The sequence below is a fragment of the Scleropages formosus genome, chromosome 12 (assembly GCF_900964775.1).
Source record: "Scleropages formosus chromosome 12, fSclFor1.1, whole genome shotgun sequence".
NCBI lineage: Eukaryota > Metazoa > Chordata > Actinopteri > Osteoglossiformes > Osteoglossidae > Scleropages > Scleropages formosus.
Genome location: NC_041817.1, coordinates 2,829,101 through 2,961,826, shown reverse-complemented (window position 1 = coordinate 2,961,826; position 132,726 = coordinate 2,829,101). Strand labels below are relative to the sequence as shown.

Sequence of the window (132,726 nt, the reverse complement as noted above, 5' to 3'; positions counted from 1 at the left end):
TAGGGTCAAGGCCGGAGCCTGGGCTATGGCTGTAGGTAGGGTTAAGGCCGGAGCTAGGGTTAGGGTTCGGGCTAGGGCAAATGCTGGAGCCCGCCTAAGGGTTTCAGCTTTCTGCGGGGCCGGCGTTGTGGCTTGCGCAGCAGCCAGAGTTCAGCTGGGAGCTACGGTTCGGGCTGGAGATAGGGTCAAGGCCCGAGCCTGGGCTATGGCTGGAGGTAGGGTTAAGGCTGGAGCTAGGGTTAGGGTTCGGTCTAGGGCAAGTGCTGGAGCCCGCCTAAGGGTTTCAGCTTTCTGCGGGGCCGGCGCTGTGGCTTGCGCAGCAGCCAGAGTTCAGCTGGGAGCTAGGGTTCGGGCTGGAGATAGGGTCAAGGCCGGAGCCTGGGCTATGGCTGGAGGTAGGGTTAAGGCTGGAGCTAGGGTTAGGGTTCGTGCTAGGGCAAGTGCTGGAGCCCGCCTAAGGGTTTCAGCTTTCTGCGGGGCCGGCGCTGTGGCGTGCGCAGCTGCCAGAGTTCAGCTGGGAGCTACGGTTCGGGCTGGAGATAGGGTCAAGGCCGGAGCCTGGGCTATGGCTGGAGGTAGGGTTAAGGCCGGAGCTAGGGTTAGGGTTCGGGCTAGGGCAAGTGCTGGAGCCCGCCTAAGGGTTTCAGCTTTCTGCGGGGCCGGCGCTGTGGCTTGCGCAGCAGCCAGAGTTCAGCTGGGACCCAGGGTTCGGGCTGGAGATAGGGTCAAGGCCGGAGCCTGGGCTATGGCTGGAGGTAGGGTTAAGGCTGGAGCTAGGGTTAGGGTTCGGTCTAGGGCAAGTGCTGGAGCCCGCCTAAGGGTTTCAGCTTTCTGCGGGGCCGGCGCTGTGGCTTGCGCAGCAGCCAGAGTTCAGCTGGGAGCTACGGTTCGGGCTGGAGATAGGGTCAAGGCCGGAGCCTGGGCTAATGGCTGGAGGTAGGGTTAAGGCTGGAGCTAGGGTTAGGGTTCGGTCTAGGGCAAGTGCTGGAGCCCGCCTAAGGATTTCAGCTTTCTGCGGGGCCGGCGCTGTGGCTTGCGCAGCAGCCAGAGTTCAGCTGGGAGCTACGGTTCGGGCTGGAGATAGGGTCAAGGCCCGAGCCTGGGCTATGGCTGGAGGTAGGGTTAAGGCTGGAGCTAGGGTTAGGGTTCGGGCTAGGGCAAGTGCTGGAGCCCGCCTAAGGGTTTCAGCTTTCTGCGGGGCCGGCGCTGTGGCTTGCGCAGCAGCCAGAGTTCAGCTGGGAGCTACGGTTCGGGCTGGAGATAGGGTCAAGGCCGGAGCCTGGGCTATGGCTGGAGGTAGGGTTAAGGCTGGAGCTAGGGTTAGGGTTCGGGCTAGGGCAAGTGCTGGAGCCCGCCTAAGGGTTTCAGCTTTCTGCGGGGCCGGCGCTGTGGCTTGCGCAGCAGCCAGAGTTCAGCTGGGAGCTACGGTTCGGGCTGGAGATAGGGTCAAGGCCGAGCCTGGGCTATGGCTGGAGGTAGGGTTAAGGCTGGAGCTAGGGTTAGGGTTCGGGCTAGGGCAAGTGCTGGAGCCCGCCTAAGGGTTTCAGCTTTCTGCGGGGCCGGCGCTGTGGCTTGCGCAGCAGCCAGAGTTCAGCTGGGAGCTACGGTTCGGGCTGGAGATAGGGTCAAGGCCGGAGCCTGGGCTATGGCTGGAGGTAGGGTTAAGGCTGGAGCTAGGGTTAGGGTTCGGTCTAGGGCAAGTGCTGGAGCCCGCCTAAGGGTTTCAGCTTTCTGCGGGGCCGGCGCTGTGGCTTGCGCAGCAGCCAGAGTTCAGCTGGGAGCTTGGCTTCGGGCTGGAGATAGGGTCAAGGCCGAGCCTGGGCTATGGCTGGAGGTAGGGTTAAGGCTGGAGCTAGGGTTAGGGTTCGGGCTAGGGCAAGTGCTGGAGCCCGCCTAAGGGTTTCAGCTTTCTGCGGGGCCGGCGCTGTGGCTTGCGCAGCAGCCAGAGTTCAGCTGGGAGCTAGGGTTCGGGCTGGAGATAGGGTCAAGGCCGAGCCTGGGCTATGGCTGGAGGTAGGGTTAAGGCTGGAGCTAGGGTTAGGGTTCGGGCTAGGGCAAGTGCTGGAGCCCGCCTAAGGGTTTCAGCTTTCTGCGGGGCCGGCGCTGTGGCTTGCGCAGCAGCCAGAGTTCAGCTGGGAGCTACGGTTCGGGCTGGAGATAGGGTCAAGGCCCGAGCCTGGGCTATGGCTGGAGGTAGGGTTAAGGCTGGAGCTAGGGTTAGGGTTCGGTCTAGGGCAAGTGCTGGAGCCCGCCTAAGGGTTTCAGCTTTCTGCGGGGCCGGCGCTGTGGCTTGCGCAGCAGCCAGAGTTCAGCTGGGAGCTACGGTTCGGGCTGGAGATAGGGTCAAGTGCTGAGCTTGTCCTATAGCTGGTGGTAGGGTTAAGGCTGGAGCTAGGGTTAGGGTTCGGGCTAGGGCAAGTGCTGGAGCCCGCCTAAGGGTTTCAGCTTTCTGCGGGGCCGGCGCTGTGGCTTGCGCAGCAGCCAGAGTTCAGCTGGGAGCTACGGTTCGGGCTGGAGATAGGGTCAAGGCCGAGCCTGGGCTATGGCTGGAGGTAGGGTTAAGGCTGGAGCTAGGGTTAGGGTTCGGTCTAGGGCAAGTGCTGGAGCCCGCCTAAGGGTTTCAGCTTTCTGCGGGGCCGGCGCTGTGGCTTGCGCAGCAGCCAGAGTTCAGCTGGGAGCTACGGTTCGGGCTGGAGATAGGGTCAAGGCCTGAGCCTGGCTATAGCTGGTAGGTAGGGTTAAGGCTGGAGCTAGGGTTAGGGTTCGGGCTAGGGCAAGTGCTGGAGCCCGCCTAAGGGTTTCAGCTTTCTGCGGGGCCGGCGCTGTGGCTTGCGCAGCAGCCAGAGTTCAGCTGGGAGCTACGGTTCGGGCTGGAGATAGGGTCAAGGCCCGAGCCTGGGCTATGGCTGGAGGTAGGGTTAAGGCTGGAGCTAGGGTTAGGGTTCGGTCTAGGGCAAGTGCTGGAGCCCGCCTAAGGGTTTCAGCTTTCTGCGGGGCCGGCGCTGTGGCTTGCGCAGCAGCCAGAGTTCAGCTGGGAGCTACGGTTCGGGCTGGAGATAGGGTCAAGGCCGAGAACCTGGGCTATGGCTGGAGGTAGGGTTAAGGCTGGAGCTAGGGTTAGGGTTCGGTCTAGGGCAAGTGCTGGAGCCCGCCTAAGGGTTTCAGCTTTCTGCGGGGCCGGCGCTGTGGCTTGCGCAGCAGCCAGAGTTCAGCTGGGAGCTACGGTTCGGGCTGGAGATAGGGTCAAGGCCGGAGCCTGGGCTATGGCTGGAGGTAGGGTTAAGGCTGGAGCTAGGGTTAGGGTTCGGGCTAGGGCAAGTGCTGGAGCCCGCCTAAGGGTTTCAGCTTTCTGCGGGGCCGGCGCTGTGGCTTGCGCAGCAGCCAGAGTTCAGCTGGGAGCTACGGTTCGGGCTGGAGATAGGGTCAAGGCCCGAGCCTGGGCTATGGCTGGAGGTAGGGTTAAGGCTGGAGCTAGGGTTAGGGTTCGGTCTAGGGCAAGTGCTGGAGCCCGCCTAAGGGTTTCAGCTTTCTGCGGGGCCGGCGCTGTGGCTTGCGCAGCAGCCAGAGTTCAGCTGGGAGCTACGGTTCGGGCTGGAGATAGGGTCAAGGCCGAGCCTGGGCCTATGGCTGGAGGTAGGGTTAAGGCTGGAGCTAGGGTTAGGGTTCGGGCTAGGGCAAGTGCTGGAGCCCGCCTAAGGGTTTCAGCTTTCTGCGGGGCCGGCGCTGTGGCTTGCGCAGCAGCCAGAGTTCAGCTGGGAGCTACGGTTTGGGCTGGAGATAGGGTCAAGGCCGGAGCCTGGGCTATGGCTGGAGGTAGGGTTAAGGCTGGAGCTAGGGTTAGGGTTCGGTCTAGGGCAAGTGCTGGAGCCCGCCTAAGGGTTTCAGCTTTCTGCGGGGCCGGCGCTGTGGCTTGCGCAGCAGCCAGAGTTCAGCTGGGAGCTACGGTTCGGGCTGGAGATAGGGTCAAGGCCGGAGCCTGGGCTATGGCTGGAGGTAGGGTTAAGGCCGGAGCTAGGGTTAGGGTTCGGTCTAGGGCAAGTGCTGGAGCCCGCCTAAGGGTTTCAGCTTTCTGCGGGGCCGGCGCTGTGGCTTGCGCAGCAGCCAGAGTTCAGCTGGGAGCTACGGTTCGGGCTGGAGATAGGGTCAAGGCCCGAGCCTGGGCTATGGCTGGAGGTAGGGTTAAGGCTGGAGCTAGGGTTAGGGTTCGGTCTAGGGCAAGTGCTGGAGCCCGCCTAAGGGTTTCAGCTTTCTGCGGGGCCGGCGCTGTGGCTTGCGCAGCAGCCAGAGTTCAGCTGGGAGCTACGGTTCGGGCTGGAGATAGGGTCAAGGCCGAGCCTGGGCTATGGCTGGAGGTAGGGTTAAGGCTGGAGCTAGGGTTAGGGTTCGGTCTAGGGCAAGTGCTGGAGCCCGCCTAAGGGTTTCAGCTTTCTGCGGGGCCGGCGCTGTGGCTTGCGCAGCAGCCAGAGTTCAGCTGGGAGCTACGGTTCGGGCTGGAGATAGGGTCAAGGCCGGAGCCTGGGCTATGGCTGGAGGTAGGGTTAAGGCTGGAGCTAGGGTTAGGGTTCGGTCTAGGGCAAGTGCTGGAGCCCGCCTAAGGGTTTCAGCTTTCTGCGGGGCCGGCGCTGTGGCTTGCGCAGCAGCCAGAGTTCAGCTGGGAGCTACGGTTCGGGCTGGAGATAGGGTCAAGGCCGGAGCCTGGGCTATGGCTGGAGGTAGGGTTAAGGCTGGAGCTAGGGTTAGGGTTCGGGCTAGGGCAAGTGCTGGAGCCCGCCTAAGGGTTTCAGCTTTCTGCGGGGCCGGCGCTGTGGCTTGCGCAGCAGCCAGAGTTCAGCTGGGAGCTACGGTTCGGGCTGGAGATAGGGTCAAGGCCGGAGCCTGGGCTATGGCTGGAGGTAGGGTTAAGGCTGGAGCTAGGGTTAGGGTTCGGGCTAGGGCAAGTGCTGGAGCCCGCCTAAGGGTTTCAGCTTTCTGCGGGGCCGGCGCTGTGGCTTGCGCAGCAGCCAGAGTTCAGCTGGGAGCTACGGTTCGGGCTGGAGATAGGGTCAAGGCCGGAGCCTGGGCTATGGCTGGAGGTAGGGTTAAGGCTGGAGCTAGGGTTAGGGTTCGGGCTAGGGCAAGTGCTGGAGCCCGCCTAAGGGTTTCAGCTTTCTGCGGGGCCGGCGCTGTGGCTTGCGCAGCAGCCAGAGTTCAGCTGGGAGCTACGGTTTGGGCTGGAGATAGGGTCAAGGCCGGAGCCTGGGCTATGGCTGGAGGTAGGGTTAAGGCTGGAGCTAGGGTTAGGGTTCGGGCTAGGGCAAGTGCTGGAGCCCGCCTAAGGGTTTCAGCTTTCTGCGGGGCCGGCGCTGTGGCTTGCGCAGCAGCCAGAGTTCAGCTGGGAGCTACGGTTCGGGCTGGAGATAGGGTCAAGGCCGGAGCCTGGGCTATGGCTGGAGGTAGGGTTAAGGCTGGAGCTAGGGTTAGGGTTCGGGCTAGGGCAAGTGCTGGAGCCCGCCTAAGGGTTTCAGCTTTCTGCGGGGCCGGCGCTGTGGCTTGCGCAGCAGCCAGAGTTCAGCTGGGAGCTACGGTTCGGGCTGGAGATAGGGTCAAGGCCGGAGCCTGGGCTATGGCTGGAGGTAGGGTTAAGGCTGGAGCTAGGGTTAGGGTTCGGGCTAGGGCAAGTGCTGGAGCCCGCCTAAGGGTTTCAGCTTTCTGCGGGGCCGGCGCTGTGGCTTGCGCAGCAGCCAGAGTTCAGCTGGGAGCTACGGTTCGGGCTGGAGATAGGGTCAAGGCCGGAGCCTGGGCTATGGCTGGAGGTAGGGTTAAGGCTGGAGCTAGGGTTAGGGTTCGGGCTAGGGCAAGTGCTGGAGCCCGCCTAAGGGTTTCAGCTTTCTGCGGGGCCGGCGCTGTGGCTTGCGCAGCAGCCAGAGTTCAGCTGGGAGCTACGGTTCGGGCTGGAGATAGGGTCAAGGCCGGAGCCTGGGCTATGGCTGGAGGTAGGGTTAAGGCTGGAGCTAGGGTTAGGGTTCGGTCTAGGGCAAGTGCTGGAGCCCGCCTAAGGGTTTCAGCTTTCTGCGGGGCCGGCGCTGTGGCTTGCGCAGCAGCCAGAGTTCAGCTGGGAGCTAGGGTTCGGGCTGGAGATAGGGTCAAGGCCGAGCCTGGGCTATGGCTGGAGGTAGGGTTAAGGCTGGAGCTAGGGTTAGGGTTCGGTCTAGGGCAAGTGCTGGAGCCCGCCTAAGGGTTTCAGCTTTCTGCGGGGCCGGCGCTGTGGCTTGCGCAGCAGCCAGAGTTCAGCTGGGAGCTACGGTTCGGGCTGGAGATAGGGTCAAGGCCGGAGCCTGGGCTATGGCTGGAGGTAGGGTTAAGGCTGGAGCTAGGGTTAGGGTTCGGGCTAGGGCAAGTGCTGGAGCCCGCCTAAGGGTTTCAGCTTTCTGCGGGGCCGGCGCTGTGGCTTGCGCAGCAGCCAGAGTTCAGCTGGGAGCTACGGTTCGGGCTGGAGATAGGGTCAAGGCCGGAGCCTGGGCTATGGCTGGAGGTAGGGTTAAGGCCTGGAGCTAGGGTTAGGGTTCGGCTAGGGCAAGTGCTGGAGCCCGCCTAAGGGTTTCAGCTTTCTGCGGGGCCGGCGCTGTGGCTTGCGCAGCAGCCAGAGTTCAGCTGGGAGCTACGGTTCGGGCTGGAGATAGGGTCAAGGCCGAGCCTGGTCTATGGCTGGAGGTAGGGTTAAGGCTGGAGCTAGGGTTAGGGTTCGGGCTAGGGCAAGTGCTGGAGCCCGCCTAAGGGTTTCAGCTTTCTGCGGGGCCGGCGCTGTGGCTTGCGCAGCAGCCAGAGTTCAGCTGGGAGCTACGGTTCGGGCTGGAGATAGGGTCAAGGCCGGAGCCTGGGCTATGGCTGGAGGTAGGGTTAAGGCTGGAGCTAGGGTTAGGGTTCGGTCTAGGGCAAGTGCTGGAGCCCGCCTAAGGGTTTCAGCTTTCTGCGGGGCCGGCGCTGTGGCTTGCGCAGCAGCCAGAGTTCAGCTGGGAGCTACGGTTCGGGCTGGAGATAGGGTCAAGGCCGGAGCCTGGGCTATGGCTGGAGGTAGGGTTAAGGCTGGAGCTAGGGTTAGGGTTCGGTTTAGGGCAAGTGCTGGAGCCCGCCTAAGGGTTTCAGCTTTCTGCGGGGCCGGCGCTGTGGCTTGCGCAGCAGCCAGAGTTCAGCTGGGAGCTACGGTTCGGGCTGGAGATAGGGTCAAGGCCGGAGCCTGGGCTATGGCTGGAGGTAGGGTTAAGGCTGGAGCTAGGGTTAGGGTTCGGGCTAGGGCAAGTGCTGGAGCCCGCCTAAGGGTTTCAGCTTTCTGCGGGGCCGGCGCTGTGGCTTGCGCAGCAGCCAGAGTTCAGCTGGGAGCTACGGTTCGGGCTGGAGATAGGGTCAAGGCCCGAGCCTGGGCTATGGCTGGAGGTAGGGTTAAGGCTGGAGCTAGGGTTAGGGTTCGGGCTAGGGCAAGTGCTGGAGCCCGCCTAAGGGTTTCAGCTTTCTGCGGGGCCGGCGCTGTGGCTTGCGCAGCAGCCAGAGTTCAGCTGGGAGCTACGGTTCGGGCTGGAGATAGGGTCAAGGCCGGAGCCTGGGCTATGGCTGGAGGTAGGGTTAAGGCTGGAGCTAGGGTTAGGGTTCGGGCTAGGGCAAGTGCTGGAGCCCGCCTAAGGGTTTCAGCTTTCTGCGGGGCCGGCGCTGTGGCTTGCGCAGCAGCCAGAGTTCAGCTGGGAGCTACGGTTCGGGCTGGAGATAGGGTCAAGGCCGGAGCCTGGGCTATGGCTGGAGGTAGGGTTAAGGCTGGAGCTAGGGTTAGGGTTCGGGCTAGGGCAAGTGCTGGAGCCCGCCTAAGGGTTTCAGCTTTCTGCGGGGCCGGCGCTGTGGCTTGCGCAGCAGCCAGAGTTCAGCTGGGAGCTACGGTTTCGGGCTGGAGATAGGGTCAAGGCCGGAGCCTGGGCTATGGCTGGAGGTAGGGTTAAGGCTGGAGCTAGGGTTAGGGTTCGGTCTAGGGCAAGTGCTGGAGCCCGCCTAAGGGTTTCAGCTTTCTGCGGGGCCGGCGCTGTGGCTTGCGCAGCAGCCAGAGTTCAGCTGGGAGCTACGGTTCGGGCTGGAGATAGGGTCAAGGCCTGAGCCTGTCCTATAGCTGGTGGTAGGGTTAAGGCTGGAGCTAGGGTTAGGGTTCGGTCTAGGGCAAGTGCTGGAGCCCGCCTAAGGGTTTCAGCTTTCTGCAGGGGCCGGCGCTGTGGCTTGCGCAGCAGCCAGAGTTCAGCTGGGAGCTACGGTTCGGGCTGGAGATAGGGTCAAGGCCCGAGCCTGGGCTATGGCTGGAGGTAGGGTTAAGGCTGGAGCTAGGGTTAGGGTTCGGTCTAGGGCAAGTGCTGGAGCCCGCCTAAGGGTTTCAGCTTTCTGCGGGGCCGGCGCTGTGGCTTGCGCAGCAGCCAGAGTTCAGCTGGGAGCTACGGTTCGGGCTGGAGATAGGGTCAAGGCCGAGCCTGGGCTATGGCTGGAGGTAGGGTTAAGGCTGGAGCTAGGGTTAGGGTTCGGTCTAGGGCAAGTGCTGGAGCCCGCCTAAGGGTTTCAGCTTTCTGCGGGGCCGGCGCTGTGGCTTGCGCAGCAGCCAGAGTTCAGCTGGGAGCTACGGTTCGGGCTGGAGATAGGGTCAAGGCCGGAGCCTGGGCTATGGCTGGAGGTAGGGTTAAGGCTGGAGCTAGGGTTAGGGTTCGGTCTAGGGCAAGTGCTGGAGCCCGCCTAAGGGTTTCAGCTTTCTGCGGGGCCGGCGCTGTGGTGTGCGCAGCAGCCAGAGTTCAGCTGGGAGCTACGGTTTGGGCTGGAGATAGGGTCAAGGCCGGAGCCTGGGCTATGGCTGGAGGTAGGGTTAAGGCTGGAGCTAGGGTTAGGGTTCGGTTTAGGGCAAGTGCTGGAGCCCGCCTAAGGGTTTCAGCTTTCTGCGGGGCCGGCGCTGTGGCTTGCGCAGCAGCCAGAGTTCAGCTGGGAGCTACGGTTCGGGCTGGAGATAGGGTCAAGGCCTGAGCCTGTCCTATAGCTGGTGGTAGGGTTAAGGCTGGAGCTAGGGTTAGGGTTCGGGCTAGGGCAACTGCTGGAGCCCGCCTAAGGGTTTCAGCTTTCTGCAGGGCCGGCGCTGTGGCTTGCGCAGCAGCCAGAGTTCAGCTGGGAGCTTGGCTTCGGGCTGGAGATAGGGTCAAGGCCCGAGCCTGGGCTATGGCTGGAGGTAGGGTTAAGGCTGGAGCTAGGGTTAGGGTTCGGTCTAGGGCAAGTGCTGGAGCCCGCCTAAGGGTTTCAGCTTTCTGCGGGGCCGGCGCTGTGGCTTGCGCAGCAGCCAGAGTTCAGCTGGGAGCTACGGTTCGGGCTGGAGATAGGGTCAAGGCCGGAGCCTGGGCTATGGCTGGAGGTAGGGTTAAGGCTGGAGCTAGGGTTAGGGTTCGGGCTAGGGCAAATGCTGGAGCCCGCCTAAGGATTTCAGCTTTCTGCGGGGCTGGCGCTGTGGCTTGCGCAGCAGCCAGAGTTCAGCTGGGAGCTAGGGTTCGGGCTGGAGATAGGGTCAAGGCCCGAGCCTGGGCTATGGCTGGAGGTAGGGTTAAGGCTGGAGCTAGGGTTAGGGTTCGGTCTAGGGCAAGTGCTGGAGCCCGCCTAAGGGTTTCAGCTTTCTGCGGGGCCGGCGCTGTGGCTTGCGCAGCAGCCAGAGTTCAGCTGGGAGCTAGGGTTCGGGCTGGAGATAGGGTCATGGCCGGAGCCTGGCCTATAGCTGGAGGTAGGGTTAAGGCCGGAGCTAGGGTTACTGTTCGGGCTAGGGCAAGTACTGGAGCCCGCCTAAGGGTTTCAGCTTTCTGCGGGGCCGGCGCTGTGGCTTGCGCAGCAGCCAGAGTTCAGCTGGGAGCTTGGCTTCGGGCTGGAGATAGGGTCAAGGCCCGAGCCTGGCCTGTAGCTGGAGGTCGGGTTAAGGCTGGAGGTAGGATTAGGGTTCGGGCTAGGGCAAGTGCTGGAGCCCGCCTTAGGGTTTCAGCTTTCTGCGGGGCCGGCGCTGTGGCTTGCGCAGCAGCCAGAGTTCAGCTGGGAGCTTGGCTTCAGGCTGGAGATAGGGTCAAGGCCCGAGGCTGGGCTATGGCTGGAAGTAGGGTTAAGGCTTCCGGCTAGGGCAAGTGCTCGAGCCTGCCTAAGGGTTTCAGCTTTCTGCGGGGCCGGCGCTGTGGCTTGCGCAGCAGCCAGAGTTCAGCTGGGAGCTTGGCTTCGGGCTGGAGATAGGGTCATGGCCGGTGCCTGGCCTATAGCTGGAAGTAGAGTTTAGGCCGGAGCTAGGGTTAGGCTTCGGGCTAGGGCAAGTGCAGGAGCCCGCCTAAGGGTTTCAGCTTTCTGTGGGGCCGGCGTTGTGGCTTGCGCAGCAGCCAGAGTTCAGCTGGGAGCTTGGGTTCGGGCTGGAGATAGGGTTAAGGCTCCAGATTGGCCTATGGCTGGAGACAGGGTTAAGGCTGGAGCTAGGGTTAGGGTTCGAGCCAGGGTAAGTGCTGTAAATATATTGCACAATATATTACACGATTAGCAGATTTAACATAAATTAAGGGAAATAACTTTATGATAGAGAGGAATTATTTTTATTTCACACACACACACACACACACACACACACACACACACATTTTGGGGAGCCGCTTGTCCCATACGGGGTCACGGGGAACCGGAGCCTACTCGGCAACACAGGGCGTAGGGCCAGGGGGGAGGGGACACATCCAAGACGGGACGCCAGTCCGTCGCAAGGCACCCCAAGCGGGACTCGAAACCCAGACCCACTGGAGAGCAGGACCCGGTCCAACCCACTGCGCCCCCCCCCCCCCCCCCCCCCCCCCCAATTATTTTTATTTTCTTTTCTAATTTCTTAGAGTTGACTGACTGAGTCAATCATCCAGTAGGCTGAGAGCACAACTGGAAGTCCCGCCTTCCCACGTGGCAGTTCTGTTAGGAGCGCCACTGATTCAGTCTTGTCACTGAGCGTTACTGAGAGGAGTGCCAACGGGAAACTTTTTTGACTGAGTGGGGTAAAATTTAAGAAATGCATAAAATCGCTCTAGTGCTGTTTCCGTTGCACCCTGATATTTGAAATTTTTTTTTCTTTTTTTTTGGAGCATCAACGAATTTCTACGCGAAGGCGTAGATGTCGAGCCACCCGCCTTGGATTCGGAAGACTGTGTGACTGGGACCTATGGCATGATTTCCAGAGTGTGGTAGGAATAGCTCTGGTATCTTCACCGCTGTAGGAAAAGGACTCGATTTCCAGTCTTCAAGTGAGGAGTTTGGCAAGTTTTGTGTTATAACGAACACTGTTGGTGCAGTCATCTCTGCGTTTGAGAAGTGGTAAATAGATTATACTTAACGGAGGTAACAAAGTACACGCTCACACCATCGGTTTGCTTAAACCGGAAGGGGAGAACATTTATTTACATACGTGCTTCATCAGAACACATCACGCACAACAAAGGTCATGTGATCGATACTTCACCAACATGAGAGCACACTGAATAGAATCTCCAACACCCCCATTTGCTCTCATTCTCTACAGGTCCATTTACAATACAGCACACAGTTACATCCCTGTATCAGCAACATTTATGCCCCAAACATAAAGCTTTCAAACTTTTCTTTCTTATACTTCGTCATTGGTTTAGTCATCACATCAGCAACCATTTCTGTTGTTGGACAGTACTCAATTGTTATTTTACCATCACTAATTGCTGATCGAATAAAGTGGTACCTAACGTCAACGTCTTTACATCTTTGTCGACAAACAGGGTTTTTGGAAAGAGCAATTGCACCTTGGTTATCCTCAAAGATTTTTACCGGTGCATACTGACATCCATTTTCCAGTCCATTCATCAATTGTACAAGGTACAGACTTTCTTGTGTGGTCGCAGCCAGTGCCATATATTCCGCTTCGCATGTTGACAAAGCAACTGTAGGCTGCTTCTTTGACTTCCAGGAAATGAGGGGACCATTTTTGGTTAGACTAAAACAGTATCCAGTCGTACTTCGTCTGTCATTTGGATCTGATGCCCAGTCAGCATCGCTGTATGCCGTAAGTTTCAGCTTCTCGTTACTCTTCTTGCACGTCAGTTCTTGGTTTACTGTACCTTTCAGATACCTCATCACATGCTTCACTGTACACCAGTGTTGCTCATTTGGTTTTGACATAGATTGAGACAATTTACTCACAGCCCAACTAAGATCTGGTCTAGTACATGTCATTAGATAGATCAAACTACCTACTGCTTCACGATACTTTGTGTGGTTTACAGAGTTTCCATCACCGCTATACTCTAGCTTTTGTTCACATGGGGTCGACCTGGACTTACTATTCGACATGTTGAACCTTTCCAGTATTTTTAAGATGTACCGCTTTTGATTCATTTTCACAACTCCATCCATTTGCTCAAAATCAATGCCTAGGAAATGTTTCAATTTACCAAGGTCTTTCATCTTGAATTTAGCTGTCAGCATCCTTTTCACATCATTTAGTAACTCGTTGGTACTAGAAGCAATAATCAGATCATCAACCCAGATTATTAGCATCACTCTCTCTTTTCCAGTTTGTCTGCTGTAGACACAAGAGTCTGCAGGATTTTGCATAAAGTCATTTTCACTCAGGTAATCATGCAGTACCTTATTCCAGTTTCTACCTGACTGTTTCAGACCATACAATGACTTGTTCAGTTTACAAACAAGTTTTTCACCAGTATCCGATTTTACCTCAAAACCTTCTGGCTGTTCCACATAGATCTCACAATCAATTGGAGCATGTAAGTAAGCCGTTTTCACATCCATCTGATGTAGAACAAGGTCATATTGTGCTGCCATTTGCATCAAGACACGAACTGATGTGATATTTGCTGTCGGAGAAAAGGTTTCCTTATAGTCTCTTCCCATTACTTGACTATAACCCTTAGCAACATATCTAGCCTTATACGTTTCATTGTTATCTGCATTGTTCTTGATTGCATAGACCCATCTACCCCCCCCACTGCATGTTTGCCTTCGGGTAGAGTCATCAATGTAAAAGTTCCATTTTCTTTTAGAGAATCCATCTTTTCTTCCATGGCTTTACTCCAGATCTGTGATTTGGTTGAACTCATGGCTTCCTTGAAGGTTTGTGGTACATTACACATTCTGTAACAGTATTCAATATTAGTAAGTATCTGATCATCATCTTCAATATCAGTTACGTAGTCGGCTAAGTATTGGGGAGCTTTCCTGTTCCTTTTGGGGTTGCATCTATTCTGAATATTTTCAGTCTGATCATCATTTTGAAGATCTGTTTTGTCTCCACTATCTTGAGACTTCCCTGAACTCTGTTCAGTGATGTTTGTTGTTACCTTAGATGGCAAACAACTTCCCCATAAACATCCTCATCTGGTATTTGTGGGTCAGTTTGAGTTTGCTGCTCGACAGCACATTTCTTGAAGAATTTGACAAGCCTGTGTTTAAGGACTCTTCCAGTGTCTGTGTAATACACTAGGTATGAAGGGCTATTCTTGTCATACCCAACAAATATTCCCTTCTCACAACGTGAATCTAGCTTCTTTCTGTCGTGTTTGTATGCATAGCACATGGATCCAAAAACTCTCATCTTTGAAAGATCCGGTTTTCTTCCTGTCAACATGTAGTATGGAGTCTGCTTTACTCTGTTATTAATGCATCTGTTGCGAATTACTGCAGCAGTCATCACAGCGTAAGTCCATAACTCTTTTGGTAATTTACTCTCAAGGAACATGCATCTGGCCATTTCAAACAATGTTCGCCAACTTCTTTCAGCAGTACCGTTTTGGTGGGGTGAATACGGTGCAGAGGTCTCATGTTTAATGCAATTTTTGCTTAGCAATGACCGAAAATTTGTTGCTGTGAATTCAGTGCCATTATCTGACCTAATGCACTTTACAGTACCATAAGGAGCAGTGTATGCTAGGAATTTTTCCGTAGCCTTTACAGTGTCACTTTTCGCTTTCAGGAAGTAAACAAATATTGTGCTTGAGAAATCATCAACAAATACAAGTGCATACCTGTGACCGTCTTTAGCCTCTGGTTGAATAGGACCAGCCAAGTCTGTGTGCACAAGTTCAAGTGGGACTTTGGCACGTGCATCGGGTTCTCTGTTCCTGCTTTGCGCAAATTTGCCTTGTGTGCAGACTTCACAGTGCAGTTTGGACTTGTCAATCTTTCCTTTGATTTCCATTCCTTTCACAATATCTGGCAACTTGGAAACATCATCATAGTTGCAGTGGCCGAGGATTTCGTGCCAAGTTTGAATGTCGTAACAGCCGTTACAATAATCTCCTCCCTTATCTATAGTGTTTAGATAGTACAGTCTATTATACTCTTTTATTTCAAATCTCGTGCCATCCTTGTGGATGAGCTCGTCATGTCCTTGTCGAAAACGAACAGAAGCCCCGTTGGCAGTCGCTGCTTTAACAGAGAATATGTCTTGTGGATATGAAGGAATGTACAATGCTTTCTTTAGCGTTGTGCTCACTTGCTTTCCTTCACTGTCAATCAAACATATCTCCGCGTCACCTCTCTTCAGCGCAACGCCACTCGCTCTTGTCCCGTCCGCAAGCTCAATGAAATGTTTGCCCGTTTGGAAAGTCTTGTCAAATTTCTTAAACTTTCCGATGTCGGTAATTATGTGTGATGTTGCTCCCGTGTCAACCATTAGTCCTTTATGTTTCAGCCCGTCTAGTTGATAATCACACGTTTTGAAGACAAATGCATGTTTATCTGCGTCCTCTTCATCATGCGTCGCTTGTTTTACGTCGTCTCTTCTTTTGCGTCTGCAAGATGCGTCTTTGTGTGTTGAGCTTTTGCAATAGCTACACCACTGTTTTTGACTTTTACGACGTTCATTTGGACATCTCCAGGCTTTATGTCCTTTTTGACCGCAATTATAACATGTAATATTATCAGGGTCTGCGTTTTTCTCTCTCCCTCCTCTTCTCACAGAAGCTGCACCACTTGCTTTCATAACGTTATCGTCATTTGACCTAGCATACGTTTCAGTGTTTTCAAAACTTCTGAGCTTTGTCTTAAATTCTGCAAAAGTCATAGTTTCATCACTCTGTGTTACATGAACTGCGAATGGTTTAAACGATTCTGGCAAACCTTTAAGAATCATTGCAATCAACAGTCCGTCAGTGAGCGTCTCCTCAGCATTCCTCAGAGCGGTAATGGCTGTTTCTGCCCGAATAATGTAATCCGTAACACTTTGCAGTTTTCTGAAGGGATGTTAATTCTGTGTACAGGTTAATAATTCGCGGCTTCCCTTTTCCTGCATAGTAGCCCCTCAGTATTTGCAGCGCCTTTCTTCCGTCATCTGCGGCTTCTCTCATATAAGGGAAAGACTTTTATCATCCAAAAACTGGATCAATTCCGTGTAAACTTCTTCATTTTTATCAGCGTCGTCAATCTCGTCTTCGTCCGCGCTGTCTCTATCGCTCCGTGTGGGGACTTTCAATATGGTCTCTTTCAGTCCTAGCAAACGCAGGTGCCCCAAAAACTTTGTCTCCCAAAGTTCGTAATTCTTTTCGTCTCCGTCGAAACACAGTCTACTCAGTCTATTACCTACTTCTCTCCTGGGCCCATAACCTGTTGGCGCAGTCATCGCTGCGTTTGAGAAGTGGTAAATAGATTATACTTAACGGAGGTAACAAAGTACACGCTCACACCATCGGTTTGCTTAAACCGGAAGGGGAGAACATTTATTTACATACGTGCTTCATCAGAACACATCACGCACAACAAAGGTCATGTGATCGATACTTCACCAACATGAGAGCACACTGAATAGAATCTCCAACAAACACTATCACTACTTGATGGACACGTTTCCCCTGGCCCCGGCTGGAACTAATTTAAACTTCGGTGATTGAACTGCCGTGTTGAAACTGGAAGCACTGTCTCTGAGAAATGAATGTTTGAACTGTAAATACTGATTTTCACGTGTGTTAAACTCCAGTTGTGAAACAAGTGTTAGCTTGGGTATGCCTGATAGTTATATATTGGGGTGCACCCTTGTCTAGCCGGCATTAGTTGCTAATTTGTATGTGTGTGTGTGTAAGCAAATTATTATTTTTTCTTGTTGCTTTAAGTTATCAGAGTTCAGCTTCATTTAAGGTAATGTTTTACCGAAAAAAATGTATATGAGAAAACAAGAGAAACACAGTTTTTGGTAAAGTTTAATAGTTCATTTTAATAATTGCCAAATCGAGTGGTCCTTTATTTACACCTCCACAGACAAACCTACTGGCCTTAGAACAAAAGCGTTTTGAAAACGTTACACGTGTGTTACACTAGCCTAGGGTAAGTGCTGGAGTGAGGCTAAGCCTTAGGGTTTCAGCTTTTTGTGGGGCCGGCGCTGTGGTTTGCCCAGCAGCTAGAGTTCAGCTGGCAGCGAGGGTTAGGGCTGGAGGTAGGGTTAAGGCTGGAGCTAGGGTTAGGGTTCGAGCTAGGGTAAGTGCTGTAAATATATTGCACAATATATTACACGATTAGCAGATTTAACATAAATTAAGGGAAATAACTTTATGATAGAGAGGAATTATTTTTATTTTCTTTTCTAATTTCTTAGAGTTGATTGACTGGGTCAATCATCCAGTAGGCTGAGAGCACAACTGGAAGTCCCGCCTTCCCAGGTTGGCAGTTCTGTGAGGAGCGCTACTGATTCAGTCTTGTGGGGCCGGCGCTGTGGTTTAGACATCCTTAGATCATGTATTCTGAAACATTTGCCATTAAAAAAAAAATGTGCTGTAGAAAATGACCACAAGATGGTGCCAATAAATTGTAAAAAATTCTTTCGTTCCTCAGAACACACACACACACACACACACACACACACACACACACACACACACAGAGACAATGGGCAATTTAGAATTTGCAGGTTATTTGAAATACATGCCTTTGGATGGTAGGAGGAACCTGGAACACCTAGATGAAAGCCACCCCAACATGGAGAGATGCAAGCATGCAAACTCCACATAGACTCGGCCATATTTGATTCAATTCACACACACACACACACATGTGTGCGTGCGCATTTTCTGAAACCACTTGTCCCAAGCAGGGTTGTGGTGAGCCGGAGCCTGGCAACACAGGGCATAAGGCTGGAGGAGGAGGGGACACAACCAGGATGAGATGCCAGTCTGTCATAAGGCACCCCAAGTGGGACTTCAACCCCAGACACACCAGACAGCAGGACCAGGCCAAACTTGTGCCACCGCGCCCCCCAAATTCAATTCAATTCAGTTTAATTCTATTCAATTCAATTTTACAGAGCGCTCCTCTCTCACAGTGACACAGAGCGCCGAACAAAGGCATAAGACAAATAAATAAAGCAGCTGACTATATACTAGAGTAATACATTATCCATGCAGTTATTAAGCTGTAAGTCAGTCTACTGGCCATGGAGAAAAGGAACAAAAAAGCTCCCAACTGAAACTCAGTGGAGATAAAAACCTCTGGGGATTCAAGTGCCAGTGGCTGCCCACCCCTCTTGGGCATTCTAGATTAAAAAAGACATTTAAGTCAATTTACAACTAAATCCACAGCCCAGGAGCTTTAGACCACTGTGCTGTCCCTATTCTGTATACATAAGTATTTTCCAGCTTTTTTTCTGCTTGCATTGATTTTTTTTTTGGTTCTAGAAGTGCATGAAGGCAGTAAAGTGGCACAGTGAGTAGTGCTGCTGTCTCACAGTACTTGGGTGGTGCGAGAGGATGTAAGTTTGATCCCCACTCAGTCTGTGGGGAGTTTGCATGTTCTCCCCATGTCTAAGTGGGTTTCTTCCCACAGTCCAAAGACATGCTGGTCAGGTTCCCTCATAGTGTGAGTGAGTGAGTGAGTGTGTGTGTGTGTGTGTGTGTGTGTGTGTGTGTGTGTGTGTGTGTGTGTGTGTGTGTTTTCCACTGATGTATGGATGAGTGACCCATTGTAAGTAGTGTATCTAGCAGTGTAAGTCACCTTGGTAAATAAGGTGTGTGGGCTCATAACACGACATAGAGTTCATTGGAAGTTGCTTTGGAGAAAAGCGTTTAAATAAATAAATGTAATGAAGGGAGTGTTCAGGAAAAGAAGTTCACATTAGCAGTTCCCTGTACCTGCAGAGTGAGAGCTGTGCAAAGAGAAGTGCTCTGCATGTCTAATTTGGAAAAGATGGTTGCCCCATTTACCTGTTCTAGCACTGCAGTGATGAAGGTACTTAACTGTGATCTAGTTTAAACCCAAAGTCAACATAAGGATGGAGGCCCCTGTCTTTCTTTTCTATAAAAAAAAGAATCCTGCTGATGTTGGTGAAGTGGATAACCGGATAATCCTTGACACTAAGGCCTCAGATATGTATGCTTCCATAGCCTTTTGTTCAGGCAATGACAGCATATCATCAAGACCTAAACCTAGGGGGTGTTGTTCCTGGCAGTAGCTCTGTAGCACAATCCCATTCGTGATGTGGAGGTAAAGTGGCAGCGTGGGCCTTACTAAACACCTTGGCTAGGTGTTGATGATCAAGTGGAATACGAAGGGCCTGTTCATCTTTGGAGCTTTCTATAGAGGTGGCACAACATGGGAGGGCTAAACAATTCCACACTGTGGTCCCCAGGACATCAGTTCCCTGGTGCTCCGTGACAAGACTGGATCATGTTTCACTAGACAGGTATATTCTAATATGATGGGGTTGTCTGGGAATTTGATTAAATAGAATGAAAGTGATTCTGTATAGCACAGACCTACTTGTTCCCGGAATGGTTCCGTCATAGATTCTACTACCCCGACCCCTAGTGGTTATCCATCAAGGGCACTGACGTGAAGCGCCAAGTCACATACCTTTACCAGGATGCTATGAGAAGCAGCAAATGACGTCCATGAAGCTGCTAGCAGCTCCAGAGTCCACAAATGCCTGTGTGTGAAACCTCTGACACCCCTATGCAAGTTTCACCGAAAACTGGAGTTGGGAAGCTGGCTTAAGAGGGTCACTCACCTGACCAACCTGTATGAGTCTGCCTGGTGTGGGGCATGCTGGGCAGGATGCACGAAAGTGATCTTTGCTCCCGCAGTACAGATGCAGGCCTTCCCGAAATCTGCGCCGTCTTTTGGTTGTCTTGATCTATGGGGCAAATCTGAAATCCAGGTCAAGGAGAGGAGCGAAGGTTGAAGCCTAGAACGTTATTTGATAGGTGAATCCAAAAATCCAGGTTGAGGGTCCGAGCACAGGTGAAAACTAGCTGAAGCAGGAGCTGCCATGATTTCAGGGTAAGCAGTTGTTTCAATGAGACTCCGAGGTGCCGCAATGTGTTCTGGGGTATGGCGGTCCCGCGTTACTGTGTTTTAGCGGGAAATGGGTTTGTTGTGACTGATTGGCGTTTGGTGACATGTGGGGAATATAAGGGGGTGATTGTGTCTGCCAAGGAGAGAAAGAGAAGAGAGCCTGGGGAAGCTAAGCAGGCTGGGAAGGCTGGCGAGACGCGCAGGTCCTGGAGGAAACGGGGTCCTCGGACCGAGAGCATTATTTCCATGTGCCGGTGTTCTAATAAAACGTTCGAAATGAATGCTGCCTCTGCGCCTGTCTTCGCCCCATCCAAACCCATGGTGTTGTGCGCCACAGTAAATAATTTGAGGGATATCTGTATTATTAAACTCTATTCTTGGTCTCATCAGACAATAGAATCTTCAGCATCTTTGTGATAGTCTCTCCCATGTGCCTTCTGACAAACTCTAGGTGAGTTCATGTGACATGTCTCTAAGAGTGATTTTATTATTACTATGCTCCAATGAAGCTCACACACACACACACACACACACACACATTTTCAGAGCCACTCGTCCCATACGGGGTCACCGGAGCCTACCCGGCAACACAGGGCGTAAGGCCGGAGGGGACACACCCAGGACAGGACGCCAGTCCGTCGCAAGGCACCCCAAGCGGGACTCGAACCCCAGACCCACCGGACAGCAGGACTGTGGTCCAACCCACTGCGCCACCGCACCCCCTCCAATGAAGCTCACATTTTTTAAAAAATTGCCTGGTCATTGATAGGCTATGGATAGTTCCATCTCTGCCCAACTGATATCCTTCTTCCACAGATTCTCCGTTTTGAAAAACTAGCTTTCAGACTAATTCATAATTTCCTATATTATGTTTCTTTAACGAGTTGGATAATTTCTAAAAGTGTCAGAGATGCTTCCTCAATTTGTGCTTTTCAATATATATATATAATATATATATTTTTTCCAGATTTACCTGTCTTTATGATTTTGATCTTGTTTAGAAATGCAATAACCATCAGTGGGATCTCTCACAGATAATCATATTTATTTTGAAATCCTTAATGTGTTCAGATGTGACCAAGTAATTATGTAACCTGAAAACTGATTAGAGCATTCCTTATTTATGGGTTTGACTTATGTAAACAATTATTGCCTGTTTTTAAGAAAATATTTAGTTTGAACATTGTGTCATTTACTTTTGAATGAAACATAAAAAATGGTAACACTTCAGAATCATTTAGCTGCTTGTAAAGTTGATATTCTGCCTGTATAGCTGTACTTAAGCTTTACCTAACACATTTTAGTTGTTTATATTTTCATTTACTTTGAAAGCACAATGCACCTTGTAGACATCTGGTAACGTAGTGGTTGGAGCTACGCTGTTTGGACCCAAAAGTCGCAAGTTTGATTCCTACCTCTGTCTGTAGTACCCTTGAGCAACTTGCTTTAATAAAAATTACCTTGCTGTATGAATAAGTCACTACCTTAACATTGTACATTGCTTTGGAGAAAAGCATCCAGCTAAACACACACACACAAATAAATCTAAATTCTTGCCCCTTTTATCTGGAGTAAAACCTTTTATTAAAAACATCATGTAATGAGAAGTTGCTCATTCCAATTCCTCTTTGTACTAACCCTTTACTGTCTGGTAAGTATGTGTTATACAGATTACTTTGCAGACAAGCCAGCAATTTTTCTGTAAAACCTTTTAAATATATGCATTTGCAGACATCTGATTAAATTCACAGGAGTACACACAAATTTTACGGTCCTCAAGAGTAAATAAAGCAACCCCCCCTTCTTACACACCAACATCTAGCAAATACACTTAACTATGGTGCAGTTTTTGGACAGCTGGCAAGATGGGTTCTTACCAAGACTCCGGTAAGACTCAAGTGTAGTGCACAGTACACAGTCTATCTTCTCTATGTCCTATGAATATGTGCATATCACACAGAACGGAATGTACCCACCTGCAAACTTTCGTAACACCCAGCTGGCCTGTTTGCAAGTAGCTACAAGACACCTGAGTGCGTTAATTTTGAAAGTATAAAACCCATTTCCTTAATGACTGGAAAACATTGTGTTCAATTATCAAACAATTGATAACAAAAACTAGTCTTTAAACTAGATATTAATATGGTTAGTCTAAATCACAGCTGTGCTTGTCAAAAAAAAAAAGTATCCAGAGGCATACCCCCCAGCTCAGGGTTCTACAATTAAGGCCTCCAAAGTGTTATTAAATATAACTCTGCCATCAACAACAGTGCTGCACTCTGGTTTTTGCAAGCTGTCTAACACCCTGCCCTTCAGTTCAGGAGATGCAGACTTGCTGAAATCAGACACCTCAGTGAGGAAGTCTAGAAGGAGTTCCCCCTTTTCGCCCCCGGGAAAGAAGCATTCAGTGATGTCCATTGTTGAAGGAAGGAGATATGATTTGTAGCTGACACCAATAGTGTCAAGATAGCTCTTGATGTTGTATGTGGTAATGCACTGGGAGATTTCAGAATTACACAGTTCCTTGCAATGGGTTGCCCATAGCCGTCCCCAGCCACTCTCTCCTGGAGTGAAGCCAAAAAAGTTAAGATTTATAAACATGAGTACAAAGGCTTAAGGTTGAGCCACTAAAGACTTTACCCTTCAGCACAAGCTAATGTCATAATTTTATGGACTGCAGGCACACACACACACGTGTAACACTTATACAAAGACTTCATCTGTATATTACCCATGTGTAAATGGTAGAAAAAGATCATGTATGCATGACATGAAATTTTAGTATTTGCCTCATTCAACATCTTTTAATAATAACACCTATTTCACATTTATAGCAAATTACAACCCAGGTGAACGGTGAAGGAAATACACTTTACCAGCAACAAGAATGATGAGAAGCTTTCCATTTTCACTCAGAAGGCTCCGGAAAAATGAGACCGTAGCATCGGGATCAGTAACGTAGTACAGCATCTGAAGGTCAGCAACATACGGTAAAGATTTTAAAATCCTCTCAGTAATTTCCAGCAAAGCTGAACTGAATTTATTCCCCCTCCCCCACCACACGAGATGACTGCATGTCCAAGGGTGAGAACATGGAGGTATACAACTTATTTACGCAGTGTTCTGTAATGGGCAGAAACACTCAATGTTTCCAAGTAACAGTAAAGTCTTTAATAGTTATGTACACTTCTCCCATGGTTATAATATTCCAAGACACTGGATGTAGGAGGATGAGAGCCATGCAGCATTCTTGCTGCCTAGTTAGCTTTTTGGTGCCTCAAAGAAAAGCCTTACAAGAAAGCTGTATTAAAGTTGAAGCTCATACTTTGCACATGCCTTTACAATATTTATTGCATATAAAGTAAAACTGAATCCAATTCCGAAAATAAATGCACCAAGAAATAGACTGAATGCACAATTAAATGCAGGTCTGGAACTTACATCTTTTTCCAGGGCAACATCTTCTTCAGACTTTTTGTGTCAGACAATATTGCACTTTAATGTAACATTAAACATCCTGATAACAGAAATACTAGGCATTTTTTTAGTACAGACATGAAAAATTGTGAGGAGGCTCACATTCCAGCCATTGAACACTGTGCGGTTTACAGTTTTCTTACTGACTGGTGTTATCTTAAGCTTATGAGCAAGTAATGAATGATTGTTGAATTAAAAATATATCCAGTTAGGTGTAATACAAAGCCTAGATGTACAAGCCTTGAACCTGAGGTAGGAAAAAAGCAGGGATGTGGGAAGGATAAAAATCAAAGAGACAATTAATTTAAAAAGCAGGCTAAAGAATTGTCAACTCATCTTTTTCAGAAGGAATTATAAGCGTTCTAAGAATCCAGCTTGTGTCTCCGGAGCAGCTACACACCTTTAACATGCACTGGTGTGACAGAGCCTTTAACCCATCTTCTCCTCACAGTACCTCACTCATTCGGTCACTCCAACTGCACTTCTAAAGAACACGGTGCAAGGGAACCGTTTCTTGGGGCAGACACCTCCTCCCCTCATGAAGGCTGTATTAAAAGTGATACCCCTGGAAAGGCGATCCACAGCTCCAGAGAAGGTGGTGGACATATGTTGGCAATTAGCCCTAAAACCTTCCAATGCCACTACATGCACAACTTGCACGTCTTCCTAAGAGGCTTCCCCTTGCTTTCCATCTGGGGATACTCTTGGTCTGTACCATCCCTTATTAAAACCATCTAGTTGGGACTAACAGCACACTGCATAATCTGCATATGTACAAATACCTTAGATAGCCAAATGTAGATAGCTACCTTCTTTCCCCAGCCTACTGAAGCAGCTTGGCATATGATGTCTTTCTCTTGATGTAGTGCTAAGATCTAACATTTCCCACAAGAAGCACCGTTGAAGAAAAAAAAAAAAAGAGTACATTTAAAGACAAAAGGCAGTGTAAAAGTAAAGGCTTGTTAGATACTGGCACCTGAATCATATGGATGAAGTCCATCTTTTTAGTGGACTGTTTGGTCTTCCAGTGCTTTTCAAATTCAGAAGACGACATCTGATTCCAAGTGAAATTAATCTTCTCTAGGTTGGGAGTCTTTGACACAAGTGCTGTGGAAGGTAAAGCAATATTCACCAACTGATAAACATTAACTTCTCAATTTAAAACCTAACATTAAAAAACGTATAAAGTAAAAATGATTGAAATTACTTTCAATTAAAAAAAATTTTGCAATATGGCCAAAAGCTGAATAAAGACCAAGGTACCCTTATAGTTTCCCATCATCTGACTGCAGGGCTCCACAACCTCATAATCCACAGTTACGCCTGGGTATTGTTGATGCAGCTGTGATAACATTTCTAGGTCCATCTCTCCTAAAAAACAAACAAGTGTCAAAAGGAACTCTTTATTCCATTTGGGTACCCATTTGATAAGCCTTGCTAGAGCAAGCGCTGTATCCGGAAGGACTATACATGCTAAGGTAAACATGTTCATGTGCATCTGAATTATCCAGTCATTTTCCCTTTTTTTATATCCATTTGCAATCATCTTTACTTTTAAACCTACGCATTAGTGCTTCAGTGAGTTTCAGCCAAGCAGCTTTCCAAGAAACAAGTTCTGTACTGCAGCAGGTTAATAGGTTCATCTTAAGGCCCTTTAGTCAAATGCCATACCTAATCATATTGTTTATGAAACATTTTCTACTATTCAGTAGCACAAAGATATGCAGTCATATAACTTACTAGAAATTCTTCTGCAGAAGCAGGCCTTGCTTATTGGACAAACCAGTGCATTTCTAACTAGAAATAGCTTTTAAAAGTGGAGCAAAGAGCCAACTATCCTAATGTCAAGCATAGCTATGCCCTCCAATGTACAAACAAGCCTCTGGTAACAATTGCTACCCCCTCTATATCTTACAAGTTGTTATATCGCTGTCTGTAGAGTACACATTGGCACTAAGCTGGGCTGTATCATAATCTTTGAGTTCTATAGTAGTACAATGTGAAGTCTTCCCTGCCAAGCTGCTGGTAAATGTTTTTAATACAAGAATAGCTGTTTTATTACAGACCTACTCCACAGCATTTAACTGGGAAAGGCATGGTTTGAAAGCCCCTCTTCTGATGCAATAAAACTTCTTACTATAACACACTTGTTTCAAATTTATTGCGAGGTAATAAAAGCTAAGTGGCATCAAGTTGAAGCCTGCTCTTGGTCACCACCAGTGTGGCTTTTATGGTGTGGAAAGGTATGTAAGTTGTTTACTGCTGCCTTCTGTACATGTCTTTGGACTGAATGAATGCAAGGAGACCATGCAAACTTCAGCCTGAGCCGGATCCAAACCCAGAGCTGGAACCACTGAAGCTGTGAGGCACTGGTGCTACCTGCTATGCCACTGTTTCTTACCTTCTAGCAAAAGAGGACTGTATTTTTGCACTGACATTGCACCTGTGTGAAGTAGCTCATGACAAGTGCAATTGTGTATGCTGTGAACTCTGTACAGGGCAGGCCAAACAATGCTTTCTTCAAATTTTAGCAGGGGATGTGGGAAGGCAGTTCACCCAACAAAATCATAACATTTTGGCCAATAGTCCTTGCTTTTTGAAGAGGGAGAAACAAGAAAAATTCTTAGTTTGTACACCATCCACCCATTGTCAACAACCGCTTGTCTGAAGCAGGGTCCTCCCACAGTAAATAGGTTTCTAAGCTTCCCACGGAAACATGGGGAGAACATGCAAACTTTACACTGACTGAGTTGGATTCCAGTGTATGCCCAAGTAACACAGGTGCTGTAAGGTAGCAGTACTACCCACAGCAAGAAGGGAGTCATAGCTTCCAAAAACTTCTCTTTGCTAGTTAGTGACCAAATGTCATCTTACCTGATCCACTCCCAACTCCCAGGATATTGATGCTGGATTTTCCTTGTACAATGCTACCGGAGACAGATATTGAACCATTATTAGGAAGACTGTACTTTTGTTGCCATTATCATTTCTATGCTTTACAAATTAAACAATTGAACATCTGCACACTGAATTTGAAAGAGACTTTAAACTCTTACTGTATATTAACAACAAAATCAAGATTTAAGTAACTTATACAATCTACATTAAAATGTGGAATTCCTTTACTTATTACTGATTTGACAAAATTTGCATTTATAGGTAAAAGAAAAGACTAAGATTTCAGACAGTCACATGAGAAGGTACCAGACATTTCGCATTCCCCACCCACCAGCCAGGTTACACCATCTCAAGTTCTGAGATGTCACGTCATCCTGACTGCCTGATCTCTTACAACATGCAACTGTGTTCTTCCAGGAAAAAACTGCTGATGGTCAGCAGCCCGACCCCAAAGAGTACTGTGGTCACACCATCCCTAAGCACTGTGTTACTTTTAAAGAGAATTTAGCTCACCATCTGTGGATTACCTGGTAAAGACATGAGGGAGGGTGCTGAGGATGAATTCCTTCATACACTGATGCTCAGTGGAGCAGTCGAGGAACACTTGGAAAATCTTATGGTACCTGGCTTGATCCGAGGCAAGGCAAGACAGGCTTGAGGCCATTACAGAGAATCTGCTACAAGGAGGAATCACCATGAAATCAACCAGAAAACCAAGCATAAAGTCATGACACCGTGAATGCCTTTGAAAGGAGGACTTACTTAATGAAATCATTTGGGCAGTATATATGGGTTAGATCTCTTGGGCCACCTACAAACCGCACTCACGGAGTGCCCTTCAGTTTATCCTCACCTGACACACAGCAACTACACCACGCTGCACGAATATTATTATCAGTCGCCTTGGAGAAAGACAGCGGCCGAATAAAGAATAATTCCACGGTGAAGTGCGAATAAATGAGAATAATAAGGACTAACTGTGTGTCAGTGTGGGGTGCGGTGGCGCAGTGGGTTGGACCACAGTCCTGCTCTCCGGTGGGTCTGGGGTTCAAGTCCCGCTTGGGGTGCCTTGTGACGGACTGGCGTCCCGTCCTGGGTGTGTCCCCTTCCCCCTCTGGCCTTACGCCCTGTGTTGCCGGGTAGGCTCCGGTTCCCCGTGACCCCGTAAGGGACAAGCGGTTCTGAAAATGTGTGTGTGTGTGTGTGTGTGTGTGTGTGTGTGTGTGTGTCAGTGTGTGTGTGCCGCGTAAACAACTTGCTTGCGGCTGAAGACCGAGTGAACTGAGACACAGAGGCGGAGAGCAGCATTCCGACAAAGAAAGCCGTTACTCCGGAGGACATCGCGAAAACAACGCGAAGGCTCCCCTCGAGGGAGTGTACAAGCCGGGAATCGATTCATCACGTTCACTCATCCATGTGATGTGAGCACTAGCAGCCATCTGTTGAACAAGAGCATGAGCCGCACACCGGCGCGCACGCGCTGCTCCGCGTCTTCTTGTCATGACATCGATGTCATGCGTGTAGTGGACAGCGCGCGCCCAACGAACGGGGGGCTCCCTGAAAAGCGGAATTTATCTGGAGCCTCACACTGACGCGCAGCAGCGCTCCACAGGGCTCCCCACACAGAACTCCGACGCGAAGTCCAAGGTTCAACACATTTACTTACTTTTCTTCTACCGAAGATCTTAGGAGCTCCCACACGCAATTACGAGTACCGCACTCCCACGACACAGGTGGCAGGCACTTGGGGACGACTTATACTCTATAGCCGAAGGGATGTGCAAGAAAACATAACCCCTCCCTCTGTACTTTGTACCGCTTCATGAAGAAGGCGCGTCCGCCTTAAAGAAGCAGCGTCGAGCACGAGAGCGCTGGTGGCACGAAGCGATGCGTGGCGCGTGGGACTCCGCGCGGAGCTCGACGACACACAGCAGCTACTACACTCACTGCTTGGCCGCAGGTGTAGAAATCATGTGAGCGGTTTGGACAGGGCCAGGAGTCTGCAGTTCTGAAGCATATGGAAAGTGGGTTTTCGTGCAAATCCTAGAAAAAAGTTATCCCAGTAGCCCCTCAGTGTACTTTTTTTGGCATGAATCTAAATGCAGCACGGATACAGAAAATAGAAAATCATAAAACAATGTGCCTTAATGACCTCGTTAAAAAGACTACATTGCAGCGGATCCTGAGGGTCACCGCTTTTCTGTGACATCATAAATTAAAAGCGCATAACGTGTTGTAGGACACTGGACAGTGAGGCACAATGTTACATCTACGCCTAAGTGATGTTTTAAAAGGGCCACCCTGCCGACACACTGTAAAACCGCCGGCGTCGACTTGTCAGCTCTATTCATATCGTACATTTCCATAAGCGTTGCCTGAGACTGCAAAGCATGAATCACTTCAATCCTGCTCTACTGTCATTATAAACACAACACTTGACATTCCTTAAGTTATAATTAATATGAAATACTACTTTATATACGTATTCTTCTTAAACATGAATAAGTGAATCTGTCGATGTCAGCAAATTTCATTCTCCTAGCCTCAGCGAAAAAAATTTAATATTCATCAAGCTATTGTCTCCCTTGTCTTTCAAACCAGTCAAAGCACATTTAACTTTAATTGAACGATTTTGGCTGCAGTGCTAATGATGAATTATGAATAAAATGAAGCTCTTGTGTTTTCCAAGCAGAAGGAGTCTATGTGGAAATCCGTAGCACAGCTTCATTCCCTGCGAGAGAAACGGACGACTCGAAGGAGGTGAGTTCATCACACTTTCCATTACATTCCTGCTTAGGTGGCAATGGCACAGCCTTTTTAATTAATTTCACCCATAACCAGAACTGACAGGCAACTACATAATTTCAATTAAAATTAAATGGATCTATTTCTAGCTGGCAGTTTTGCAGAAACCGTCGGCGTCCGACGTTTCTTATCGGAAGTTTATGCAAATCGTGTCAGATATTTCACCAAGTGACTGGACATTACTTATATATACAGCATGTTTAGCAGTCAATGATTTGTTTGTTTTTTAATTTCAAAAACTTATATTAAAATAAAGTTATGCAATCATGCACTTTCAAGATTATAATTATTTGAGTCAGTCAGAAGCACCAGAATTTAACATCTAAACACAGATTTGCACTGCGTGCAGTGCTTATGCTTTGTTATTCATATTCTTTAGGAACTCGGTGCCAATAAGTAAATAAATAACCGAAGTACTTAAAAATCTGTTCAAGTTGAGGACTTGACCCCTATTCACTGGCTTCGGAATGTACCGGAAGTTTTCGCTCCTTCAGTTGACCCTCTAAGTGAAGAGTGTCTGAAGAGCTCTAGAGTCCTCTAGTGGCAGAAATTGTGAATTACAACACGAACGCCCAAAGTTTCGCTCACTGACATTCATTCAATAGGAGACGCTTTATTCCAATGACTATTATATAGCGGGCACCTTTGTGTCTACAGTGTTAAATACCCTAATACACTCTACTAAACTTCCAACATAATTCACCCTTCTCTAGTGCAGGTCAGTGTGAAACACTGGTAACATAGTGGTTAAAACTTCTGCTTTTGGACTTCCAAAGTCCCACCTCTAGCTGAAGTACCCTTGAGCAAGGTACTTGCCCTCAATTGCTCCAGTAAAATTGTCCAGCTGTATAAATGGGTAAATAGCTGTCGGTAACTTAACATTGTAAGGGAACAAGAAACCATTTTTTCGTTGGAAAAAGGCATCAGCTGAAATGAATAGATGTGAACACACATATTAACATTAAGAGCTGATTTGGCATCACAATTCACCTGAAACACATGCCTTTGGATGGTGGGAGGAAACCAGAGCACGTGGCGGAAACCCACACAGGGACAAAATGCAAACTCCACTCAGTGCAGGTCAGATTTGAACTGAACACAGAGCCCAGGAGCCATATGGCACCAGTGCTATCCACTGCACAACAAAGTAAATTTGAATTCACACACTCTCTGACTGAAACTGCTTATCCCAAGTGGGGTTGTGGCAAGCCAGAGCCTAACCTGGAAACACAGGGCATAAGGCTGGAGGGGGAGGAGACACACCCAGGATGGGATTCCAGTCCATCACAAGGCACCCCAAGCAGGACTCGAACCCCAGACCCACCAGAGAGCAGGACCCGGCCAAACCTGCTGCACCAGCATGTCCCCCCATAATTTGAATTATAATAAATTGAATGTCAGAGGTAATACTAACATTTGTACTGTACGATATATGTAGAGGTGGCCAGTGACAAAATAAAAATACATTTACTCCTTTCATTGTACTTTAAGGAACTTCTGAGAGAAATTTTCATAATATTTTTTGACATAAGTACTTTTTGCTTTGATTTGAGTACATTTATCAGTTTAAAGAAAACATGCTTAATCCTCTATTACATTTCTGTCACCCTCTTCTTGTTACTTTAAAATTGTTCAAATTTAATAGGCAGGAATTTTGCATCCCTTCTGGGGGAAAAAAGGGTGAACCTCTTGTGCCGCAGAATGGTACCTTCAAGGTCAAATTAGGCTCATTGTGTGAGGGAAGCCTGTACCTGATGGTGAATCACTTGTTGAACCTTGCACCTTTCATGCTTCATCTCTTTAACAATGCTTTGTTTATGGATTTAAACCTTTTGAACGTGTAGACTAGTTTTAATTAAGCAAGGATTTCATATGACCAACTTTAACTTGTGTTAGCATTCAGCATACAGTTAAGTAATGTTTTTCAGGAACATGAACATGGCACTGGAGGACTGAATTATTGAATAACTCTCTATTATTATAAAACAAGGTACATTTTGTAGTTGTCCGCATTCTGGTATTAGTCATGTTAAATATAACTGAAAAATTAGGACAAGAGATCAGGTGGTTGCACGACTTTTTTGAGAGTTGACCTCGACAAGACCTAGTAATTCCATCACCTTAATACAGCAAGGTCTCAGAGTATCACAATTTATTTGCAGTATGTATTTTACATCATTCAAGTACACAGAGTAACATAAATGACAATGTAATATACACATTCTTTATCCAAGCTAATCAATGTGCTGTCTGGACAGACCTCTTTGTTGACAAAACTTTTAGAAGAAGCATTGAAAGCAATGTCAATTCTGATGAGTGAAAATGAAACCAAAAATCACTCGAAGAAAAATCTAAATGTATATATATAATAAAACAATGACAAGGCCACTTACAGAAGATGAATGATCACTGTCCAGTGTGCTGTTGCATGCAAAAGTACAGTTATGAATAAAGACAAATACTGTTTTGACTTGATTTACCAGGAAGCAAATTGGTTTATTTTACACCATCACAGGTAATATAAATCAATAAATAATTACATTGCCACTTTGGGAAATTTGATCAATCAACAAATATCTAAAAAAAAGAAATATGACCAAACTGTGCTACGTGTAATGTCAATAAATCAGTTAAAATCCCACATTATTAAATCAATCAATACAGTACATCATACACAGATATGTATGTATCAGTTCTTCAGCTTCATGATCAATATATTTCTAAAGAAGAGGGTTTATCAAGCAAGAGGAACCTTTATACCCTTTACACTATATGTGTAGCTGTTCAGCTTTCTTTTAAAACCACCACAATAAAATTTCCATTTTTAATATCAAATAACACATTTGCATTCAAGTTTTTCCCATGTGTATTCTTTTATTGAGAACACCAGATAGAATCTAATTTGTACCAAGCAAGAAACAACAATGGAGGAAAATGAAAAAAAAAATGACCAGTCACACTGCAGACTCTTGGTTTTATTTGGTTGTCTGCAAAATTAGAAAATGGGAGTTTCTCAGCATGTGGAACTGTTATTTCCTCATTTTCATATACCTTAAGGGTTCATCGTTTTCATTTCTCAAGATGAAATCAGTTTTTTCTGCATATAATATTTGACAAATATGCACAGGAGACTTCTCATGCAGAACTGGAATGCAGTACCCTAATGCCAGTGATACTCATAACACACACTTCATGTTGGTGTGCGATACACTGAATAGTAAAGATAATGTCACTGTAAACCCACAAAATAATAATAAACAAATATGCAATCTGTTTAATTTTTCATTATATTTTAACTAAACCACTGTCCTGGGTGTGTCCCCTCTCCCTTCGGCCTTGCCCCTTGTGTTGCCGGGTTAGGCTCCGGCTCGCTCTGACTCCGCTTGGGACAAGCAGTTGTTGGCAATGGATAGATGGATTGAACTGAACAAAAGAAAAAATAAATCTTGTTGGGCTGAGCAGCACTTCAGTGGTTGCTTTATTCAAGAGTTAGGGAAATATAGCTTCTGCATATGATAATTTTTATTATTATTTTGCCATGTACACACGACCTTTGTGGGAGTTTTTACAATACTAACTTTTGAGATTTTGCATGTTGTCTTCTTATCAAATCAGGATCTTTTTGGGAATGACTAACTATAATTTCAATACTGAAAAAAAATTGTGAAATTTTAGGGGTCTAATAAAATGTGTTTCTTCCCCTCCCAAAACATTGGTAAGCTTGGTTTAGTATTCAGAAAACAGCAGAAGTACAAACACATCCTGTCATATTATCATTAAAAAGACAATTTCACCGTGAATAATTCTTGCATTACAATGTAAACATTAGAAAACTGGTTAAATAAGAAAAAGAAAAAGGAATCAGCACTAATGTAGTGCATAATGGTGCATTTGCATTTTTAATGAAATAAAATGTCTTTTTTAGGTCTTTTGGATCTTGCCACATTTTTCGATATAAAAAAATACCTTAGGCATTTGTAAATGTATTCCATTAGGTAAAAGACATCCATTTGCCAAGTTCTTTAGAGCCTCTAACAATGTCACAAGAGTGTGTGATTGTTGATTCAGCACACCATCCATGTGTCCATGTACACAAAGCTCCATGTTTTACAGGACGCATTTTTCCTCCTGTCAGTTGACAATGCAATGGAATCCAACGCTTAAATACAGGCTTTCCCACTTGTGATGATGCTAAAACACTCTCCTGGAAAGGATTAATCGTCGTAAAAGTTGCATACGTTTCTTGGGATTGGCTTCTCGTCATTTTGCCCCATTGGTGCGGCTCTGTCCTAGTTCACATGTCCGCATCCCCATCGTATGCCAGAGCCAGAGGCTTTTGAGCTGGTGCTGAACTTTTACTGTGTTTGGGTTTTTTGCTTGGGGGGAAAAAGTTTGCATATGAGATTTATTTTGGTAAAAATAGAATTTAATTTTTCATTTCATGGCATTCAAAATAATTCAATATACAGGTATCTTGTCTAATGCACAGTCACTGTGTTCTCATTAACATAGGGCACAATGCTTGGTAAATGCCGGATGGGACACCAGTCCATCACAGGACAATCAACTGCATGATCACCCACTGTCACATTCATAGATTCAGGGCAATTTGGAGTCACCAATTCACCTAAAATGCATGGGTTTAAATGATTGGAGGAAAGCCACACAAACATACAAACTCGACACAGACTGAGCCAGGTTCGTACCACTGTGAGGAATCAGTTCTACTTGCTGTGCCACCAAGTCACTCTAATTTCAATAGTATAATAAAAATTAAAAAAAGGAAACCTGACAAAAAATATTGAGAGAAAGATTTAAGGCCCACCAGTGTGTGTGATTTAAGGCCACTTGAGGGCAACTGTGAGCTACTTGAAAGGAACCCTTTCACTCTTTTTAGAAACATGAATTTCACAATATATATATTTTTTTTTAACGACTGAATATGCATCTTAGATGTGACAGCTTAATTTGTTTTAAAATTTAAAAATTCTGTGCAGATTCCTCTATTTACAGTATGCAAGAGAAGTTTCTATACGTACCATGTCAGAAATGAGAGTGCAATAATGAGCAAAACCAGGAAAAATCCGCCAGCAGTCACCCCATAGACCCAGAGCTTTATTCTGCCATCTGCGAAAATGAGAAAGCAGGGGAACTGAGGCAACCGTGTTATTTGTTTACCTCTCAAACTGACTACAGGCTAAAGCTTTTTAATACACATCGCCAAGCTCTTCATCTGGGCCCTTGAGAGCAGGATTTTTTTTCTTAAATCAACTCTTCATTGTCTTGAGACAAAGGGAGAAATAACACTGGAGCACACATTTTAAAGTAGAGGGGCAAGCAGAGGAGAAGAGGACAAACGTGGGAATAAGGGACAAGAGAAGAGACAAAATGGACTGCAGGAAAAAAATCACCTGCAGAATGTCAAAAATTAGGGTCTTCTCAAGCTTAATTGTTCTAATATGAAGATAATTAAATATTCAATTCAGTGTGTTTTGAAGTAATTATTTATACCATTAAGTTTCTTGCAACTCAGCATTACCTCCACTGATGATATTTACCTGGACCCACTGGCTGCAGGGACCAGCCATTGAGAAAGTCATGCATTTGTGAGGTCCCAGGTTTGAATCTCCCAGAACTGGTTTTGACGTCGGCCTTCTTGTTTTCTCCTCCTGGGGTCTTGGTACAGTAGTCGAGGAAGCCATGTGTGGTCATCACTTCGGTGTAGCCCTTCTCACATCCACAGACACCACTCTAAGAAGAACAATGAAGAGAACATCACCTCTGTTTCTCTCTGACAATCCTTCTCGAGCCGACCCGTTCATTTTAACAATATCATCCACAAATACTTCTTTATGAGACCTGGTCTTTGTTTTATGCTTGAATTTCACAGAACATAAGGCTTAATAAAGTAGATGTATTCTAAATATATCTGCACAGCAGGCTTTGATTAAATCCTAGGTCCAAGTTGAAATTCAAATTTCAAATACTATATGATAGAGGGAAAAATCCTTGGTAGGTATCCAATTACTTATTTCTATTTTTAAACAAACAAAAAAAACTGCTGTCATTTTTGTCCCCTGCAGTAATAATATATTTTCAGGTGTTCATTATGCCAAATGACAGAAAGCCTTCTACATTTATTATAGGCAGCACCTATAAAACCTTATCAACAGATATACAACTTTACATATAAAGCCGTTTTAAAAGGTTTAGAAAGGAGAACCCGTTCAAGAACGTTCACTATGTACAGAACACACACCTGCTGTTGCAGATGAGGCAGGAGGAATGATTAATGTTCTCTATCAGTCAGCATGCATTCCATTAGTACGTGAGGACATGCTGCATGCCTTATGAGTACCTTACCTGTGTGCAGTGGGAGAAAGGTTTGGTGCAGGGGGGGTAGCAGTGTCTAATGGTCATTGGCCGGTTCTGTGGAAAGCATCCCCCTACAAGCAGGGAGCAGAGAAGTTGTTATTACCCTTTCCCGGAGATAACCAAATGAAAGTGGTGTCACATTCGATTAATGGATTACGGAGTATATCAGAGTTTCTGATCAGTTGGCAGAATGCTGTAATTTCAGAGAGGAAAATTGCACGTCAAAACATTCAAGAAGAATGCCCCTAACGTGAACCTTTCTATGCAACCAGGGATTACACCTGCTATTTTTAAATTTCCAGAAGACAGTATTTTATGGAGATAGCATCATGCATACATATTATTCACGATGCGTCCATATTCTTGTGATATTTGCTAATTCAGTTGTGATGTAGGAAACGCATATTTTTTCAAAGTGTTTAGTAATTTTTTTGTAAGTGTGTATTAAATTCATATGGATCATCTATTCCCACAGTACTGAAGTTCATACTGAATATGGGAAAAAAGGACCGTTAATAAATATGGAAAATTAACTAACTGCAAACCTAGTTTGAATTTCTTGATTTCAGCAACGATGTTAATAACTGAACAGTGGGTTTCTGTTGTTTTCTGTAACAAAACAGCATGTGTGGAGAATTAATAACATGGCAGCTGAATCTTGATACTTGCAAGACATGGCATTTGGGCAATAACCTGTAATTCTGAAGTTTAAGGATGGGGCAAAATTAATTAAAATCAGCACAGATGCGGAGACGCAGACACACACATGCACGACACCTGCACACACACCGGTGACGTTGACCCCATCCGAGCGATGACACCACACAAGACGTTCGTTATCCTTCCAGCCACTGGTCCTCCATTCGTAGCTGTGGCACTTTCCTTCTGCGGTACAACAGATACATTTAATTCTCTCTCAAGAACTTGATGACTTTTTGACTAATATGACTTCAACTTGTCTGTCACTGTCAAAAATGTGGTATCCACAAATGAAATACATTTTTAAACATATAGCCAAAAACTTTCAAGAAGATATGTCATGTCATCATCTGAACCACTTGTCCCACACGAGGTCGCAGGGAACTGGAGGCTAATCCAGCAACTCAGGGCGCCAGGCTGGAGGGGGAGGGGACACACCCAGGACAGGACGCCAGTTTGTCGCAAGGCACCCCAAGTGGGACTCGAACCCCAGACCCACCAGAGAGTAGGACCCGGCCCAACCCACTGCTCCACTGTGTCCCCGGTTCAAGAAGATATCAAAAAATAAATATTTACTGACTACATTTAACTCTAAATGCAATAAAATATCCAAATAGATGAAAACTTCACATCTTATGTTACATACTACACTGTTACTGTGTAAGTAAGAAAGAGTTAACCGGCTTCACTTCAGGCATGAATGCCGTTGCTGATCTATCAGCCCACTTTTTGACCTCGGTATCCATGACTGTTAAAGTATTCATACTGGGGAGTTTCACAAACCTTTGCAGGGCTGTGTTTCAAAGACCTGTTCTGGGCAGTTATCCTGATTCTCAATGACCTGGACAATCACCGCCCTGGAACGTGACCTTCGGCCTGTGCTCTCGAAGCTCCGCCCATCCAGACAGGTCAGCTGACAGGAGCTCCATGATGACCACTCAGTCAGGTGGCAGTCTCCTTTATTAAAAAGATTGATCCAAAAATAGGAAAAACTGGAGAGCAAACAAAGGTCAACTATAAATGTGTACAGACAGCATCGATGAATTTTAACAGCTTCAGGTAGTACAGTAGGTAAGGGTTTGGACTTATAACCTGAAAGGGGAGCATATACAATGAAAAAGGAGTGTACCGGGGCAGGGCACAGTGCAGGGCAGCTGCAGTTCCTCTCGGCTTGCTCGTCTCAGGTGGTTTTCACAGTATTCATCATCTACCGGTCTGGGGGGTGGGTGCTCCAGTGGGTCCCCCCAGTGAACCACACAGGTGAGGTTTCGCTCTCGAACACCTGCTCCACATTGCGCACCCTGCACAAGTCATGGAGAACTTGGCACTACAGCAAGAGCCAGCAGTGATGAAGTAATTATGGGTGGAATACTCCCAGAATACATACACACCCAGAATATATATATATATATATATATATATATATATATATATATATGCAGTATGTACACACACTATAAAAGCTGTGTTTGCTTAAGCTGTCAAGCTGATAAATGAAGATTTCTGGGAAGATTTCAATGTATTATTCAAGTTAAAACGTAAGTAAAATTGACTCGAGAGTAGGTGGGAGTCAAAAAATGTTTGCTTAACTTTCATTTTTCAAAATATATTTTCAAGGCTTAATGTCAAGTTTTAGTTACACAAAAAAACCTGACATTTTAAATTATAGCATGTTTGATCATTTATGACAGCTGTCATGTAGCCTTCTAAGATGGCTAAAACATCTAACAAACCTTAAGGTTGTTTATATGGAAGACTTGTTTTATTCTAATTCCGAACTCTTGTCCAATATAAGTAATTTATGAAGATCAATTTCAAATTACACACACACACACACACACACACACACACACACATTTTCAGAACCGCTTGTCCCATACGGGGTCACGGGGAACCGGAGCCTACCCGGCAACACAGGGCGTAAGGCCAGAGGAGGAGGGGACACACCCAGGATGGGACGCCAGTCCATCGCAAGGCACCCCAAGCAGGACTCGAACCCCAGACCCACCAGAGAGCAGGACCGTGGTCCAACCCACTGCACCACCGCGCCCCCCATCCTTCAAATTACACTCCAGTGTAAAATATGGTATAGAACAGAAAGAAAACACTGGCTATTCTTTTCAAAGACATCTTTTGATGTGGGATGTTGGGACAATACACTGTTGCAGTCCAGCATAGAGTATTCTTCTAATATATTTGTTCTTATGAGACCCAGCTGAACAAGATGACTGAATGAGTTATAAGGTTATTTCAATTAAGGCTACTGAAAAGAAATTGACTAACAACCTAATCTGTGGAGATGTAAGGCAATGATGTGAAACCAAAATGAAAGTTAATGACGATCTGGGATTAAAACCGTTTTAGATCATTATCATTAGACATCTGGCCACCCTGGAAGTGAGTGATTTGCGACACTAAAACAATCCAGCTGTTATGAATAAAAATATAATAGGCTGTTAATATGTGCCTGCACATTCAAAGTGAAATTTTGAGTGTCTTTCACTAGACCTTTTACTAAGTAACACACACACATTTTCTGAACCGCTTGTCCCATACAGGGTCACGGAGAACCAGAGCCTACCCGGCAACACAGGGCGTAAGGCCGAAGGGGGAGGGGACACACCCAGGACGGGACGCCAGTCCGTCGCAAGGCACCCCAAGCGGGACTTGAACCCCAAACCCACCGGAGAGCAGGACCTGGTCCAACCCACTGCGCCACCGCACCCCCCTTTTACTAAGTAACATTGCATTTCAAAAGACTAGTCTGTTGAACAGTAAGATTGCTGAAATACGTTCTGATATAAACATTGTGATGCATTACATTTTAATTTCATGTGCATTCATTCTGACAATTTTAAACATGTTTAAAATAATTTTACGCAATTAGGAGAAGTTTATACTTGTGTCTGCAAAGAAGGAACTGGAAAAACAGAGTGTGCATGTACTCTTTTGAACTTTGAGGGACATAACAGCTCACTATAATAAACATACAAATGTCTTTATTGCGAACAGCAGAGAACAGAAAACATGTGGTTTCTCTAGTCAAAAAAAAGACCAAGATTTTCATACATATTATCTTGGAAATTTCTGTAGGTCAACATATCCTTTTTAGAGAAATGTATAATTGATGAATCAGTGACCAAAAATGTTGTATATCTAATACGCTAACAAAAGTTAATAAACTGATAAATAACATATGAGATCATACCTGAACACGGCATAGGGACCACGGGCCCAGAATCCATTTGTAGCAAGGCCTTATGGGACAGGGTTTGAACTGGGACAGCTGAGATGGACAGGGCCTGCCTTCCTCATGGGCTTGCTGCATCACACTCCGGGACCGCATCATCTGACCTGCCAAGATGAATCCCAGGGTACAATGTGGAACTAAACCCTGAGCGCTTATCGAAATTGGTCATGAACCTCAGACTGGGCTAGCTGTTCAGTATGTTCCTGTTAATAATATCTTGCTTTTAACTGTGAGAGGGCCCTGTAATGAGCTTCATACTCTGTCATCAGTGCTATGATTCCTGGTGACTGTGAAACTGAAACCCTTTTTACATACAAATGGCTGGTCCAGGTGATCTTTGGAAAAGTTAATTGATCATGTGACAGAGTTATCACTGGTTCTTCTGCATTACAAAATATGCTTACAGGAACATGCTCATTGAGCTACATATACTAGAGCATAGCTTGGACAAAGCAGGGATCCACCAGTCTCCAGTGTTTAATGTAGGCAGAAGCACCCTGTACATGGTTGGTTGATTGATGTCCTGAGAAGCAGTGAGCTCTGCACTCGGAGGAGTCTCTGCAGGCTCCTGCTCTTCAGCATGCATCTTGGGAAATGAGGGCTTCTGCGATGTCAACAAAGCCAAAGCAGCCAATTCATCCTTTGTCTCACGCAGGGAAATCCGCATCTTAGAGCTCCTCTTACTGCTCTGACTCCACTTAAAATCCCCAAAATACAGAACATTTTGATATTATTTAAAATTTTAATTCTGTTTATGTTCAGCCCTCAGATTTCTAATTAAAAAGCCGACTGTGACTCCAGGGGAATTTCCTGCATATTGATAGGAAATTCTGCTGGGGGAGAGGAACAGTCGCAGCCAAATTAAGACTAATGAAGATTGTCCAATGTTTCTAATTAATCAACTGACAAGCTGATAACCTTGGGAGATTTTGGGGGCTTGAAAGACAACAAATGCAGTAAGGTCAAATGCTAAGACCCTTTATGCATTGCAGTATGAAAAAGTTATTGTTTGATTGAAATTTTGTGACTCTAAATACCAGTGTTATAAACCCTGGTGTAATGGTATATAGAGAGAGGGGGGGTGCGGTGGCACAGTGGGTTGGACCACAGTCCTGCTCTCCAGGGGGTCTGGGGTTCGAATCCCGCTTGGGGTGCCTTGCGGCGGACTGGCTTCCCGTCCTGGGTGTGTCCCCTCCCCCTCCGGCCCTACGCCCTGCGTTACCGGGTTAGGCTCCGGTTCCCCGTGACCCCGTATGGGACAAGCGGTTCTGAAAATGTGTGTGTGTGGTGTGAAAATGAAACAAATTTCTGCATAATTATAAGAAGGCAATAAAAGGGCAGTGGAAATAAAAACGGAAACAATCTAAAAGTCATGAAATATAGGAAAAATCCCCATTAGGTCTAAAAACTTAATATGATTAGTTGCGGTTAATATGCAAATTTATACTCAACATCTTGTGATGTGCACATATGAGGACACTGCCTAAAGTCTAGTATGAGGAGTCACTATTGTTGAAACAGGATGTAGAATTTTGTTGATAAAGTTGGTGGAATTTATTAATGTATGTCAAGGAACCACCCCAAAGTGAAATCAACCTGAAAAAACATAAAAAAAAACAAAAACAAAAAAAACCATCCTAAAAAAAAATCCTATGTGTGCACAAACCTTGAAAATGAAGGCAAAAAGAAACCTCTGTGGAAAGGCAAAAACACATAGTATAAGATAAAATAGAACCCTAAAATGAAAGTCTTCGAGTTGTTCTTAATGTTATGATGAATGTTTTCATCAGCTGTCCAGTGTTTTTATCTGCTGTGTAAGTTCTGATTCTGAATATTTTCACCTTTAGACTAATCTGTTTAATTTACCTTTCAAGGTGAAACACAGTTTTGTCCCTGGGATGAAGAGACCCCCAAGGCTATATTAAGAGAATAATTATTTTTCAGTGAAAAATGTGCAATTATAGATGGCATTTTCATATACTAGGGAAATTTTCACCTCTCAACATTAAAAAAAGACTACTGCTAAGTGCCTCATTAAAAACAGTCCCATTGTGTAATAGTCCCTGAACAGTGTCACTTCAGGGCAGAACTGGTAGCTGCTACATATGAATCTGTGAAGTAATTTGAAAATGATGCAATTTTCATGCATTTGTGAAGAAGCAAAATCATGAATAACTATTAACTTCATTTATAAGTTCATTATTTCATGTTGAATAAGTCATCAGAGGGGTATGGGTAAATGCACACACACATTCATTTTTGTCTTCTTAAATTTATTTTTCCACTTATGACACTAAAATGGAGTCCACCTCTTGGCTTAATCACCTGCTACCCAATACACATTCAGTATAAATAATTGAATGTCATGGAACACTCTGGCAGTTCTTCATATGAAATTCTTATACAGTGAGATGGTATAATAAGGAGGTATACTGCTTTTGACTTCTGTACTAAATAGCTCATAACCCTTGACATTTCTTGATTGTGGTCCAATAATGAAATGAGCGCAAGTGATGAGCAGTGGGGGAACATGCTGATGAGCCATTCCTGTGCAATGTACCAAGGAAATTTTCATCTCTCAACACCTTGTTCCAGCAGCTGAAGGGTTTGACAGTTCAGCAGTGTTGCAGAGAGCATGTTCTACCTTGAAGCTCGAAATTGGCAGCTAGGATTTACTGAGCCCAGGGCGAAATTGGTGGCCTGGCCTGAAACATTCATGGTGGCCCTACTTTCACTGAGCCTCTGACAATTCTCAAAAAACTAAGTTACCTTCCACAGCCAGCTCAATCACCACACATCAGCTGATATAGATATCATTTGTGTAGAGGTGCTCATGACAGCAGTCTAGGCTTTCATCTAGCCACAGTGAACTTGTGGAAGAATGGTGCCAGGCTCTGTCAGAAAATTTTCATGCCTTTGCTCTTTCTAATTTTAAACCATGCTGTATTATTAACAATTTCATTCTTTCCTGTAGCTTGCGATTAGATACCTTGAGTGCCGCAAGTATGTGAGCACTGATTCCACGGCGACCAGTCTGAGAGTAAGCAGTTCACAGGACAGTCCACCACGCAGAGAACATCCAACTTCCATGTCTTCGCCAAGCCCAGCTGTAAAAGAAAGGCAAGCACAATAAATTAATTAATCCTTCCAGTCAACATCAAGTCAATTTCTAAACGAAAGATTCTTCATCAAAAAAGCAAAATGTGTTTTTCATATGACAGTTGACTTTAAGGTTGTAAACGACAGCCATTACCGGCTGTTTAGCTAAAATGTCTATCTCCAATAATGCATGTTTCAGGACACCGGCATTGAAGTTCTTCAGAAGTTTGTGACATGTGAGGCTTTGGTTAGACATAATGGCAAGGAGGGTACCTCCTCACAAAAGCTGGCCTCCACCACCTTCCCGTCGCTGCGCACGCAGTCCAGCAGTCTTGTCCTCCTACCCAGTCCGCAGACAGCATTCTCACTTAGCATGCAAGTGCTCCAGTCTGCCATGAATTCACACAGCCGCACTGTGTTACAGTATGTTTGCTGTTTACTGCTTGTAGAACATAACAATGACACAACTAAACAACAATATAAATAGAAACCCTCCAAATGTTTATCACAGGTTATTTCATTTGTACTACTGATGAGTAATTGTAAGTAAGTACAATGTTTTACCGTCAGCCTTTCACACCTAGGACACTGTAGTCGTAAAGTAGGTAAAGTACTTGCTGGATGAGTACTGCTGATGACAACTGATGATGAGTATTGGTGCACAGGTACAGTAGGAGATCATGGACTCAGCTCTGCACACCTGAGAGATTGTAGTGGTAGGTAAAGCAGTTGCTGTTGAGGACGCAGCTCTCCATCTGGTTGTCCTCAGGACAGCTCTTCTCAGTCTGAGAAAGACGCAGTGTCTGCCTCAGCCTTCTCCTCACTGTGTTCTGGTCGCACGGCTGCAGGGGTTCATACGGTTACCTCGACATACAGTACAGCTCAGGGATGGAAACACAGGGAAGGAGGAAACCTTTGACGCTCCATAGCCATGTCTTTTAGTTGAGACAGTGTAGTTCTAGCAAGAACCTGTTTTGGCTTAGTCATTTATAGTAATTTCTCATTAATGTCTTACTGGACAGACACATGAGAGGAGCAACAGCTAGTAATAACAAATGTAGTGTTTCATATTAAAAAGACAGTGCTTTTATTTTAACATTAAACAGATATATTTATGCATGTAATAACAGTAAATATAGCTAGCAACCAATTTCATGATGAAAATTAAAAGCAAATATTTCAAAGCTAACTATTCAGATTGCCTAGTTGGCTAGACAGGCAATATGCATAAATAACTTCTTTATGTTTTCCTCTGAATGAATTGCATGGGGTAATAACTTCAACCAGTAAGCAGATCTTTTTTCTTGGCAACAAACTTCCACCAGAGAGATTAAAAGCTATATGCAGTGAAACTGCATGCCCATAACGGGGATCCTTTCACTTCCTTCAGAGAATTTTATTTTTGTTTGCAGTATCAGAGGATTCTTTAAGCAGAGCAATCATTCTTTTACAGGGTCGAGGAAGCATTTCACTCTGACTTCAGGTAAAATTACAAAAGTTCATGTCTACTTATCTAGGCTACAACAGCATTGTAACACTTCTTGTTCCATCATGACTTCGCGAACTCCTAATGAACTCTCTACAAGGAAGAAGTTGCTTCTTACTAGAGGACAGGTGCTCCACTGACCCCACGGTGACATCACACATTCGTCTGCACAGGGCAGGAAGCAGGTCTGGGCCACGAAGGGCATTTCATCTGGGTCGCAAAGACTGTCGTCCACACTCTGACCTTGCCCATCAATGTCCCTTCTCACGCACCTGCCATTTCAATGGGGGCAAGGTCAGAGTTAGCCCGGTGTCTCATGGACACAAAAAGTCGACTTAGAAAGGAGAGGAGACGATGACTTGCCTGATTTTACGGGTCTGCACGCCCTCCCCGCAGGCAGGCATCTCGTCCACGGTGTTGATGGTGCACACTGACCAAGGTTCCATCACCCAAACGTACTGACCACACTCACTGTGACAAGGCACTGCCTCATAAACCTAGGGACACACAAAGGAAAGTACAAGGGCTGATGCAGGTCGATGCTAGGACAGGACGGACATACCTGTGGTGATGGCAGAGATGAGATACAGTTTAGCACCTTGTACATCCAATTCACAATGAGTTCATGAGACATATCTTTATCGTCATATGCATTTGAGATGGTAGCAGCATAGTGTTAAAAATACATGCATATATACTGAGAATTTAACTGTACACACTACTCAATACAACATAAATGGTCCAGTAATACATTTCTTTCCCATTTATTATTGAAAAACCTTATTTCTGGACTTCACTCCGAAATATGAAGGTCCTTGCCTTATCAAAGGTCAAGATATAAATTTTAAAAAATTCATTTTCCAGTTGGTATATTTATTTTCATTATATTTTCTTGACAACGATTTTGTGAAAATTCTCTATTTGTAGTGGAGTGAACATGACCAGAATTGACATTGCCAGCTCATAGGTGTCAGTAAAACACATCCAAACAGAATAAGTATGTGGGATGAATCAAAGTTAAGTTTACTTCCACAGCATTTACCGCTCTTGTCTGGTGTTTGTGAGACATGGTAATCAATAAGAACAAGAAAACGTTATGTGAGTTTATGGGATATATCAGTCACATTCAGTTGTGAATAGGAGTTAGTAGAGGCATACTTATTTTCATTAATTTAATTAGTTTTCATTTTAATATTGCTTATCGTTAATAAAAAAAAAAGGTTTTTTAAGGCACAGCGTGTAGCACTGCTGCCTCACAGCACCTGGGCTATTTAGGGGTATGTTTGAATCCAGCTCTGTCTGTGTCGAGTTTGCATGTTCTCTCCATGTTTATGTGGGTTTCCTCTGGGTGCTCTGGTTTCCTCCAACAGTCCAAATACATGCAGTTCAGAAGAACTGACAACACAAAATTTTCTGTGCTGTGTGAATGGGTGAGTGGCACTGTGTGTATAACTGCCCTGTGATGGACTGGCATCCTATCCAGGGTGTACCCCCCTGCCTTGTGCGCAGTGATTATGGAATAGGCTCCCTACCGCTGTCACCCTGACCAGGACAAGTGGTTAACAAAAGTAGTGGGTGAGGTTTTAAAAATTATACTTTAGTTACAATTACTTTTTACGATACATAACTCACAAATAAATTACCATGTTTTTCAGCTTTTACTGCTTATGAATTAGTGGTAAAAGTGACTTTAGGATAATGAACAAATCAGTCCTTCTGTCCCATTTGTGTCAGTAAGCTGAGGAGCCAGTGTACTGCCACTAAAAATAATGATTTTAACTGTAATAATGTGGTGTTATAAAACAAAACATAGCAAAGCCAGAAAACACAAGTTTTTTTATTCATATTATAAAAAGATTTAAAAAATTATGAATATTCTTAACAACAAAAAAGGCCCAGTTACAAATGTGAGGAACAATAAGTTGGGCCTGATCCAACTTAAAGCTGTGTATATTAACACCCACACAGTGACACCACATACTAATGTCACAGACAACTTGTATCTTGTCTTTACGCATCATTTGTCTCTGCAGCTATTTATAATGGACACACTTGTGTATCTTCTTCTACCGACTCACCAAGAAATAGATGCTCATTTTACTGAAAATATGATTATTTGATTTATTTGTCTGAATAGAAGCCACTATTTATATTAGACAGTAAATTGTTATTACTAAATTACAGGAAAAAAACATGTGATGACAAAATAACCTAGAATTTGGTAATTTGTTCTACAAAAGCCAACAAAAACAATTTTAGCACCATCAGAAGCAGTAAACTGCAGGTTAAACAAAGCCACCAGCCCTCTATTGTTATGCTTTTTTTTTAAATTATCAAGGAGCAAAATGAATTTTATAAACTATACATGCCAAGAAGTGTCTTCATTACCCAGAAATGACGGAAAGCAGTCAAGAAAAAAAAATCTTGAGATGAACTTCATGTTGCTTGCCACATGGAACAAGCAATAGTCGAGTACCGGCTTGGCACTACCCTCAGAGACAAATTACTCCCTCTACTTTCAGGAGCAAAATATATTTATATACTCCCTCTCCTCCCTCTTGTTTTTGCTTAGTTTTGATTCAGATATGTTTTCAGTATAGTACATTAATAACTATGAAGGTTGGCTCCTCATAGATTGGTAAAAGAGCAGTACTTTCTGTTCACAAAGTAACAAACAGTCCCTGATACTCCATCCCTGATGGAGATGGAGCTTCTGGAAAAGTATTCCACATCTACTTCCTTATAGCTGAGGATGCTGAGATCGGCTGAGCTCCTATTACTATTAATTAAAGGTGGGAACCGGGAGTAAGGTTAACTAAGTAAACGCATCTGACCTGGCATGCAACCTCTTGCTTGATGAGAGCAGAGCACACAGACAGAATGAGCAGCACTGACCTGAGCCTTTGTGGACGTCCGCATTAGCAGTGCGTGACGAGCAGCAGGGAAGAAAAAATGATAATATCCATTAGTTTGTTCAGTCTTTGTCTTCTGCTTTTGGTCTATGCTTTGTCACCTTGCAAAAACAACTTGAACTATATTCAATAATAACTATATTATTCATATATGACTTTAATAACTGAGTCATATATACAACAGGCCCAGGTTTATGAAATTATAAACACATCTGTCCTGTTTGCTGACACTGAACTATGTTCTACCTGTGTCGTCAGCAGTTACAAAGAAATTGTGTCCTCGTATAAATAACTACTTTCACATTGTATCTGTGATGTTGGCCAAGAGATAGCAGCAGGAAGCAGTGTTAAAAATCTGGACTTGTGGAATAGTCTGCAGGTTCATGTCTCCACAAGGACTCTTTTATTGCACCTTTGAACAAGGTACTTAATCTGAATTGCTCTTGTAGAATATCCCGCTGTTCAAAAAGCTATATAAATCATCTAATAAGCAGCAAAAAATACACACACACACACATCTTCAGAACCGCTTGTCCCATATGGGGTCACGGGGAACCGGAGCCTACGCGGCAACACAGGGCGGAAGGCCGGAGGGGGAGGGGACACACCCAGGACGGGACGCCAGTCCGTCGCAAGGCACCCCAAGCGGGACTCGAACCCCAGACCCACCGGACAGCAGGACTGTGGTCCAACCCACTGCGCCACTGCACCCCCTCAGCAAAAAATAATCAAATAAAAATAAGATATACAGAAGTAGCTCACAGGCCAAGAGCTTTCCAGCAATCCTGGAGGACCACAATGTCTTTAACTTGGATTTCAGTGGATACAGAAAACTGAGGACTTCCTTGGAGCCTCACAGCTGGGCCTTTTCTCTATAAATCTAGTTAACTGTCACAGTCTGACTCCATCTTCAAACAGATTGGGCCATTATTGCTGTCAAAGTCCTGTATGCGATACAAAACGACATAGCGGAACAACATATGGAGATGTATGTCTCTTTCATGATGGGCCCTAATATACTTGTAAGATGTTGCTGGATGTCGGCAGTGCTACGGCAGATGTGGAGTAAAAAAAAAAAAGAGTGTTCTGTCGCTTTGTCACTTCTGCTAGCCAAGCAGACTTAATGTGTCTTGAGACAGAATTGGCTTTACTACTGAAAAGTCATGACACGTTACAGAATTACATAGCTGTCAATTTGCTGTTGGATCATGTCAAGTAAAGAAAATATCTTGTATTTCAGTAACAGTGATATTTTCAATTGCAAATCACATTACTTCTATATAATTTTCACATAATCTTTTTACATGACAGCATAAATTGAAAATAGTCTATTATACATCATGTTTATAAGAAAGATAAATTACATATACATTATTATACCGATGTGAACAGAAAAGTATCAAACTAATCTTCAAGTTATTTTATTAAAGTTAACTAAACTTGAACAACAATGTCAAGATAATAAACCAAGAAATGCCAGATACATATTCTACATTTACTGCTTTATACAATACGTTACAGGAAATATCATAGTACTCAGGGTACTTTTGACTCATGTAAATAACCAGTTTTTCCTCTTTTACATTAAAGTAAACATTCTTTCTTCTTCATTTAAAAACAGTACAAACTCTGAAAGGGAGTGAATTGTTGGATTTTAGAACACTAATAATTTCTGCAGTGCAGATGGTTTTTTTTTTTTCTGGGGAATACAATACATTCTGGGGCTGTCTGATGTCATCTGAAAATGAGGCATTCCAGAATGCTTAATTCTTCTTAATTTGGTATTCTAATCAGTTGGCATGACCACAGCTAACCTCTAACAGAACTGAATGGTCTGTGCCATCTGGAATAGAGGAAATTCATTCAATGAAACTAGATTGCCTCTAGAACCCTGTGTGCATCTTTTTTTTGATTGCTTCTGGGTTTGAAATTCAAAAGTGTCAGCTGCTCCTGGACAAATCTGGACAACAGGATAAGATCATTCACATGCGTACCCATTCTGAAGATGAATATCACCAACATATATGAATATTGTGACATAGTAAAAACTGCATCAGAAGTAGTGACCATCAGTTCCAATGTTTCTCTTATATTCCTGCTTAATTTCCATCTCCCAGCAATCTCTGCTCATCTTAATCTTATGGAAGTCTGCATATGACTAGCAGGCTTTCACATATTGCATACAAAAAATATTTAAGTATAGATAGTCATATACATATTTTAACAGACACACACACACTTTCAGAACCGCTTGTCCCATACGGGGTCACGGGGAACCGGAGCCTACCCGGCAACTCGGGACGTAAGGCTAGAGGGGGAGGGGACACACCCAGGACGGGACGCCAGTCCGTCGCAAGGCACCCCAAGCGGGACTCGAACCCCAGACCCACCGGAGAGCAGGACTGTGGTCCAATCCACTGCGCCACCGCACCCACCGCCATATTTTAACAATTCATATTTTTTATTTTTGTATCAATTTGATACAGTCAATTATAAGGCTTGATTTTGTTTGAAGTAATCCACTCTTCTTTATGCAAGACCTGAACCATGCTGCCCTCAGAAATGAGTGCTAGATGATTGAGTGCATCTTTGTGAACTGTAATACTGTAGATGTCTCCCTGTAATTGTGCTGCCTTATTGTATCAATTACAGAGTTTTTCATTTCAGTTACGAAAATGCCACTATTTTGAAGATTGTTATATTTATGGCCACTTCTGAAGGGAACTCATTCCATGAAAACAGTTAGTTTTGAAAATTGATGGTTTAATGTGTTTGGATCTTGGAAGTGGTAGAGAGCTGTACACATCTGTAGGGTCGAAGAACTCATTGTATAATTTATAGCTGTTTTGGACTGGATGTTCATTTATGGTTATTTTTGTTTGTTTTTATGATAGAAAGAAGAAGCATTCAGTTTAGGATAAAGATTTTTTTTCACTTGTGGAGCACTATAAATAAACATATTGCACTTTCATGGAAAACTGCTGTGGTTAAGGTGTTATCTGCCCGAGATGAACTCTGATATCTCATGAATTCTACTGGTGACACATGTAATTTAAAATCTGCAGTGTGTAACATAACAAGCCGACAGGCAGTAACCAGTTGCACTAACTGTAGTTACCAGACAGGTATTTCTCAAAGGAAAACAAAGGAAAACAGACCTTTGACATGTGGGATTTTCAGTTTTGCAGTTGCAGAATCTAAACTGATCAGGCCTAAGCCTTCATATAAGAAAGGCTCAATTTTTGGAAATTCCTTGTTCCAAGCAAATATAACATGTACCGGAAAATTTGCATAACAAGCTGTCAGTTCTTACTTGCCTTATGAAAAGAGATGGTTTAATTTAAAAAAAGTCACATTATTAATCAAATTTAATAATAATAATAATAATAATAATAATAATAATAATAATGTAGTGCATTCTCAAAGCAATTTACAATACCTACCAGCATTTAATTCAGGATTATCAATTCACCCAAAAGACTTTTTTGGACTGTGGGAGGAAACCAGAACACCAAGAAGAAACCCTCTTGAAAACAGGGAAAACATGAAAACTCCCCAAAGACAGCCAGATCTGAACACACAGACTAGGAGCCGTGAAGAATTTGCTGTGCGACCATGCGACCCAAGAACAAGCACTTAAAATAAGATACAAAAGAAAACAGTAACATGAATTATGACTGGGAAAGGGGAAAAGGCAATAGAAAAAGAAGCAAATGTGAAAATGTGTTTTGTACCAGCAATGTGGTAGGAACTTCACATATCTTGTAAAATAGGTATACCTTTAAATTAATGGTAATGTAGAGTTCTTTTATGAAAAATCTCAACTAGCAAATCTTCTGGAAAGAATTAAGCCTTTACTTTATTTATTTTCAATGACCAGTTATAATCTACTGTGTTCCAGATCCTTAAATAGCACATCTAAGACCTGTATGCTTAATTTGGAATGTTTACATGCATAAAACTGTCCTTCAAAGTTATTTCCTTAACACATGTCATATTAACATTTAAAATATTTCCTCCTATATTTCCAGATGGCACAGTTATTTTAATGCAGGAATTTCTAGTAGGATGATAATCCCCAAAAGAACAAAGACTTCTAAGTATTAACCTTGCTGGGGAAATTCTGAGATACTCTTATCTACTCAAGCAGCAAATCCACATCTTCAAGCACTGGCATACTAATCCCACAGATATATACAGTATAATGAAAATGCTGTTATAGTAGGCTGTTGGAAGCATTTAAACCAATTTATGGTGGTTAAGGTTTTTTCAAATGTGCCTGAAAGTAATGTTCCTTGATTGCAGACATGACTAATTACTGATGAAAACTTAAATAAGGTTTCAGCAATGAGCCGCAAATTACCCATCATCAAACTTATGGGTGAATGTATGAAGGCCCTAGCATGAATCAGATGGTGATTATTAAATTTAAACAATCTTTATTCCAAAACTGAACATCAATTCCACCAACCTTATAAGCATCCTCGTAACCATTCTTTAAATGTAGACAGAGGAACTATGGAAGAAAATGATCAGTTGTACCAATCAATTTTTTTTTTTTTTTTTTTTTAACCATGGAAATATGTTAGCACATTGTGGGAAAATGAAGATTGAAAATATATTATTTAGCTGGCATAAATAAGAGAAGACACTGTTGTTTTTCTTTGGTCACAGTGATTACCTGTTTATAATCCATTAGTATTAAAGTACTCTCCACAACTCTGACAGGAATGATTCATGTCATCATCAGTACTCTGCTCTTGGGACTGATGTAATTAAGCATAATACTTTCAGGATTGTACAAAATGCTGCAGCTTCAGTTTACATGATGCAGATGCTGTTCAAAATACTTGTTTGGTGCCTTTTTGTTTGTTTTCTGTTCGTATAAAGCAGTGTATCAGAAAAAAAAAGTTTTTGCTTGATTAATCCTAATTTATCATCATGGGAGAAACAGCAACATGCACGAGAATCACTATATTACAATACCATCCTCTTCAACATAACAAGGCATTTACATCAAGGAAACACCTGCTGATGCTGGACTTGACAGCAGATCAAAGATTATCAAGCCTGAATACGTTGCTATGATGTATATTTAAACATTAAAGAAACATTTATGGTGGTGTTCATAATCTTAAAAAAACCTAAACCTTTTTTTCAGTTAGAAAGTTAATAGGATTGCAATGTTACAGACATATCACGGGTTCTAATTGTTTCTGTCATAGCTGAGAACCCCAAAAATAGTGCCAAGTGGTGACCCATAGCATAGTGTATATACAGTATACAGATAAGCATATAACCCTGAAATATAAAACTGATCCTTATAGAAGAACAGTCACCCAGTCAAAACAATGCTTTACCACAACAGAAAACACTTTATGGTAAAGAACTTAACACTTTAAAGAAGGTAAACGCTTTAAATAACCTATGAACCATTTTATGGTAAAGGAACCTGAGCCTAGCAGCTATATTTCTTAAATTTTTGCACATTAAACATAAAGCAATGTTGCAATGATTCCATCTGACTTAAGAACTTTGATTAACCTGATTGTTACACCGTTTACACAACTTGAACTCTCCAGCTGGCACCTTTTCCTCACTTAAAGTATTGGATTCCTGATGGGAGTCCTGACTACTGCATGGACGATATTGACTGGGTGACTGGGTCCCAACAAAACCTTTACAGGCCTGGTAAAGGTTATGCAGACTGGATGAAAGGTGGACCAGCCTTCAGTCCAGCCTATTTAAAAGGCCTTGTTTCTGGTCATGTGGCAGGTAGCTGCTACCAACCAGGAGTGCACTCCACATAGTGAAAGACCGCTGAGATAGAGGCACAAAAATGGATAAAAGTAGTAGTAAAAGGTATTATAAGGTCATCTCTACTTTGCGTGTAAGTTGATGTGTGATGAAAATGGCCACAATTCATTGTTCACAGTGTTCATCTGCAGGTGGTCCTTGATTTACGATGGCTTAACTTACGATTTTTTTCCACTTTACGATAGTGAGCTAGTGATAGACATTCAGTAGAAATCATACTTCGAATTTTGTTTTTTTCTCGGGCAAGCGATATGCGGTGTGATACTCTCTTGCGATGCTGGGCAACAGCAACGATCCGTATCTCCTAGTCTGCCATGCAGAGGCGCGTATTAGGTGTATTAAATGCATTTTCGACTTACGATATTTTCGACTTATGACGAGTTTCGCGGAACGTGACCCCATCGTAAATTGGGACCCACCTGTATATCTAAGGTCTTAAACTTCAACAAACCACCACAAGAATTTGGATAATCCCGATAACCACTGCAGTAGCCCAGGTACTGCTTCCATCAATTAAATGTTTAAAGGACCTTTAATTTCTACAATTCAATTTTGAAATGCATGTAATTACAAAACTCCAGCTATTCTTTGTCATGATTGTCTCGAGTGCCAATTCTCAATAAAGCCCTGGCACATCTAGTCAAGACTGTATAGTACGTAGGCAAAAACTGGCAAGGAACCCTTTAATTTTCAAATTTCATTTGAAAAAAATACAGCCACATTTCATTGGAATCCACTTATTACAGAAAAACAGTGCATGGCTAGATTTTAGAGTATATTAAAGTATTATTATATTTAGTATAATTAAGTATAAGTATTACTATATTAGCTATATTAGAGTCTTAGGTGTTCACAGCAGCCAGTGGACAAGCGATTTGACTTGTAGCACCTTCCCTTCATACAGTGAAAACTTATCATCCAGCAGCACATTCCAATTGGAGAAGTGCATGTGAAACATGGTCCGCTCATCTGGGACGGAGAGCAAGACAGGAAGAAGCGTATAATGTTCTGACAGGACAGATGCAGCACGTAAATCTAATTTGTGTTCCAATTTCATATCTCATCATAACGGCCAGCTGTGAAAATGGGGACGAGAAATATGTGCAGGGAATGGGGTAAGGAAGGAGTGGTTTTTAACACCAGGACTCTGTCCTCGGGGCCTCACAGCAATGTCACACAGGGGAGAGAGTGCAACCACGGACCAGTCGTGCTAACAATATCTTAGAAAGCTTGCTTAACATTCGTTTTAAATTTTTCATTTTCCCTCCACATCCCTGCCCAGAAAATCATATCAAAAACAAAGGAAGCAATTATGCTACCATTAAGTCAATTTATATAATTTGATGAGAATTCTGTTTGGTGTTTGCGTATAATGAGTGAAGAGGTTAGAATACAAAGGAATTAGATGCACATGCAGATAATTTGTAACACTTCATTCCAAACCTCAACAGAAAAAGCACTAATACCACAAGGTTTTACTTGATACATCATCACTGCAACCTACAGGTCTTGTCCACATGATTGTATTCTATGACATGTTTTTTTTAATCATTTTATATCTGATTTACTATTTCCTTCCTTAATTTACACACCTGAATTAAAACTAAAAGAAGAAGCATTTCTGATGATTTGAGTGGAACAGGTTAAAAGATACAGCTAGTGTGTAGGCTTTGGGTAAATGTTGTATGCATAAATGTATGACCTCTGTCCACTTACCTCTGTCCCATCAACACCTTCACTTTATGGCCTTACTGCTAAGAAAAAGCAATTTGTTTCTGGAGCAGACCAATGACATTGTGGATCTCTGTGTAGGGTCATATGTTCTGCAAATATGCACTTTGTTCCATTTTTCCTACCAGTGACGCAGGACAAGTGCATCAACATTGGAATAAAAATAAAGCCATTTACAGAGTGTTACAAATAAGAGTTTGTCTCCCTTGTTAAACATCATAAAATGCATTAACAATTGCAAATGGCCAACAGACTATTTTGGAGGCAGGTTATTAGAGACCAGTTAAACAAGGGACATATAAAGCCTGTCAGTGGGCACTTACCCATCTGTACATAAATCTCCCAACACAGTGAAATTTTTTCCCAAAAATATGCTTAATCTGCATGTTGACCTCCATTAGATACCATGTCCTTTAGAGACTATTTAGGCACACATAGTGTTTTCAAAGTGAAATCTGTCTTTAATTTCCCTCTTTAAACAATGGACCTCCAGGAATACACAAATGGAAATTTTTCAAAAGAATCAAAAAAAATTCTTCATCATGTAGACCAAATATTAGAAAAAATATATAGGCATTCCAATGAATTTGGTTTTGCTATGTTACTGGAGATAGGAAGAGGCATTACACAAATATACACCGTAAAATTACACAAATACACCTATTTTACAACGGTAAAACATGACTTGGAGAAGCATTGGTTTAATTTGAATTTTTGTCACGATCATATAACTACTGGAAAAAAGCATAACATATAACCACCACTAATGCAAGTTTAACCATTTTTTAAACAATTTCTAGCTCTACAAGTCGTATTTCAGTGTTTCCCTTATGATTCACTTTGCTTTTCTTTAAAGACCATGAATTTTCAATTTAATATTTATAGTCTTTGCTTCAGGTTTTTACAACATTTCTTTAATAATGAGACGTACATCGCTTTGGAGAAAAGCATCTGCTAAATGAATAAATATAAATGTAAATGTAAATAACTGGCTACCTATCGTTTGCTGTACACAAATTTCTCTTGATTTCCTCACCTCAGTTAAAGAATATTTAATATGTCTTATGAGCAGATTGTGAGTGATGTTAAATGCATATTGAATAAAAAGAGAAATAAGCATCTGGGAGATTTCAGAAAATTAGCTTAAAGCAGAATTTTTTTGGTGTGTGCATTGCTGTGATTGCATTACATTGAAAGGAAATTGAAAGAAAAGAATCACTGCAATATTGCATATATGTGTCTGTGTGTATGGTGGCAGAGGAGATAAGGAAAATGAGAAGAAACAGAGGAAAGCAGTAAACATGTGCATTCAGAGCACAATTATGCCAGAGACAGAAGAAGATCAAAGGATTGTTCCAGATCATCTTTCAACAAATCTTGCCCCCTGCCCCTAAACACCTACAGTCACACAACCCTAAAATGTCAAGAAGAGAAACCAGAACAAAGCCCTTTATACTATCAGATGTTGAAGTGAAATGCATCAGCCTTCAAGCAACCAAAAACTGAGTACATAAACACAAACTGAATCAATCACATGCCAAAATCAGCATCCGATCACTGAAGCTGCCTTCAACAAACACGCATTGAGGACAAAAGCAGAACATGCTGGTGCACAGTGCACCTCTTGGTAAAGTGCAGACTTCATGGTGACAGTTGGGTGGCTGAGCACGCTCAAGACGGTGCATGAAGGTGAAACACACCATTATTTAATTTCTGGATGCCTGCGTTCCAAAAATAAAACCTCTGGCGACAATCCTCTGCCTTACAGAGCCTGGACAAAAGGTCTCTGTGGAGATGAGTACAGGTGTGCAACACAGCGAGAGGGACCGGGAGGGACACACGGCCTCCTGCTGTAGCACTCTGTTCTCTTTCATGGCTCAAAACAGGGCTTTAGCTTTTCTCTAACAAAGTAGTTTTTTTAAATAAGTTCAAACATATTAAACCATGTGACTAATGATTGTAGATAAGTTTTTGGTTTATAAGCAATGTCTTTCTCCAGTTTCATTTTCTGTCAACAATCTTTTGCTGTGATGCAGTTGTTTCAAATATGCTTTATGTAAAATTGTAAATCCAGCAGTTGAAATTTAACCCGTCAATACTGTAAGACATCTTTAACTGACTTTACTGAATTAATTCTATTTTTTGTTCAGTTTTTTCAGTTTTTAATTTAGTAACTCAGTGTTTTTTTCATTCAGTTCAATTAAGTGATTGGCTTCCCAGCATGCAAGATGGCGACATGGTAGTGTACAGCGGCCACTTCTGTTCACAAATATGGTGCATATTATGAGTAGTTGTCTTGTGAATTTATTGTCCTGTGTATCTACTGTTCTGTTCTGAATATTTACTGTCCTGCACTCATCTCACACTGCTGTGTATTTGCACTTTATGTAGTCTTGCATACTGTTCTGTGTTGCACCATGGTCCCTGGAGAAACGACATCTTGTTCCACTGTATACAAGCTATACAGAGCAATGACAATAAAAATCCACTTGACTTGACTTGACTTAAGTACTCTATATAAGAGAGTAAGCATAACCTTGCTTGTATAAATTGGTACGTTATTAACTGTATAAAACTAATGTTGTGAGTTGCCTTGATCAAAGGCAAATTAAGAACGAATACAGAATAAGAACACTTTTACTTTTATTAAGCTACAGCAAACACATCTCAAAAAGAGTCTCTAGTGGTTCTGAGGATAAACTATTATATTATTATAGCTACATCACAAAACATAACAAACAGTTATTACCATACTGTATGTAGCACTGCTAACCTGTTGCAATAAAAAATACAAAGCAAACCCTCTCTTCAACACAGCACAATTGAGTGTGTTGTTCTCACATTTGTGGGCATGGAACTGCCACTTGCATTCCAACTCACCTGATTCTTCAGGTCCAGCTTTGGGCAGGTCCGACCGCCATTGAAGGGCTTCTCTCGCAGCCACTTGGATCTGACTTTCAACCCGCTACCACAGGAGGTGCTGCAGGCTGACCAGGCGGACCAATCGCTCAGCTTGCAGTCCATGGGGCAGGGGATATGACAAACCTCCACCACATAGCCTGGAAGGACACAGCATCATTAGAGAGAAACCAAATTTGGATCACTCTGAATGTCTCAATATCACAAATCATTTTTTTCTCTACAGCTGCATGGCCCACAGAGCCGCCGGTACCTGTGCTGCTGCAGGGGGTAGGCTCAACAAGGTGGCCGTCCTGGCCCACACAAGCCACAGCTCTGTAGCGCAGACCCTGACCGCAGTCCCTGGCATCACGATGTGCTCTCCAGCCGTTGCTCCCTGGGAGGATGCAGGACGACCAGTTTCCGTAGGGCTGGGACAGGAACTCGGCACAGCCGCAGCGTTCTGTTTCGACCAGTGGGTACAGATCTGACTGCTGGCACTTTTCTCGCTTCTTGCTTCGGCCTATGACATGTTTTTGTGAACAGAGGCAAAAGTCATGCAGTCAGAAAAGTGTGGACTACATTACAGAATACTGAGTTATCCAAAAGAAATTCACGATTGTGAATGTTCATTGTCATCAGTTCATCATTTATTCATGCCAATCATACACTCATTCACTTGCATATACTAGACACACTATGGGGAGTTTAGAGTTACCAGTTGAAATATTCACACATACTTCTAATAGAACGTGCAGAAAAATTTCCATATGTCTGAATGTCAAAACATTTGAATCATTATATTTTAAAAGCCAAAAAAAAAAAAAAAAAATCTAGCTCAGGGGTCATGTTACACTCATAACGATAAGGATCATTATACAATATTAGAATATGGTATTTGTATTTCTTGTATTGTGAATAAGGATATGGTTAAGAAAACTTCCGAAAATTCACCTTTTAAAATTAAGTGTTTCAGATAGAGCTATACTGATTTAAGAGATAACACTTTGTTAACATAACTACTTAATAAAATTAGGTATCACACAACAATGCTTGAGAAATCGAAGTCCTGCAACCCACTGACATCCTCATATTCTTGCAATCCTCCTTCTGGAAGGACATATGTTTGCAGAACTTGGCTGCAGGCACCATTAAGGGTTCATGCTTCATCTGAGAGAGGCTCTATGACTACGACTGTAGCACATTTTGAGCTAAAAGTCAAAGTGTAGCTCTAAGTAATTGGCTGGATCTAAGGTAGTAACTGGCAGACTATTAATGACATGCAGGAATATCATTACTGTAGACTTTTTCAGATGCACTTTTGCTTGAAGTCAAATTTCATAATAAGTCTTTGATGTATAATGTATATTAATGTGAGTTCCTACACCTAATCTTACCCCTCTAACTCTGGAGAGTGGTTCAGTGTAATTGCAGAATTAAAGGCACATCCAGAAACAGCTTCTAAGACTGGAGAAAACTGGACATTTTATAATTTTGTAATCAGGATCCAGCATCGCAGCGTAGGCATGAGTGTGGGCAGCATCAGGTTCAGGCCAGATGGTGAAAAGTGGACTCCGTTTGAGAAGAGCGCACGTGCCTTCGAATCCCGGTGCCCTCTGAGGCATCGAGGCACTACACATACTCCTGTTTGGTTCCTTCCGTGGGAGTTGTGAGATCTCCCACAGAGATTCGATGAGCTGCCATCTGTTCATGTTGTTTGGCAGCCGGCAGTCTGATTGCAAACACTTTTAGTAGTGCAAAGTCATGGTCACTGTGCAGCAGCGTGGTGGCAATCTGTCCCACCGCCTCCAACAGTAAAGGCCTCGCACCTCGTCTTGCACCTTCTTAACTTCTCAGTTCCATTTCCAGCATCGATGATCCCTTCACTTACTGTTATGTAGCACTCGCCAAGTCCCTTACACATTCCTTGATCTTCTGTTTTTAAATGGTACCAAACTTGATCTGCATCTTCTCTTGTTCTCACAAGTTTTATCTTATACCATGTTGCAATCTGGTGTCAGTCCTCTTCCATAAGTTGTGGGAGGTACAGATGAATGTTTTTGCTAACTTGACATTGAGTTTGAGATCTTGGCAGGGAAAAAAATTCCAAGTACACAATAAATCATAATTTGAATGAAAAAAAATGGGACTAGGCAAACTCTATATCAAAATAAATGGACACAAACGGGAATTCCATATATATAAATATAATCGTTGAAGAGTATAACCTCTTCAACATCTGAAGCCAAGACCAAATGAGAAGCATTTTGGTCTTTTTTTGGAAAACAAACTGACTCAGAATAAATCCCCTTGGTGAATTTCAGTTCTCTATTCTCACCTCAAAATTGCTCATAGCAGGTAATCTGTGAATATGGAAATAACTGTGAAATCATGAGCACTGCACAGTCACATCAAAGCTGGGGAACTGTAGGACACGACTGAGATACAATAATTCAACCGATAACACCTCAAACTTCTTAGATTCTTGAAGGACCCTCTGTTTTCCACACAGAATAAGCCAAACCCCATAGAAAAATACTGTGCTTGTCAGTAAGCTTTTTTAATATTTCAGTAAGCTCATTTAATGTTGAGTCTCAAAATATGATATCCAGATGGGCACCCAAGTCTAATGCTGATGTTCTTGATAAAGAGTTTCAAAGCTAAAAACATAGAAACTCACCCAAGCCTAGAAGCATAGATGAAATATTTATGAAGACAAATGGTAGCAGATTCAGATACACACCATACCATTTTTTTGTCCAAATTGAAATGTTGGGTGGTATATAAATTGTGCTGGCTGCAAAGGCCCCTCATTTAGACATAACCTAAAGTTTTCTAGAAATCGCATAGCCTACACGTTTGAATAATTCAGCACCAATTATGGCTTTCCAGTGGTAACATATTGCATTGACACTAGTCATGCTGTAGTTCCGGCTTCATGTCTTATGGTCTGAGATCAGTAACTAGCACTTGGTTTGAATTATTGTTTTTTCAAATCTTTATTATAATCCAGTTAATATGAACCAATCTCCATATTTAAATTGGCATCTGTCAATAATTTTGCAAGGTGTAAATAATGTTAAATATGCTAGCCAAAGTTGAAATAACAGTCTCGGGATATCGTATGATGGAAGCATTAGCAAAAAATGTATATACTCCTGTTTCAGTTGAAACCCACATCTCAGACGAGATGACAAATCATTCTTAGACCACCATGCAGAGTCAAATAATCAAAACTGTGAAAAGCAAAGAAAAAAGTGATAAGCGATACAACTGTGTATTAATCGTACTACGAAGAAAACCAGCAGTCGTGATTCAACGGCTGAGGTGTGATTTTCTTAGGTCATGGAAGGGTCTGGTCACCTGTGAGCACGCGCTTTCGACTTTGCCAGCCTCCGCAGGTGGAGCACTCTGTGAACTCAGACCAGGCACTGAAGGTGCAGTCTTCCCGGCAAGGAACTCTACACTGGCGGACCCCTGAAGGCACTGGACCTGCCCACCGCAGGCAGTAGGTTATGTCTGCCAGTCTGCTGTTGTCTCCTATGCATGTCACGCCTGGGGGAGAAAAGCAGAGTTGTTTGCCACTGCCTCCTTATCTCCCAGACCCTTTCTTTCATTGAAAGAAAATGCCATCAAACGCATACATTTACTCAGAGTTAGAGTACTAGCCCCAGTGTACCGTGATCTTTCAGGTTCAGTCAAGGGCCAGCATAAAATATAAATAATCATCGTGAAGTCCAAGAGGAAAGGGTTATGGGATCAAAGGAGAAAACAGCGAGAGTTTCTATTCTAGCCCTGTTCAGGTGGACCCTCACTGGTTACTTTCATCCCACTCAGTATGCATTCTCAGCTCCCAAGGCTGCATACAGGTAAATTGGAGGCTTATGAATGGCAGGGTAGTTGTAAACCTTTCAAAAGAACAATGTGTTTCTTCCACCTGAAAGCCCCGCCATGCTTCCCCATCACATCAGCAGTAAGGCTGGCTCAAATTTGCCACTCTCACCTCCAATGATGACATACTTTGACAAAGCAAAGTGCCATGCATGCCTTCCTGAGACAGTGCACCAGAGCATTATCACAGATTCTTACCAACCAGAGAAAGATATTTCTTCCTAAGTACTAGGATAAAGAATAAAAGATAAGCAACACAGTTCCAGAGGGGAAGTGGGCTATTTCATCATTAAATGATAACTGATCATGTAGTGTAGGTATCAAGTGACTCTTCAAAGTAAAAAAAAAAATGTAGTCCATAGACCCTGGGGTTTTGAAGTGATGCATAAGACGCATATGGGGCTTCGAAAAGATGCGAAGACTATCGTACTTTGATTGCAGACATGAAAATGTAAAACGACTGGAATTCCAATTTTGGGTTTATATGTTCATGAATAAATGAATACATATACAGATAACCACAAGATTTTGGAGTCACAAAATAAGGTTGTTTCATGCGTTTTCTTTTCATTGGATTTCTGTGTATATTTTGTAGTATGTATTTTAAAAAGTGTTCTTAAAGTGAATAACTAGCTTTCTTGCTTTGGCAGTTTTATCATTGCACTGCTAAAAGTGAAGTAAGATTATAATGTATTTAATATACAGGAGATAAGGCTTTTCAAAATTACTTAATACTGATGCTTTATTACAGAGAAAAGACTTCTAAAGATTTTTTCTCCCTGAGGCGCTTGGAATTCTAGTAATCCAATTTTTTATACCGTAGCTCTTAAGTAAACCTACAACTGCTTTGGGGCAGATAGTTGTAAAACATTTAAAACACACTACTTTTTCTCAGTGTGGAATCAAATGCTAGTTTGTAAATAGGTCCTTTAGGCATAAAGTAATATTTTCAGCTTATTGATGAGTTTAGAAAAGGTACCAAAAGCTTGAAAAAATTGCTGGAAATACACTGATGAATAAAACATGTTTTTAGTTATGGTATGTATTTATTTTCTTAAAATAAATAGGCAAGTCCACTGATAATAAGTTAATACAGCGGCAAAAAGAAAAAAAAATTAACCACAAAAGTGATACTGTGCTATTATTAGTGTTAAAAAACCAACCTGATACTGCTACATTTTTTAAATAGCCTTACTCTACATTGTGCGTTACAGAGATATAAGTGGATAATTTTAATTGTATTTTTGATATTTCCATTTCTCATTTTGTATTGGCAGCATTAACTGATCTATAGCAAAAAAAAAGGGTTTTACAGAAAAGGGAAAAATGAAAGATTTGAAACCAGCAAAGGCTACCTGTTACAGTAATCTGTGGGAAAAAATGAAGCCGGCTCTATGAAAACATTGATCTGACACTAAAAATCTGCTTTCAGTGACATAACCTTCCTTCTGGGGGCACAGTATAGTTATCTCACAAATCAGCCCCCACCAAGAATGTTTCATGATTCATTTATTTTAAAAAATGCTTTTAACTTTGCTCATTGATTTGTATTTGACTTTCAGATTTTGCCCTCTGACAGCAGCTGCTGAATTCTCCTCAAGCTGGAGTGAAGGAAGAGTAGGCGGTAGACAGAGCAGGCCTCAGAAGGACCCCAGTGTTTGATGGTTCTTGTAATAAGCCCTGTCACTGGTGCCTGCTTTGAGGCATTGCAAGTGCTTTCAGCAATGGATGATGTGTTTCCTTTGGTTCCAGAGAGGGTCCAGTACATCAAACAGTGCCCAGGCATCCTTTCATACAGTAATTCGCTTTTAGTATTAACCTTCAGTTTTTTTTTGGGTACTTTTGGCAAGTTTGCTATAAAAAGTCCAATTTTACAAAATGTATACATACAAAAAAAGATAAAATCATGTAGCTAAAGACCAAGCAGAGCGTTGTGTAACACTGCCCTCTATAAAGTTTAATGCAAATCCAGGAAGAAGAAAATCTCCATGTGCCTAGGGATAACTATTTATTTCAGAAGTTACTATCTGCATTTAAACACATTAGGTCAAGTGTTTAAGTAGGTACGATAATAGAAGTGTCGCATCTCGGTATAGCTTCATATTTAAACATCTTTCATAAGTAGTTTGTGTTCTTTACCAAATTAGTTTAAATCCATGACAAAATAGAATTGAAATATGTGATGTTTCAAATGATGAAATGTTAACATGTTTTATTCATTCATGTGAAAAACTTCAAGGGAAAGTCAAGGAACTAGGGGAAGTTACGGATGAAAAACTGATTGACAACAAAGGTCTGGATTTTTTTAGCTTGAGTTAAGACATTTCTATTCACCATAAATTTATTTAACATTATTGTGGACAACACACCATCAGTGCCATCTTGTGCAAATGCATTACTTCTTCCTGCCTGTTTTTCAGACATACCACAGCTGATATGGTTTTGAATGGTGTCACCAATTATCCGTTTTTAGCACAGTACCCTTTCTCCCAGACACAACTGAACCAACCTTTCACACCATTCTCTTCCACATACTTAATGTGGTATTTTTGACTCACTTTGTGACAGTGGTCATCTTAAGCAATGCCACTGCTTTAGTAGGTGTCTTCATGTGTTGTCTCTACAAAAGAACTTTGCAGGGTAACTCCTAATTATATTAATTTAATTCAAAAAGTCATTTAATTCAAAGTATTTTAGTGAATAGTGGCAGCTTAAAGATGACAGCTAAAATCCGATTTTAATTTTGTGTCATATTCTAACCCTTTCTAGTTCTATTTTTACATAAATATTCACATAATCTGAATGGTGCAATACAACTGAAACAACAGGAAACAAGCTGAAAAGAACTGCAATAATAATATTTACCTCTTTAACTATTAATGAACTTCTTCTATGCATTAAGTTCTTCTAATGAAATTCTGAAAACAAACAACTGAACTTTGAAAAACTAACACTTTCAGTGCGGAGATGATTATTTTATACGCGCTGCATAAAGTAGCAAGCATGTTGTTATGCCAATTATATTGCAATACATACGTAGGGTAGGAGAAAAAATTATTAGCTTAGGTTTAAAAAACACCCCTCAATTACATGCCAGCAAGTTTTTTATCATGTGTTAAAGTAGAAATTATAACAGATAACTGTCCTATTGGAAAATAAGTGTACTTGCCATCAGCACATATGCTGTATGTGCACTTGACAACATTTCATGTTGACAGGAACAAAGAAAATGTAGTAGAAAATTTAGTGGGCATATACTGAAGGAATGCTGAAGAACTGTAATGACTGCCAGTTCCTTCAGAATGAAAGCAAATAGCTTTAATTAAGTAATCAAGGCTGCAGGGAAAGAGTGATTCTGGTCTGACTAAGAATCCAGTCAGTTAGATGCATGGATTTAGTTTGCAGTTCTTGAGTATCTGCAGAGATGGGAGACTGGAAAAAATAACAATAATTTCACTGCCAATAGAACAACCAACCAACCAACCAATGTCTATAACCACTTGTCCCAAGTGGAGTTGCGGTGAGCCGGAGCCTAACCCGACAACACAGGGCACAAGACCAAAAGCGGAGGGGACACATCCCGGAAGGGACGCCTGTCCACCGCAAGGCACCCCAAGCAGGTCTCGAACCCCAGACCCACCACACAGCGGGCACTGCCAATAAAACATTTCTAAATATAAAACAGTTCTTGTAGTAGGAGTGTGATCATTCCCAGCATCAAAAACAAAGGATATGAAAATCAGCGATTCATTCATTCACATGATTCTCAGTGCTGGCAATAACTTGGAAGGCATTGTTTATGCAAATAAATAAAACAAACATTGTGCAACTGGCTGTAGTAACCTGGGCAAATTGCTGTCCAGCTTACATGTATGTAATTTCTTCTCTGTTAAATTTAAACTTAAATGAAAGGCACTGAAAAGATGGAGATGAATACACTTAGTGAAGGATTAAAACCAAGCTCACACTTTTGGTATAAGAGCCTCATTTCAGGAATTACCCTCTTCACCCCCATATGTTTACTTTTTTACCTCTTGCTTTTCTTTAGCATTTTACACTATTTCAGTCATTTGTACTGGGGCAATTTTTGGGTAAGGATCTTACTCAAGGTTACTACAACAGGAGGTGGGATATGGGCCTAGGACTTTAGAATCCAAAGGCCTGCTGCCTGCGACATTTTTTAGGATCCAGCACTTATTAAAAAAAAAAAAAAAAAAAATCAAAAATTTTACTCCGTCATGACATGGTCCATTTAATCTTATGAAGAGGTTTCTGTGACAAGTGCTGTTATCATGCAAATGATAAATTGCATATTTAATTTCAATTAACTTTATTTTCCTGCACAATCCTTCTTGACATGCTGCTGCAGAATGCAATATGCAGGGCACTCCTGTATTTTGGAAGGATTTCAAAGAAACTAAAGGCTTCCCTAACTAACATTTTTAAATTCAAATATAGGACCAGTAATTAACCAGCCTGTTTTCACAACAGGTCTGTTGTCTTAGTACAGAGGGGTCAAAACAAGCCTTGACCATGTCTGTGTAAAACTTTCATATTCTCCCCATGTTGCAAAATTTTTCTTTGGGTAATATGGTCTAAGGGGGGGCGTGGTGGTGCAGTGGGTTAAACCGGGTCCTGCTCTCCAGTGGGTCTGGGGTTTGAGTCCCGCATGGGGGGCCTTGCGATGGACTGGTGTCCCGTCCTGGGTGTGTCCCCTCTCCCTCCAGTCTTTTGCCTTGTGTTGCCGGGTTAGGCTCCGGCTCCCCGTGACCCTGTATGGGACAAATGGTTTCAGATGGTGTGTGTGTGTGTGTGTTTGTGTGTAATATGGTCTCCACCTAGATTGCAAAAAACTACTATTCAGCTGTACTTACAAGAATAGGTAGATGATTGCGATCATTATACAACGGCAAGAGAAATGTACTTGTGTAAATAATTTGCATAGATCTACATAAAGACCATCTGTCAACCACTGTAATTCATAAACTACAACTCCAAGAATAGCTGGAGAACAATCTGCCTTTGTAATAGAGTATCGCACACTTGTCAGATGGGATAACCATAGTATCATGGTACGGGACAATTTTTTGTTCCACAAGTGGATCTGAGATGTTCTTGACAAACATTGATTAGAACATGAGGAAATGCCTGGAAGTTTAGATACTCAATGACATGAATGCCAAGCATCAGTGAAGTGAATCTGAACAGGATGCTCTGTATGGCATTTTAATTCGGTCTCAGTCAAAAAATATATTTAGTGGTAATAAACCCAATAAAGAGAAGTGAATCATAGTAAACTTTAATATCGAAGGCCTGGCATTCATTCCATTTTTCTTAAACATTAAAATATTTTCTTTGCAAAAATCTTATCTACTGTGAAATCAGAAAACTGTTTTGAGAAGTAAGATTGGTTTCCATAATAAGGATGGGTAAGGAAGTGTATTTTCATTGTTTTTTCCATGTATGTTTTTAAATTATCAACGTGAAGAGTAGATGTGAACCTTTACACACCCTGAGCCAGATCTGACCGTGTGACAAAACACACAGCTCAGGCACTATGAGGCTTCATTATTACTTGCTACACCACTGTGCCGCACTTTGAAAAAACCAAATTATCAAGGGTTACAGAGGGTTTACATTCTTTTTTTAAAGCTGTGTCTTTGTTTTTTCCCCTATCTTTGTGGCTAAGATGCTGTGCTTTCCAAAAAAAATGCATTTTCTCTTCTTGCAGAGCCACCATTCTTTCTGGTTCATTTACCACAATTTACAGCATCTCCATTTTAGCCAGCGATTTATTCACTATTACGCTGATGCAGCAAGTCCTTTCAGGACCCAGCTTGCTAATTTGCATCTCTGGCAGAATATGTTGTCAACTTTGCAGAGGAACTCAATAAAACACAATCAAATTAAAACAGGGTTAATGTGTTTACGGTTAAGGTATTTCTCTGTGATTTTCCCCTGAAATGTTACACATGCCTAAGCTTCAACTGCAGTTTTTACACCTGATTACATCTTTGCACATGGGATATCCCGTCCCTGTCAGACTGCATCGGACTTCCCGACGCATATGATGGATGACCTCAAATTCTGTCTTCAAGATAGAACAAAATAAGAAAAAAGTGTTGTTTTGTTTTCTGTGAAGATATACCCTAGGAAAAAATGACAGGTATACAGAAGACTACAGTCAGAGTTTAATGTTCTGAAATTTAAGTGGGAAGTTTCAATTGATTAATCAACCTTTATTTAAACTCATTGATAAATACGTTAAATGATAAGCAAATAATATGACATCACTTTAAATCATGGAAATTCCAATAAGATAAAGCCTACGTCTTATTCAATTTTTTCATGTGGTTTCATGCATCCTTGAGATCAATAGTGTGATTAATTATGCAGAGATGCCGATAATAGGCTGAGAATTGAGATTTTGAAGTTAGAAAACCAAGACTGTATATATTAAAATCTGTTTTTTGGACTGAGGTGGCAGTCCTGTTAACTCATTAGTCAAAGATGCTCTCTCTAGAGACTTTTTAAATTTGACTTTCTTTTTTCTTTATAATGCATGTACATTTGCTCATTTAGCAGAGATTTTTTCCAAAAGTGATGTACAGTGATTAACTTATATTTACTTGACACCATTATTCAAGGCATCCTACAACACCTGGTACACTGCACCAAACTCTCTAGAATCATTCATACATACATAAACCAGTGCAAAGCAACACACACACTCAGGGCAATTCACATTCTTTAGTTTACCCCAGGCAGGACTTGAGCCCCAGACCCACCGGAAGGCAGGACCCAGCCAAACCCACTGCACCACTACCCCTCAAAGAACTTTAAATTTGTTATGCTGAGTTGATTGAAAATGTGTTATGTACTCATAAAAAATCATGTCATGTTGTACTTTTCTGTTTGTGGTTCATATGTGTGAATGCACTCAATTAACACTCTTAATTAGAACAATAGTTCCGACATTGCAATGCAACATAGCACAATTCAGCAAAGACCAAGAAAAGCATTATTATACCTTTGAAAGTAAACTATATATCACAGTGCATTTTTTAACCAGGAAAAACACATGAATGGAAAACTTACTTCTTGTTTCTAAACCTTGACCGCATGATTCCCCAGGCCCAGTCACACCATGTCTGACTGAGTCAGGCACAAGAGTGCACTGATGCCACTTATGTGTCTTCCACCTATCGCGGGAAACCCAGACACAGAACATCACATATGGGAAGAGCCGAGGATATTACAAAAGGGTAAAACAAATTCCTTTGTGTAAAAATGCATTAGCACATGAATGGACTTTTATGATTACATTATGTAATTTTGTGAATTCTTTCAAACTTGGTTAACTGCGGATGACTGGATACACAGACCTTTAAAAAAAGACATACCTATTAAATAGGGAATGAGGAGCTGCTCTTAGCAGTTTACCTGTAGGATGGGCAAATGGGCAGTGATTCACACTCCCTCTCCTCGAAGAGTGTGTTCGGACATTCCTGTCCCCCATAAGCTGGCCTCTGGACGATGATTCTGTACCGTGACTGAGTGGCTGCGCTAACACTGACTACAGTTGGAAAGCATAAATAAAGGAAGAAATTAACACAAAACGCAATTTAAAAAACACTGTGGTGTCTCCCTGTCTTCTGTGTGGAATAGATTAGAGGCAATTAAAAGTACGATAAAATCTAAATGAATCAGTGAGGCAAAGTCTTTTCCATATAATGCCAATATCCAAGGTGCTCTATGAACTCATATTTTGATATCTACTTTCTCTAAGTACCAATGATTAACAGCTCATAATTGAATAAAAATACATTAAAAAAAGGAATAAGTAACACTCTGACAATCTGATTTTCCAAGAAGGATTTCTCAAACGTCAACATGTGCACATAATGTTTTTTTACATTGACACGTAAGTAGCTTTCACAGTTTATTTTCATTTGTGGCTTTCGGAAAAAATACCTGCAGGAATTAGCTTGCGTGGCTCTGCACCGAATCCTATCATATTTTCACAGGGAAAATAATGGAACAATGACCATTCGACTGAAAGTAGGAAATTCAAGACAAAATCTGATAACCGCTTCCGTTTCATGTGAAATTTACTAACATGCTCCACAAAAAACTTTATTATTGTTTGGGATTTTCACTTACTTAATTTTTAGATTTGCTTTGTTCATATTGTGGAACCATACCTGGGAGACAGATGGAGGGACAGGGTGTCCATTCGCTGAATGGTGTCACAAAGCAGTCTCTCCTGCAGGGCAGCAAACAGGGACGAAGGCTGTCAGGCCGAGAGGATTCCGGACACCTATGGTGGCAGACACATTGCTCAAAAAGGCAACAAAGCAGTATTTCCATCTGTTCCACATTTCACTCTGCAGCTGGTGTATGGTTTGAAACAATGGATGTATAATGATCAGTCTGAGTGATATGATATAAATCCATTACCGCTGTCATTCCACTTTTCACAGGATCAATCACATTGTTATTTTTAGTTTCACAAGTCTAAAGCTGATTTCGAACAACAGATGCACAACAAACTTACTGCAATGTTTTAAATAGCTGAGAGCACTTGACCTTATGTGAAGTGAACCTTTACAAGCTATGACACAAGGTATCAAAATACATATTTATGGAGATCATAGCAGGTGTGAAGTGTTGCAAAAAATAAGCACACTACTAGGCAAAATGTCTGCATGGGACAAAGGAAGTGCCATTGATTCACTGTGCAAATGAGTTCATGGCTGTTTAAGTGAAATTTTAGTGAATCTCTAAATCACTGTAGCTGTGTGTGTACATATATGTGTGTCTATCAGCAACAGGAGACAGTGGCAGATAGTGCATTAAAGGTTATTTACTAACACCCAGGAGAGAAGGAATTGACAGGGAAAAAAAATCAATCAGAGCCCAAGATGCAACTGCTTATTAAACCTGAAAAATCTGAGGTTTGCAAACTGTAAACAAATTGCTCTGCTTATTGCCCCAGCGGGCAAAAGGATGGCAGTGAGCATCCAGCCTTTCAGGGAACAGCCAAACATTAAGGAAACTCAATCACAATATTTCTAACAGTGGGTGGCCTTCCAGCCAGCATGGTTTATAGTTTCTTCAGATAGTCTACACAGAATTTTGTGCTTTGTGCCAAAAAAGTATTGAAATGTAAAGTTCAAACTCTTAAGCTCAAAAGGAAAAAAAAAAAAAAAACTTTTGCATAAAGGCAAAAAAATACTGTATGACAATTACAAAATGAACATTGCTTTTAATGCATCAAGCATATTAAGAAAGTAACTATAATAAGAGCTACTTTAAAATATTAGAAGGCCCCTAAAAATGTGATGCTTTTTCATTAAGGTAGCTCCCAGCAAACCACAGGTGTAACAAGATGATGAAACCAGAGACTCCAATGTTCAAGCAAGCCTGATATGTGCCAGATATTTTTGTATAACTTAGCTGAGCACTATAGTTAATGATTTTTGGTCCTCCCAGTACCTTTTTAAACTCCAAATGTCTCAGTGTAAAACATAGAAAGTCAAATTAATTGTTTACTTTGTTTGAAGTGGAAAAGAAACATATTCTCTTGGCACACAATAAACATATGAGTAGATACATGGGCAATTTACTGTGGGTGTATGATACGCAGTCTTCATCAATCCATTTTCAACGATATATTATAATGCCAGAGTTACTGTGACCAGAAGCCTCTCCATAATCCTTGGAGTTGTAAGGTAGGAGTGTTGTGCACTGGGGTAGTGAGACAGCCAAGCACGGAACATGAACGAGCACGGAACATCAACTGATCCAACCAAGCTGAAAACAAATTTATGGTTCATCCATACAAAATCATTTAAAACAGATAGATAAGAACCAATGCAATAAACTGGCGTCCATCCAGGATGTACCCCCTTCAACCTTGAACCCGATACTTCTAGGATAGGCTAAAGTTCACCAAGACCCTGCTCGGGATAAACGGTTACTGACATTGAATGTATGGATATGTAAGAAACAGAAAAGGTTTGATACAGATGATTAACAGTTAATTTCCGTAACTAAAGCAGAAATCCCACACCTGCAGATTATTCAAGATGCTGCAAAAATTTACATTGTGGCATCACTTCCTATAGAGATGCTACCAGTTCTTTCACACATTGTGCAGCGTAAATATTCCCATGACTGGGAATCCATGCTGGAGCATACTGTAACTCTTCTTTTGTGGGGGACGTCTTTCATTGCTCACAAACTGAAACGACTTTCGTCAGTTATGAAAAGGAAGACGAATAGAAGCCTGCAGAAGGCAGCACATTAAAGCCTGTGAGTATGCTTCCGTCCTTGGGGAACAGCAGATCTCTGCGCAGTGCTGGAACGGCTCAGGGCAGAAATCTGTGTGTGTGTGTGTGTGTGTGTGTGTGTGTGTGAGCTGGGAGCAGGGAACAAGGCCAGGTGTGACGACACATGCAGACGCAGCCTCCTCAGGCTGGAACGCTGCACACCTTCACTTTTCATCAGAAAGACAGTCTGGGTTCTCATTAATGCTCCTGCAACAGAGTTTGTACGACTTGTACTGCTGCGGTAACAGTTTTTGAAGGAAAGTTTATTAAAGATGAGTTTCAAACTTTTCTCCTTATCATTCCACACACAAAATATGCATCAGACAGTAAGCTACATGGTGATAGACGTTGTTATGCTAAACATCCAACAATATATGAATATACAATTACATTGTGGCTACACATGATAGACTGACATATCTCATAAATGATCTGAGAGCACTAATGACCCATGAGAACAGGCAAAGTGTCTCGTGGGAAATGTCTAATGAAAATAGTTAAATATAATAATACAGTCTTAAGGTACAACAATGTGATTTTGTCTTATATGTAAGCTAGGGACAGGGGGCCCGGTGGCGCAATGGGTTGGACCAGGTCCTGCTCTCCAGTGGGTCTGGGGTTCAAGTCCTGTTTGGGGTGCCTTGTGATGGACTGGCATCCCGTCCTGGGTGTATCCCCTCTCCCTCCGGCCTTACGCCCTGTGTTGCCGGGTAGGCTGCGGTTCCCCGCAACCCCGTATGGGACAAGCAGTTTGGAAAATGTGTGTGTGTGTGTGTAAGCTAGGGCAAATAATTCTTAAAATTTTATAATGCATGAATGATGCAATCCTCTGGTATCAGAAATAAAATTAGCATTTGTCTTCTGTGTGTTCATCGTTATGGATGGCTGACAGACTTTAGCCTGTGGTTTTCAAATTGTTTGACAGAGACAGAATCCTCCGCACCAGCACAAAGCAAGTCTGAAATAACTTCCTGAAAAGGCACATCAAGCTGAATTTAATGAAAAACAATATAACACCCTCTTGTTGGAAAGGGAATTCAGAAAAAAGTCCTGGCATCATTATATTAAACTATAACAAATATTTGAAAGCCACTTTGACTTGAATTACAATTTGATGCAATATAATGAAACTGGACTAATAATTCTAGCTATTCATATTAAGCACAAAGAGAGTAAAGGCATAGTTTTAATACAGGGAAAAAAGAAAACAATTCCCTTTTTAGAAACTTGACTTTCAGAAATCAGTTACAATTGATTCATTTTGAAAGTAAGTATGAACAGTGCAGAAATGTAGAAAGTACATAAATTCAGCATTAAAATACTAATTAAACATGGTGCTGAACTGGACGTAATTGTGGAGATAAATTCTCTGTTGTTCATATTTCACCACAAAGGTAGATACACTGGCGCTTGACAGCTTAGCTCAAAATGTAGGATCAGCAGCAAAAATGAGTAGCAAAAAGTTTTATCCTGTGAAGGAATCATTGCAGAAGTTGCTCTAGAACCATTTTAAACAATCTGACTTGAAGTGCATCAGCATACAGGCCTCAAGGCTGACGCACATCGCACACTGGTTGTGAGACTGCTTGGGATGCCAGCGCCAGAGGTGATGTTCTGCACCCTGGCTGAGCACCTGGAAGGCTGGCACTGGTCCACCCACATCTGGTATCTCCCCGAGGGGAGGCCAAAGACAGTGTCCGGGTTAACTGTGGTGGTTGTCCGAGTTAACTTATTTGTGGTTGTACTGTCTGTTGACTTTCATGGTTTTGGTCATTGAGACTCTTTTCATTTACATGGATTTTTATCATTTATTAATGATTAAAAAATGTACTGGTTCCAAAATGCTCCATGAAGTCACTCCATTACAAGCAGCATAAAAAAAAACAAAAACAAAAAAAAAAAACCTTACTTTTAGTCCTTCGTGCTCAGTGAATGAGAATTTGTGCCATTTTTATGAGATAATGGCAATTCTTATTTCCAGACTCTGATGTCACTCAGTCCATCTACAACAGTACAGGTATCCCAAATGAGGCTGGTTTGCTTGTGCTGTGTTTGTGCCCATTTATGTCATTTAAAGTATCATGTCTTTTAGTTCATGAGATATTATTTTTTATTTTTATTTGCAGACAGGAGGGGGTGTGGTGGTGCAGCAGCGGGTTTGGCCGGGGCCTGCTGTGTGGTGGGTCTGGGGTTCGAGTCCTGCTTGGGGTGCTTTGTGGTGGACTGGCATCCTGTCCTGGGTGTGCGCCCCCCCCTCCAAGCCTTGTGCCCTGTGCTGCCAAGTCAGGCTCCAGCTCATCTCGACCCCACTCGAGACAGGCGTGTGTATGTATGTATTTTCAGACACTGACAACAGGATGGCATATTTATGTTTACACTAACATAGGTTTTTGGCCAGCGGGGGAAGCACAGTGCACTGGCTGTGAAGAAATACTCTTTGAAGATCAAATTTTCAGAGTTATATGGGAAACTTTAATAAGTGTCCTTGCTTTCTGCCAGTCAAATACCAAACTTTCACTAGTCCATTGCATTGCATATTACAAAAGAAATTTAAAATAGATACAATATTATAATTGCCCATGCTGATAGCAATAACATCCAAATCCAAACCTCCAAATCATTCTTTCAGTTTGTGTCTTTGACCAACTAAACTAAACAAACAGAATGATAATGAAATTGTTAATGCAGGATAGTAACTGGTCATCATTATAGTTTATTGCACATGCTATTGTAACATTGAAAAGAAAGAAAAATGTGATTAAATATTTTTTAAATTACAACAAAGAGATGATTCAACTAAACAACCAAGAGGGTACCTTTTTGAGATCACCTGGCCAGTGTTCATCTTGACACAGGACACCTTGCGGGTCTGAATTCCCACGGCACAGGTGGGCTGCCCCTTCCAGCTGCTGGTAGCATTTGAGCTGCTCAGAGATGAATCCTCCATGCAGTGGCCCCATGCTGAGGTTTGCCAGTAAAATACAGCACATGGGTGGTCATTGCAGGCTCTCCATTCCTCCAGGGAAGTGACCGGGGGGCACGGTTTCCCATCTGCATCCAAACACAGCTGCTGAACCTCACAAGCTGCCTTCTTTTTACCCCAAGAGGTGATCAAAGCTCTCAGCAACATACAATATCTTTATCACAACACCATGCTGCAATATTTTTTAATGGAACTAAAGCAACGTGTTCATAACTACCTGTCTCCAAAAAATTTGCATCTGTTGATTACACTGTATATAATATATATGCATATATAATATACACACACAAATATATATATTTATGTGTGTGTGTGTGTGTGTGCGCATGTATATACATACACACATATTAACATGTTATGGATGCTAAAATATTTATAATTATAACTGAAGTTTAATTCCTCAGCAAAGATCAGTTAAGAAAATTACAAGGGAAATTATTCAAAAATAAACAGAAGAAACAAAGAAACGCCTACTGAAAAACTTTGAATAATAAAAGACCAGTATTTCTTTTTTACCATTTTGTTTTTGTAGTTTCTAATTAAACTAATCATTCAAGCCACATGTATACTTCCAGTCCCCTTGAACATTGTGTTGATATTCTGTGTTTCTCAATGCTGCTAAGAGTCTGTGTTCAACTACAGGTTTCAGGAAAAAAAAAAAAACACCGACTGGGCGAATATTAACGAGGGATTACCAGGTTAATAACATTCGACTGGTCTGTGGAGGATGCGCAGCCGCAAAACTTATTTCCATATTTCTGGAGTGAAAATGTGTCGACAATTAACTGAGAAGTGACTTTGAGTGGGAGGCCAGTGTCCCGAGGCTCAGTTGTATTTTTTCCTTAATTACACTACTCTTCATACAATGTGAATCAAACCACACATGATTTATGTCACCATGCCAGAGTCAATCGCAGAATAATTTATCGCCTCCACACTGGATTTGAAAAACCCTGTTCTGTGGCCCTGCAGATAACCAGTCTCCATAATGGCAAAAGACCACAGAGTTAGTGGAGCCAAAATTAATTGACTTAATGGTCATGTAATATTGTTTACACAGCAGGTAAGTTCTCCATTTCATGTATTTTAAAGAGATTAATTGACAACCACTGCCAGCGGCTCTAGTGTCTACGGGAAAAGCTGCTGAAGTTATTCAGTGCTCTTGTTTGAAGTGGCGTTTAAACCCACACAAAGCTGTCATTTGCATATCTTGAAAATCCATTACTTTAGCATGAATATGAAAAGTATCATCTTCTTTCTCCTTGACTCTCCTGAAGCGCAACTACAGTTTCAATTTCGATAGCTGAATATTTATTTCTTTCTTTATTTCTTTATTTATTTCTTTATTTTCGACTTTGAATGTAGCAACTTGAATTATGAATTATTTTGAAAACAGGTGAATACTAGGCCAATTAAACTGTTCATGTATTACATTCACTCACATTCACTGATATCTGTAGCGAATACATAAAATGCTATATTCTGTATAATGTACAGGCCTCTGGATTATTCTTTCTGTCGTGTCTAATTTATGCCTGATAGTGTCACATACTCTATCTCGTTCTAATCGTCAGCTTTAAAAAGTATTGGGTATGTCTTGCTTCATTAATTGGTATTTTATTTCACACTTCATTTTCACTCTTCAGTTCTTCGCAATGCTTTTCTATTTTGATATTTCCAAATATATGATAAAAGTCAAAGTTTTCCTTTCTAAACACACACACACACATTTTCGGAACCGCTTGTCCCATACGGGGTCGCGGGGAACCGGAGCCTACCCGGCAACACAGGGCGTAAGGCTGGAGGGGGAGGGGACACACCCAGGACGGGACGCCAGTCCGTCGCAAGGCACCCCAAGCGGGACTCGAACCCCAGACCCACTGGAGAGCAGGACCCGGTCCAACCCACTGCGCCTCCCCCCCCCCCTTTCTAAACAACAAAAAACAAATCAATGAAAAGTGTACAGAAAAAATCTTCCCATATAGTATAAAAATTTGGATATGGCTCTAGGGTTTGACATAAGGTGCCTTCAAGGCCTTATGATATACTAATCGTTCTCATTTGCATTTTTAAAGCATACTTCTACAAGAAAATAAATATACTTATATTTAATAATGAGTAAGTTGACGGCACATATCACTGAAAGCAAACATTAGAAGAACTGTTCACCTTCTCCGGGATGTGCCAAGACAGTACGGGTGCGGCTCTGTCTTCCCTCAGCATTCTTGGTGGAGCATGAGTGGGAACAAGGTGACCACGGGGACCAGGAGCTGACCACACAGTCCCCTGGACAGGACACCTCACAAGGAAGGGAAGACGGTGGGCGGTCTTCCAAACACAGCTCACTGGGAACAGCTGCACCTGCAGGGTACCGGACAGTACAGGGCTTGGTTCCCACTTTGCATGTGTCAGTGGTATAAATGTGGCAGTTGCGCTCGTGGGCTGCGAGGCCTAACTGTGGCTGAGTCATTTGTTTGGCGCAGCCGTAGTTCTCAGTGGAACCGCGGCATAATTGCACTTTTCTCCTAGAATGTGACCTTTAAGCATAAAACATTTTTGACACTGAAAATCTGACAGTTTCAATAACTCCTTATTTATAAACCTGTGATGTCAACCAGGTGCAATCACCAAAAAAGGCACTTACTATTTAGAAATATGTAAATATAGCATAAAACATTAATCTGCGAGACAAAAAAAAAAAAAACAAAACCAGACCAGAAAGTAAAATCAGACAATTTAGACATACACTGCACTAATGAAAACTAATGCACTGTTCATTGGCAAGAAGGGTTGAAGCTGCTGTTCATAGGAATTTGAAAGGATCTTCTACTATACAGCATACAGTTTTGGTTGCATATTGTTATTTGCTTTCCACCAATTTGCATATTTGATTTCCTTTTTAATCCCTCCTCACTGCCACACATTTTTACTTGAACCAGATTCAATAACTCAGCAGGTGCCTGCAAAGCCAACTATGGTATTTGCAGTCTCAACGTGGCACGACTCTTACTAGACTCTAAACACCTGGGAATCACCCCGCTTCACCCCCCCAATGTGGCTGTGTTACTACAGACCTTGTTCTTTCTTTGTTTCAGTCCCTCAGCTGAGAATCTTGGAAATACTGGTTTAATAATAATAATAATAATACACACATTTTCAGAACCGCTTGTCCCATACAGGGTTGCGGGGAACTGGAGCCTAACCCAGCAACTCAGGGCGTAAGGCCGGAGGGGGAGGGGACACACCCAGGACGCCAGTCTGTCGCAAGGCACCCCAAGCGGGACTCGAACCCCAGACCCAGCGGAGAGCAGGACTGCGGTCCAACCCACTGCGCCACCGCACCCCCTACAATAATAATAATAATAATAATAATAATAATAATAATAAATCTGGAGGAATTTATAACAAGAAATACAAGGAAGAATGAAGGAAATAAAAAAAAATTAGTTCATGCTAATATTTTTTAAGCACAAGGGATGTGTAACACATTTACTTTTACATTTACATTTATTCATTAGCAGATGCTTTTCTCCAAAGCGACGTACATCTCAGTGAAAATGCAATTTGTGCATTACATTAGGAGAAAGAGACATACAGTAGCTGCAGACATGTGACTCTTGAGTAAACCTAGTTTGTTACTTTCCACTTGATGCACCGATGTTCATTGTTCGAGTAGGTGCATGGAAACACATGGAAACACGTGCAAGGAAACCTCATTTAATCTAATTTTCTGATTAAAATAAATTACAAATATATTGCAACTCTCAGCCTCTCACAAACTCTCTATCTTTTCATCAGTATATTTAAAATTTTTAAAACCTCATTAATGTAAAATAAATTGTTCTGGATTTTGAAAGCACTGAGCTGTTTGCTGTTACACCATATCATGAGCAACAGAAGATATTTTTTTCATCCTTAACTACAGAAAAGTTTATTTAAAATGTGAAACAGTTTGACAAATATTTAATCATTCCTAATTATTAATAATTTAGTTTTAGGGAATGTTTTATACTTTGAGTATGAAAGCTGAGTGTATAGTTTGCATAGTGGTGAGAGCTGCTGCCTTTAGACCTGAAGGTTGCAGATTTGATCCTGACCCCTAGCTACTCTCTCCTTGAGCAACGTACTTATTCTAAATTGTGCCACTAAAGTTACCCATCTGGGTGAATAGTTGTAGCCTTAAGATTGTATCTTGCTTTGGAGAAAAGTGGCAGCTAAATGAACCCAAACCCTTTCGTTCAGTGCAGTGTTTTCCTTATCCCTGCACCAGACACACATCATCTCTGAGCCAAGTACTTAAACATTGAACGAAGTTCTGAGCTGCTTCTATAGTTACTTTGTGAGACTATTAAAGAGTCAGTGTGTTCTGTCGGTGGTATGGAGGTGGCTACCTGGCTCTAAACATAGAGTAGCACAGTAGACTTAGAAAAGGCTTTTCTCAAACCAAATGTTCAAAATGCTATCTATTTGAGTGGGGCCTTTTAAATGAAAAGAATCCAAAATATTCCAGACTCACATGGACCTGAACTCAAACAGATGGGACGGCAAAGACGGACATATTTTACAGGAACTGGGTGAAGGGTGAAACCGAAGAATCAGAATAAAAATATATTTCTGACCATTTTTCAACCCGCACATAAAATGTCTTAATTGTAATTTAAAATTATTTCATGAGCCCTTCAAGCAAATTAATTGCTTTGAATAATTATATCAGTTTGGTAAGATGTCACATCCTGTCAATATATAACACTTGGACCTAATTTTTCAGGTTTAACAGAGCAGAGATGCTTTTTAATCCATTTATTATACATTCAGATCGTTGTATTAAAAGCTGAAATTGTCTTGACCTGAATAAATCAGATGAAAAATGTGTACTTAGTAGTTACTTTTAAGAACTCTTTGATATATATGGTTCCACATATTCTATTTTCAGCAGGCAATTGTCACATTAGGCAGAAAAAAAAGTATAATGCACCCAGCTATTGAAAATTTTTCACTGTAATTTCACCCAACTCTAGTGACTTAAAAGTTTTAAATATGTCATGCCCTCAGAGAAAATTATAAAAATGTGCATGCAGATAGTTCAAATTAACCTCTCCAACCCACCTGAGGTAGAAAAAGTCATAGAAATGGTGTATATTTCACCAATTACAGGGCCATTTTTCACTGCTCATTTAAAACACAGAATAATAAATATTTCCCTTTCCTTTGCTTCTCTTCTCCTGGTGGGTGCACTGATAGGATAGGATGCACTGAATGCCACTGCTTGATGGTATGATTGTAGCAGAGCATAGATGAACGTTGCTTTTACATGACAAAGTAATTTAAAAGTCAGTTTAGAGAACAGTTGGTTGATGAAGCCCCTCAACTATTTGTGAAACAGGATCATTAAAATGCCATATGTTAACCAAAGAGAATGTGCAGGTGTGACATTGCTAATTAATTTGTCAACAATTGCTTGACAAATTGTTCAGCTGTAACATCCATTATTTTGCACAATTGCTGCATATGTTAGCGGTGTGGCCTTACAAGTTGTGTGCACTGATTCTGAGTGTATCTATAGTATAGCAAAACCATATAGGGAGTGTAAGATGAAAGTGGTCTTGACGTTTTCAAAGTAATTCAAAAGAATAATTCTATTTCTGTACAAAGTTGTATTTCAAACCCTTCCCTAGTCTACTTTGATAATCATACCTGATTTGATTCTTCTTGTCACAACTATAAAGTGAGGAAAGGCAATAATTCATTAACTTTTTCCAGTAACTGGTTTCAATGTTTCTAAAAATATAAAGTCATCTGTGCTGTCCATTGCAGGGTTTAATGAAATACAAATATTGAAAATCAAAATCCATCAATGACTCCCAAAAAGTTATGAATATTCAGCATGTCATGGTGAAATATGTAAGTGTACTATGCAAGTACTGTCTATAAATACTATGCAAGTGTATTGTTGTTGTTGGGTCTGCGGTTAGAGTCCCACTTGGGGTGCCTTGCGACAGACTGGCGTCCTGTCCTGGGTGTGTCCCCTCCCCCTCCAGCCTTACGCCCTGAGTTGCCGGGTTAGGCTCCGGTTCTCTGTGACCCCGTATGGGACAAGCGGTTCAGAAAATGTGTGTGTGTGTGTGTGTGTGTGTGTGTGTGTGTGTGTGTGTGTGTGTGTATTGTTGCTGACATTGTCAGTTTACAATGCAATATTTTATGAATCAAACAATGAATCAGTCCCACTGATGCCTAGACAATATGAATAAAGTTAATTAATGTAGGTTTTGATATTTTTTTTCTATTTTTTCACCTCTCTCCTGGTCTCCCATCTGCCCCATAAACCTTCAGTACTTACATGTAAAAATTCAATTCTATAGAGAGCTTGGTTACTAAGCGCACCCTGGGCTGAGTGTTTCGCTGCACAGGTAAGCCCCTCAACCCCACGTGCTCTTCGTAACCGATCTAACGTTCTGGGGCTCCCTACCTTTCCTCTTATTTCTATACAGTTATTTGTGCAATGTATGGTGGAAAAAAACGGTAGTACTGTATTGGTCTCAGTGATTGTACTTCATGAACTGTGTCTGCATCTATGTCTCTTCATCTGTTGGTGAAATGCAGTTTTGTTTACTGTATTGCATGTCACTTTGCATCTGTTAAATGAGTGAATGTAAATGTAAACGTTAAAATAACGTGTGCAAAAATGACAGTTCTTGAACTATCTACATTATATTTTAATAGTTGAAATGTTCGCATGTAACGAGTGCACTCATCCTTTTGCTTCTCTTGTGGCATAATACAGAATTAACAGGAAACACAAAAAGGTTACACATTTTTTTCTGTTCCCCCTGAGGTCTGTCAGTGATTAATTAAATATCTGCCTCAGTAAGAAGAGTGAACAGTAATTCACTGGAATGTCACATATGGTGGGGCTCAAAGAATCCATCAGAGTTACACAACCACAGAGTACATATTGGCAGTCCTGCCAATCAAACAGAAAGGTCATTTACCACATTTCTGTCACCTTCATCGATCAGGAGCAAATTATGAAGCCTGTTTTGTATGCTGTACCTTGACTTTGAGTCACTGAAAATCATTCAGACTTAGAGGGACATTTCTCACACCTGTTTTGTGTTACCCCAGGACCAAATTTCTGTAAATAATTTACCTGTATGCATGGGCAAAATGTAAATTATGTTAACTACACAGGCAGACAACCTAATTCACCAAGAAATACACATTACCCCAGGTGTTTTGGGTGTATTTGGTTTGCGCACAATAATGAGCCCATTGGGGGATGTGTTGGGACCCTAATGCCGTCCCTGGGGAAGAGCAGTCTGTGTCTACACAGGTCTGATGTATCTAGCATGACACCTCTCTCCACAGGACCTCCTCTCTGTTTACAGCTAGACCTAGAGGGGCACTGATTAATTTGCTTTACATATCTTCTGCCAGGTTCAGGTGTTCTGTGATTAATAATTACTTCTTATTATGCCACTGAAAATATTAAATGTATTTTATAAAATTTAGCAAAGATTATAATGAAGAGTCTTAATTGTTCTTCAGCTTGAAATTGTTTTTTCACACCTGTCACACATCACTGACCCTGATATCACATTAAATTCAAAGGTCATGACATAATTTTTTAAAGGGCAGAATAAAACACTGTACTTTTATTTGATAAATTAGTCAAATAATAAATTAAAGATTTCTCTTGGATTATACATTATTACTGAAGTACATCCAGTTTCCCTTCAGTATTAAATACCTTTAAATGGAAGGAAAAAGTCAATTTAATAGTACTCATCAGATTCACTTTGGCTGTAACATGAATTCATATGGCCTAAGTTGAAACATGAGCCAAAAAGTGCAACCCAATTATATATAAAGTAATTGAGAAAGAGTGGAGTCAGGACCAGATGTTATTAACATAATATACCCAAAAAGATTGATGAATCTTCACTAGAGATCACAGATGTTAAATGTGAGCGTGCTGAGAAAATAAAGACAAATGACTTAGTAAAAGGTGTTACATAGGCAATTGGTTGTCCCGTTTTTTTTTTTGTTTTTAAAAGTTATAAGAAAAAAGAAGTTTTTGAGAGTTTTTTTCAAAGACTATAAATAAATATAAACTAATGATTCAGCTAGGTATAGGGGTGCGGTGGCGCAGTGGGTTGGACCGCAGTCCTGCTCTCCGGTGGGTCTGGGGTTCGAGTCCTGCTTGGGGTGCCTTGTGACGGACTGGCGTCCCGTCCTGGGTGTGTCCCCTTCCCCCTCTGGCCTTACGCCCTGTGTTGCCGGGTAGGCTCCGGTTCCCTGTGACCCCGTATGGGACAAGCGGTTCTGAAACTGTGTGTGTGTGTGTGATTCAGCTAATATTTGATGAACAAGGAAATGAAAATGTATAATCAATATGTTGTCATCATTAGGTAGCTTTTGCCTCAAATAAGTCAAAACTTAACAAGACACCACAGATAGGATAGACAGATCACACTTGGTAGTATCTGAAACCAATATTGTGTTACAAAAAAAGTAGCATGTAGTGTCATGGTTAAGGACACAGATTTGTAATCTGATATTTAAATCGGCAGAAGGGTCCTTGGTGTAAAACCCTCCAGACAGGTACTTAATCTGAATTGCTTCGATATCAAATACTGTGAATGGGGGAAACTATGATCCCTTGAAAAAAAAGCATTAGTTAAGCAACAAAACATAATAAGAGAGCAGATAATACAACTGTTGAGTAACTGAGAGTCCTGAATGGTGAGCACAGAGCCCAGCAATGTGAACAGCTCCTTTGCACACTTAGACTCGAGCATCTAGAGTTAGGCAACTACTTACATGCTTCACTTTTCTCCACCAGCAAAGGGGCTGTTAGTTACACTTCAGTTTGCTTTGTCTCGACTGAAGACCACTCTCTGTAGCTAACACAGTGCTGGCTGAGAAGACCATGCTGTCTAATTTTACAGAAGAAAAGGCCTGCAGGGCACCAGACCTCCTCTTGCATCTAGTGCCTTTTAGCACCTGCCAACAAAGGGCAGCTTTCTGTATTTAAACCATTTTTTTTATCATGTAACAACAGCCGATTTTCCCCCATCAGTCTTAAATAGAAAATTGACCGTGTGGCCTATCATCGTGCTATGCAAATTTTGTTCACCTGCAGCGCGATGAAGTACAATCCCACCCTCCTCCTACACCGCCGCTTGAAGCATCATTTCTAGCACTTGATAACATTTGACTCTCCAAAGATCTCTCATAATTTTCTGCTGTTGTGTTCTGGCCTTTCACCTCCCTAATTAACTGACAGCAGAAAACAGATGCTGAACTCATGCATGTCAATAATACAGAGGAACTCTGCAAATGGGAAAGCTAAATATCCTCAAATGAAACTGCAAATCACTACACTCTATTTTTCTGCATGATTTTACAACCAAGTTCGATGTTCAGAAAACATCAAATAAACCCAACATCTGCAGCAGCAAACTCAGAAAATATTTTTATCCTGGAATCTATCCCCTGATGGACATTGAACACAGATAAATGACAAACTCAAAAAAAAAAAGAAAAACACTTCTAAGTGAAGGAAACAGCACTATGAATTCACTAGTGAAATATCATTTAAGATTTATGCCTTAAAATAATTTTAACAAGACAACTAAATATAACTGTATCCTTATTTTGAGTAGTTACTGCTTGCTGATATCTAACATGATGGTAAGATAATAATGGGGCAGAAATTGGTTTTGATATCATTGCTATCTTGTTTTGTTATGCTTTTTGTGTTCAATCATTTTTTACCTGTGCAAGGTACAGCACTTTAAACTGATGCTCGTAAATTTCAAATGAAATTTACACTCAGACTCCATGAACTGTGAATAACCTTAAATGGTTTTTATCTTGAGCTGTTAAGAGTTGAGAAAATAATAAAGTTGAATTTTTTTAAAAAAAAGCAGTACAAAAAAAAAAAAAAGATTTCTAGAACATCATGTTCAGTTTTATAAATCTGAACCTTCCAGAAATCCCATTATTGACATTGTCTATAATTACAGCTAGATTGTATGGCTGATAACTCCCTAGGCTCAAGTCTTTACTGAATTAGCTTGCAGCCCACAGAGGTGTCAAACTACTGTCAGCTCAAGGAGAGTAACCCTCGAAATTCCAGGAATAGAGCTGAGGCAACGCTTGGCGATCAGAGCTGACACAATATGCTGTGAGCTGCTGATACTGCCAGTGATAAACAATATCAAAACCCTCACAATGATTTATAAGGTTAATAAGTAGGAGCTGGGTGAGCCAAGTGCATTCCCCATAGTTAGCTACAGTTCATCATTGTGTGGCAGCAGTTAACTTGGATAAAGGCAATCAACAGATCAACATCTGATGCATCTGTAATATATTTATGCAAGACATCGGCTGGGCATATTTTAGTTTGATATCCTCGGTGAAATGATGACACTTCTGAACAAAACAGATAGGGATGGTCACAAAATGCAAACTTTTTCTGTAGTGTCCTTCAGTCTATAAATTTTGCTTCAGCCTGTAAACAGAACCTTCACCTCTTCTTGTAATTCCTTTATTAACAAATGATACGTGGCAACATGTACCATTTGTTAACAAAGTAATTAAATCAACTTTTCTGATATGCAGTGATCATGTACTTACAATAGAATTCTTTTTCACATTTTCATACAGTGAAAATTGTATGGACAATGGGGAAAATACAGTTATTCTAATATGCCAGCTTTGTATTTATCAGAGGCAGTGGGAAATAATAACCTATTAAGCTGTACTCAGTAAAGTCTCTTAAATGAATGAATCTTGCCTGGCATGCGGGCAGTGCCAGACTGTAAACCCTAAAGCATTTTCCATGGAGACACAGAAAAAATAGTGGTATACAATGTAATCCATCATTTACACCTAAGTAACACTCTCAGCTGAGATGTATAAACATAAAAAAGTAAAAAGCTTTATATTACATAGCATTTAATGGTGTAACTGCCCTGAATTTAAATTAAATGATTCTTGCTTACGTTTCTGCATTTTTAAAATAATTTTCCAAAGACGCATTCTTTTGTTTTTCATTTCTTAACACATTTCATTACGTATAGCCTCTTTACGGAGAAAAAAGTTTGTTACAGCTTTTGTACGGTCTTTTCAAAGACCGATTTATAAACCTCGATGGTAGACTACAGCTACACTCAAGTAAAGGCATTTATTCTATATGTACCAATGGTTTAATCCCAGCCCGCCAGTGCACCTGGGCACGGAAGGTGATTTTTTTTTCCAAACGCATTGTGCTATGGGCAGGAAATGATGTGAGTCAGGGTCCGGACCACAACTTCAGTCAAAAAAAGAAACTTGATCTTGATCTTCCTGTGCCATCAGCACAGACAGGTTCCTGCAGCATCCCTTGGATGGTGATGACATTTCAGTCTCTCTGTCTTCTGCCCATTACTTCTAGCTTCCCCTAAGATTAGATTTCCTTTTCCTTTCCTTTTTTCCAACTGAGAAACTACATCAAATCAGCAGAATGACAGGAAACAGTGCAGAGGGTGGAACTTGCATATGTTCGCAATCAAAGCTTAAAACACCGAGCTCTGAAAACAGTTGATAACTACACAGGTCAATGAGCCATTTCTTCTCTTCAAAGCACAATTATACCTGTAACAACACAACATTCCTTATGAATCCCCTAACAGGAACCAATTAGTGACCCCACAAGGAACAGCATTATGCTTCTTTCCATTCCAGGGCTACCGACAAAATTTCAGTCTGACTGATAGAAGTACAGTCCAATTTAATAACTATTAATAATTTGTTAACAGTAATACTGAATGCAACTGTGACAGTAATTGGAATTATTGGTGTATTATTTACCCCTTTTCCCGTCTCATAATTTGACTTGTATTTTAAATCAATTAGAATGAGAAAATATGCAAGATAACACCACCCTTGTTGCAGTTTTTTTAACCTAGGCAGCATCATGGAGAAAGGGGCCTGCTTTTGTAGTCTTGTGTTATTATTACTCACCTTTACTTAACTGACAGCAGGGTTGCTTACTGTGTTATAGATGGAATGTTTTACAGTGATTGACACACACATCATCTGAAACCACTTGTTCCAGGCAGGGTTGCGGGGAGCCGGAGCCTAACCCGGCAGCACAGGGCGTGAGGCCGGAGGGGGACGGGACACACCCAGGACGGGACGCCAGTCCGTCGCAAGGCACCCCAAGTGGGACTCGAACCCCAGACCCACTGGAGAGCAGGACCCAGTCAAACCTGCTGCACTGCTGTGCCACCGCACCCCCCCACAGTGATTTACCTTTTGTGATTTATCATTTACACAACATTGTTGTCTTACTGTATCAATTCAGTGTTACAGCCTTGATCAAAGGTACTACAACAGGAGTGGGATTAGGTAGAAACTAGAAATTAGCAAACTAGAAACCTACAACATACAAAGAAAAATCCTTAACTCCCCCCTCGATGCCTTATCTCTATTTAACAGTGAAAGTGGCTTCTGACAAAGAACTTGAAAAAAAAGGAAAACAGAAGAACTTTAAACTCTCATTTTATCCAATTTCTAATTTCAGACATAGTATCATACTTCATCATGCTCACTTATAAAACAATTAATTTAGATCCTCAGCTGTCTCCGTAACAAATGTACATATAATTTATTATGACAGAATAACAAAACATCCAGGCTGCACATGTAATTAGGGGTATAAGTCATAAAGATGAGCAGTGAATGTTCCTTGTTCTGAGTTTTAATCAACCATACTGGGTCTTACACTTTGGCATGCAGCCGCTTTATATCTGAATCATGACTAATGAATGGAAACGCTGGCTGCACATGCAGGTGTCCACTTGCTTATACTCGAAATGCATTAATATGCAGCATATTTTGTCAGGAAGCAGCACTGTATGTAGTCTTACTAGGTGTTCCTGTCTCCCTTGTACTCTCTGGTGTATCGAGTCGTACCTCTAGTGTTGATGCATTGTGCACTTTGACTCAGGATCCCTGGGCCACATGCTCCCTTGTGGGGCACACAAGGCTCCTCTGGCTCCACACGCCACTGGAAACAGACGGGGTCCTCGCATGGGACTGCCTCGACTAGGTGGGGGCAGCCCTGGGGCATATCAGCAGGCTCGCGGATCACGTGTCTCCACCTCTGCCGGAAACCTGTGGAGCGAGAGGAGTGGGAGTAGATGGAGGGGTTGTGTGACCAGCACCGGAGATCACTCCTCAGTGAGTGGAGGCTGCAGGGATGGCTGACGAGAGCAGGCTCCTCCATTTCTTTCCCGTAACTGCTGACATTTCTTTTTTCACACTTCTCTGCTTGCTCATGCTGCTAGCCCAGTCCCAACTTTTCCACCACAAGGAGTAGGAGACCAAGATCATTTGGCCCACGGCTGAGTTAAATGCACAGAAAATATACATCTTAGAGCAGACAAGCGATCAAGTGATCAAGAATAACTCTTGATCAAATCAAATTCCTCTTAAAATGTAATTTAGCATAGTTATGTGTTATTCTACCCCCACACCATAATATATAATGAGGTTTCTACCAAGTAAGTGGTAAATGAGAGATATCTGTTTGAGACCTCAGCTGCAATCAAGTTTGGTATTCAACACATATTAACATTTAGTTTTTCCACACTATTAACCTTCATCAGACAACATTTCAGATATTCCTTTCTTTGGATTCCCGAAAAAAAGCATGGGCGTGATAATTGCAGTGGCTGGGTACTCCAAAATCCCATGCACTAGAGTGGCAGAATGAGAAGCAAGTCCAGTAATATATCAATGTCCTAGACCAGGAAGGTTTGGAATTAAGTACACACACCCACAAGGTTTTTCTTTTCATTCTTGCTTCCCCTAATAAATCTCAGAGGCGCAGAGTTTCCACGGTTAGTTAAAGGTGTTCCAAAACCATGCAATCGAGAAAGAAACACACCTGCTGTCTACTGGAGAAAAGTTGACACTAGAGTAATGTCAAAAAGACACATACGCATGCTAATTTGTGACCTAAAGCTTGCCAGTTCAAGTTCCAGAATTGTTCTTGCTGTAATACCCTGGAGCATGGAACTTGACTTAAAATGCTGCAACATATGGACCCAGCTATATACTGTACTGTAAAAAGTTATTGACAAAAAATATATGGAATGAAAGCTAATGAGAAATTAAAATGTAGACTCATTTGAAATAGATTTCTGACTGTGAAGGGACAGAGGTTTGTAAAAATAATGTTTTATTTCTTTTGAGGTTGGTTTTCAATGGCTGTATTTTATGTTTTACTTTGCAGTGTATTTCTCGGTAACCTGATAGGACTTATTTTTTTGATTTGTCAACCAGATTTTCTGTTGTACTTTAGTTGTGCCAATGGTGGATGGGACATTAGCACAATAAAAACTCACACCTATTCACTCTTTGGACCAGATACAGAGTGATGTGTGACAGTGGCAAAATCGTTTTTGGTATCAAAATTTATATATAATAATTTCATTTTCGGTTTCAGTTTGCATTTAATACCCCTATAATGACAAGTGTCCCTTTCAAGAGGATGGATCACCCTTATAAATCATCCAAAAATTAGAGACTCTAGAAGAGAGACCACTTCCCCAAGGGAGTGCACAAAGTCTCCCTTTCAAGTCCCAGGATCGATTGCAAGGCCAAGAAGCAAAAGTAAAGCCCACCTCCAAACTGTGAAAAACAATTCTGCAGAAACAGATCCCTGAGGAAATTAATAACTGAAAATTTCTCTGGCCTTATCAGACTTATTGGAGTAAAAAAAGACAGACGACAGTGTCGTGGCTCAGTTCACATATCTTGTTTCTTATCTGTCCCACTGCTTCACTTTCCTCTCACATGAATGCATGGAAGCATTTCGAATTTATTGTTTCAGTACCCCTTCTTTTAAGTTCCACACATTCCTCTACTTTCAGCTTTTCCAAAAACCCTAGAAATACACAATAACATGTTTTTCGTGTTTATAAAATAAGAAAAAGAGAAAAAAAAGACATTACAGAGAGTTATATAAATTAGTTATGAAGTAGGAGGCAAAACAATACACCATCCTACATTTATGAACCCAACAACTGCACAACCGATTTGACAGTTTGATCAAAAGCCTTTCCTCTACAGGATTTTGGTTTGCTGTGGTCCTTGTGACTGTAAGGAAACTTTGCTTATTAATATATATGACCCTGTTTTTCAGAATTGACAGCCTGCAGAACTAAAGCTGGAAGTGTGAATCTGTGGAGGATGAGGAGGTGCAATGAAAGAAATGCTCTGAGACACAATAGAATGGCTTCAGGCACTAAAATTAAATAAAAAGCGGAATATTTCCATATGCACACATTGTCTGCACAGGGTCAGTTGAGAGGTCCATGTACACCACCTTGGTAGGAGTAGATGAGGTCTTCACAGATTTGTTCATGGGGGAACAGCTGTACACGTGTCAAATGTGATATACCTATCCATCCATTTTCACTAACTGCTTATCCAGTTAGGGCCGTGGTATCCCGGATCAAATCTCGAGTAGCACGAAGGAGGGAAAACACTGGATGGGACACCAGTACAAAACAGAACACTTGTGCATTCATGCATTCATGCATTCATGCATTCACACTAAAGGCAATTCAGAGTCACCAGATCATCTGAGCAGTCTATCTGTGGAATGTGAGGGGACATTGCAGCTCCTACTGCAAGGGTAACCAGTACACAGATGAAGAAAGGACACACAAAGGGCAAACACAGCTTGAGGTTTTTCCAACCCCACATCCTTGGAGTGGCAAGGCAATATAGCTATCCACTGAGGTATCCACAGAACCATAATGTAATATACTGCAACACATTTCTTTAAATATACCTTTCTCCCCATATAAAATTAAATTAATGAAATGCTTGGATTTAATAGACAGAAATTTAAATGAGCCGACCAACTGCTTTGTAACTCTCACCATAAGCCACAGTTTGTGCCCAAACGATCATTTCAGGCATCATTTTCTGCGCGTGGATGACTGAACGGCGCAAACAGCTATTTTCCTCTGCTGAGACATTTCCTTGCATTGAGGAAGAAATTAGCTTGGGATGAGCAACTTCAATTTACATATGCTTAGTCTTCCTTCATAATATATCCTTTCTTTGCAGTCAAAAAAATGTATGAAAATATTGCTTTGATTTCAACATTCTAAACAGGTCTCTCTTTCAAAAGCAACCGATGCATTTGACCTTTATTGTGTCAGAAGCACAGATTGGCAATAGTAAACACTAATTAGTCAGTTTGTATCATTCCTTATAGTCCTTGTATTGGTTTCCGATCATCAAACATATGATCACAGCTGAATTATACAGTAAACTTACATAGAAAACAACATGCTGAATGCTAATAAGCTGCTATCTTAGAAACAGGAAGCCAACCCCCGTTTGAACAAAAGCACATTTATCTCACACATGGTGAGAATATATTGCAATGGATGTCGGAATTAAATAAATAATAAAAAAAAATGAACATTTTAACATTTATAGACTTAACAATTCTGGAAAAGCAAACATTATTCTTTTGCAATGGAAAAATTCAGCCATTGTCAATAACTGCTTGTCCAGTGTAGGGTCACAGTGGTCTGGAGCCCACCTTGGAAACACAGGGCATTAGGCAAGATACACAGATACACACAATTAGTAGGGAAATATGTAGACAAGACAACCTGACACACATCTTTGGACAGCAAGAGGAAACCGGAGCACCAGGAAGAAACCCATGCAAACGTGGGGAGAACATGTGCGCTCAACACGGACCGAGTGGAACCGGATTCCATGAAGAAACTCACAGCTCAGGAGCTGTGAGGTACCAACTCTAGCTGCTGTGCTACAGTGCCTCACAAAAAATGTAAAAAAATCTGTTCAAATTCCATAGAGCCATAAAATATTTTCATTAAGATACTGCATAAAAAAAGTTTCAGCTAGTACCCTGCTTTAACTCCCTTCCTGTATAATTAGGCTGTGATGTGGGAATACGATGCAGTCGGCCATTTTTTGACCCCAAAGCCTGTCTGAGACTTCAGTTCTGCTGTGTTCTGCTCTTGTGGGATATAGGTGAGTCACCAGCAGTCTGCTCACATCAAATCATCGCAACACCCTTCATGTCCCTCTCCCGTCATCTCAGTACACTTCAGCAGACACATAGACAGCCGGGTGGGCAAAAGTGAACCTAGTGCTGTTCACCAAATCCCTGAAGGCTTTGGACTTCAGCAGTGCCCAAACTCAGCAAGCCTGAACTCCAGCTTCTGACAGAACAGCTCTGTTTTCCTTTGCATGGTAAATGGCCACAACAAGCATTTCTAACACTTGACTGTGTGTTGTCAGTGTAATAATGTTATTTATTCCCTCAAATACCCACCTTTTCTTCCTTGTGGATCCAAGCAGTTGTCATGGAGACATGGCCCCCAGGCAGACCACTGGGACAGCAAGCACTCCTCTGGACAGGGGATAGAGCAGTGCTGGACCACCGAGGGGAAAGGTCCAACACAGAGTCGTCCATTTACAGGCCTGGACACTGCGGGTTTGACAGGGGGAGGGTATTTTAGCATAGAGCTATCCAGCAGCAGACTCAGATATAGGGGTTCACCAAAACACAGATCTAGACCAGGAATAGGACATGTTAACAAAACAGCAGTCATTAGTGCAAAGCTTAGTGAAAGTGGACATGCATTTTAAAGCATACATTACAGTGATTCACTTCACAAACAGTTGCCTTGGAAAGAAAATATTTGAAAAAGGTTATGTAAACAGCCTTAAGTACAACTTAACAGATCAGTGGTCACAAGAACACCATTAAATTAAAAGTCTTAGGGGATGCAAAATTATTGCCTTCAAGACATCTTGATTTCCAAAGCTATAATTATCCCACTAAGTGGATTTATTTATAATATGATAATAAATAATTTGCAATAAAACTGTACTGAAGAATGTGTGAACTTCAGGAAAAACTGGTACCACTCTGGTAAATGTGTTTTTCCCCAAATTTATGAGTTATCTGTTACTGAAACGCTCACTCTAGTCCATCTGTATCTGTTACTAAAGCACTGGTTCTAATCCATCTGTATTAGCTGCAAGCTGGGAAAGTTCACGTCTAAAGCAAATATCATTGGTGCCGCCCACTGTTCCCTCTTTGGAAAGATCGATTGATTGAAAAGACTGGCCCTCATTAATATGTCACTCTGAGGTCAACTTGTTTGCTCCCGTCATCTTCTAACACCAGCAGTGGCTTTCTCTGGTTGTGTCCCTCTAGCTTCAAATGATGGTGGTGCTGTCAAGTGGCTGCTGTTGACAGATCTCAGAACCATAATGGAAGTGTCCTAATTTTTAAGGGGAGACGGACTTTAAGAAACATAAACTCAGCAGACACAATATTAGAAAAAGTGAAGTCATCATGTTCAGTTTGCTTGCAATTAGCTTTTGTTTATCAGAATATCAGAATAATAAAAGAAGAGCTTGGTTTTTAAAATTCAACTATGATGTGGATTATGTTATACAAAGACAATGAATTTAATTCTATTGGTTATAAAACTTGTATGGTTATAAAATATTTTGGTTATTGATCTTGTATTCCATACTCATCCAGAAACAGCTAAAATCAGTGTAACAGGGTCTATGATTACAGCATCATTCAGAAGGTGTTATGGGCAATACATCTTTTCATGTATGCATTTTTACAGAAACAATGGGGCACAATGTCTTCCAGCTTTCTTTAATTGCCATCACATTTCTCTCAGCACCAGAGTTTAAGAAAAGAATTAAATTATCATGGGCTATTAGGTACATTAAGGGTGTGCTGTCAAATTTGATACATAATAAGATCAGAGCTTGATATACCATGTCAAATGCAGTAATCCTGAACCAAACCATATAATTAAGGACACCTTAAAAAGTATCACACCATAGATAATTTTTATTGCAAGACACAAATTCACAATAACCTTTGACTACTAGGCAAAGAGCACTGTTAAATTATTCAGGTACCAGAGCAAATTGGAAGCATTTAATTCAATATTTGTAAGAGCACCTTTAATATGCTAATCATCAAGAGGCAATAGAAAGCCTGCAATACTTCTATATTTTTATTATACAGAAATATACTAGATTATCAGGGTAAAGCTTGGCAATTTGGTTTTGACAGTGGATCAGCAGTTAGTGTTGACACCTTCTACCTTCCTGGACTTTAGGTTTGGTGGTGGGTTTGAATCTGTGCTGGACAAAGGCATCAGCTGAATACCAGTTAATAACAGCGACAGGAAAGAATTCCAAAAATAAGCCACATCATTGTCCTGTAGGCTATCTCTCCGAGCAAAGATGGGTTGGTTAAATGGTTAACTGTCTTATTCCAACTACACACACACACACACATTTTCAGAACCGCTTGTCCCTTACGGGGTCACGGGGAACCGGAGCCTACCCGGCAACACAGGGCGTAAGGCCAGAGGGGGAAGGGGACACACCCAGGACGGGACGCCAGTCCGTCACAAGGCACCCCAAGCGAGACTTGAACCCCAGACCCACCGGAGAGCAGGACTGCGGCCCAACCCACTGCGCCACCGCACCCCCTATATTCCAACTACAAATGACATCTTTTTATTATTTCATTATTTCAGGGGAACATTAAAAGGGTCAGTCATGATTAACAGGGATAAATGCAGCTTTTTAATGGAAAATCTGCTCCCTGCTCCAGCAAGTAACATAAGCCTTCAGTACAACTGCTGTGCTCAAACTCCAGCTCATCTTCTCATGTCAGCTGCAGTCAGGCTGACAGGTAGACTAAAACATATGCTCCCTGTTGCTTGTTTCCAATACTGCTCCTGAAATAGATCAGTGCATTCACTGTGACAGCTTTTCCAAAGAAAAGCATTCTTTGCCTTTAGAATAATAAATGTCTCCTTTGCTAGTTAATTCATGTGTTTTCACAATCCTCTTCTATTTTGGTTAAGTACAAGAATATTGAACATTGACACACAACAGTTCACAGATGGGAAAAAAGTCTCAGGTTGAGTATATTCTGATTTATAGTTGAAATAATCAAAAAGACAAGACAGTACTTAAATCATCCCGAAGCTGTAATTTGCAAAGTACCTATAAATGCATAGAAAAGATAAAATTCAATGCTGACACACTATCACGATTTTCTTTGTATCTCCTAGCTGATTCTTAATTCTATAAGTAGCTACCACTTTACATCTCAGAGTATATACCATACTCAATTAGTATACTATGAGAAACAGTAAAAATCTGCCAGTTTCTGTAGAATGTTTTTTTTTTTTTTTTTACCTTCTTTTATGTCCTGTGGAGCATTGACATCTGAGACCTGTACACAGTAGGTTTCCCTGGTCTGAATCCCACCACCACACAGCACACTCAGGTTACTGTGGCGCTGGTCCTGCTGGCTGAGCAGTGGGGCCACCTGGCAGTCTCCCCAATCTGTGGTCTTCCAAATGTACCTGCAGAAAATGATGGGAGCTAAATTCCCTTTTCACCATCTCTGAACTAGGCGGCACTGTAGCTGACAAACAGAGAAGAAACACAGGAACAGCAGAGGCGTGACATCATATAAGTGCTGAAAATGAAGATACATTATTCACTGATTTTTTTTTTTTTGGTTCACTTTCAAGGATTGCTCACTAATCAAAAGCAGTGACATTGAAAAATGCTGCACTGTAGAAAGCGATTAAATACAGATTTTAATAAGACAACAGTCTGCAGGCATTTATGAGGCACTTAATCTGAAGACTTTTCTTTAATCATGCCAATGCTTGGATGCATTTAGCCTTGCTTCATTGAAAAAAAAAAAATAATTTTCACTCCTAATCCACTGACTACCTTATTTGCAGATAATCCCTTATGTGGGTTCAAGCTTGTGTAGGGTTCTATCACAGTCCAACACTAAACCATAACAAGCAGGGAGGTGCAACGCACGTTGGGCAGTTGGGCAGGGAGTCTCCAAAAATGTTGCATGCTTCTTTTTCTTCAAGACTGGGACACTCCTTGCCCCCACCAACAGGGACCTGCTTCAGGTAGCGGGTTCTTGTCCGGTAGCCTGGCGACAAGTCTGCTGCTCGACAGGTCTTTGAACATGGACTCCACTGAGACCAGTCAGACGTCTCACAGTCCCTGGGCATCACACAGGACTGATATGTTATAGCTGGACTGTCCTGGGCACACAGGCTGCAGCGAAGGAAAAAAGAAAAGACGGCATATGAATAATACACTACACTAATCTTTAGACCCTGTGCTACAGCAGAATATACTGACCAGTGGTATTTCATAAATACAAAAGGCAAACTAAAGTGAAGAAGCTACTAAAGAATGAGATGGAACTGTTCCAAATAGCTGGCTGCTCTAAGTTAAGGAACATTAGTGAGTTGGGCTTAACTCACTCTTGCACTTCATTAAATACAGCTGGGAAACACTCTCTGAAATTCTATTTCGATGGGATTCATATTTGTGCTAGGTGCACATTATATTTGTATGAAGAAAACTACACTTAGAGGGTAAATCTGTTCATCAGTCTTATGCAAGCAAAGACTGAGTGAGATGGCAGTATGGATCATTTCCCCTGATATCTGGAAAAATAAAATTTTCCCACTTTCAGACTAAAACTAACCACATCCTCTTAGTGTTCAGGAGGGACTCCAATAAATACTAAATACTTGGTTGGGTATTCAAAAGGTACATAAAAACAGACATGTTATTATTTAGTTTTTCTTTTGACATTCTATTTCAGATATGAAAACATTTGTCAAACAGAATGGCTTTAGTGAGTGTTCAAGCAGTGTTCACACAACATTTGAAATTTGTTTTATTTTGAGAAATGTGAATTAAAACTGACTGACAGGTTCGTGATTGAATAAACTGACCAGTTTTTATTAAAAGGACAATGATATCTATCTATCTATCTATCTATCTATCTATCTATCATTACAACACATTTCATAGTTGAAGGTAAAAAATAAAGTTTTTGAAAAATGGAAACATTTTACCTTGGAAATGACAAATTCTATTCTAAAGCACTCTTGAAATTACTCATTGAATAAATACCTAAATAAATAAAATTTGACCACAAACCCACAGGGAATGCATAAAACATATAATAAAATGAAAGAAAAAAACAGCTTCATAGAAAATGTAGTTGTTGTTTTATAATCTGGGCGCATACAACTACATTGACTGTATTTTATAAAAAATATATTTTAATATTGGTAGCACATAAAATGACACGTAATTACGTTTTCATCTGTTTAAGCCTTGCAGTTTAATTAGGTGTGCACATTGTGTGTGTGTTTCTGTGTGCGTGTGTGAGAGATGTTTATTCTTCTGTAATCTTACTTGGTAATTAGACTGTAATTAGAAAAACTGAATACAATTCTATTCAGGTGGGAAATACATATTCAAGGCAATTACATAACATTAAGTTGCCACTTGTATCGTTTAAATGAGAATGTTAATTACAGTGTAGACAGAGTGTGTTTCACTGTAGAACCATGACTTTTTTTGTGAAATTACTTTATTTTAGGTATTTCCAAAAGATTTTTTTTTTCTGTTAAGCATCTTATTTTTTTTTTTTAGATGTGCAGTGTGAGATAATAGTGAACCAGGAATAACACTTTATGGTTAAAATGGCTTAACAAGATGTCAGATTTTTACTGAATTACTGCTTTAATTTTTCCTGTTTACATTTCAGACCTAAATGTGCATAACAGGTACTTATGGTTTAGAGCTCCTGGGCTGGGATGAAAAGTCTGGGTTTGAATCCTACTCCGTTTGCATTGATTTAGCCCCTTTCCCCCAAGTTTGCTTGGGTTCCCCCTTGTTGATCTGATTGCCTCCCATGGTCCAAACACATATTTCAGGTGAATTGGTGTCTTTAAAGTGCTCTTTTTCTATGTTTGTGTGGGACTATTATCTCAGGGAGTACTGTGCCTTGTGGTCTATGATTTGCAAATATGGCTCATGGCAACTGTCTCCCTGCCTTGTATAAAGAATTTTCTGAAAATGGATAGACTAGACATTGTTTGTTCCTCTAACTTTTTAACACACATTTTCCCAACATTTTAATGAGGTGTCTTCAGTCTAGGTGTTGTTATGTAATCTAGAAGAAATATCATTTGTATGTACTGAATACAGGGGTGCGGTGGCGCAGTGGCGCAGTGGGTTGGACCGCAGTCCTGCTCTCCGGTGGGTCTGGGGTTCGAGTCCCGCTTGGGGTGCCTTGTGATGGACTGGCGTCCCGTCCTGGGTGTGTCCCCTTCCCCCTCCGGCCTTACGCCCTGTGTTGCCGGGTAGGCTCCGGTTCCCCGTGACCCCGTACGGGACAAGCGGTTCTGAAAATGTGTGTGTGTGTACTGAATACACACACAATGTTTACAACCACTTGTCCCAAGTGGGGTCATGGCAAGCTGGTGCCTAACACAGGCTGTAAGGCTGGAGGGGAGGGGATACAGACAGGATGGGATGCCGGCCCATCATAAAGCACCCCAAGCTGGACTTGATCCCCAGACCCACCAGAGATCAGGACCTGGCCAAACCTGCTGCACCACTGTGCCCCCTGTGTCTATTGAACAATAGATTTAATTGCAATAAAATGAAAGTAGTACTGTGTAAAATTTCTTACAAAAACGCTTAACACTGAAATGTAGAAAGGTGATAGAAAGTTACTTACAACAGCTTGCATACTTAATTGCAGAAAAATCTTGGCCTGACTTAAAATCAAGTAAAATATAGAAATTGCCAGGAACTTCATACTTGTATGACATGCTGTATGTATCTGAGTAAGCAGAGACTCACATAGCTCATGCAGTGATTGACACTTTCTGAGAAGTATTTCTGCCAGATGGTGCTCTCATTAAATTATAGTGGGCAGAATGCTGTCAAGTAGCTGCATCATCTATTCATATATTCAAACATTCTAGTAATAATCCAGCAGAATCTATAACATGTATTTAAGCACATTAACAAGAGGACACACACTTTGCCAACTTAGTAACACACACATGCACACACATGCGTGTGTGCACATACACACAACTATATATGTATGTACAGTACGTAAAGTACTGTGCAAAAGTTTGAGGCACCTGGGGAAAAAAGCTGTAAAGTGAGAATACTTCTAAAAATAATGCTCTTAATTAATAAACTTCCTACAAAGCTTAGTAACCATCCGTTGTCAACAACCGCTTGTCCTGAGCGGGGTTGCGGCGGGCTTGGCCAGGTCCTGCTCTCTGGTGGGTCGAGCCCTGCTTGGGGTGCCTTGCGATGGACTGGCGTCCCGTCCTGGGTATGTCCCCTCCCACTCCAGCCTTACGCCCTGTGTTGCTGGGTTAGGCTCTGGTTCACTGCAACCCCGCTTGAGATAAGTGGTTTCAGACTCTGTGTATGCATGTATGTGTGTGTGTGTGTATACTTTCTTTCTTTAACGACATATAAAACCCTTATTGTAATACTGTAACTTTTTGCAAAAGGAATGCTTGGAAATCTAAAATATGCTCTTTCTCATTGACACTAATGCAGAAGACATTAAATAATCATCTAAACAAATATTTTTGTGAAACATCTAAGTGCCGAAGACTTTTGTAGAGTACTCTATGTATGTATGTATGTACGCATGCATGTATATATGTGTAGAAACAAGCATATATATGCTGCATATCTTCTACAATAAATATTCTCCATTTAATTATTTAATTATGGGGGATATGATTTGTAGTAATTTACAAAGTATCCTAGTTCAGTAAACTGATTAATTGAAAGTAGCTCTAAACATCTTTGGGGGGACGAAGGATTTTGCTCTTACTTCAAAGAAGGACCGATCCGGTAAAACATTTTGTGGCCCTGAATTCATAGTAATCCCAGAGCTGTTGGAGATCAATTAGATGGAAATAGTAGACTTATCCTCTGGTAAGTGAATATTGCTTGATTGCCACCATTTTGTTCAGATGAACCCTCCCACTGTTCAGAAAGCATGAAAATCTGTAAAGTGACCCTGCGGGATAAGTAAAAGTTAATCACATTTGCGTGGAGTAGAAGATGAGAGGTTTGATGAAACCTTTCTTTACTATTAGAAATACAATGAAAATGGCTTAAATGGAGAACATGCTCATGGTTCCTGACATTTTTCTTGTTTATAATCTTGAACTACTTCTCCAGAGCAGGGTCGTGGTGGTTCACAGCCCATCCCAGAAGTATCATAGCGACAAATCCACATCCAAACTCACAGCCTGAGACTGGGGAAAAAAAATGCACAGAAGTGTTGTTTGTATGTTGAGGGTCCAAGGACAGACCAAGGCCTGGACACAGGTTCGACCAAAGCTGTACTACTCGGTACATATTTTCAGTGTGTCAAGCCACAGACTTTACTTATGCTCATGAATCTCTTTCTGCTTCTCTAGCTACGTGTAATTTTGGGAGTGAATGGAGCGGGAAACAACGCAATACCACATCGAAACTGATTGGCCGTTGACTGTGAACGACATGTGTAACAGACCTGTAGACTGTGGCCACAGAGCAGAAGCATTCCTCTCCACCTATTGAAAAAAAAATTAATTTCAGCCGGCAGCTTAATAGAGCTGCAGCGCACGTCCCTACACTCACCTTGCACGTTACATCAGTGGAGAGGAGATTAATGTAGGACTAACCGATTTAAGCTTCGCCTGTTTCATAGGATGTACAAAATCCTGCTAAAGTGAGAACAGGCGCAACACACTGCACTTTCATGAAACTAATCTGGGATTTAGCCACAAAAGGACACTTGCAGGTTACTTTAACCGCGTTTATCCGTCAGATGTACAGCTTTTGTGCTCTCATCCTTTTTCGTTGGCTTCTTAAATGTTAAATGTTAATGCGCACCTCGGACTCAGAGGCTTACCTCAGCATGGCGTTTTTGCCATCGCTACGCGTGCAGCGAACCTGCCGTGTCCGGTAGCCGATCTCGATTTCCCACGCAGTAGGCTTGTGATGGTAAGCGTGGGCACTGCGGGTGTGACGCTTGACAGAGTTTCTCTCAGCGAAGTTGCTGCTGAAATCCAGCGTGGTCCTTCCGCTCCAGAGGTCCTTCTGGTGAGGTAGTCGACACTCACTCCACGAGCTGACTTTAAGGCTGTACCGGTACTCGCCCCCACCCCCAGGACAGGGCACAGGGCCATGGCAGGTGCGGGTTTGGGTCAGGTTGGGGCAACCAGCACCACCGTACTCAGGTGAGGCCAGAACGGCTCGTGTGCGGTGCTGGAGGCCCGAGCCACAGGTCTCGCTGCAGCTCGACCAGGGTGAGAAGTCAGATACCACGCAGTCCAGGGGGCAGGGGATGAGGCAGGCCTGCTCCTCCGTGGGCCTCGGGGAGAAGAAAGAGCAGACGCGCTCGCTCACGGAACTGTGATTAGACCGGCGCACGCAATGGACGCTGCGCCTCTGGATGCCATGCTGCGCAGTCACACACTCCGCCGCCCTCAGACGCAACTCGTTGGGGTGGGGGGGTGCCAGGGTGCAGGCGCTCCATTCGGACGTCTCCCACTCAAACAAGCCCTGGTGCCATTCGCACACCTTGAAGCAGCGCCGCTGGGCCTCTGGCTTGTCAGCAGGTTGGCAGTTGGAATGGTGTGTGGTCCATCCCTCTGTGTGAACGCACCACACGGTCCGGGTCTGGATGCCGCCGGGGCCGCAGTCCTCACTCGTACATCTTCCCCACTGCCCTAGGGGGTAAGTCAGAGACAAGACTGCACTCAGGATCTGGCGTCTCTCAATTCTTCCTCTAGTATTTTTTTTTTTTTAAATTTAAGTAAACATTTACATTTTTCACACATAATAACTGAGAAATTGGTTTTTAATTTTTTTAATCATTTCACATAGGTGAAGTAACCTGAAACCATAGAAACTAACATCTTTTCCTGTCCAGTAAGTGCCCATAGCCTGACCTCTAGAGTCTTAAGACTGCCATGGAATTAGGTTGTAAACACTTCACAAGTAGACCTTTTTAAAAATCAGTTACAAGCAAACCATTACTGCATAAATAGCTAATTCTACTTTACAGCACTTGCAGTGTTCAGAGAAAGAAAATCCAATTTATTTTTAAGCTAAGCGTTTATGCCACAGGAACACGTTTATCAGCTAGGGCACATGGGAGCTGTGGATATTGATATCTTGGCATCAAATTGTTTCTAACAAGATGTTGACATTTCAAGTATTTTGATATTTGGCAGCCAACAAAAGCGATTAAATTATGTTTGATTAGTGGATGTCACCGTACACATGTGACAGGCTGTCAGCGTTCTACTTGGACCGAGGTTACGATTAGTGCTTTGGAGTACATTCTGGTGAAATTAAAGCAGTAACACATCATTAACGTCTTTCATGTGGTCTGTACATAGATTAGAGAGTGAATGTAAATGAGGCAAAACACTAGATGCATTATTGCATGGACACATCTCCACTGCTGTCACAGTTTACACTCATTAAAAAGTACAAGAATTTCTATATTACAACCAAAGTGAGGCGCTTGTATGGTGAAGGAACTCATATTACAGCTAAACAGCTGGACTATAGTACAAGTCCCTATGAGGAATTGTTCTTGAGGGAGGACAGATTAAATATAGAAGAAGACAAATTAAATATAAAGAGAACTGCATAATTGGGTTAAATTGAACAAATTATAACTGCTAACTGCAACTGTTAAGCAACCTGACCAACAGTAACACCCAAATAAACAAAAAAAACTAATAAATAAATAAATTAATCACTGACAGTTTCATGTTTTGCTTCTTAAATGTAATATTAGAAATGGAGCAGTTGTTTTTTCTACATACACTCCATATGGTTAATTTCTGAATTACTTATTCTACAGTGTTTTCAGGCTTACACAAATTAAAATAATTATGGGCAATTTCAGCAATTTTAAGATTATAGTCATTAAACAGTAGTTGAAAATGTTCCTTCATTCTCCACTCCAATTACATACAGACATTGGTCATTTTCTTTGAATTAAAAACTGTAATTACTGTCATGCACCTTGATGAAATTAATTTCAGACAGATACTCGTAAACAAACTGTCCATACAGAATCCTGAAAATATATATCATATATTAATATATCGTACAACTTCTCAACTAGCTTATTGTTTGAATTTTGTTTCATCGTTCCTATAAACTTGCAGAGTATAAAGTGTAACTACAACTCATTAACCTTCATTTTCTGATATTAATTAAATTGTTTAAAGATTAAAGCTTCAAATATTTTAACTGTTACTTCAGCAATACAAAATAAAAGGACATTTCTTGTAATAAATGGGTGGAATGATTTATATGTCACTGCATCACTGCAGCACGGAGTTGGTCAATGTTTTTCTGCCGGTCCCCAAATGTCATCAGGAACCGTGTCAGACTTGAGGCAGTGGTGAGAAAAATTAAAAAGAAAGAAAATGAAATGCCTCACTTGTCTTCAGATTTCCTGAGGGTGGAGTGATAATGTCAAAGCACAGTCAGAAAAGCAATTGACACCTTAGCCGAAGGTGTACAAGGTTAAGGAAAGGTCTCAGGGAAGCAGAATGACTTGGTTTTCAAGACAACAGTGCTCAGCGTAATGCAGGAGATCAGCATTACTCACTTGCTACTGTATTAGTATGTGCTGAAGTTGAATTGCCTAGCTATTATGTATACTGTCAGCACGGAAGAAATGACTGAAATGCTTTAAACAGCGGAATAAATTCCATATACATTACATAACCTCTTGCTGCTTTCCTTTCTGATTCATCTGACTTTCAGTGTTGTTGTCTTTAGAGTTTAGAGGCTTTCTTGGTGGCAGAAAGATTGCAGTGCAGAAATCAGTCTTTTGGAGTCTCCCGATGAAATGACCAAGAAAAGACAAGGACTAAGCCAGCTTGGTTATAGACTATAATCAGATGTCTCTATGTCTATAATAATGTTCTCTCCCCCCCCAGTTATGTATCTGCCCCCTATCTTAGCTGTGGGGACACTGCCACCTACCAAATTCACCCTTTTCCATCTCCTTCTCTTATCCTCGTATGACTGCCCTCACTCTCACAGGTGTGCCATGGAGCTGCCAGTCTGCTGTCAAGGCAGCAGACTTCTTATCACTTGACGCCGTGCTCCACTGCCTCCCGCACTCCGCTCTCACAGATAGATAGATCACCCATGAGGATTCCTCAACCCCAGCTGCCCTCTCTTCTATTCTATCCTTCCCCTCCAATATCATGCCGCTGCTGCTGCGGCTGCTGCTATGAGTCCAACTAAACTGTTTACCCTTGCTCTTTATCGCCCACTGGGTCCATCCTGTAACTTTCTGGATAAACGAGACTTTCTCTGGAGTTTCCTCTATGAAGGTGGGTGACCTCTGGCCTTTGTTCTGCATCAGAGGATGCTATATCTATTTACACAACGGCTCCCAGTCCACCCGCTTCCTCCCACTGCTCAACCCCGTTGACCCGGCTCTTGCTCAGACCCCCTCCCACATACACACACAATAAAAGTAAACCTGCTTTTTGAGCAAATGCACTGATCTCTCCATGCCATCTTTTTGACCATTCTTTTTTCATACCTATTCCACCATTCCTTTCATGAACTATTCCTCTATTTAAAATCTAAATCTAGAGCAGCCCAGCTCAAGGCTCTCTCTGACATCTGCTTGAAGAACAGGTGTGCTTGTATGGTTCCTCAGTACTTCAGGTAAGGAATCTTTTTGCCTGTCACAAATACTTGTAATCAAATTATCTTACATTTATCATCTTCTTGCCTCTACTCTGACTGCACTTAAAGCTACATCCTTGGCACTGCAACACCTCCTAAATGACTGCCAGTCAACCCCTTTACCAGTCTCCTGAAACTTCTCTTTGCTTTCAATGAGTTGACCTACCCCCTCCCATATGCTGTTATCCAGTTTGATTGTGCTTCTGCTTTCAATACTCCCAACCTTTGGAATCAGCCCTTGAATGAGCAACAGCAGCCCAGCTCTCAGGTGATTTGGAAAGTCTGATAAATTTTCCTCCAACAATTTTACATTAGAAAATTAACACTCTCAACACCTGTCAAACAGTATATGGATGACCCAAGAGAGGAACTTTCCTCTGCTAGAAAAATTAACATTTAATCTGTATGCTAATTCATATGAATTCTCAACACCTCTTTGGGTAGTGACAACGGTAGCTGGTCACATTTTGAAAATATTCAAATCTTTATCCTTGTGTTATGTACTGTATTTGGTTGTACACAGAGCATGTTGCTGTTTCACTTCTTATATTGCTGAGAGTGAGTTTTGTTGTTAATATTAAATCAGAAAAAAGAACACTCCGAATACCACTCATTACACTTTCCCTTGTACACAAAATCACAACTCTACAAGAAAGTGCCCAACCTAAATACCCCACCATAACCTTAAAATCTTGGACAAAGCTTTCAGGATCTCAACTGATGATGCAAGTAGGCCCCTATGGCAAGCGCCGGATAATTTCAGAAAACTGACATGACCCTTGGAATCACATAAAAATCATCTGTAACTAACTCTGGGCTGCTCCCCTTGTGTGTGCTACTAGACTTCTATATAAACCAATGCTTTGCCTGGTTTTCTGGTTTGCATATGTTATTCCCCTTATCCACTCAGTCTTCCGGCTCATTAACTGTATTTGAACCTTATTTTAGTCAATAAACCAAAAAATATTTTAGAACCATTATATGTCAATTATGTTAGAAGTTTAGCCATCATGGAGGGTGCTGTGGCGCAGTGGTGCAGAGGGTTTGGCCTGTGCCTGCTCTCTGGTGGGTCTAGGGTTTGAGTCCCGCTTGGGGTGCTCTGTGACACACTGGCATCCTGTCCAGGGTGTGTCCCCTCCCCCTCCAACCTTACGCCCTGTGTTGCTGGGTTAGACTCTGACTCACCGCGACCCTGCTTGGGACAAGTGGTTTCAGACTCTGTGTGTGTGTGTGTGTGTGTCTGTGTGTGTGTTTGTCCATCACTCCCAAGCCACTTAGGTGAGCATCCTCTTGTCAGTTACCATCTGGGGTCAACCTTCTGAAAATATGTTTGCCATGGGGGAAAGGAGCTGGAGAAAAGAAAAAATAAAACAGTGCAAAGTCTTCCATTTATTTTTACTGTAAGAGGTATAAGATGTGTAAAGCATTTAATTCCTCTAAAGACCTTTCTATAACTAGTTAATCCAATATATTTTGCTCAATGACCCAATTAGGATTTTTTTTTTTTTTAAATAAAACCCTGTATTTCTCAAGTCACTGCTGACAGGTAATTTATTAAATCACTTATATGCTCCCGGACACAGTACTACATTAATAATATTAAAATTAAAACAAATATCTAGTTTAATAGACAGTTTATGTACTATATTTATGAGTAGTATAAAGGGACACTCTACTAAGGTAAAGTGTTGCATTTTGGTCTGAGAACTCATGCTGAGTGTTCCCCAGTGACCATGAGTCTGGCAAATGTTTAGGCTACACTGAAAAATTCCCAGGACAAACTCCACATCACTGAAATACTGACTGTATGAGGTATAACTGAAATTGGACGGTTGGCAATACTGCATTTCCTATTAACCTGAGTTTGCAAACAGATTTGTTTGAGTTTTGTGGGTGGCACAGTGAAGAGCACTGAAGGACTTCAGCTCCAAATATTACGCAACCATATTTTATGCTACTGTACATATACAACATCTCTTACTCCCATTTCAGCACACTCCAAAAAGGTAACATTAATTCCATGTATATATAGTTCACTTTTATTCTGTGATTCTGTGAATCATCCTCAACTTCTTTTTTCCCCGTTGACAATCTTACATAACAGTACTGAAATGTTTTGATCAATTCAAGTTTATGAGCTCCACTTCATCCATTGCTCTGGAGATGAGGATGATACTGAGTATGAGAGAGGCATTCACTCAGCAGTAAAGTGTTGATTAACAGGGCCATTTGTTTTTCAGAGGTACTCTGGTTTCCTCAGTTGGGTGCACTGCATTCTGAATGCATCAACAAAATACTTGGTTAACTCTCCTTTCTGCCAATGAGCAAGTTTATTCCCCCACAGCTTTTACCTGTGCTTTACTACATTTTTCTCCTGTAAAACACATTTTTCTCGGTTTGCGATTTTCATAAATGCAATTTTCATAGAAGCGTCACAGAAATCCAGCAAACACAGTAAGAGATTTACATCAACACGTGTATTTGTGAAGCGGAATCATCACGTCGACCATCACCGCTAGCTTGCTAAGAAGTAGAAAACAGTTATTTTTATAAATAATTTAATTCTGATATCAAATTCCTGTTTATGTGCTTTCAAAAGGGTTATCACAATTGGATATGTAATTCCATCATCATAATCACCTTCATCATATCATTATAGATTATCTAGTCTAGCCTGTAATATGTGCAATACACATCTTGCATTTATTATTTGCAGTTATTACACCAGACAGTATTTGATAGGCTTGCATTACAATAATGCAGCTGAGTAACTAGTGAAATTTTATTTGCAATAAAGATGTTGAAAACACATTTTAAACACTTTTATTTTTCCTTAAAATATATGTCATACATGTGGTGGTTATGGTATTCGGAGTATTTCTATTTCAACTTAAAAATGTCTGATAATGTACAATCCAACATATTTTTTTACTAAAAACAGGACCCTCAGTGCATCAGCAGGTCTCTTTTAATTTATGCATAGTGGTGCATCTGTAATTGCCAAATTAATATATGCACAAGCTTATGAAATTTTCATAGCAGCCAATCTATCTTTCTGAATAATCTGAATTAGCTAATTTTATCCAGGTGTTTGCTTCTGAAGCCATGAAAGATATTGATGACTAATGGTTAATTACAAAATAATTGCCTGGATTGTGCTATTTGAAAACTAATCATCGCTCTAACAGAACTGCTGGATACATTTAAATACACTTTAACATCTTCTTCTGCACACACCAGGGAATGTGATTGAATTCAAAACCATAATTATTTAGTCACTTAGAGAGTGCTTTTATCTAAATAAATGTGCAGTTTTTCCAAGGGTACTACAGCAGGAACCCTTCTGAAAATTTGAACCAACAACCTTCAAGTCACAAAAGTCTGCCTGCTGCCCAGTTACAAAAATGCCCAAAAGCTGGTGAATTGAAAAGCTACATGTATATAGTATATAGTGAAGAGTCTATGTAGATCCAGTGTGGAATGGACAGTTCATAGTGTAAAGTCGTAAACACAAAGAGCATTTTTACCATGTTTCCAGCTTAAAGTTCATGTATAGCTAGTGTGATGTATACATAGCCTTGAGCTCATATTGAGCCTAACACATGTGTTATTTTCTCTGCTCTTTTCCTGATGATGTGTAATCACAGCATTCTGAAAAGGTCCCAGGTGTACAACATCAAGGTCTATTTAATTGTCTTGTTAATGACCCATCTTGAGGGTGCAACCATGTTCACAGTCAAATAAAACTCATTAGTATTCTCCAGTCATCTTTTCAGCCAAACCGGCAATACTTTAAGCTATTCTGTCCAATCCTTAATTATATAGATGGTTACAGTGAAACAACTTACAGTTGGAGGATGTTAATGCTGTTGCTAGCACGTCCTTTTGCAAATGCTGATTCTATGTTGTTCACATTTCACAGTGTGCCTAATAATTAATGAGCCAAAATCAAATGACCACAGAGAAAACAAGATCAATACCAAAATACAGAGGAAAGTGTCACACTGCTATGTGTGTTTTTTAAAAAACATCCCAGCAGGGAAGCACAGTGGCACAGCAGGTGGTGATGGTGCCGTACAGCTCTTGGGCTGTGCTTTTCAATCCATTTCTATCTGTGTGGTATTTGTATGTCATCCTCATGTTCATGATAGTCTCCTCTGGGTACTCTGGTATCCTCCCACAGCTCAAAGAGATGTGATTCAGTGTGTGTGTGTGTGTGTGTGTGTGTGTGTGTGTGTGTGTGTGTGTGTGTGTGTGTGTGTGTGAGTGACCTGCAGTGTAATGGTGCCCCTCTCGGGATGTGCAGTGGTGCTTGAAAGTTTGTGAACCCTTTCGAATTTTCTGCATAAGCATGACATGAAATGTGATCATATTTTCACATAAGTCTTAAAACTACATTAAGAGAGTCTGGTGTGCATGGCAGAATCAGGGTAGTGCCTGGCATTATGTTCAATTGCAGCTATTGCTGCACAAGGGGTCACACCAGTTATTTAAAGCAAAGGTTCACATACTTTTGCCATGTAATGTTAGATCATTTCCCTCAATAAATAAATGAACAAGTATAATGATTTTTTCTCATTTGTTTAATTGGGTTCTCTTTATCTAATTTTAGGACTTGCACAAAATTCTGAGAGGCTGTGGTGGTGCAGTAGGTTTGGCCAGGTCCTGCTCTCTGATGGGTCTGGGGTTTGAATCCCGCTTCAGGTGCCTTGCAACAGAGTGGTGCCCTGTACTGGGTGTGTTCCCTCCCCCTTCAGCCTTATGCCCTGTGTTGCCGGGTTAGGCTCCGGTTTGCTGTGACACCACTTGGTACAAGTGGCTTCAGACAGTGTGTGTGTGAACATCTGATCATGTTTTAGGTCATACTCTATTTTTGCAGAAATAGAGAAAATTCTAAAGGGTTCACAAACATTCAAGCACCACTGTATCCTGCTTTGTGAACTGTGCTTCTGGGATTGGATCCAGACCCTGTAATGGACAAATGGCAGTTAATATTTGAGGAATGAATGTTCCCCCACCCACACACACTATCTGAACCGCTTGTCCCATACAGGGTCACAGGGAACCAGAGCCTAACCCGGCAACACAGGACGTAAGGCTGGAGGGGGAGGGCACACACCCAGGAGAGGATGCCAGTCCATCGCAAGGCACCCCAAGCAGGATTCAAACCCCAGACCCACTGGAGACCAGGACCCGGTCCAACCCACTGTGCCACCCCACCCTCCTATGAATGTTCCCCTTCGAATCTAAATTTTGTAAATTTTGTATTGTCCCACCTCATATCCAAGAATGAAAGCAATTCTCTAGAACTTTGGCAACGGCACAACATTTGATTTTGAGCCCACTTTCAAATTTGCATCTTTACCTTCTTATCAAGGCAATAAGGTAGATATTCAGAAAATATAATGAAGAAAGAAACAAAAAAAAAAACTATTTTGTGCACATTCTATGTTTTTTTTCCATCCATTATCATAGCATCTGGTATTCTTTGTACTTCTACACTCTAGGTTATCTCAAGTCTATAGAAACAGCCTTGATCACAACTGAAATCTCACTATAAATTATCAGAACAAACACTACACCGCACCAACTTTTCACATTATTGTTATAAAATGAAGAAGTTAATAACACCTCCATCTAACAAATATTATGACCATAGGATATATTATTTGCAAACTGTTTTTATACTGTTTTTTTCTCTTAAACGACACTTTATATCATCACTTCAAGCATATGAAAATATTCATATATTCTTCTTTTAACTGGTAATATGTGTCATGACTACCAAGAAAAGGATGTTATGAATGAATAAGTTATGATTTATGTACTTTTTTCAAAGTGGCCCTTTTTTGCTGTGTCTTTCAGTGGGAAGTATTGATTATTAGACTAAGTATCTTTATTTTTAAAGTGAACATGTATTTTACTATTTTTAAAGTGAAGCCTATTAAAGTGTATAGATGTTTTTTTTTTATGAAATTATATAGCTTGTCCTGTCTCAGTAAGTTCACATCAGTAATTATTCAAACATTATCATTCAGTGGTTTATTTAAAAATCTTAATTATATAGATAGAATAGTGTGTCTTACTAACACGTAACTCACTAAGGGAAACGTAAAATACATGAAAAGTGTTTCTTGATTAAAATATTTTTTAACCAAAATAATTGTATTTGTAATCTCAGATACCAATTTCCCTTTAATATTTTAATTTTGCTCATTAATGCAATGGCCTGTGAGTACAATATAAGTTGACCAAAGCAACAAGAAAGCAGTTTGCAAATGGTGTCAGAGGTGTTGTGAAGTCATAGTATGAATAACGATGTTTGGCTAAATAAGTTTCTGCCCATGCCCATACTGAAACATATTGAAACCAGCTCCGTTTCGCTGCTAAAACAAGCACGCATGCATGGGCTGAGTCTTGCGTTCATCAAACAGAACAGACGTGCAGTGGACGATTTTTCTACTGCAGTAATCCAAGGCTGCATAATTGATTAAAATTTTGTTAAGTACTGTGCAAAGTAGGCCACGCTTTCCCTTGTAACATTTACAGGGGAGCCTGTCAGTGCAGATTTATTTGAATGCTTCTGTTCCCTCCTACGCTCTGAAACCTTAGGGCATCAGTTTCACCAGTATAGCCATTGCCACATCAGCAACCATCAGATTCATCAGCTTCTTTAAGAAAACTGAAAAGCATATAATATTGAGAACGTTTGGGTGCAAACACTTTGACCTTCGTAAACTGATATTTGCCTTCACTCCGCTGCTTTTTTTTGTTTGGTCTCTGACCTGGATGTATATTTTTGATTTAAAATCAGTTAAGGCCGTCAGGTTAATAACTTGTTTGCAAAGTTAACCCCCTTTCATAATAGCCTCAGCACAGATGTCTGTCTTGAAAGTTTCAACTCTGTTGTTTTAATACTCAGGTGCTGTTGAGCGCTCAGCAGAGTAAATAAAACAGCCGTACAGACAGACTGAATAATTTAAAATGAAAGATGAAAGCGGGCATATGGATACCTTTGTTTTTTCTACAGGAATACTAAAAACCCAAGACACATCTTCAATAATGAATGATAATGAAAGCCTTATTTCTTCTGAGACTGGGAGCACTGTCTGGTCCCTCTTTGGAGTCCTGTGTATCTCGCGGCCTGACAACAGCAGCTATTTGGTCTCCTTGCTCACGTCAGTCAGTCACACAAAGCAACGCTCATACTCCTCTGTGAATTAGTCCGCTGTGAGCAAGTGTTCATAAACAACGTGCAGCCTCTGACATCACAAACAATGCCCTGAATCCTGAATAAGTACTCTGTATAAAATGATACTGCTATGTTCTGTCATAATTATTAGTCAGCCTCAGGTTATAATTAGTTTGACTAGTTTTTTTGACAGTAGTAAGTGTATTGTGAAGCAAACAGTTATTGTACAATTAAGAGGTTTCATCAAGAGGTTGTTCATATATTGCAATAATCATAGCTTTTTGCAATATATTTATGCATCTCCACTCTTACCATTTATGTTCTTATAGAATACAAAAAAAAAAACATTAAAAATTCAATTTCAAATGTAATTGCTTGTTCATCTGATCTCTAAGCATGCAGAGGATCAGGGTTACCAAGAATTTTATTAGGAACAACTCAAACCTTTGTAACTAGTTAGCATGTTAGCAGCTCTCAAAGGGGGATAACTAAGAGAAACCAACTAAGAGAAAGCTAATGACGGAACTTTGTGATTCTACAAAATGATATTTTCCTACTTGGAATATTTTACTGAAGTCAGATGAGATGGTTGGAACAAATTTGAATTAATTAAACCACATACAGTGTCATCTAAGAGCTTATTAGGTTGTTTGGTTGTTATTATTAGATTTGCCACATAGTGTCACTTTGATTATAGATGTCTCTCCAACTGTATGCAACCCCAGGAGCTCCGTATAGAGTAAATGTTAGAATTAAGCCTTTTCTTTCACCGAATAGGCTACTGACGTCAGCCAGGTCTCCTGCAGGATATCACCTGCTGGGGTTAAATAGATTTGCTCCTTTCCGGCTGTCACCACAGCATGCCACTCTCTCGCCCACATTCATCTGGCATCCATATCATCTTCTGACACTCTCAGAGAGAGTGGGTCATCAGGTTCTGACGAGAGTCACCATGACTGACTTACCGTAATTCACTAGAACTAGAAAATCAGAGAGCAAAAGTCACCCTTTTACAGTAATGGTAAACATTACAATGTTTTAGGAAGCAGGCCTGCCCACCTGGTGGTTTCTTGCATTGGCGAGTTGTTTATACACTCTGTGGATGTTTACAGTGACACCGACATTACAACTTTCAGTCTTCAAAAGCGACCTTGTTTGCAAATTATTAATGCCAAAAAAATCTCATTCAGTAAAAGAATACACAGAAGCTATTTTCAGGTAATTATGTATCTCTGGTTGTAAAAATGTAAAATCAATGAAGTCCTGTGAAACATGGATAACCACTGTTACTTAGGAGACCTCACACAGTGGAGATGAAAAATATTCCCAGATGGACTTGAATGATAGACAGAAAATATGGCCTTTGGCATATTTAACTGTAAAACATGGATTCCTCTAGGGTGAAACAGATTCCTTCAATGAAACCAACAGCCTTTGAAAAGCATTTTCCATTCACAGAATGTTACTGACCACTGCCAGTTTTGTCAGTGTAGACAAAACAAGGCAAGAACTCATCGTTTGAATATTGATTACAAGACAGCACAAGAAAGTGCATTCAAGGTTAATCTTGTGTGGCAGACATCCCTCCGTGATTCTACCTCTTCCCACAAATTAGCTCAACAACACTATCTGAATCTGTGAGGGACTTCTTATTTCCAGATGATTAAAGACCTGCAGATGTCTGAGTATCACTCACAGACCAATCTATCACTTTCCCAGATGTGGGGAAACTGGAGAGACAAATAGAGAGGTCTGGGAAGTTGAATATATGGGGAGCCTACAACTCACTTGCAAGTCCTGCCAAATGACATCTAGTACACAGTGACCCCTACTAGAGAATTGTCATTAGTTTAGCGAAGGGCAACAAAAAACACTCTCAACCACAGGTGAAACACATTACAACTCAGGTATCTGAAACCAAAAAAGCAACAATTGAGCAATCCTAAGCAATTTCAGGTTTCTAATAATTTGTACAACAAAAAGGACAGAAAACCGTGGAACACAGACTTTTAGATGAGGATACATTGGACATGGATAATATTGCAACACAGTTTAACATACCAGCTGATATTTGGGCAACTATTTAAACAATTTACATATGTATGGAAGTTATTTTTCATTATATTTGAAAAATAATTCTGACAGATAGGAGAAATTTTGAAGCACTTTGTTTCATGTGAACCAAGACATTTTTTTACTTGTATCTTATTTACATTGAGACTAAGTATTTTTTTTTTTTTTTAGAAGTCAGCACACTGAATAAAGTAAATATATATGTAGATTAGTATTAGAATTCAGACAATATGAAGCCTCAGTGAAGTATGTTCCAATTTATAAAATACTTTTTGTAATAAAAAGTCACACATTTTTAAACAGGAATCTGATGTTTTAAATAAATTCTTATTCTTCTTAGATTTCTGTGGTTTACCTGCAAGACTGAGCACATAATAAGCCTCATTTAAAAAAAAAAAAAAAAAAAAAAAGAAAAAACAGAAACTGCAGCAAATTTTGCTGAAGACCATGTGGTTCTGCCCACTAAGTCCCATAATGAAACAGAACAAAAGTCCACTAAGCACTGCACTGTCCTGCTGCATCCATTCTGATCTGTGGAGGGAAAAGCTGGCATGAGCAAACCTTCCCTGAAACATCTATTCTCTCAGTATCGCTGAATTTTTAATCCAAATAAAATACATACATACATAATACATGTATTCTAATAAAGTATATGTATAAAGGACACATTTAGGCTACTGTCAGTATGGTTATCCAGATGGGCCACATCTGAAAATCTCACGCCACTGTCTTACTAAACATTTTTGTTTTGCATGACGGCACTGGCGAATTTCCTTACAAAAAGAATGATGGCACATATTTGCATGATAAAACAGGACTATTTCATGATTTGAATAATCAGAATATTGCAGCTTGTGCAAATATGCAGTCTAGGTACAAGAACCATGAGACTGAGATAAGAAATGTGATTAATTTGTAGACATTGACATTTAATATTGTAATGAACTGGTAGACCTAGTTCAAGTTATAATTTCTACATTCTTGCAAAGTGCAAATAAATTATAGGACTAGAAAAGAAAGACAAACTTATACATTGTTATGTCAAAATATTCTTTGTGGCCAGTGGATATCTGTTTATATTGGTATTTAGACTTTCCTCATATGGAAGATTGTCATTATCATATAAAGTGCTTTCCATAATGATATTCAAAACCCAGATGGAAGTACAAATTACAAAAGAAAATATATCTAATAAATATCCCTTATGATGTGTGGATTTGAAAGAGATGGTTTACAGATGTCTTTGAAATCAAAAACACAACAATGAATGCAAACTTTTAATGGTGACAAAAGCGACAGATTAATTTGTACCTGCTAGCAGTGACAGAAGCAATTATGCTAGAGCTTCTGGGGTCATTAAAATGATGACAATGAAATGTTTACTTTTTCTGTCACTTACAGCCATAAAGGACAATTCAAAACATAAGATTAATAATTTTCCTTTGCATGTATGGCTCTGTCTTTCATGTTACAGATTGACTGTGAAAAAAGGACAAAAAAGGTAGAAATACTGTATTTTTTTCATGACAGCAGCTCCTAATCCCAGTGTCTGAAAGCCTTTTTGGTTTTTGTTCTAACAAAATATAGTGGTAATTAGTTAGTCTTGAAAGAGCTGTTCATTTTGGATGATATTGTTATAGGCAATGTTGTAGACAATGACATTGTTTCATAACTATAAAGCATTTGCTGAGAAATGGCGCTTATTACTAGTAACTCTGACAAAACATACTGTTAATGATTTCATTTCATGCAGTGAATATACTGTTCCTTGCTGAATATTTCCCAGATGTTCACCTGTTATCCCATCTAGATTCTTTATAACATGTTCTGGGAGTGTGCTGATTGCGTATGATTCTTTTTATGTCTGTCATTTGCAGAAAAAAAAAATAAATAAAGTAAAAAGCTTTAGCTACCCTCCATCCAACTTTATTTCCAATACTACGGAGGCCTAGAAACTACATGTACTGTATAACAACCTGCCTCTGCATAGTTCACTTTCTGTACTGAAGACTATGTGTTGTCCTGCATCCTACAAATATGAAATGAGAATTACTAAGAAAATATGAGCTATCAATATTTACTTACTTATTTAATGAAACTTTACATGTATATGTACATACATATATATTTAATATTTTGTTAATCAATTAATTACGAACCAAAGCAATTTAGTTTTACTGACTTTTGCAAATGAACGTTGTTAAAGAAAAGTAACAAAATATTAAAGTGAAAGATTTTAACAGTATCAGCATGTGTACAGATTAGTGTGAGTTTACGTGTGAAAAAAGGTGAATTTCCTCATTATGTAACTTAACTTTCATTAATCCTTCTGCTAATGAGCTTCACTAGAGTGCATTTCCTGGTTTCTCCTCTGTCACTTGTGTTTTTAAAAGTTTCCATGAACATTTAGTTTGAAAATTATATTGTAAGTCAGCTGGATGTTTTACTTGCTTGCAATAGTCAATGTACTGTTTTATGCTGAAAAAAAGGAGTATAAGTATCATGACATTAACAATGATTTGGAAAGGGCAGAAAACCTGCTCCATGCTCTGAAGGACAGGCATATTTGCTTCATAAAGAAAACAATTTACACTGAGGATGTTTCCATTGAAAGGTTATCTGCATGCTCTCTTGAAACCAAATAGTCATACCAGTAACATAAAAATGAGCCAAAATTTTGCAGACGTTCAAAAATGAGATGAAATGCATAAGTGAATAAATAAATAATAAAATAAATAAGGAGGGAATGTTGGTTGGAGGACAAGAATGATTATATGATATTTTGGAATTTTGTGTGATAATGACCTAAAATTAGTGCCTACATAACTGGAAAAATATAAACAAATGGCAAATTATATTAAATTACTTCCCTTAAGTCTAAGCAGAAAAAAAAAAAAGCAATACTGCATTTGACTCTCGCGTTGTACCTGGTCCTATAACTGCATTTTAGATGCACTGAAACAAAAAAATGACACTTGCTCATTAAAGCCAACGGTTAATTGCAGTCTGATAAAGACATGATTGCATTTGGATAATTGCTGAGCATAAGAGATAACTTTAGACTGGTTGCAAATACACACACACATTGTCGGAACTGCTTGTCCCATACAGGGTCGCGGGGAACAGGAGCCTACCCGGCAACACAGGGCGCAAGGCCGGAGGTGGAGGGGACACACCCAGGACGGGACGCCAGTCCGCCGCAAGGCACCCCAAGCGGGACTCGAACCCCAGACCCACCCGAGAGCAGGACCCGGTCCAACCCACTGCGCCACCGCGCCCCCCATCGGTTGCAAATAAATAAATAAATAAAAAAATAAATAAAGGCAAAAGAAAAAGTAGAAGAATGCTTTGATGTATTTGTACAGATGAATAAAAAATGAAGGGAATGGGCTTGACTGGCTCTCAAGGAAGTTCTCGCTAGGATTCAGCGAGAGGAATCTCCATCACACTGTTAAAGTTAAGATACAAGGCTCTGCTGGATTGCTAAAGTAAGAAAACCATATAACCGCATGGCGTCCATGTCCATGTCTTTGTGCTTATGGAACTCATTCTACGATAAAATTACAAGTGTCTATGATACATTTAAAGGACCTTCAAGGTTTAGTTTGATTTTCTTCAGAGCACAAACACTATATGCACACGTGCAAAAATCTAAGATGCTCTCTAAATTTATACCATCTTTGCAGCTGAAAAAACAAAAAAAAGAAAGATATTAGCTTCAGATGTAATGGACTGATTCAGCTGGGGATGATCCATTTCATTCTGATACAATAGCCCATATAAAAACTATGGAAAATCTATTCAATGAAAAGTCAAAACACAATTTTCAACCCCATAACTGTCAATTATGAGTTTCAGCATGCACCACTGAAATGAGAAAGCTTGAAATTGGGGAAAATGTATTTTTAAAAAGAAACTCTTTTTTTTCCCACTTGTTGTTACATACCACTGAATCAATGTTGGCTCCAGAGATGTCTGTTTTGCACTTTTTTGCAAGGTGTACTTCCGTTGTCGCTCTGCTTCTGTCCATCTGTCTGATCATCCTCCTCTTTATTCTTCAACTTCCCCAAGAAGTAGTCTTTTTGGGACACCCAGATTTTTTCATGATGTGCCCAAAGTGAAATAATCCCAGTTTCATCATCTGCGCTTCCTAATGAGAGTTCACGTCCGATTTTATGCAACATTCATTTGTTTGTTTTCCTATCTTTTAATGTTTATGGTTTTCCTCTCCTGAAGTCCAGCTTTCTTGTTCATATAGTTTTACGGAAAATACCATTGCTCAATATTTCTTGAAATTTGCTTAAGAGAACATAATTAGAAGACAACAGCTTAGAGACAGAATCAGTATACACACACATTTCAGAACCGCTTGTCCCATACGGGGTCACGGGGAACCGGAGCCTACCCGGCAACACAGGGCGTAAGGCCGGAGGGGGAAGGGGACACACCCAGGACGGGACGCCAGTCCGCCGCAAGGCACCCCAAGCGGGACTTGAACCCCAGACCCACCGGAGAGCAGGACTGCGGTCCAACCCACTGCGCCACCGCACCCCCCTTAGAATCAGTATATTATTTGAAAAAATCCCTGATTCTCCTCAAATGCAAATGGTTAAAGTATTTAGCAGAAGTGGTCATATAGCCCTAAGAAGACCAGAAAAGGTAACCTAATCTTCAAAAATGCTTTGAATTTAGCTTGCAGGTTCAGTGATGACTTCTGAAAGGGAAAAAAAATTCGGAACTCAAACCCAACACATTTTTCCTCTTTGCTTTTTTTAAATAGGATTTTCATGTCTTCATTTTTTTGCTGCTAGTGTGGTGCCATCTGCATATTGCAGATGTTGATGTACCTTGATGTTCCAATCAATTGTGAATCTCTGTTTCTCTTCTTCGTCTGACTTCCTTCATAATGGATTGAGTGAACAATTTTAAAAGGTAAGGAGAAAGGATTCAGTCTTGTCCAACTCTCTTGCTAATTGGAAATCATTTGATTTCTCCATTATCTATTTTCTGAGTAGTAGACAAGCTATCAGGATAACTAGGGATTCAGAAACCTTTAATTTTCTGTGTCCATACCATATATTTATCACAGCTGACACAAACAAAGGTTTTGTTTTCAATGAAATACATTTTAGAGCTGCTTTTGATATTCTCTATTTTTTCATCATCCAGCTTGCAGCAGCAATGATATTTCTTGTTCCTCATCTTTTTCTGAATCCAGCTTGTACATCATGCAGCTGTTTTTCAAAGTATCACTGTAGTCTATGTCGAATGAGCATGACCTTGAGCATGACCTTACTGAAACTTGAAATTATAGAAATTGTGCAATACTTTTCACACTTTGTCAACTTCTTTCAATGGAATTGGCAAGTGAACTGATCTTTTCCAATCTGTTTGCTAATGTGTCATTTCCAGATTTGTTGGCATGGATTGGTAAGCACCTTGACTGTTTTATGTTCTGCTGCTAACAAAACCTTTGCAGCAATCCCATCTGCTCTAGGGGCCTTTCTCCTTGGTTATGACTTCACTGTTAATCATTTCATTCGTTATCAAGGTTTTTTATTCATAAGGAATGCCATCTAGTGTGTCTTGAATGTTGATATCTCCGCTGTGCAGATCTTTAATGCATTCTTTCCATATCTGTTTCATGTTCTCTGCTTCTGTTCTCATCTGTCCATTTGCATATTTGAACATGCCAAGTTGTGGCCGGAACTTGTTTTTGATGTCTCAAATCCTTGGAAGACATCTCCTTTTCCTTCACATCTGTTTCTGTCTCCAGTTACTTTGCAGATGTTATAGAACTGTTTGTCTGTTCTGGTAGCTGCTTGAAATTCTATGTTCAGTTTTTTCATAAGGCCATATTTTACCACTGGCCTGTTGGTGGTTCAAATCATTGGAGGCCCATAATCAAAAATCTGTGGTTTCTGGTGGACTGCTGAATCCCTTTCAACATTTATGAAGGGTTTCAAATACATCTTTTTGAAGCGTAATTCTTTCATGATCTCCTAACTACTAAATAAACTTGCATCATATCATGTACTATCACCTTTGTATTACCTATCAATCCTATTGGCAGCTACCCATATAATGTTTTGCACCAGAAAAAAGGGTAATTATAGACAAACTGACTGTGCTTCAACAGTCATGTGTCTGCATTTAAATCTCTTCCTCTGCTTTAAAATCACTTTGTTTACTCTGAGTTGTAGTCACTTTGGACAAAAATGTCGCTAAATAAATAGATGTAAATGTGAACTCAAAACTGGTGGAACGTCAACAACTTCTGCTGACAACACCACATTAATAGCAAGAGATGAAGAAAACCTTAAAATCTAATTTTAAAAGTCTAGGGAGAGACTGAAAAATGAGACTACTATTAAATATGAACAAAAGTAAAATCATGACGTGAGGATCAGCACCAAACTTTACAGCTGATGGTAAAGATATTTAAGTCATTGAAAGCTTTTGAGTCTTTGGATCAGTCACCAACCCTAAGGGATATAGCAGTCAAGAGATACAGCAAAAACTTGCACTTGGCAGAGCTGCAATGAAAGATCTTGAAAAGGTCCTAAAATGGCTTATGTGTCCATAAGAATAAACATTAATATTGTTCTAGTCATGTTTTTTAATATAATACTATAAGGATGTGAAAGCTCCACTTTATGTAAAAAAAAAAAAAAAAAAAAAAACAGGAAAGGGAAAATGTAGACTCCTTTGAACTGCGATGCTTGTAGATAGAGCCTTTTAAAGAAAATATGAATAGCCAGGACAGCAAACATATGAAGAAGAATAACAAGAAGAGGACAGCCAACAACAAGATGGATGGACCGACAAAAGCAACAACAAACATACCCCTTTTAATACTGAGGACATTAGCAGAGAACAGACGTTTGTGGTAGAACTCTCTGGAAGTAAAGAGGATCATCACTGACTTCTTGGCAGAACAATAATCGTTTTTCTTTGCTAATACTGCACATAAACCTTTACAAGAAATGCAATCTACTTTGCTTCTAAGAATTAGTTATAACTATCAAACGTGTAGGTTTCCCTTAACAAGACATAAATACACTTTATCTGCATCTATTTATAATATAGGTACGCTATAAGCAGTATATTTTTCATATGTATATAGGGAGTTCAATAGTAAAGAGAACATTTTTACTGAAAGGCACACCCCTTGTCTTTTCCTCTTACACAGCTGTAGTGATGCAATCCCAGCCGCATGCTGTTGTGTTTAGAAGCCCAGCACCAGTGAAACTATAGCCATTTCAGGCCATACCTTGACATGTGATAAAATAACAATTGTATTGTTTGTCCCTGATTTTGTGACACTTCCTTCTTCATCTGACAGTGAAAGTCACTTCTCTGCTTTGTGCTCATGTTGATGTTTAACCTGTTCCTCTTTATCCTGCTTCATTCTTTTGATGGTTGAAAACTGGTTTGGAGGCTGACCTCTCTGTATATTGGGACCCTACTTTGCAGGTAAGCATTTATCTGCAAATACCAAAAACAAATACTTGGCTGCATTTCCAGATCTATGTCTCTTAACCACCCACAGAGAGGTAGAGAGGGTCTGATACTAACTTTAACACCAGGAAATTGTCTGTCTGTCAGCCTCAGAGCTTGCACAGGTGATTTTTAAATCTGTTGCTCTCACTGCAGACTATTTCCATCTCACTCCAGTCACTGAGGTGATAGTAAGTGTAACAGTGTAGAATTGCAGTACCCTTTGTTGAATTATAGGTACTTTCAACATTCTGAGAATCAAGACTCTCTCTGAAGATATTTGAAATGTTTCAAAGAACAGTTTCGGACCAATCCCACTAGAAATAAAAATTCACATGCATACAACAGCACATGTAAAACTAAATTTACAGGAATGACCTAGCACTGCAATTTATGAACATTCTAAGCTTTTAGTTACACAATGTGGGCTTATGAAAACAATGTTCTCAAGATTTATTGGTTTTTCACCATCTTTTCCAAGCTGCCCCAGACCTTATTTAAAATGGCTGTCACACTGCTTTCTTCTGCTTTTCATGAACTGTATTCTGAAATGAAGAATTTATATGAACCAGTAGATCTCTTACCATCAGTTATAGTATATAGTATAAAAACTAATTTTCAGATACCTTCAGAGTCAGCACACTTTGAAAGTTGCTGAAGTAAAAAGGCTTCATATTTTGAAAGTTCTCAGACAGGTGCTATTCTGGTATCCAACTCTTCATTCAAACTGTTCTCAAAGGAAGGGAAATCCTAGAAATTTTCCAGACATCACATTTTATAAAATCCTTGCTGAAATCTTATCCTGGAAAGACACCAGCACAGCAGGCAACAAGAGATATGTCAACTCCATGATCAATGCCAGAAAAGTAATTTGAAAGAAACAGTCATTTTTTTAAATTCTTCATATCAAGGCTTTCTGGAACCGCAACTGTGTATATGTAGGCATGTGTCATAAATACCTTTCTTCGGAAAGATTTCACTACAGAAAAACGTTATTTACAGTCTGTTAAAAAGGTGACCCTCAAGGGAGTTTTGCCTAGTGTAAGACTGATAATTGCATGAACATATTCAGCACCATCTCTTTTGAATTTCTCACCGTAGGCAAAAACTAGCAAGTAACTGAGCTATTTGCACATATACTTTGGAGAATAAGGTAAATTGCTTTTCTGCTCTTAAATTTAGTAAGGCATTTTCATCTTCAGCTTCACTGAAATGCAGTGACAATGAAAATCTCCCTCCGAGCTTTGCAGTGAATATATTCTTCATTTGTTGACCAAACCAGAGCTGCAACTGTGACAGACATTAACACTTTAAAACAAAACTTTCACTTTTCTTCCCCTATTTAAAGAACTTTCTTGGGAGCGTTGAGAAGAAAAGAACTATAACGTTGCAGTTAGATTAATTAAGGTATTTTAAGAGAAAAACTCAATCAGCTGGTGGAGTGGTGGGGACAAAAAAACAGAAACAACAGGTTAGGCCTGGATGTAGATCTGTAGATCAATGGAGGGTCTTGCTTGCTTTCTGAGTGATACTTCAACAAAAGCTTTAGATGAGCTGTCTCTCCTTTAATGAAACTCTTATTGATTTCTCATTCTTAGGAATCATTGCCTTAGAGTGAGCTCTCAGCTGAAAATTCCCTCATTTAATTTGTCTCTAGTCTTTAGGGACACTATCAAATAAATCACTGGATAGTCTTGGGAGAATTAACCAACCTGTGTTAATCCTCCTCAGTAATTTTCTATAAAATAAATAAGCCATTCCATAATGCTGGAAACATCTTAAATTTGCTTGTTTGAAGTCACACCTGAGTTTCAGTACACACGTTGTAAATGCTCATTTTAAAAATAAGGCAGAGAATTTGCAGGTTTTGCAGCCTGTGTTGGTTTCTATTTAACCTTAGTGCAAAGTGCAAAGTGAAGTGACTGAAACTGTCTTTTCTTTTGCGAATCTGAATCAGTGACGAGTTGAAAAGGTAGCAAAATTTTCAGGAGTGTAGACTTTCAAAGTGGTTATTTGAAGCTAATAAACTACAATTTTATTTAATTCTCCTAGAGCTCCCTTTCTGAACATATTGTACACAACAGGTGGCCCTTCATACAGTCAGGTAGAGAGTGATGTAGGTCTGGTAAAGAGTACTAGAGTAAAGGTCAATTGAAATTTCTGAGTTGAGTAGCATGGGAGTGATCAGACTAAAAAATCACTTGGGTGGAGTATTAGTTCCTCATTTTTAAGCACTAATCATAACAGAAGTAGAAAAATGAGCAAACAGTTACATAACAGAAGGCTCATAACCAAACACACCTTCTCTGGCACAAACAGATTCAGCGCATGAAAAGCACAAACTCTGCAGAGCAGCACAGACAGCCACACTGCCCCCTTTTTTGGCAGCCCAACAGAGTTGTCCTTTTTCCAGCCTGACAGGTTAGTTGATTATTTGTACTGCAGTGTTGATGGCTAAACAAGTTCACATTCAAGTGAGTCCCCCTTTGAACAGTGGCTACTGGCCAATCACGTAATTAATGTGTCACAGCAGCTAATTGCATGACATAAATCACATAAAACTTGAATGATCAAGACCTGGGATCTTAACCATAGGTTAAATTTTAATTTCTTACAATCTGCTGTTGATTGCTGATGTAATTTGGCCTGCACTGCTCTGTGGTTCTGCAATTTAACATTGTTGCTCTCAGCAAAAGTATTGTTCATGTTAATTATCATTAGTGTTGATGACAACTCATCTATGCTGACAATATTAAAACTGATTTCTTAAAGAACTTATTTAGAATGACTATCCCTATAATGTCTTCTCTTTTCTAGCCCTCCGTGGTGACACAACTGACCATCTCCTATCCTGGCACCAAAGATTTTTTGACTGATACAGTTAAGCAACTAATTGATTTTTTTTTTGTTGTTCTGCTTAAAAGGTAAGCTAGTCTTAAAGCTCACAGAAAGATGTTGTTTTGAAGGCAAAATTCAGATTTCTCATGCCAAAATTGTAGGCATCTGTGGAGTGAACAATTAAATATCTGTCATGAGCACACATCCAGCATGCCCCATCACATTACACTAGTTTGTCTTCAATGTGCCTTACTGTTCCCCTATATATTTCTCTTCAGTTACCTTTACTAATTACCAGTGGATACCTGCATTGATTCTGAAACCCTGGCACTAGCATTTGTGCCTGCCAGGGGCACAGCTGTGCAGATTTCAGTCATCAAACCTACACCTCATCAGGCTCAGTGACAGAGTTGGCTGTCCCAGCATAACACTGACATGCATCCATAGGATCACAGCCACTTTTACAATATTGGGAACACGGCAAACTCAAAACACGATAACACCACAACATTATGGGTGTATGCAAACACAGTGACAGGCTATATTGCTATGGCTAATACATTATTTACACTAGCTCATGAGAACTGCCTACCCTTGACTCAGGAATTTACCCTTATTGCAGGAGAGTTCAATGCATGTTGGAAATTGTAGTGTGAGATGTTTTTGTCTATCTGTTTTGGTATTTTCTAATTATGCTATATACGGTGAATGTCTACATGTATTCTGTGTGCAAGCATGGCTGATATATTTTCTTGGAAGATTTGAATATAGCATGATGTAAAAGATATGGGGCTTCTGGTATCTAAGAAGACCCTGAGTACACTTGAGGAGAACACAAGGGGAGAGGGAGAAAGGGAGTCGAGGGTCTAAATTGTAGTTTTTTTAATTCCCTATTTATGAAAACTTGTTTGTAAAATATTGTCATAAATAAATAACATACATGAATTGTAATTTCACCATGAAGTACCCTCAAAGGAAAATGAAAGACATTCTGGACAAAGAGTGAACACTTTTAATGATTTAAGACAAACCCAATCAAACAGTGGCACATGAAGAGACTTGGATGGTTATAAATGTACAGTTCCCTGTTATTCAACATTTAATATATATGAGATATGCAGCATCCTATTTGAAATCCAATTAAAAGTACTGTTTTCCGAGATGCATGCTATGTCCAGCAGGACACAGTTAAATTTGCATATTTTAATACCGCTATTAAGCCTGGCTATTTCATCTGCTAAAAAATCCTATGCCAAGACATAAAATTTTACTTAAAAATTATCTTCACACAATTTAAGAAATGCACACACACACATTATCAGAACCGCTTGTCCCTTACAGGGTCACGGGGAACCGGAGCCTACCCGGCAACACAGGGCGTAAGGCCGGAGGGGGAAGGGGACACACCCAGGACGGGACGCCAGTCCGTCGCAAGGTACCCCAAGCGGGACTTGAACCCCAGACCCACTGGACAGCAGGACTGCGGTCCAACCCACTGCGCCACCGCACCCCCTCTTAAGAAATGCATTTGTAAGCAAATCTGAGTCAAATAGTTGAAGTTAAAAACTAACTTGTTTGCAATTTTTATGTCAATAAATAATGCTATGAAATGCAGTTGAGCACAGTGAGAATTGTTATTGGTGACGGTTCTGTAGGGGGAAGATATGCATGTGCCATCCAGGCAATAAAACATCGTAATACTGAGTTCAGGTTTACTCAAATTATAATAATAATTGCAAACAGTATGGCAAAAGCTGAAATAATTACTGGAAAATACGTGAAATAGAATTTGTGGGTGGACCGTCAAAGAATTTACTCTTTGCTAGGATATTTTTGCTTTTCCAAGAATAGCTGATATCATTGTGGAATGAACAGGCTCCAACTCTTCTCTGTGGGCTTTACGTGGGAGTCTGATTATGGAGACAGGCTGCAAGAGCATCCAGGTCATGTCAGGCATTAGGTAACGGCTGAGTTAAACTGTTGAGGTCTGTGACTTTGCTCTTGTCACACAGGCAAACACCATCTGGACTTTGCAGGTCTTGGCTCTTCAAATTATGATTGCCATTGTGGGAAATTTGTTTATTGTAGTCATGAATCACATTACACCCTTTTATCATAACTAATGTATAATTTTTCTGTCATTGTAAAATGTATTTTCCATGCATTTCATGACAAACACTTCATATGCAATTACTGAGAGGTCATGCTAGAAGAACAGAGAGCTGTTTCGTTTAAATGTGCTAAAAGGAAAGAGTTAAATGCTCAAAATGGTCAGTCAGCCACACATCATGCTTCTGATACGCACAAATTATTCATAATCGCATGTCAAGTTGTATTTCTAAAAGCTGATGCTTAAATGTGATGTGAAAAGGGACACACCCCAAGCTCACACTAGGGCTACAAGCAACACACTGAGTGTAATCATTTGGCTGATTTTCTCCAAAAGAACTGACAATGTTAAGCTACAAATAATTATTGACCGATTTACACAGCTAGGTAATTTTAATGGAGCACTTTTAGTGTAAGTACCTTGCTCAAGGATACTACAACAGCAGGTGGGATTCAATACCGTGACCTTCAGAGCTGAAGGCAACACCTCAAAGCCTTACAACACCAGCAGCAGATTATACCCTGAAAAGCACTAAAACTACAAACAACTTGAGACTGCAAATTTTGCTTTAATGTGACGAGTGTACAAGTTTGCCCCATAATGTTTTTTTTTTTTTTTTTTTTTTTTTGCACAACTCTGACAAAGAGTTTCATTACAAATTGCCCAGTGAGATTTTATTAATCAAAAGGGTGTTTAATTTGAAGTTGAGAATTACACACACTGCACTGTAAATATGTTGGATGTTAAATTTTAACTTTCTGTTTAGACTCCTATGAACAGATGCCCTTTCAAGTCACATTAATCCATCTCTTTATCACTGGAGCAACAACCAAAACTGTCATCATTAACCAACTGCAGAGAAAGAAATGAAAGTGCTAATTACAAAAGGGATGAGGCGTGCATGCAGGAGAACTTTATTTTATTCCTGTTATTGTTTTGTTACTAAGCCAACATTTTTATACACTGAAACTTACAGATTCACTGGTTTATACCAGATGCTCTAATGCAGTGACTGTGATTAAATATACTGAAGATAGGTACTACAGCACAGCCTCTCAAGGGAGTTCACCCTTCAACTTTCAAGCAGCAATTCCATGCTCTTAACCATTTACACTGTCTACTGGTAAATTGTTCCAAATTAGAAACTAGAGTTATAATGACTGATACTATTAAAACTAACAGTTCTAATAATTTAACCGTTTATGGAAAATTAACAGTTGCCATTGTTTTTATAACACCATTATTATGAATTACGATATGTTAAAAATGATCATGTAACACCTATGATAAAGCCTCTTGAGTAAAAATATAAACACGTTCTGAATAAATCAATGAAAACGGCCATTTAAACTCTTAGAGAAACTTGAAGAAAAAAGCCTTATTTGACATCAGTCTGCAAGGAAGAAATAAGAAGATTTTTGTGTTTACAAAAATATATACATGTGCAGGAAGCTTATTTCATTTTAAAAAGCCCTCACAGTCATCATAAATCCACCAGAATGTGCAGCGGAGAGTCATTACGTTCAGAGGCTTTGAAAACTGGAGACTACATACATCATTATGTGTGATTACTTTGCTACAGCCAGCCTGTCACCTCTTCTCTACAGATGGATTACCTTCCAGAAACATACGTGATCATGCCAAGAGCTTTGCGTTCCACCCTCAAAGTCATGCTGTCAGACCTGCTGGTTGTTCCTTCCAGTTGCAAAGATTTCCCCACAAAATTAAAAGTTTTTTTTTTTTTTTTTTTTAATAAACTTTTAAAATATTACATTTTAACTGTTGGATACTTATCAGATGACTTACTGATGTTAAAATGTAATTTAAAAAAATGACTTCCAATATCACATGGAATAACTTTTTTAAACCATTTCAGTACTGTGTGTCTTCTTCCATCGGGGGGGTGTGGTGGCACAGTGGGTTGGACCAGGTCCTACTCTCCAGTGGGTCTGGGGTTCGAGTCCCGCTTGGGGTGCCTTGCGGCGGACTGGTGTCCCGTCCTGGGTGTCCCCTCCCCCTCCAGCCTTACGCCCTGTGTTGCCGGGTAGGCTCCGGTTCCCTGTGACCCCGTATGGGACAAGCGGTTCCGAAAGTGTGTGTGTGTGTGTGTGTGTGTGTGTGTGTGTGTGTGTGTGTGTGTGTCTTCTTCCATTTTGTAAGAAAAAAGCATGAATCCACTCACACATTGCTTTACCATTGAAATTACTGGGAGAATCTGTCCATCCTACCTGTTTTCCAGGTGTAGTGTTTGTTCTTTGAATATTCAAGATCAGCCTTTAGTTGAACTGCTACCAGAGACATAGAGAGGAGCAGATAGTTCCCAACTCGCCATGTCAAGCCAACTACACCAAGGTCATCTTTTAGAATCATAGTCCAGACAATTTGCTTTCTGTCCTCAGTTACTCCTAAAGAAAAAAGAAAGACATAAAAAAAGACAAAACAGGATACCACCTTTACCACTATACAATCACAGTTATTTGCAGTAGTTCTCTGAACATTAGCAGAAAATTGAATTCTGAACAACACTTTTCATTTTTTGACGGTTTGTTTGATGCATGTTACAGAACATGTTTAGTTCTTAACTAAGTGAAAGGAATGTGATAAAAATGTTTAAAGTATAATGAAGTTAGATTGTCATTAGATGCAATAATATATTCTGGGTTAAAGAAACCCCGGAATACTTCAAAAGAAAGCAACAGATTCACAACAGATAAAATGCATTGGATTAAAAAAATCGTATTGTATTCTACGTTCTTTTTTTCTGATCGAGACTTTTGATATTCACGTTTAACCATGTCTGACCTTGAAGAAGGCCTGTGGAGACACATCTAACCATTATTTAGTTACACATTTAACGTCAGTCGTATGAACAAATTCCGTGCCTAAACAAGCAAAAAAGCTTCTCTGAGTACCTTAATTTCTGATAGGTAGCATGACCGTGAAGAATCATTAGAAGATGGAAATTAAGCAAAACCTGCTTTTGAAAGACTGTATTGTGTATTTTTCACACGCTACATATCAGGAAAATCATAATTTGCTGTGTGACATTTTATTTTTCATTAGTTTTGCACTAGTTGAGGGTGAAATGTGCAAACATTAAAATAGAGAGATTTATACCATTATCATTAAATAACAGAAGGTATTAATACCTTTTTAGATTTCATTTCATTCATTTGAGGTGCTTGCTGCCATAATTTATGTCCGACAGGCTGGGGATTAATGTTGGATTCATTTGGTATTGATTGTTTTGGTACGAAAAGGAAAGATATATTTTTTTCTTTTTTTACAGTTGCTATTTTGGATAAAGATGCCTGAATGCCAATGTTTCAACTGTATATATGAATTTGTTAGGATGTGGTTTTTAATACTGTTAGATATTTACATTTCTGAGACCCCTTCCACTTACCATTCCAGTTCATCAAACATCAACAACCTTAACATTTTATTACGCATGATACAGTGCAGACAAAAGCCACAGGGGAAAATGGTGTTTTTCAAGGACAGTGCTTTACAGAAAATGGGACATGATTTCCATTTATCTCAAATGTGTGGGGCCATATTTGTAATGAATGACAGCCAATCCATGATATCAGCAGATTAGTCATTCCTCAGTAACTGCACTAACTGTAAAGTCGCACTTTATGCTGTTGCCAGGGAAGTCCTTGGTGTTTTCTTCAGTCTGAGAGATTGCATGTGGTATTGGTAAGTGCGCTGGGGCAATAGGTCCTGTGTCTTTATCATAGCATAATTCTTTTTCTCATTCGAACTCAGACTCCATGTTTATTCTTAAGATTTTTTGGCACAAGCTGCACTAATCTGATCTTTCATGGACAACTGAAAGAGATATGTGCACTGGTGGATGAATAACCAAATATGTATCTGGATTATTTCAACGTGATTTCTCAAGAAAGCCAGCTGCTGCCAACTGGTTTATGGTTGATTTCATTCAGGAAAATTAGATTCTTATCTCATTGCTTTCACTGAGTTTCACTGCCACATAAATCAGATTTTGGAGAGAGAAAGGGGGTGGAGGAAAAGGAGAGAGTCAAAGAATTCTTTCTGCTCTTAGAAACACTCATAAGTATGTACACACTGATAAGTATGTATACATGATGCCCAGTAGCCACTAAATAAAATCAATCTCAGTGACACCATGAGATTACTTTTGACATTCCATGGTAGGGACTGTGGGTAATTAGATTGGCTTTTGACATGTCAGGCAAATTTGTTATGAAAGTTTAGAGGAAGCTTATTACAGTGCTTCTTCTTGGACCTCCACAATTCACAATTTAGCTTTAGGACAAAACCTGTCCTCTTTCTGGAAGGGCATATTGACTACCACCGATGAGCTGATCAATTATATTTAACTGGCCACATTAAAAGCCAGAGAAGCGAAAATGGAAAGGAACGTTATCTTAAAAATGCCAAAAGAGCCAGCAGTGTTTAAATTCACGGTGTAGATTCACCAAAGGTTACAGATAGTTTATCAAATATCACCTCACTCAGGCAATGGGGAAAGAGCACGCCGGAGTGATGGATGCGAGCTATCTTTGCCGAGCAGGGAGTTTTGAGCGGGGTGTTAATTTATATCTGTACTCTGTGGCCCCCACCCAACCCCACCAGCAGCACACTCTCCCTCCCTGTGTGCTTAACAGAAACCTCAGAACCCGGACCTCTTCAGTGTCTTGAAACCTTCTGAGAAAATTTGGGTCAAACGTAGTTTGTGCTGAGCTCAGCAGAAAATCTTCTTAGTGGAAACTGCTAGTTCGGCTGAATAAAAACTAAGACAAATCCTTGCTGGGTAGACAGAGTTATTCGTGCTGCTAAATAAGTGTGTGCACCTGTTGGTATCCTTCACACTGTGCAACAACTGTTTTACCATCAACAGAGGACAGAGCTTCCACGGCTTAGTCTCAGCGAACAGGTGGTTGAAAATATTTGTCTACAGAACAGTTGCAGGAATTCTGATTGCAGCTCCAGCTCTTCAGCCATCCTACGAGACTTCTCCCATTCATTAGCTAATGCCAGTTAAGTTGAGGAAAGATCGTATTGCATTGTATTGTTCATCATATTGTATTGTACTGTGTTCTTTTTGTATCATGTCACATCATTAATTCTCTTTAACTGCTTGGTTGACCCAAGGTCATAGTGATGAGGAGGCTATCACCAAGGGGAAACCTATGCAAACAAAATAAGAACAAGCAAACACCATACTGACTGAACCAGAATTTTGCCCAATTCAAAACACAGAGCCCAGGCAGCTATGACGCGCAGAGCTCACCATATTGTATTATTATTACACTGTGGTAAGGAATAAATATTCAAAACACATTTCTGAACTTGCCTCTAGTGAACGTACACACAATAATTTTGATTTTTATCAAAATCTCAAACATTTCAGCAAAATAAGTTTGACATAATATTAATAGCAATCTAACCGACATGGGAGTATATTTCAATTTTAACTGTGCTGTGAACATAAAATAGGAGTTACTGTGCAATCAGTGTGATACTCCTGTAAATCAGTGACTGTATATTTACTTAATAACATTATTAAATGTTTTTTAAATATTTTTAACATAAAAATTAGGGCATTTGGAGGTGTCGGTGTAAAAATGACCTGGGTAGACTTCTAAGAAACTTACTAAAGAAATTAATTAAACTTTTATCCTGCAAACCAGATTCAAAAAGCAAACACGATGAAACATGTCCAATGAAATAACGGTTGTAGTTATTCATTTGGTATTTTCTATCTTACTGTTCTTGCTATTCTTTTGGCCAGTAAGCCAAAACTTTGGCTAATGCCTTAAATCTTTCAGTTTACTTTTTCCAAAGTGTAAAAAAAAAGAATTTTCTCACCAAATGTTCACATTTATATCTTACCACAGAAGCAAATCTACTATCTTGAAGTACTTCAAATATAAAACTTTATAGCTATATAAGAAAAACAGTGTAGGACATTTTCCCTTTAAGTGAGTACAATAAATATGCCCCAGTATGAAAAAATATATTTTACTTAAAATATCAGTTCATCTGGTAACTCACGTTTGGGTAATTCAACGTATTTATTCATTCTTTATGAAGGCAAACAAACAGAAGGCATGAGTACCAGGAGAAGTAATTCACAGCTTGTAGCACTCCAGTACCTCAGGTGACCTATAAAGGGATTCATTTCATTCAATTGTTTTTTCCAAGCACCATTACATTCTAAAACCGACGTTTGAGAGTCATAAAAAGGAATACCCTCCTTGGAATTCATGTAGAGATTATTTACACAGAATGTTTTAAAACATTTGGGTTCGAAAAGCCCTTATCTCGTTTCCATTACAAATTCATTACTGACAATAGATAACTGGATCTCGGCGTATCAGGAAAGTCTCCTGTTTGTGACCACAGTCACCGACCTCAGCAGCTATGAGACTGAAGAAGAACACAGCGCTTGTATTTGGCACTACTAAAATGATGACTTAGAGGTTATTATTATTAAAATTGAGCAGGCAATTTTAAGCCCTGAAGATAAAACTGTGATAATACATATTGACTACAGGTCTACAGTGATTAACACATGTTGGTTGTCGATTCAAGTTCTGGAAGATGTCTGACCTATGGACTTCTAACATTTAACTTCACTTACACTGTTTAAATTGTATATAATTTCTATATAAATAAATGGGTAAAATAAATCTGCATAGACTATGCAATGTTGTAAGAGTACTAATTCTGTACATGCAAATACCTGAAGTAAAGGGCAGTCATCACTTTAGGCTGACTGGCATGTCCAGGGACTGCTTTTCCTCCTGCTGGTGACCTCCTTGCATGGACGTTTGGTCTGACATGGGCAGCAGACAAGCACAACCTTGTCTTTGTCCTGATGCATCATCCAGCAGCTAATCTTGTGAGACTTCCTCTCTGAAAGATGGGCGTGTGAATGGTGTGTCTGTCACATTGTGCCTGACAGCGGGCAGAGATAACCCTGTGGCAGCTACCTGGGTGAGGAATCCACAAGGCGGTATTCCACCTGGGTGAGATCCCAAAACTAGCAAAGCTGTGAAGAAAAAAGAGGAAAGAGTTCAGAAAGGACAATGGAATCAACAGAGCTCATCAGAAGGGTATTGTACTCCTGAAGCTCATTTCCCTTTATTGAAGAGGAATTCATATGGTTCATATACTGTATAATATGCTTAACAAAATGGACAATATTAAATTAACACAAACAATTTTTGAGGAGTCATTTTGATCATTTTATGTGATTTTGCAACTCTGTACCTGTTAAATATTCATTGTTTAAGGTTGTTTTCTGTGTTAAAGACCTGGAATTTTCAATACTTGAGAATATGAACCATT

At 41.2% G+C, this 132,726-nt stretch overlaps 2 protein-coding genes across 3 annotated transcripts; both read right to left on the bottom strand.

Annotated features, from left to right (window-relative positions):
* Positions 1–20,862: 20,862 nt before the first annotated feature.
* Positions 20,863–27,533, bottom strand: hnmt (histamine N-methyltransferase). Of its 2 annotated transcripts, none has more exons than XM_018741538.1 (7): positions 27,335–27,533; positions 26,196–26,345; positions 25,645–25,697; positions 24,034–24,141; positions 23,747–23,877; positions 22,170–22,263; positions 20,863–21,857 (listed from the first exon to the last, which is right to left on the bottom strand). In XM_018741538.1, the coding sequence occupies exons 2-7, from the start codon at positions 26,330–26,332 to the stop codon at positions 21,502–21,504; spliced, it is 879 nt and encodes a 292-aa protein (XP_018597054.1). In that variant the 5' UTR covers positions 26,333–26,345; positions 27,335–27,533; the 3' UTR covers positions 20,863–21,501. The 2 variants fall into 2 exon arrangements, with proteins under 2 accessions (XP_018597054.1, XP_018597055.1); XM_018741539.1 differs by having other exon boundaries at positions 26,196–26,342.
* Positions 27,534–32,758: 5,225 nt separating this feature from the next.
* Positions 32,759–127,752, bottom strand: thsd7ba (thrombospondin, type I, domain containing 7Ba). Its single transcript, XM_029256897.1, has 28 exons — positions 127,611–127,752; positions 99,843–100,662; positions 94,898–95,146; positions 94,253–94,422; positions 91,332–91,487; positions 86,912–87,112; positions 76,118–76,309; positions 73,782–74,016; positions 68,836–68,951; positions 68,606–68,641; positions 68,075–68,207; positions 67,730–67,833; positions 60,104–60,295; positions 57,015–57,263; positions 56,723–56,901; positions 43,746–43,879; positions 43,501–43,654; positions 42,597–42,738; positions 42,170–42,285; positions 41,787–41,904; positions 38,756–38,901; positions 36,677–36,848; positions 36,331–36,504; positions 35,638–35,733; positions 34,837–34,919; positions 34,032–34,224; positions 33,513–33,600; positions 32,759–32,849 (listed from the first exon to the last, which is right to left on the bottom strand). The coding sequence occupies exons 1-28, from the start codon at positions 127,750–127,752 to the stop codon at positions 32,768–32,770; spliced, it is 4,872 nt and encodes a 1,623-aa protein (XP_029112730.1). The 3' UTR covers positions 32,759–32,767.
* Positions 127,753–132,726: the final 4,974 nt, after the last annotated feature.

Excerpts from the sequence above, each read along its gene's own strand:
- hnmt (XM_018741538.1), bottom strand. The coding sequence starts at position 26,332 with ATGGCCTCAAGCCTGTCTTGCCTTGCCTCGGATCAAGCCAGGTACCAT. Across the intron at positions 25,698-26,195 it reads CTCCCTCATGTCTTTACCAG|CATTGTACAAGGAAAATCCA; the intron begins GTAATCCACAGA and ends TGTCTCCGGTAG. Across the intron at positions 23,878-24,033 it reads GATGATGGGAAACTATAAGG|CACTTGTGTCAAAGACTCCC; the intron begins GTACCTTGGTCT and ends TACCTTCCACAG.
- thsd7ba (XM_029256897.1), bottom strand. The coding sequence starts at position 127,752 with ATGATTCTAAAAGATGACCTTGGTGTAGTTGGCTTGACATGGCGAGTT. Across the intron at positions 76,310-86,911 it reads ACAATGCATCAACACTAGAG|GTGCAGCTGTTCCCAGTGAG; the intron begins GTACGACTCGAT and ends GGTACCCTGCAG. Across the intron at positions 38,902-41,786 it reads ACATACTTGCGGCACTCAAG|GTCAGATGATGCGGTCCCGG; the intron begins GTATCTAATCGC and ends TCATCTTGGCAG.